We start from the raw sequence: 144,179 nt of genomic DNA on the forward strand, positions 1-144,179 counted from the left end.
ACTTGCACATTTGATGGGGAAATAAAGATTTTGGGGTGTTAATCCCAGGTTAGCAGTATAAAATGGCAGAACTGACATGAAAGCTATTTGACATGAAAATGGCTACTATTTTGAATTATTGCCAATATGTCTTAAATAAACAAGGCCTTCAGACTATGAGAAATTGGGACGCAGCCAAAACCTCCAGGTGCACATCTGGAGTCTAACTTCACAAATTGGAGCTTCATAAACCAAGGTCACTTTTAGAAGATACCATAATGTTTTCACCAATACAAATACAATACACAATAGAAACCCTTTTTGAACTCAGCTACTTTAATGTTAAAACAGACACATAATGAGGGGACATTTTAGTCAGCCATTTTTTTTATTTCAGATAAACTGACTTTAAAATATGCACTATTCAGTGAAACAAGTCAGTCAGCATTCAGCCAACTTGGGACACAAAGGGGTCGAGTTCCTTTGTTGAACTCCCTGTCTCTGGGTTTTGAGACAGAGTTACTATTCTAACTATATTGGAATTTGAGCATATCAATTTTCTTTCATATATTTGTTTGAGTCTCTTTCAATAAGCTTTACAGATAAGGTGGAATCAAAATTGCATGATTTTTACTACATTATTGACACGCTATGATTAGCTTTAGTTATTACCTATAACCTCATGTGTAAGCTGTAATCTATAATTGGCTTCAATAAAAGACATTTATCTTTGAAGCATACAAAAGGTGTAGTCTAAAGTATGTTATCTCGAGAATCCACATAAACAGATTACTCTTAAAATCTTGGTTAGATTCCTAAGAGCTGGTGTTGGTAAAATTTCAAAGGAGTTGAAAACAGAAACAGAATTACCTGGAAAAACTCAGCAGGTCTGGCGGCATCGGCGGAGGAGAGCACAGTTGACGTTTCGAGTCCTCATGACCCTTTGTTCTGCTGAAGGGTCATGACGACTCGAAACGTCAACTCTTTTCTTCTCCGCCGATGCTGCTGAGTTTTTCCAGGTAATTCTGCTTTTGTTTTGGATTTCCAGCATCCGCAGTTTTTTTGTTTTCATTTCAAAGAAGTTGGTCTACTAAGTCATGGGTCAGTGTATGTCCCATCCTAAGATAATTTGATGGGCTTTGAGACGCCTGGAAGGAGGACTTGTATTTGAGGACCCAGTATGAAACTATGTTCCTTCAATACTTAGAAATCTCTTTTAGTTGAGACTTTGAGCCAACAATAAGTTTGAGGGAATTGGTTTACCTTGCCGGGGGGGGTAAAGATTGTAGAACCATAAACAAAGGGGCCTTAGAAAACTGTTGGGAGATGGGATACTGTGTTGGAGAACTAAGGCGGGCCTTCTAACTGGCACGATTCTGCACCCACACTTCTTCATGAACTCCAGCACAGTTCATAAACTGCACTACGAACCCCACCGCAGTGTGAAAAGGCAAGAATGGTGTGTGAGCTCACACAAGGGTCAGATGTGCACTTTTCAAGGCACACAAGTGCAAAGCATGGGTTTTTCCAAGCCCAGAAGAAGATTCAGCCCCAAGTCTGAAGAAATTAGAATCATAGAATCATTGAAAGCTTACGGCACAGAAGGAGGCCACTTGGCCCATCATATCTATGTCAGCCTAATCCCACTTTCCAGCATTTGGTCCGTAGCCCTGCAGATTACAGCACCTTTTAAATGAGATGAGGGTTTTTGCATCTAATACCCTTTCAGGCAGTGAGCACCAGACCCCCACAACCCTCTGGGTGAAAAGATTTTTCCTCATCTCCCCTCTAATCCCCCTCTAATCCTTCTCTGAATCACTTTAAATCTAGGACACAGTTACTACCTCTTTGCTAAAATGAATTGGCCCTTCTCACTCTATCCAGGCCCCTCACAATTTGTTATATCTCAATCAAATCTCCCCTCAGCCTCCTCTGTTCCAAGGAGACCAACCCCAGCCTATCCAATTTTTTCTCATAGCTGCAATTTTCCAGTCCTGGCAAAATCCTCGTAAACCTCCTCTGTACACTCTCTATTGCAATTGCGTCATCTCTGTAATGAGGTGACCAGTACTGTTCATAGTACTCAACTTGTGGCCTAGCTAATGTTTTATATCATTCCAGCATAACCACCCTGCTCCTTTATTCTATGCCTTTATTAATGAAGGAAAGGATTCCATATGCCTTCTTAACCACCTTATTGACTTGCCCTGCTACCTTCAGGGATCTGTAGACATTCACTCCAAGGCCCTTTACTTCCTCTGCACCTCTCAGTATCCACTTATTAATTATGTGTTCCCTTGCCTTGTTTGACCTCTCCAAATTCATCACTTCATACTTCTCCGGGTTGAATTCTATTTGTCACTTTTCTGCACACCTGAGCAATCCATTGATATCTTCTTGCAGTCTACAGCTATCCTCCTCGCTATCGACCCGGCAGCCAATTTTTCTGTCATCTGCAAACTTCTTGATCATTCCCCCTGCATTTACATCCAAATCGTTCATATATACCACAAAAAGAAGGGGACCTAGTACTGAGCCAGGCAGAGCCCCACTGGAAACAGCCTGCTGCAACAAAATAAGTACATGTCATCTACAACTGAGTTATTTTCCAAATTATCCAAGTCCAGACAGATCATGGAGAGATTTTGTCATCAGAGACACAGGGCTGAATTTTCGCCATGGAGATGAGAAACAGGAGCAAGGTTTGTTTTTGGAACAGAAGCCTGCCCCTGGTGGAAAACTGATTAAAGTTCAGATTTTCACATGGTGGGAACCTTTAATGGAAATGGAGATGGATTTCCTGTTCACTTACAGCCATTGGGGAGGTGGGGGGGTTGGTGGTTCAGGGAACAGAGACGAGTCAGATGAAATGTGGGCCTCAGTTAGACTCCTCACAGCAGCCAAAATTGAGGCTGCTGGTTTTCTCAGGGGAGAGATGTGCAGTTTGTGCCAAAGCCTCCTGCTGCACCAGAGAAAAGCAAGATGTCACAAGGGAGCCGGAGCACTGGCACCCAGGGCAGGCAGGCCCTTGCTTTATTGATGCTGCCTTGGACATCATACTGGCAGTTGTGAGGAAGAGAAGGGAGTTCCTCTTCCCAGACGGTTGCAGGAGGAGGTCATCTCATCATGCAACAGGGACATCTCTCTCTTCCATGTCATCCCCCTCCATCTCCAATTCCTCCCCCTCTCTCACCCTTGCTCCCGCTCCTTCCCCGATGAGCTGTTTGCTTCCAGGGCCTCACCATTCTCAAGGTCCATACTTCTCTGGAGGGCCATGTTATAGAGAGCACCGCAAACCACCACAAGACTAAGTCACCTGTGCAGTGTTGAGGCAGGTTAATTTTAAAATTCACTCCTGTTATTGAGGGTTTCAAATTGATTTAGGGTCACTAAAACTTAAAAAAAAACTATCCTCCAGCATTGACAAGAATGTGCACAGAAAGAATTTTCGGAGCAAAAAAAGTATCATTTAAAAATAAATTGACAGGACTAACCTACCAATAAGCATTTGTAGAAAGGGCAGGGGGGTCTCTTCTGGCCCAGCTTGGTCAAACAATTAAATCAAAAACACAGGAATGCCAATCAATTTGAACAAATTTTAACAAGTGGAGTCAGCATTGTACTCCGCCTCAAATTGGAAAGGCCAGACAATTTGAAGAGATGGTGCACAAATTGGTGAAACAAAAACAACTTGGGAAAGAAAACTGGATAGAGCAGTCAAAGAGTTCATCTGGAAAGCAATATAGGTGGGATGTTGAAGCAGCATATGCCACAGTTCAAAATCTTCAAAAGATAAAATTCTTCCCAGATTGTGGATAAGATCGTGATAAGATGGAGAACGAGATAAGACGAAAGATGGAGAGATTATACAAAAGATAAGATGGAGAACGATTTGATGTGTTTGGTAAAGAGTTGATCTTATCCACAGGTACAATTTGGGAAGAATTTTATCTTCTGAGAACTGCAAGACTTTTTTGCAACAAAGTATATCAAGACTTGCAATTATGTTATGGTAAAATTAACCTCAGAGGTACATATTCTGACAGCTGAAGATGTTTTTTCAGAACATAAAGCCTACAACTATTTCCAAACATTTGTTTTGCAAGACCTTTTTAACCTGTTTGTAAGAAACTATAAGGAAACTTAGAGCCCGACATCAGATTTAAAAAACAATCAAAGTCACTGCTCAACCCAGCACTAATTCCACGGACCCACTGTTCACCCATATCCCTGCATCTTCCACCGCTGCAAATATTATCTAATTTTTTCTTAAAAGATAATGGGCAGAGTTTTCCATGCCCGCTGGTGTCGGGCGTCATTGCGGGCGTGAGCAGACAGTGTGGCAGGAAGGCCAAAAATCGGTTTCACGACACAGTGAAACCAATTTGCAATCGTACGCTCTGCCCGTCAATGGCAGGCCACATTTCCTGCCGCCACATGTCAGGAACTTCATTGTAATACATCTGCATATCATTCTAAGCCCAGCTCGCAGAATCAACCCCAACGCTGGATCATCCAGGCAATCACGCCGATATGTTTCACAACTGAACATAAGCAGCGCGCACCTGGCAAGCTGCACTTAACTTGGGACTTCAAGGTTTGTTTGCCTACCTTGCTTCGGGCAGCACTCGCAATCATCAGCAACAGGCTTCTCAGACAGCACCACATCACGTTTAGTGGGGCTCAGGGGCAGGTCTCTACGTACAAGATCAGTCGTAAGGTGGGGTTGGCTTTTCAATGGCTAGAGGGAAAGGGCTTGCTTGGGGAAGGGAAAGAAGTGGCCTCAGGCAAGGGAAGATGCTGCTGTACTGGGGAAGGAGGGTATCCCAGGATATGTGTGGGGGCACATGTTGATCTATGCAAGTGGCCTCAAGATGCTGAGGGCTGAGGAGGCAGTCTCCAGAGGAGATGAGGCCAGATGGACATGTGACGGTGTGTTTGAGAGAGTGAGTAGTGACGTCCCTTGAGCTGGCAGTGAGTGAGATGCCAGTGAATGTGTCATGGGCTTGTGAGTATGTGAGCTTAGAGTGATGAGATGGTTGCCTTACCCTGGCGGCAAGGATAAGATCATTCATCCTCTTTCTGCTCTGGATGGCTTATCTCTTGTGTGCAGCATTGGCACTGACCAGCTGGGTGCTGCCTGAGTAGGGGGATGGTGGGGGCGGGGGGGGAGAGTGAGCCGGCCGAGAACAAACATCATGCAGACGCGCGAGTGAATGTTGCATAATTTCCCTGAGGCAGCTCAGCGCCTCAGGTAGATGAAGAGATATAAAAATAAAAATGTAATGATACATGTCCCCGCAGGGACATGTAAATAATAAAAAATTGAAGTTTTTATTTTATTTTTATTTGCTTTTGGAAACCCTCATCCCGCCTGTGGTTGAGGTTTCCAAAAAAAATGCAAAGGCCGCTTGGGATTTTCGCCTACCTGCCAGCCGTTCAGTTGGGTGGGTCATTTCATGTTCAAGCAGGTCAGGTATGCCCATTGAGCGAAAATTTTTGCCCATGAGGTACACCACTTCTAACCCTATCAACAATCCATTTATGTTGCTACATTTCCTTAATACCAAGCATCTGAATTTTAACAAGATTTTTTTTCTTTATTCATTGGATGTGGCACCACTGACAAGACCAGCATTATTGCCCATCCCTAATTGCCCTTGTTCAGAGGGCATTTAAGAGTCAACCACATGCTGTGGGCCTGGAGTCATATGTAGGCCAGGCCAGGTAACAACTGCAGATTTCCTTACCTAAAGGACATTAGTGAACCAGATGGGTTTTTACAACAGCAGTTTTGTGGTTATCATCAGGCTTTTAATTCCAAATTTTTACTGAATTCAAATTTCACCAGCTGCCATGGTGGGATTTGAACCTGGGTCCCCAGAGCATTATTTTGGGTTTCTGGAATACAAGTCCAGTGACAATACCACTATACCACCACCACTCCCTTCTGAGTGCCTCACTCAGAAAATCCATGTACACTGCATCTATTCTATTCCTTTATCTATCCAATGGGTCATCTCTTTGAAAATGCTATTAAACTTGTTAAATATGAATTGCCTTTAATTAATCCATGCTGACCGTCCTTAATAACATAGGATTATTGCTGAAATAAAGATACATGCCTTCGAAGCTTGAACAGATTCACAAGGATCCAAATCTCAAGGGGAAAAAAATGCCTTGACCAATCAGAATCGACCTGCCTGGTTTGAATTTGAACAAAAGCTCGGCAGTTAACTGTTCTCTGGTGCAACGCCTCTACCAAGCAGATTCTACTTGCCAACCAATCGGCACTCTCTTCTCATGCAGTATAAATTGTTGCTCCCTTTGAGATTTGGTACTCTTGTGAATTTGCCCTGATCAGTGCAAGACGAAAAGCTTCAACAGCATGTCTCTTTTTTCAGCAAGACTCAAGTTCTGTACCACCAAATGTTAATAACTGTATCTCAAATTTTGGATTCTAAGGCTCTTCCCATGACTGATGTTAGACCAACTAGTCTATAGTTACCCAGTATTTCCCTCTTTCCCTTTATGAACCAAAGTGTTAGACTGGCTGCTGTTCTGTCCAAATGCATTGAACAATTGTGGCCAATACTTCTGCTATTTCTCTCTCTGACAATTTTCAGCAGCTTACCATCATGTTATCATGACGTCACTACCTTGAGTTCCAATATTCTTTTAAAAAACTTTTCAACTGTTATTTCAAAAATTGCTCCATATCTTTCCTGGGGATATCTATATTCTCACTCCCACCATCATCTGCCATCGCATCCACTGCAAAATATAACCCTTTTCTTTTCTTATATTGAACTTAATTATTTTGAAAACTTATTTTGACTACTTAATTATGTTGAGGTTGATATCTCCCCGGTTGAAGTTGTTAGTTCTTTTATTGCAAAGAAAATACAAATGGTAATTTACCTGAAGGCTTAAGTGAAGCAACACTTTGTACACAATACCATGTCACTTTAGATATTACTGCATCCATCAGTAGAAAATAAAAAACGCTGGAAAAACTCAGCAGGTGTGACAGAATTTGTGGAGAGAAAGACAGAGTTAACGTTTCAAGTCTGCAAGACACTTCATCATGCTCAAAACATTAACTCTGTCTTTCTCTCCACAGATGCTGTCAGACCTGCTGAGTTTTTCCAGCATCTTTTGATTTTGTTTCAGATTTCCAGCATCCATAGTATTTTGCCTTTATCAACAGTAGAAAATGGCTGGCAGTGGGTAATGCACAATAAGGACTACAGAGAGCATCATTATCAGTGTCCCTTAACATAGCACTCCAGCAATAGTGGCAATAAAAATTCATCTACCACACGTTATTTTCTGGTGACATCTATACATATGGACATAAGAAAAAGGAGCTGGAATAGCTCATACAGCCCTTTGAGCCTGCTCCTTTATTCAATAAGATCATGGCTGATCATCTCTGTTTTTTTGCCTTATCCCCATGTCCCTTTATTACTTTAGTGTCCAAAAGAAATAGCTAAGTACCATGTTCATGTGCAACTCAGAAACTTATTGCTTTATATTACTAAAATAATCATTTGTAGTACATCAAATTGCTTAAAACTTGAAATTCCAGGCAATTCTCATGTTAGGAACAAAGGTGTTAATGTATTTGGGTGAAATTCCCCTTTACAGTGTTTCAAAACAATAGAAGTTTGCAGCACAGAAAGAGGCCTTTCAACACACTACATCTCTGTCAGTTCTTTGACAGATACCCCCTCAGTCCTATTTCCCTGAAATATTCCCGTACCCTTTTAATTTTTTTTTCAAATATTCATCCACTCCCTTTTAAAAACTAATGATGGATTTTGTTTCCACCATTATTTCTGGTAAGGCATTCCATGTCCTAATAACCTTCGGCATTTAAAAAGAAATCTTGTATTCTCTCTCTTTGTTCTTTCAGTGAAAAGATAACTAGGTTGACACTTGCATTAAAATGATGAACAAAGGGATGTCATACAGATGTCCTAATTCATCCACTAACATCACAAAGAGTCATTCCGCGGCATAAAGAACAGAAATGTTAAAACAAGGCAAGAAGCTAATTGTTAAAAGTGGGAAAATAACACAAGCAGTGAAAAAGGCCAAAACCAACTGATCATGACTCTGTGACTGATTCAGTTCATTTGTTGTTACTGTCTATTTGTTTTGCCATCGAAGAGGGTCTTATAAAAGCAGTCATTTTCAGATGTCTTCTTGCGCAATCTTTTTTTAAAAAAAAAAGTCATCTCTTCACACAAGGTCAGTTTCTAAAATAAAATACCATGAATTCAGTGGTAGGTAAGCCAAGATGAAAGTTAAATAAAAAGCTCTTTAAAAGGCATTTATAAATAAGACAAACAGTGGCCCTGAGGAAATAAAAGCACGTACTGAAATCCATTTCGATGACAGTTTGAAGAAAGCTGCTTTTATGTATTGCTGAGCCCATCTTTGCTGTGTCTTTTTGATTGGATTGTTTACTTAAAAATGCAAGCAACGTCCACTGTCTATCCTCCTACAGCACCCCTTTGATTTTTATGAATTAAATCTTTAACTAACAAATTGCTCCACACTTTTGTCAGGAGCAAGAAAAGCAAAGATCTGTGTTCTCTCACAAGAACATACAAGTCTCATGAATGTGTTGGGGCTTCCTACTTATAAGTCAGGATTGTTGTTGACTTAGAGGTTTCTTTGACTGACAGTGTACATCAGTGGTTTGTTACTTCTCCCATCTGTGTTGCTGAGTGCACCTAAACCAGATCAAAGTTGAAGCCTTTTAAAAAAAAAAGAGACGCAAACCACATCATGACAAATAACATGCCTTGTTTGACAGTACAAACAAAAAATAATGGGGGAAATTACTTTCAGTGACCCAGACAAAGAATGTTAAGATCCTACGTGTTTTAAAGTTGCTTCTACACACTAAAAGAGAACTGCAGTTTTCATTGATGTTGACTAAATTAATACTTGAACAACCTAAATAATATTTTTTGAAAAATAAAGGCTCGAAATTAGGTTGCGTACAAACATTTCACCCATTCATCTGAAATTTGTGTCTCTGCTATGTTTACCAGCTTGTTTCAAACAAAGGTTTCACACGCTAACATTCTTACACCAAGATCCTATCTTGTTTTTTAGAATTAACAGTATAAAATTACTATGTGTAATATCTACAAGAAATTTTCACCTTAATTTTCTCCATCTATTTTCTTCCATGCCTCCTGAAGATACTGTGTCTGCTGCAGTACTGTTCCAGATGTGCCAGCAACTCTCCAGTTCCTCAAGCAAGTGTAAGCTAGTGTTATGCGCAGGGATGTTGGGGCCATGCCATCACTGAGCGAGATATATTTCCCTCTCAATGTCCACACATTTTACATTAAGCAGTTAATAAAAAAAGGGAGCAGAAATCCTGGCTAATGTTCCTCCTCTCTAGCCCAGATGATGCAACATCAATTGTTGCACAGCAAATGCTGGCCCAGGAGACATGAGTTAGCTCTGCACAAATCAGGATTTTTAAAATGTTCTTTCATGCAAGTTGGATGTCACAGGCAAGGCTATCAGTTATTGCCCATGCCTAATTGCCCTCAAGAAGGTGGTAGTGAGTCACCTTCTTAAGCCGCTGAAGTCCATCTGGTGCAGGTACACCCACAGTGCTGTTCCAGGATTTTGACAGTGAAGGAATGGCAATATAGTTCCAAGTCAGGATGGCATGTGGCTTGGAGGGGAACTTGCAGATGGTGGTGTTCACGGGAGTCTGTTGCCCTTGTCCTTCTAGGTTTTCAGAGGTCACGGATTTGGAAGGTGCTGTTGAAGGAGCCTTGATCAGTTACTGCAGTGCATCTTGTAGATGGTACACACTGCTGTCACTGTGTGTCAGTGGATGAGGGAGTGCATGTTTAAATTGGTGGATGGGGTGTCAATCAAACAGGCTGCTTTGTCCTGAAAGGTGTCAAGCTTCTTGAGTGTTATTGGAGCCACACTCATCCAGGTAAGTGGAGATATTTCATCATGCTCTTGACTTGTGCCTTGTAGATGGTGAACAGGCTTTGGGGGAGTCAGGAAGTGAGCTACTTGTCTCAAAATTCCCAGCCTCTGACCTGCTTTTTGCAGCCACAGTATTTATATGGCTGGTCCAGTTCAATTTCTGATCAATGGTAACCCCCAGGATGTTGACAGTGAGGGATTCAGTGTTGATAATACCATTATATGTTAAGGGGAGATAGTTAGATTCTCTCTTGTTGGAGATGGTTGTAGTATAAGAGTCTGACACGTATAGGGTTAGCGTGGAACTGAGTACAGCACCACGCACACAGTGATGTAAGAGATCACATGACCCCCACCTAGGATTTAGTATTGTGTTAGACAGCGCCATGTGAACAAGCGAGCACGGAGACAGCTCCTAGCTTGAACCCTGTACTGTATATATGAACACTATTCTTGTGGTTAATAAATACATACAGTTAGTTAATAAATACATATAGTTAACCTACTTAAGATTATGAAGACTTCATTAAGACCTACCGAATGGTATCCAACACCCTACAACATGGCAACAATGAATGGGAAAACCCAAAACCTGGCAAAAAAATGCAGAAAAAAACTAAAACACTGCAATCCTAAAGAAAAATTGGAAGAAGCATTCTGAGCTGAAGAAACACTCGAGAAACAGATGTGTAGAGGAAACTCGCCAGGGAAAAGCTCCAGAGAAAGGCTAGGAAGCTGAAGGCAGACATTTAAAATTCCTTACTGCAGCAGAAGACTCCCTAGAATCTCTTGGCAGTTAAACTTCAATTCCCAGAGTGCAGAGTTGGCAGTCCTAGCAGGGGTGAGCTGAAACTTTTAAATTCCAGGATAAAGCCAGTCCTGAGAAACTTTTAAATCGTTCAATGGTTAGAAATTGCCATTTAAAAACTGTCGGAAAAAACAGATTCCCCAGCTCGCTCCGAAAAGGTAAGATTAATTAATTAATCTGAAAGTATCATGACTAAAAATTCAGCTTTGTAAACCAGCTAAGGCCAGGAGTCGACACTTCTGCGACCCTAAAGCATAGCGCTGAAACGGAGAAGTCAGCAGCTAATCGATCCAAGCAGCCAATGTTTAAATTTTTTTCAAGGCTGAGCATGAACACCATTGCAACAGGAGCCTGCCAAAAGCAGCAAGCACAGGAAAACCCTTTATCTTCAAATGAACAGTGGCGCCATTTTCAATTTCAGCAACTTCTTAAAGCTGAACCTACACATTAAAATTTTTTTAACTATGGATCAGATATCCACTCTTTCAGATCAATGTGGACTTATCCAAGGCCCAGATCAATCACATCATTGGGGACTTTGGAGCAAAAGATTCCTTAGATATATGATTACTTCAGATCTGGATAAAAAGACAGAAGCTGAACAAGTTAACATACTGCTTTGTTCAATATGCCAGACTGCATTAGAGAGGTACAGAGGAGATTTACAAGGATATTGCCAGGACTGGAAAATTAGAGCTATGAGGAAAAATTGGATAGGCTGGCGTTGTTCTCCTTGGAACGGAGGAAGCTGAGGGGAATTTGATTGTGATGTACAAAATTGTGAGGGGACTGGATGGGAAAGGTCTATTTACTTTAGCAGAGAGGTCAGTGACTAGGGAGCATAGATTTAAAGTGATTGGTAGAAAGATTAGAGGGGAGATGAGGAAAACTGTTTTCAGCCAGAGGGTTGTGGGGGACTGGAATTCACTGGCTGAAAAGGTAGTAGAGGCAGAAACCCTCAACTCATTTAAAAGCTGTCTGGATATGCACCTCAAGTGCTGTGACCTGCAGGGCTACAGACCAAATGCTAGAAAGTGGGATTAGGCTGGGTGGCTTGGTTTTTGGTTGGTGCAGACACAATGGGCCAAGTGGCCTTTTTCTTGCTGTAATTTTTTTATGATTCTGTGATAGCGAATGACATTATTGCTAGACAAGGACTCGACAAATCGTCTGCCACAAGACACGATGGAGGATATCCTCAATCTGAAGGCTGGACATCATCTCCACAAGGACTATGAATAAAAGTTATCAAAGTAATGTGCACTGTACAACTTCCTTCATGGTCCAGTGGCTTTAGGAGCAGGATATGGTGTTAAACCATGTAGAGCAGAAGATCTCAGATGTAATACCCAAATATAAGGTGTCAGCCTGCTGAAGCTACAACACAGGGCTACAGGCATGCCAATCAGCAAAAACAGCGTGCGTTAGACAGAGCTAATCAATCTAACAACCAACGGATCAGATCAATGCTCTGCAGTCCTGTCACATCCAGTCGTGAATGGTGGTGGATAATTAAACAACTCACTGGAGGAGGAGGCACCACAAATATCCCCATCCTCAATGATGGGGGAGCCCAGCACATCAGTGCAAAAGATAAGGCTGAAGTATTTGGAACAATCTTCAGTCAGAAGTGCTGAGCAGATGATTCATCTCAGCCTACTCCGAACGTCCCCATTTTCACAGGTGCCAGTCTTCAGCCAATTTGAAGCACTCCATATGATATCAAGAAATGGGTGAAGGTTATGGGCCCTGACAATATTCTGGCAGTAGTACTGAAGACTTGTGCTCCAGAATGTGCTGCGCCCCTAGCTAAGCTGTTCCAGTTCAGCTACAACACTAGCATCTACCAGGCAATATGGAGAACTGCCCAGGTATGTCCTGTGCACATAAAGCAGGACAACTCCAACCCGGCCAATTACCAGCCTATCGGTCTACCCTTGATCATCAGTTAAGTGATGGAAGGGATCATCAACAGTGCCATCAAGCAGCACTCAATTTGGGTTCTGCCAGAGCCACTCCTGACCTTATTACAGCCTTACTCAAACACGGACAAAAGAGCTGAACTCAAGAGCTGAGGTGAGAGTGACTGCCCTTGACATCAAGGCAGCATTTGACCGAATGTGGCATCAAAGAGCCCTAACAAAACTGGAGTCAATGGGAACCAGGGGGAAAATTCTCCACTGGTTGGAGTCAAACCTGGCACAAAGGAAGCTGGTTGTGTTTTTTGGAGGTCAGTTATCTCAGTTCCAAGACATCACTGCAGGGGTGTAGGGTCCTTGCCTGGTCAGGCCTACAGACCCACCATCAGCCTGACGTAGTCATACATACAGAATCATACCTTATAGATGATTTCCTAGATACCACCATCACCATGTCCTGTCGCACCAGCAGTACAGACCCAGCAGAGGTGGCGGCACAGTGTTATACAGTTGGGAGTGAGTTACCCTGGGAGTCCTCAAGACTGACTCCAGACCCCATGAAGTCTCATGACACCAGGTCAAACATGGGCAAGGAAACTTCCTACTGATTCCCAGCCAGCACCCCTCCCCCACTCCTTAGCTGATGAATCAGTACTCCTCCATGTTGAACACCACTGGAGGAAGTACTGAAGGTTGAAAGGGTACAGAATGTACTCTGGATGGGGGACTTCAATGCCTATCACCAAGAATGGCTCAGTAGCACCACTACAGTCCAAGGTGGCTGAGTCCTAAAGGACATAGCTGCTAGACCCAGTCTGGACCTAGGCTAGACTGGGTCTGCGAGCGGTAGGTGGTGAGGGAAAAACATATTTGACCTCATCCTCACCAACCTGTGTGCCACAGATACATCTGTCCATGACAGTATTGGTAGGAGTAACCACCATTGTGGAGAGAAAGTCCCATCTTCACACTGAGGATACCCTCCATTGTGTTTTGTGGCACTACTACCATGCTAAATGGGATAGATTTCAAACCGATCAAGCAACTCAAGACTGGGCATCCATGAGGCACTGTGGGCCATCAGCAGCAGCAGAATTGTACTCAAACATAATCTCTAACCTCATGGTCTGACATATCCCCCACTCGACCATTACACCAAGCCAGGGGATCAATCCTGACTCAATGAAGGGTGCAGAAGGGCATGCCAAGAGCAGCACCAGGAATACCTAAAAATGATGTGTCAACCTGGTGAAGCTACAACACAGAGCTACTTGCATGCCAAACAGCACAAACATCAAGTGATAGACAGACCTAAGCAATTCCATAACCAATGGATCAGATCTAAGCTCTGCAGCCCTGCCACATCCAGTCATGAATGGTGGTGGACAATTAAACAACTCACTGGAGGAGAAGACTCCACAAATATCCCCAACCTCAATGATGGGGAAGCCCAGCACATCAGTGCAAAAGATAAGGCTGAAGCATTTGGAACAATCTTCAGCTTGATTGGCAGCCCATCCACAAACATTCACTCCCTCCACTATCAATACATAATGGCAGCAGTGTGTACCATCTACAAAATGCACTGCAGGACCTCGCCAGGGCCCCTTACACAGCAGCTTTTAAACCCACGACCATTACAATCTAAAAGGACAAGGGCAGCAGGCACATGGGAACACCACCATGTGGAAGTTCCCCTCCAAAACACTCACCATCCTGACTTGGAAATACATCATCGTTCCTTGACTGTCACTGGGTGAAAATCCTGGAACTCCATCTCTAACAGAACTGTGGGTGTATCTACACTATGTGGACTGCAGCAGTTCAAGAAGGCAGCTTACCACCGCCCTCGCAAGGGTAATTAGGGATAGGCAATAAATACTGGCCGAGCCAGCAATGCCCACATCCCATGAATGAATAAAAAACTGTTTTCTCAGCGCACTTTTAGATACTAAAGAAGCAAATGTAAAATACATGAATATTCATTTTAAACCACAAAGGGATACCATTGTTGCACCCCAGGTCCCTCTACTGTATAGCTGGGCATTCAGCAATATAAGGACACCCTTCAATGTGAGGAACTAGAGCCAGTGTGGCCAAGAGAATATGCAAGGCAAGATCAGCAACAATGCACATTCACACAGCTTAAAGCAATTTCCATTATAACACATTAATAATATTACTCAGGTCACATAGCCATTGTATGACATGTACTTAGAAGATTCAAAGTTTAAGAACCAAAGTTGAACATTCTACAAAGATTACATCATGGTAACAGTTGTGAAAATAGCAAATATCTTTGGTTGCAGAGTTGGTGAAACATCTTATTAACTTGCTTTGTCCGACTGTCAAGTTTACACTCAGTCACATCTCCTTTTATCACTGTAAAGCCAATGTATTACCATTTCTCAAAACTGCACATGAGTCTACAAAGTTAGTCATTACTGCCCAAGTCATCATCAAACATTTTTGCTTTGGTAATGAACATGTCATGATTGACCCTCGCATTGTAGGCTCTGAGATTACTGAATCACGTACACAATGCTAGATCTATATGCTCATATTTAGAATAGTGCTTTCTCTTTGAAGCCTGACCACTTTGTTCAACTGCCAGTCATTTCCCTTTCAACTATAAACATCACTTACAGTTGATCTTCTGGTTTCAGTTCCATGCTTCTCACTAATTTTACATGTAGTAACCTTTTGTATTGCCTCAGGATGTTCCCGTTTGTACAGGTGAATGTGATGTTTGACAGCTGCTGTCAAATTACTATTTCCCATTTAGGTGGGTTCTGAGGCCATATCTGTACAGGTGTACGACAACTTTGCTTTGTAATTCTCCTGTCCCATTAGAATTTATCCATATTACCCTCGTTAGATAAAGAAAAGAAAATTCTATCGATGGACCTCTCAAAAGATTCTGCAGTTGTGGTTTCTGTTTTGTGTCTGGTTCCCAGAAGCTTGAAATAATCACACTTTTAAACTCAAAATGCTGCAGCTTCATCGAATGCACATCTCACAGCTCTGCATGTGACTGGATTGATATATTGTTGCTCAGCACCTAACCATAGTGCAGCAGTAAACGTGACACCCTGTCGCATCCAGACATTTCATGCAGTCATACGGTTCTTAGGTTTAATGCATTCTCAAACTCATTGTCATTTTCCAGGGTACAGATGTTTCAGGTTCTTTTCCTTCTCTTTCACCCTCTTGCGGTGTCTCTGATAACTCGCTTACCATCTTCTTTCTTTGTTCTGCACATCTTTTCCCAGTGATCAGGCTTTCCACATACTCAACAGTTTGATCCGTATGCAGGACATTTCTTTTTGTCTGTGAGTGCATCTGGTCATCCATAGTTTTCTCTCTGTCTGGTGTGCATTCTTTTGTTGCTGTTTCACTAACTCAACCCTGCTATCTTTCTCATGAAGGCTAGCTGTTTGGGTATTCAGTGCCTTCATGTACATCTGCATCTTCAACTTCCTCGCCACTTCACTACTGCTACCACGGGGGCCTAAATATAACTCCCAACAGAGTTGTAAATCCTTTTCTATTTTTTAATTTTACCCATAAAGTCTCCATGCCCACATTGTATCCTGCCTTATCACTGAACTGATTTCATCCAAAATCACTAGGGCTACTCCTGCCCCTCTACCATTATCCATGGCTTTCCTGTAGATCTTATAACCTGGGCCTGAATTTTTGAGTCGGCGGGAGCTGTTGCGAGCAGTCGCAAAGCCGACAGCCACCCGCAGTCAGCCCCACGCTGCCATTTTACGCAGGTGGGCCAATTACGGCCCGCCCAGCGTAAGATGCGAGCCATTGCGCTCAGCTCTACCTGTGCGGGGAGGAGGGAGAGTTGGGACCAGTGCACATGTGCGCCAAAGAGCACTTGAATCTCCCTGGGGCACGGAGCTGCCTCAGGAAGATTGAAGCGATTGTTAAAAAAATAAATAAATGGATTAAAAATTTAGTTAAACATGTCACCTCATGTGACTGTGTCACATGAAATGGGACATGTTTTTATACTTCAGAATTTTTTTTAATTTAATTAATAAAAGCTTTAGGAAACCTCATCCCGCACGTGGTTGAGGTTTCCTAAAAAACGTGAAGGCCCACTTGGCCTTTTCGCCTGCCCACCAACCCGTAAACAATTACATTAATAGGCCTATCAGTTATCAGCGGGCGTGCAGCCGACTCCAGCATGCGCCTACTGAATGAAACATTGCAAGTCAGCACGATGATGTAGGGATGTACACCTGACGTCATCGCGCACCAGCGCGCCATTTATGCGCCGGCGTGTCGGGCATGCCCCCATACATCAACTGAAAAATTCAGGCTCTGGTATATTTAATTCTCAGTCCTCGCTGTCTTGCAGCCATACCTCATAATGGTTACAATCTCATACCCTTCAAGCCGAATTGGCTCCTTCAGCTAATTCAATTTGCTCCTTACACCCAACACATTTGAATAAAGGTCACTTATTTGGGCCACATACACTAACCCTACTTTCTGCTCAACTGTTTCACTCACGCGTTTCTTATTTCTCTCTCTTGGTTTAATTATATATTTTCATTTTCCCTTTACCTGTAGCACAATTTCAGACTGTTACTCTATTCTTTTCCCTTCTGTTTATTTTCAAACTATTATTAATACTGCTTATGCTACTTATCTTCACCTGAGCACTCCTCACAATTTACTAGCTTGAAGTCGCCATGACTACCCTATTTATCCTTTTTTTCCCTTGACCTGTTAAATCTGTAATCATTTCATGTCACCATTTTAATTTTCCTGTAACCATTTCAAAACTGTGCTCATGTTAAAACTGTAATCGTGGGTACAAATAAACTAAGCCCATTAAGTGTAACAACATTTTGACTGAGCCAATTCATTCTCTAGTAATTCACGGGTCAAAGACCTCTTGTTTTGTTTCATAAAAGCTAGAAACTCCTACACTCCCCAATCTGCATCACATTCTCATACTCACCAAATTCTGAATTCTTTTGGGCTTTGTTTAGGAAACACTCCATTTATGACCACTCTGTGCATTTTGTTTTTATTCATCCACGAGATGTGGGCTTTGCTGGCTGGGCCAGCATTTATTGCTTATCCTTAGTTGCCCTAGAGAAGGTGGTGGTGAGTTGCCTCCTTGAATTACTGCAGTCCATGTGGTGTAGGTACACCCACAGTGCTGTTAGGATGGGAGTTCCAGGGTTTTGATCCAGCAACAGTAAAGGAACGGCAATATATTTCCAAGTCAGGATAGTGAGTGGCTTGGAGGGGAACTTCTAGGTGGTGGTGTTCCCATCTATCTGCTGCCCTTGTCCTTCTAGATGGTAGTAGTCATGGGTTTGGAAGGTGCTGCCTAAGGAGCTTTGGTGAATTCCTGCAATCAGCTGTCATGCCCAAAGTTTTATGAACTTTCACCCAAAATCTTTAAAAATGGGACACAAACAAACTACTAATATGGCTGCTGCAAATCGTGTGACCATTGGAATTTCAGGTACAGTTAGTATCAAATCTCAGGCAAATACCTAATTAAATATGGATATTCACAGCCATCTGGATAATTCTCTTTGTTTCAGGATGGGCCAACACAAAAGGACTATGGAATTTCCAGACTGCCTGACTCCTTGTTGAACAAAAGGGAAGGTTGAAACTCAATTGGTAGGAGATGGAAATAAATGGCTCCTATGAACCGCCCCACTGTATCATAATGGCTTTCCCCATCAAAACTAGACTGGTGAACCTCAAAGGTGTTAACCCACAACACAGGATTGCAAAATCAACATAAACACCACCCCTTATTTGGAAAAGGACTTGAAATTGGGAAAAGTCACATGGAGGCAGCCATGTTGTTATCTACTTTTAAAAATCAGCTAAGAGCTGTTCATAGTTAGTTATCTGCTATTCGTTAGTCAGAGAGCCAGACCACAAACTGGCTGCAAGTCATCAAGCAGCCAATTTATTAATAGCAATCCCTTGAAAGCGGGAGATCCTAACAGGGAGAATGACTCCCCCACTCGCCCCACAACCAGTTCTAGTTTAAAGTTCACCTGAGGATCAAAGTCCTAGCTATTCAATGATAAGAAACTTCACAACCTGCTGCAAAACCTTCACTTTACAAGACCCTCACTTCAACTTTAAGCCATCTAAGTCATTCAAGAAACCAGGCCTGCCATACAGGAGACCGGAGATCATAAATCAGAGACTAAGTTAACTATAATCTGTAAAAAATACATTACCTTCACCTGTATCCAATCTTTGTGTGTGTGTGAGAGAGAGATTGTGTGAGTAATGTTGCATTAATTCAGGGTAAATGTGTAAGTATAAATAACCTTATTTATTTCTTAACTCACAAAAGCTTGCTGCTGAAATTATTTAATTGGAACACACACCCAAAGGGGTAAGAAAACACATACATTCTATGTGTGACACAGGGGTATGATGGAATGCTCACCTGGATGGATACAGCAACAATACCATTCAAGTTAAATATTATCCAGAATACAGTTCACATGATTGGTGCTGTTGCCACTGGCCCCAATATTCATCCCTCCACTATTGGTAAATTAAAGCTACTTTATGTATGACCTACAGAATGCACTGCAGCAACTTACCATGCTTACTTCAACAGCACCTACCCCCTGATGCCGCTCAGAAAGACAACAGCAGCAATGTCATAGAAACACCATGCCCTCTAAGTCATTTGTTTTTTGGACTGTGGCTCAGTTGGTAGCACTTTTGCCTTGAGTCAGAAGGTTGTAGGTTCAAGTCCCACACTAGGCCTGGAGTACAAAAACCTCAGCTGACAACTCAGTGCAGTACTGAAGGAGTACTATATTGTTGGAGATGTTGGATTTTGGATGGAACATTAATCCAAGGCCCTGCTCTCTCAGGTGGATTTAAAAGATCCCACGGTACTATTTCAAAGCAGAGCCGGGGAGTATTGCCCAGTGTCTGGCCACTACTTATCCCCCAATCAACACCAGAAAAAAAATAGATTGTCTGGTATTTATTGCATTTGCTGTGCATTGTTGCATTGCCTACCTTGAAGTGACCGCACTTCAATAATGTGTCATTGGCTGTAAAGCATTTTAGAAGGTCCTGTGATTGTGAAATGCAAGTCTTTCTTTGACTTGAATTCCCTACCTAACACCATTGACGATACATCATCACCAAAAGGACTTGAATGGTTTACAAAGCAGGATGATGTCCATGGCACGAGTTCAATCCCAATGCCAGCTGTGGTTGTTCATGGAAAACTGCCTCCTCACCTTAACCATATTTGGGGAATGGTGTCCCACAAGCTATATTTCACCAATTGTCTCCCTTTAATGGAGAGTGATGCCCATGGTCTTTTCTGGACTGTGGTTAATTACCCAGTATAAGAAGGACCACCACTAGCTACTCAGGGCAACAAATGTAGCCGTGCCATAACCGGCCCCCAACCCCACCCCACCATCCCAAGAACAAATATTTAACATTCTAGATATTGTTTGGCTGCATGAAGGAGCTGAGTAAATACATGGTCCAGTTTGTACCAGAAACTTGAGGCCACCATTGTGGAAACAGTTCAGAAAAGCCTCTTCCCAGCTTTTGGAGCCTGGATTTGAATTTATACTGAAAGGTCTCTCAGTCAGCTGGGCTACCTAACTGAATAAGAAAAGCTCAGCAGCAAAAGTCTCTAACTATATTTAAAATTAAAACCAAAATAAAACAGAACACACACTCACACACGTATACCCAGGGGCTCAAACACTTGAGGCTACCGGGAAAATTGCTGCAAGTGGCAGCAGTTACTTAGCAACGGGATTCTGGAGCTTGAAGTCATAATTCAATCTCTCTACAGTATATATAAAAGAACAATCCACAAAGGATAAACTTATTTAATTCCCCGAAACGTCTCTATACTGTCTCTGGAGACTGCGCCGGCTCCTTTAAACCGGAAAAAAAAATAACTGATTTTGATTTTTTTTTTCGAACTGAGAAACGAATTAACAAAATTCCAAAATACATATTTCCGGCCGTATTTCTTTGTTGTTTTGGAAAAACGGTTTTAAAATAAGGTGATTGCCTTTTGGTTGAATGTTGGAGCTTGACCAGCCTTTGGTTGCTAAGTAACTATAGACGCTTCCCACAAAGTGTTTGGATCACAGACCGTGTTTAGTTTTCTTTTAATTTTTAAACAAGGTTGGAGGCTTCACTGCTCGACGTTTCCGTGTGTGTTTACGGCAATGAAGGTGTGTATCGTTTAGAACCTGTATAAATATCTAGTGTGTGTTTTATGGAGCTAAACCCATGTAAAGTAGGGGACTCGCTGCCGAAGCTGCCCGTGTTGTTGAGGTCGGGGCCGGACGAGTCAAGCAGAGGGAAGTCCATAGAGTTGACACCTGTCACATCTCCTTGAACCTTGACCCGCTAAACTGTAACGCTGAACACTAACACCCCAATACCAAGAGCCTAACCCCAACAGTAACACCCCAGTACCAATATCCTAGCCCCAAAACTGCCACAAACCCCAATACTAACACCCGAACCTCAACACCAACCCAACACTACTCCCCCCAACACTAACACCCTAACCCCAACACCAGCCCCCAACTCCAAAACTACCCCAACACTAACACCCGAACCTCAACACTAACACCCCAAAACTAACACCCTTACCTCAACACAACACTAACACCCTAACTTCAAAACTAACACCAACATTAACCCAACACTAACAGACCAACACTACCACCCTAACCCATTAACACCCATTAACACTCCCCCAACCCTAACACTAACACCCTAACCCCAATACCAACCCCCAACTCCAAAACTACCCCCAACCCCAACACTAACACCCTAACCTCCATAGTAACATCCTAACCTCAAAGCTAAGCCTCAATACTAACACCCCAGCATTAACACCCTATCTTCAACAGTAACATCTTAACTCCAACACCAATCGTAATTGTCATTTTCGCTTTCCCTTGATATCAGTGATGTGCATAGAATGACCTGTTTTGTGTTTTAATGTAGCTGTGGAGCCTGACTGCAGACCTGCGTGATTTTCCACAGTGCAGACAAGGATGAATTGTTTGATTTTGTTGGGACTGCCCGGCCATTCTAGCTTGCCTTTTGTCCTTTGCTGCCTGTATTCTTTGCTGTCCAAATGAAACAATGCCGCGACTTGAGATTGCTCCCCAGGTAGTTCTTTCTTGTGCATTTTTCTCCTAGCCTCCGATGGACATGCCACATTTCATGAGGTTCACCTTCAGAAAGTCCCTGAACCTTAATCTCGACCTACCTCGCAGATGGTGTACAAGTTTGGGATGTGAATACATGACTGCCCTAGGGACTTTATCATCAGTCATACATACTACATGTCCACTCCATCTGAGCTGGATTCTAATGATGAGTGCTTCAATTTCAGACATTTATGCTCTTTGAATTATCTCAGTGTTGAACACTTTGTCCTCCCATTTGATGCCCATGATTTTCCAAATGCATCTCATGTGAAACCTGTCCAACTGTTTAATAAGCCTGGAGCACTAGGCAGCCCCTCAGGACCAAGGATGATTTATTTTCCACTCTGAGGTTGTGGGTCCTGAGGTGACTAACAAGTCCAATGCTAGATCTGCACACTCTGCCGCAGATGAGGCAGGTACTGTTCGATGAGGCGGGTGTCAACATTTATTACCCAGCTTGCTAGGCCATTTTAGAAAATAGTTAAGAATCAGCCACATGTTTATTAATTTTTAAGAAGTGTTTGACTAATCTAATTGAATTTTTGATGAAGCAACAGCGAAGGTTGATGAAGGAAATGCAGTTGAAGTTGTCTATAATGATTTTAAGAAAGCTTTTGACAAAAGGCTGATTAACAAAAGTCAGGCCCATGGATAAAGAGGGTCAGTGTCAGCTCAGATAAAAATTGGCTTAAGGAGAAAAAATAGCGAGTTGTGATAAAGGACTGTTTTTCAGACTGGAGGGTAGTAGATAGTAGTGTTTCCCAAGGATCATCAATGTCCTCCGCTTGGGTCACTTTTCTGATATATCTAAATGACTTGATAGTGGAATGCATAGCAAAATTTCAAAATTTGCTTATGTTACCAATGTTGGAAGTATGGCAAATGGTGAGGAAGATATCAGTTGACTGCAAGAGACATAGATAGGCTGTCAGACAAGTGGCAGCTGGAACTGAATACAGAGAAGTGTGAGGTAATGCAGTTTATATGAGGGATAGGGAGAGGCAATATATTAATGGCACAATTCTAAAGAGTGTGCAGGGACAGAGGGATCTGGGGGTTCATATAAATAGAACTTTGAAGGTGGCAGGACATACTGAGAGAGTAGTTAGCAAAGAATCTGGGATCTTGGACTTCATAAATAAATTGAGTACAAAGTCAGAGAAGTTATGTTGAACATTTACAAAGCTCTGGTTAAGCCACAACTAGAGTATTGCTTCCAGTCTTTCCCACTGGCTGGAGAACTAGTGAGAGTTCCACATCATCTCCTGGGCAGCGACAGGCCTCCCCAGGATCAAGGACCTTGGGGGAGGAAGCCTTGTCCCTCCAAGCCACAGGGGAGTGATGACGGGATGGAGTTTGCGAGGTGAAGATTGTAGGGTTTGGGGGGGGGGCATGTCAGCAGCAAGGGCAGGGAGATGACTGTCAATGGGCTTCCCCTTCCCCATGCTGATTCCCTGGCAGTGAGGGACCCTCCATGGAAGCCCGCAAGCAGTACCAACAGAGTTGAATTCTGGGGCTTCCTGCTTGGCGAGTCCTCTGACTGCCACTTGGTGAGCACCAGCAGTGGCGGGATGAGACACTTAATTGCCCGGTTGAGGGCAGCAGGTTGGGAAGGCCGTCCAGGAATCTGCCACCCTCCCACCCAATTAAATGTCACCCCGCCACCAAATGTGCTGCGGGGGAGGACATTAAACTCATCTGTATGTGCCTGGCGTCACATTTATGCTGGATCAGGCAGAGACAGATTTACTTCTCTGAAGGCCATTCGTGAACCATGTGGGTTTTTACAACAAATGCGTATCTGTGTATCATTTGTCTAGGTTCCTGGCTTACTAATTCAGAAACATAATCTTAATATTATCATTCCCCTACGAGATCTACATTAAGCAAAGTATCAATGGATAGGGAGCTGCTTAAAAATCTTGCCCACTGACCCAGTCAGAAAAGCCAGCAGGAAATTACTGCTTCTTTTTCTTCTGAATACTTTTGACGTACTGAAACATGGCGGATGTGTACTTATGTGCACGTGCATGTATGTGTGCCCGACCAGCTAACTTGGAGTGATTTTTTTTTAATAGAAAAATAAAATAGATTGGAAACCCTTTGGAATGTAAAAAGGATGTGTTTTATTTTTAAAGAGTGAGACAAGATTGCTTCCAGCCCAAAACGTGACCTCACAGCAAAGAGACAGAGGGACCCACTTAGCAGGTCTGGAGGTTATCCTCATTATTTGATCACATAAAACCGGTTTGTGGAACTGCGACTTATAACAATCCCTTCTCAATTACACATTGTAGCTTTCAGTGTGCAAGATGTTCACTGGAGTTATCTTGAGACTTAAACATGGTTTCCTTTTATTTGTAGCTGACATGACAGACAGGGTTTTCTGTTTATTGGCCCAGGTGCAATACCAACAAGAAAGAACTTTCATTTATGTAGCACCTGTGATTACCTCAGAATATCTCTAAGAAATTTAAACCCAAAGAAGTACCCTTGAAGCGTAGTCATTATTGTAGTGACAGCAGGGGACCAAATCAGCCTGATAATTACCAGATAATCTGTTTTAGTGCTGATGGTTGAGGGACAGCCAATGGCCTGAACTCCAGGGATAACTCCCCTGCTCCACTATGAAACAGTGCCATGCAATTGTTTATGTCCACCTGAGAGGGCAGATGGGACCTTAGTTTAATATCTCAACTGAGATGGTACTTCCCACAATGTAGTACTACCTCAGTATTGCACTAAAGTGTCAGCTTACTGACAGAGACAAGAGCGCTGCCACCAAACATCTAACTACCAAGCCACTAGGGGACAGAGTGGCATAGCGGTCATGTTGCTGAACTAGTAATCCAGAGCCCCAGCTAATTCTCTGAGGTTTCATGTGGGTTCAAATCCCACCAGAGCACACTTGTCTGTATTAAGTTGCAGCTGCCACTTGTCTGTCCATTCCACCAGCCTATGGGAGACAGGTCTCTATTTGAGACTGCACCTGAAACACTGAATACAGTTTTGGTCTCCTTGAAGAGGGATATACCTGCATTGTTCAGAGAAAGTTCACTAAACTGCTTCCTGGGATGAAGGGGTTGTCTTAAGAAGAAATGCTGATCATATACTTATTGGAGAAAAATAGGAGGTGATCTTTTTGAAACATATAAGATTCTGAGGGGTAAATGCTGTGTTACCCCTCATGGGGGAATCCAGAACTAAGGGGCACAGCTTAAAAGTTAGAGATCTTACTTTTTAAGACAGAGAAAAGGAGGAATTTCTTCTCTCAGGGGGTCGTTAATCTTTGGAATTCTCTCCTCCACACTTCCAGACCCTAAACATTGAATATATTCAAGGCTGCATTAGACAGATTTTTGATCTACAAGAGAGTGAAGGGTTATGGGGGGGCAGGCAGGAGAGTGGACTTACAGCCAAAATCAGATTGGCCACAATCTTATCAAATGGCGGAGCAGATCGAAGGGCCAAATGAACAACTCCTGTTCTTATTACTTATGATCTGATGATCTTATGATGTCATCTTGAAGCTATCCTCCTCACAGTTCACAATACTTCCAAGTCTTGTGTCATCCACAAATTTTGAAATTGTGCCCTGTACACCCAAGTCTGGATCAAGAAAAGCCTCGCTATAAAGCTTCTTCCAGTCCACCATTTATATAGCACCTTTAACATAGTAAAACATGTTTCATAGGCAGAGATGAACACCAAGCAGCAGGAACAGGAAATAGGTTAATTGCAGTTTGAGAAATTAAGAATTTGAATTCTGTTTAATAGCAGATACGGTATCAGGAAAAGTACCCATGACACTGCCAAATTGTTGTAAAAATCCAACTGATTTGCAAATATCCTTTGCTAAGGAAATCAGCCATCCTTACCTAGTCTGGCAAACATGTGATTCCAGTCCCATACCAATGTGGTTAGATCTTAACTGCTCTCTGAAGTGACTCATACTTCAATCAAGGAAACCAGGGATGGACAATTTGTTGGCTTTTTTGTGATGCTTATATCACAAGAATGAATTTTAGGAAAAATGACTTAAGTTTATGATAATAACATCTATCCTCAATTTTTGTTTCATATTAGATAAACTATTCGTAAATGCAAATTCCTTGAAAATTGATGGTTGCAGACACAGTTTTCTTTTCATTATGGATTTAAGTGATACATTACCCAAATCACTGACTGTGCCATTGGTGCCAGGTACAAGTCCCAAAACATGGAAAAACAAGGTATGTCCTGTAAATCTTGCCTTGAGTGTTTAATTGTAGAAGGCAGACTTTATTATCCACATTCCTATTCTCCAGGAGACATTATGCAGGCCAAGGCGCCGTGAGACAGTTGTCTAATCGCACAGCTTCTTTTGTTAATTGTGGCTTACTTACTTTGAATAAAATTACATAATGGGCTGAATAATGTGATGTCAAGCGCTGAAAGTCCGATTGCACCTTGGGAACTGGGCATCTCCTGTAGGCATTGAGGCCAACCATTCTTAGTGGCTCGAGATGCAGCAGGTGAGTGCTGTTGGTGTTCTGAGGCTGCACAAAAACAGCAAGGCTCAATCCAGCCGCAACTTTTAAGTAAGTTACGTAAGAGTGCCTCCCACAATGTGTCTGGTGTTCCTAATCAGTGTTTTGGACACTCGGTGGCCATTTTGTAACGAACACACCAGGATCAATTAAAGGCCACAAACTGTAATTGTAATTCTTTGGTGGCTCTCTCCTATTAGGGCCACTTTCCTTTGCTGACCCTTCACTTGCTAGACCTCCAAAGGCCAATTCCTCCAAGTGGTTATGGTGCACAAGACATTTTTTAGTCAGCAGTCTTTTAATAGCTTTTGGCCCCTATTAATGTGGCCCAAATCCAAATGGTAGCCGGGGCACATCATGTTCTAAGCATCAGAAACATTGCAAAGTATTTAAACGTGCTGGCTTGTGTCCACATTTTTCTTTTTATTCATTGATGGGATGTGGGCATCGTTGGCTAGGCGAGCACTTATTGCCCATCCCTAATTGCCCTTGGGAAGGTGATGATGAGCAGCCTTCTTGAACCGCTGGAGTCCATGTGGTGGAGGTACACCCACAGTGCTGTTAGGGAGGGAGTTCCAGGATTTTGACCCAGCGACAGTGAAGGAACGGCGATATATTTCCAAGTCAGGATGGTGAGTGGCATGGAGGGAATTATTAGCATTATCAGCTATGTAACATCGAAATTTGGGGCTGTCAATTATCCATCAGGATCCACCATCATTTAGGTGAGAAGTGCCTTCATAATTAGTACCTATTTACCCATTCATAGCAATTATTTAAAGAAGTTATTTCTGTCAGTGATGGCTTCTCATGAAAGGATATGCTAATCATTGCAAAAACCGAATAACCACTTCCAGAATTTTCTCCTTTTACTTCAGAAGATTGTCATTATGGGCAGGGTTTTTCCCTTAGCAGGGGTGCACTGCGGGGGCGGGCGGGGGCGGTCGCAAAGCCGATTGCCGCCCACGATCGGCTCCACACTGCGATTTTAGGCCAGCGGGCCAATTAAGACCTGCCCAACGTGGAAGGCGGGCTGCTGAGCGCTGCCTGTGCGGGCGGGAGGAGGAGGCTGAGCGGGCCTAGCACATAATTCGCACATGCGTGAGAAAGAGCGCTTCAATCTCCCTGAGGCACGGAGCTGTCTCAGGGAGATGACGCGCTGTTTAAAAAAAAAATAAAGGAAATAAAAATGTCATAGAACATGTCCCCTCTCCATCACATGAGCAGGAATATGCTTTTAATTCACTGTTAGATTTTTATTTGATTTTTATTTGCTTTAGGAAACCTCGTCCCACCCGTGGATGATGTTTCCTAAAAAATGTAAAGGTCACTTGGCCTTTTTGCCCGCCCATTAACTGTTATGTTGAGCGGGCAGTGAAAAATTCAATAAAATTGTTAAATTATTGGCCTTAATAGGCCTTTAAACTGTCAACGGTTGCGCTTCCGGCGCCAATGCCCGCCTGCCGACCTGACTATCGTGAGAGTGCGCGTTGAAGTCAGCATGCTTGGCCAACGTCAACACGCTTTATTTCACACTCCAGCATGTCTGGCGCATGCCAAGCGTAATTTTCTGCCCTATCTTTTTATTTCTGCAAAGAACGGTATGCTGTCGAGATTTTGAATCATCATAGTTTGCACCTTCATTTGAGAGCCAACAAATAAAGGAGAGCCCATTTTGTTTTTATTTGCTTGTTTAATTTGAATTGTGTTCACAGTAGAGCCAGGGCTTGTTTTGAAAGTGTACCATATTTTTAAAAACTGGATTGATTAGTTATGCTTAATGCAGCCCATTTCTCAAAGATGATCAGCATTGAAATACTGGTCCCTATTACCACTCATCCCTTCTGAGACAGCCCAGCCCCTCAAAATTCAGGAGGAGAGTAGAATTGAGCCAATATAAATTTAGTACTACTTCTGTTTTCACATTGCACTAAGCCTTGTGCTATGTGACATGTGGATCTCATACCAATGCTTGGAAGCAGAAAATAAAACTTTTGGGATTTGCAAAGATTACTAGCCTGGATTGTCCTTCTGATATTCCCTACCGTTGGCTTCAGTAGATATCAGTGAATATAGTTTCAGGTTATGGCCAAGACCCACGGGCTAGAAACTGGTGCCAGTAGTATAGATGTTGTGCAATATAAGATCAGCTTTTATACTTCTTATAATACATTCATTGTTTTGAATTAAATTGTCAAAGTAAGCATATTTGTACTTTTTGTTTACAACTTTTATTAACAGTTTTAACATATCAAAGTTGAGCTTGAAAATTGTTGCATTCTTCAAATAAATTACTTCTGAATGGTCCCTGTTATGATCTTTTTCCTGTTTAATCTTCAGAGGACTCAGTAAAATAAGGAAAAGCATATAAACTCAGAATATATATATGGTTTAAAGTAACATCATCTGCTTGTGCTTTAATTATGGGTTTGCTCATTGTGTTAGCTCGGGATGAACGTAAGGCAGGCAAACTGTACCAAGCCGGACTCCTAAATCGGAAGCTGATTGAGGAAGCAAAGTGTTTATGTGATGTAATTTAACACATAAACACTTTCACTTCTCAATCAGCTCTCCTATCCATCAATGTATTTAGGCTTTCTGGAGTTCAGCAGGGACAGACACAATCCTTCTTTTAATGAGTTCTCTTAAAATAAACCATAAAATTTGGAAGTGGGGAGGAAGGAGAGAGAGCCATGCAACATTAAATGTATACCCCAAAATAAGTGGATAACAATTTGTTGGACATGAGTTACACGCTTAAGAGGGCTTCTCAAATAAAAAATAATTAGTTGTTCTTGCATTCTCGTTTCCATTGTACCCTCTAGCATATTTCTGCAAAACCAGACACCACAGTGCTCGTTGCTGTAGCTTTGCAAGATCACATAATTAGGAATCTGCGGCTCCAAAACCTTTCACTGTCTAATACCTTTAAGACAAAACAACGGACTAAAATTAGCTGCTACAGGCCCATAGACAGAAGCACTGCGAAGCCTGCAGTGGATACTGGAATAATAAGAAAAGAAGGAAGAAAGAAAAGAAAAGAAGATGAGGAACAAGAGTATGTTTTGGATCCAAAACCCTTGGGCCTCACTTTAGGTAAATTTATTTCACTTTTCATATTTAGCTTTTAGTTGTTTTGTGGTTGCACCATGCTTGTGCTGTGATTTTAAAATTATGGTGTGTAGCCTGTTTTTTTAAAACATCGTGAATGAGGTGTATATTTATTACAAATCTGGTGGCTAATTGGTTCTTGTCAGCCTCCGATTCAAAAAAAGACTGTGGCCAGGATTTTCCCGTCGGTGAGTGGGGAGGCGGGCGCCAACGCCCCATTTAAATTTTCAGGCAGGCGGGGGCTCAGCAAAATCAGCTGTGCGCCCACCGACCTGTCAATGGCCAATTGAGGCCATTGACAGCGTTATTTAAATAATTAAAGGACCTGCCCGTCCAACCTTAAGGTTGGCGGGCAGGCCAGGAGACCTGGCGGGCTTCAGAAAAAACATGAAACCTCATCCACAGGCGGGATGAGGTTTCATGTAGGTTTTTAAAAGTTTAATTAAAGTGGTTTTGAAAGTTATGGGCATGTCCCAACTCATGTGACAGTGTCACATGAGAGGACATGTCAGGGATTTTTTTTTTCTTGTTTTTAATATTTTTCAATGTGCAGCTGATCTCCCTGAGGCAGCACTTTGCCTCAGGGGGATGAGTGCGCTCTTTCATGAGCACACACAAAAGATTGCACTCTCAATTTTGGGATTTCCCCCCCCCGCAACCTGCCTGCACAGGGAGCTCATAGTGCTTCTGTGCGGACGTTACGCTGGGCGGGCTTTAATTGGCCCGCCCATGTAAAATAGTGGCGCGCCCCCGATCGAGAAAATTCTGCCCTGTATTTAGCAGGAACATGGGGCAGGATTTTCCGCTTGGCATGCAGGCACTTAACCGACACGCCAAAGCGTGAAATAGCGGCGCTATTTCAGTTGGGCGCACGCGAGAATCGGCAGCACGCCTGCCAACAATTCAGAAGCCTATTTATGCCATTAATCAATGAATTAGCATATTTTTCGCTGCCTGTCCGACGTTACAGTTGGCAGGTGGGCGAATTGGCTAGGCGGCCTTTGGATTTTTTTAGGAAAGCTCATCCGTGGGTGGGATGAGGTTTCCAACATTAAGTTAAGAAAAAATAAAAATGTTTGACATAATTTTTATTATGTCTCGGTTCATGTGAGTGAGTCCTTTGTGGGGGCATTTTTTTTTTTGATTTTCAAAATCTTTAATTTTGATTTTAAAATTCTTCAGCTCCCTGCCTTCAGGGGGCTTTCAGAGCGTGCTCCCCCACGCAAGCGCAGACTTTTGCACTTGCCCTCCTCCTGCCCCCCACCCCAGCAGCGCTGAGCTTCTCCGTGTGCCTTTCATGCTGGCTGGCCATTAATTGACCAGCCAGTGTGAAATCGCAGTTTGGCGCCAATCGCAGGCAGTGGGCCGTTTCCCAGCTGCTCCTGGGGCCCACCCACCACACTCGCCCGATGACCCGAAAATCCTGCCCATGACATATTGGTTTAGACCGTAGAACTATTTGGCAGCCGTTTTAAGAGTTGGAAATCCTGCAATTTTGAAGCAAATTCAGTGGCTTCAGCCAGTATAGATTGAAGAACTAACTTCCGTGCAGTGATGTTATTTGCTAGCCATTTTTTATAGTCTGTGTGTTGTAGTGAGGAAATAAAAGGTGGAACAAAGTCAGCCTTTTCTTGTGCTATTTAAAAAAAGCCTTTACTTCTCCCACTCACACCCCCTAACCCCCTCCGCCCTCACCCTGACTTATGGTTCAGAACAACACAGGCACACCAGGCGAAAATGAATTAGCCAACTTCAGCCAAGTCTTTGGGTGGCACCAGCAATTCTTATATTGAAGGCCCATATGCTTTCTAGCCATGATCATAGCCTGAAATGTTAGTTTCTTTTTCCATTTCTGCTAGCATGTTCTTCATTTGAACATGGATGAACTTTAACTTGCTGGCAATTATAGATCGCGGTGTATAAGAAGACCCAATTTTTTTTGGTGCCAAAATGCATGAGGCCTATACTCGGCATGTAAAATGCTGAGGCCTACACTCATCTGAGGCCAAAATGCTGAGGGCAAAATGCTGAGGCCTATACTCGGCGTATAAGTCGACTCCGCATTTTTCAGCTCATAAATGCATATTTAGTGTTATGGGATTGGTACATGGGATCAAGAAGGCCTTGTTACTAAGAAGATGCTTGGGAGTTTAAGACACACCCACACAGAGCAAACCATGCATGGCTAACAATGAACAGAAATGGGTCCCGCTGCAAAAGTAATGAAATATGAAGCTGGCTTCAAGCTAAACATTGTAACATTTGTTAATTCATCAATTAACTGTGCTGCCGTGAGGGAATTCAGTATTAATGAGAAACTGAGAATGGAAGAAGAAGGAATCCACCCTGAAGAAGACGCCCAAGACCAAATGTGTCACGAAAACAGGGACCAGCCATTGACCTGATCTTGGGAAGGATGTATTGGAGTGGGTTGTCAAAAATCATCAGAATGGTTTCATCATCACCAGAAATGCAATGCTTATAGGCTCACTTATGTGGGCCAAATCCAACCCTGATTCCAGCAAATATTTCAGAGCAACAGCTAGCTGGTCTAGCTGCTTAATGGAGAGAAAATGCCTAGTGTTGCGAAAGATCAAAATCGTTCAGAGATTACCAAAAGACCTCAATGCCAAAATGACCAGTTTCCAGTGATTCATCAACAGACAGCGGCAACAACATGAGTACCCATTATGTAACAACAGCAACATGGGTGAAACGCCCATGAATTTCCACATGCCCACCAACTGAACATTCCGATCATTCAAAAAATGCAGAATACCCAATTCAATGGATGGCGAGGAAGACGATTTGACAAGGGATGATCCTGAAAACAAAAGCACCAAATGTGACCCAGAGTGGGATCCTTACAATGATGTCATAGTCAAAGTGACTTGGAATGAATTCGATAAACTCTGCGTTGGATGTGACAATAAATTTGGCAGTTTTTAAAACATTATGATTGTGGTTCAGACTATCCTTGTAGAATTATTTTATTAAATAAAACGTGACACATTGGTTAAATTTGAATTTCAGGTGTTTTTTTTTCACATTTCAAAATGGTGACCATCTATCCTGACACCAGCAATTCACATTTTATACTCAACGTATAAACCAATCCCCGTATGTTGAAAGATTTTTGGAAGCTTCAAAGATCGACTTAAGCTCCGTGATCTGCAGTAATTGGCACTGAGGCATTTTCAAAGCTTCAAATGTGAATTAAGGTTAATTGTGTTTATCTAAATTACCTCTAAGCAAGTTTTTGTCAAATAGCAAAAAGGCCCTGGTTCAGTTTGCAATGTAGTAATAGTTGACTGGATTCAGTTTTTACTCAACTAGAAATGCCTACCTTAAATTTTCGTTTACTAATTGTACTTTTAAGCACAGAAAATGGGTCTGGTTGATGCACCTAAAACACCGTTAACAGATAGTGAATGGCAACTGGTGAAAAAGAGATCAGTACAACAGGGAGATTCAGCACAGCCTTGTGCTATATGCAGAGAAGAGTTCGGGATGCAGCAGCAAGTGAGTACTTTGAAAAACAGCAGCAAACACTTCACCTTCCTGGAGATATTCATTGCTAGCTTATAAGGAAACTAACTTCATTGTATTCTATTCAGAAGCAGTGATTGAGATACAAGTGTAAAATATTAACCAGTTAAAATATTTGTGCAGTACAGCTCAAGCATTTTTGACACTAATTCCCCCTAAAAATCATGATCATATGCTGAAACCTTTAATTCAATTTACACATGTTTAGAAACGCTAGTAAACTGGCTTGTGCATTGTTTGGGAGCACTCTTTTTCACACTGGGCACCTGTTTTGCTAATCTAACAAAAAATTATAGGATGAAAGTTTCCATTGTTTAGGAGTTAAGACCATTTCAAACTAGGTCATTGCAGGCGGAGTACAAAACAGTCACTAAATGGATAGTCTTCGACCAGTTGGGCAGTAGAAGTGTTACTCAAATGCAGTTAGGGCCCACTCAAGAAACGAGTTCAGATAATGCAAAAAAACTTTATATCCTGCATCTGACTGATGTTATGTATATCCTACCAACCAATGACAGAATATGCAAAAAGCATTCTATATCCTACAGCTGTTTCTCAAAGGCATGATAAACAGCAAAAACATCTTTGAGAAAGATATGCCACCAGCTGAAATGTCAGGGGAGAGTCCGTCCATAGCTCCAGTGGCTGCCCTGCAGCAATTTAACACTGGTAGCAGCGTTAATTGCTTTCAGGAGAGGCAGTGTCACCATGATAATGTCGCTCCAGAGGCCCAGACTAATTATCTGAGGACGCAGGTTCAAATCCCACATGGCAACAGCTGGTGGAAATTAAATTAATCAATCAGGAATTAACAGCTAGTCTCAGTAATAGTGACCGTGAAGACATTGTCCTTTGTTGTAAAAACCCATCTGGTTCACTACTGTCCTTCAGGGAAGGAAATCTGCCGTCCTTACCTGACACACAGCATGTGGCCTACATGTGACACACAACAATGTGCTTGGCTCTTAAATACCCTCTGAAATCGCCTAGCAACCACTCAGTTGTGCCAAACAGCTACGAAGTCTAGAAGGAATGAAACCGGATGGACCACTCAGCAGTGAGCTAGGCACTAGAAATGGCAACCCCAAACCCAGCCCTGTCAACTCTGCAAAGTCCTCCTTACTCATACCTGAGAGCTTGTGCCAAAATTGGGACCACAGACTAGTCAAGCAACAGCCTTACATAGTCACACTCACGGAATCATATCTTACAGATAATGCCCTAGATACCACAATCAAGGTATGTCCTGTCCCACAAGCAGGACAGACCCAACAGAGGTGGCGGCACAGTGGTATACAGTTGAGAGGGAGTTGCTCTGAGAGTTCTCAATATCGGCTCTGGACCCCATGAAATCTCATGGCATCAGGTCAAACATGAGCAAGGAAACCTCCTGCTGATTACCACATACCGCCCTCCCTCAGCTGATGAATCAGTGCCCCTCCATGTTGAACAGCACTTGGTGGAAGCACTGAGGGTGGCAAGGGCACAGAATGTACTCTGGGTGGGGGATTTCAATGTCCATCACCAAAAATAGCTCGTTAGCACCATTACTGACCAAGCTGGTTGAGTCCTAAAGGAGCAGCACCAGGCATACCTAAAAATGAGGGATCAACCTGGTGAAGCTGCAATACAGGACTAATTGCATGCTGAAGATCAGAAGCAGCATGTGATAGACAGAGCTAAGCAATTCCATAACCAACAAGTCAGGTCTAAGCTCTGCAGTCCTGCTATATTGAGTCATGAATGGTGGTGGACTAGCTGGAGGAGGAGGCTCCACAACAACCCCTATCCTCAGTGATTGGGGAGCCAAGCACAGCAGTGCAAACATAAGGCTGACGCACTTGCAATCATCTTCAGCCAGAAGTGCTGAGTGGATGATTCATCTCAACCTCCTTCTGAGGTTCCCAGAGTCATAGACGCCAGTCTTCAGCCAATTCGATTCACTCCACATGATATCAAGAAATGGCTGGAGGTATTGTATACTGCAAAGGTTATGGGCCCTGACAACATTCCTACAATAGTATTGAAACCTAGTGCTCCAGAACTAGTCAAGCTATTCCAGTAAAGCTACAACACTGGCATCTACCCAGCAATGTGGAAAATTGTCCAGGGATATCCTGTCCACAAAAAGCAGGACAAATCCAGTTCAGCCAATTATAGACCATCACTGTACTCTTGATCATCAGCAAACTGATGGAAAGTGTCATCCATAGTGCTATCAAGCGGCAGTTACTCAGAAACAACTTGCTCACTGACGCTCAGTTTGGGTTCTGCCAGGGCCACTCAGCTCCTGACCTCATTACAACCTTTGTCCAAACATGGCCAAAGAGCTGAATTCCAGAGGTGTTGTGAGAGTGACTGCCCTTGACATCAAGACTGCATTTGACTGAGTATGGCATCAAGGAGCTTTAGCAAAACTGCAATCAATAGGTATCAGGGGGAAAACCCTCCACTGGTTGGAGTCAGATCTAGCACAAAGGAAGATGGTTATGGTTTTTGGAGGTCAATGATCTCAGTCACAGGATATTACTGCAGGACTTCCTCAGGATAGTGTTCTAGGCCCAACTATCTTTGGCTGCTTTATTAATGACCTTCCCTCCATCATAAGGTCAGAAGTGGTGATGTTTGCTGATGATTGAACAATGTTCAGCACCAGCCGTGCCTTCTCAGATACTGAAAAAGTCAATGCCTATATGCAAAACGACCTGGACAACATTCAGTCTTGGGGTGATAATTGGCAAGTGCCGGGCATTGACAATCTCCAACAGGGGAGAATCCAATCATCTCCCCTTGGCATTCAATGGCATTACAATCATTGAATCCCCCACAATAACATCCTGGGGGCTACCATTGACCAGAAACTGACCTGGACCAGCCTTATAAACACTGTGGCTACAAGAACAGCTCAGAGGCTGGGAATTCTGTGTCATGTAACTCACCTCCTGACTCCCCAAAGTCTGCCCACCATCTACAAGGCATAAGTCAAGAGTATGGTGGAATACTCTCAACTTGCCTGTGAGCAGCTCCAACAACATTTAAGAAGCTTGTCAGCATTCAGGACCATGCAGCCTGCTTGATTGGCACCCCATCTACCACCTTCAACATTCATTCCCTCTACCACCAATGCACAGTGGCAGCAGTGTGCACCGCCTATAAGATTAAGCACTGCTGCAACTCACCAAGGCTCCTTCGACAGCACCTTCCAAACCCACAACCTCCATGTATCTAGAAGGAGAAGGGTATCAGAGACAATAGCATCTGCAAGTCCCCCATCAAGCCACACGCCATCCTGACTTGGAACATACTTCACAGTCATTAGGTCGAAATCCTGGAACACTCTTCCTAACAGCACTCTATGTGTACCTACACCACATGGACTGCAGCAGTTTAAGAAGACAGCTCACCACTACCTTCTCAAGGTGGTTTATTTATTGCAATAAATGCTGGCCTAGCCAGCAATGCTCACATCCTGTCAAAGAATAAAAAAGGCGAGACTTGTGGATCTATCTCAGGAGGTTGTCCCACCTTAGAGAGTGGTGGGATGAGACCTTTGAGTTGGCACTAATTGCCTATTTGAAGGACTCAATTCGCATCTGGGTAGGAAGGCTGTACACGAGCCTTCCCACCCCGGAATTATTTGGGTGGAGCGGGGAGATGGCGGGTTCCTCATTTTGCATACTTGGCTGTGAGCCCAGACAAATAAAAGCATTAACTTAGCAGGGGCTTCTTTTTGACAAGTAAAGTGAATTGCTAACTTTGCTTAGTTCACATCTTTAAATGGTTATAATGAGCTGATCTTTCTGTGACCTCTTTTGTCAATGTCTCAATGTTTATTTGGACATGAGTAAGAGGCGTGAAGTGTGTGAAGCCTCTTGTTATTGATATTTTAATGATCTGTCTGATTGACACTTTTATAGGATTGTAGGAAGAGTAGTTTTGTTTCAAAAGAACAAAAGAATACTTGTGAATGCGGGGAGGGCTAGAGGGCCTATAGTCTTCCAACACAACTGGGACAAACTTCTGCCTCAGTACTCGCCAGCCACCATGGTCCCCGATACTTTGATTTTAGGGGCAATGCACCCAACTCCATCCTGCACCCAGCCACACCCACCTGTGCATAAATTGGCCATGTCAGGGCACTTTCTACCGAGGTGGGTCTGGCGGGTCAGGGAAATTTCCCAACTTGAGCTACGCTCCTCGCAAGTCAAAATCTAGCACTGACCTTCCTGATCATAATCTAAGTTTAAAGAAAATGTGATCATGCTTCTTCAGTCTGTAAACTATATGCAACATCATAAACGATTGTATAAACTCAATCTCAAATACATTATTTTTGTTGTTCTGTCCCAACAGGTTCTGCTGTCTTGTTCGCATGTTTTTCACAGGGTAAGTGATAAAGAGATGCAGAGAAATAACTAGAATTTCCAATTTTTAGGAACATTTGTTCTTGGTGCTTTGTGTAACTTGGGAGATATAATGTGGTCTGGAACAAGTTAGTGGACTATCAGTAATGAAAAGAGACACTGAAAAATAGATTGGCAATATGTGAGCACTTACTTATACTGTTTATTTATACCTTTGTTTTGAAGGTTTGCATGCAAGCTTTTGAGAAGTTCTCTGGGAGGAAGAGTTGCCCCATGTGCAGGAAGGAACAATACCAGACCAGGGTCATTCACGATGGAGCTCGTCTGTACAGGATGAAATGTGCTACAAGGTACTAATTTGATAACAACACCATATCTGCTGGCAACTTGTAGAGAAACATTTTGCTTCATTGGTTGCTAAAAAGGTAAAGAAGGAACTTGACTACATTGATCAGAATGGGATGGAAATCACAAGGTAAGGCTCGCAGGAGATGCAGGGCAGGGGAATCAGAAGCAAGAGCAGGAGGTGAATTTCAAAGCCCTGCCCTTCATGATGCTGGGTCCATCAATCGTTGGGGGGGGGCATTGGCAAACCGAACATTGCTGGGCGGCCTTTGGGAGGCATGGGTAAGTTGTACAACTCCCATTTAATCCCTGAGGCACCAATGAATAGCGGTGGGTGTCAATTGGCTCATTAATAACATTCTGTAGCCGCCAGCTGAGAATCCTGCGTCAACCCTTTCCGCCCTCCTATTTAAACGGGGGAGGTTTTGCCACTGTCTGGAGACTGAAGTGGGGCCTCTCTCACATTTAAGTAGGCCTGGCTGCTGTGTTTCCCATCTCAACGAGCTGCATTAAATCCAGCCCATAGCTGTCATACCTACCTGAGGCTGGAGAATTGAGTCAATATTAGTTCCAAAGTATACAGTGGTCACCTATCATGGTTACACATCTCCTAAGCTGACAAATGTGAAAGAAACCAAGAAAAAAATATGGAAACAATGAAAAGTGTGCACATGCTTTATTTTTGGTTTGCTTTCATGCACGTGCATGAAGGGAAATATTTGATCCAATATTGCAGCTTTCTGCTTATCTCTGCCATTTGTTTGCTTTTACACCAAGAGAAATATGCAATTGGTGCAAAAAAGGAACAAGTGGTCAAAAAGATTGCAGAATTTCAGGCATTAGTAACACAGCAAAGGCTTCTTGATCTTTTATGATCTTCTGTCGATCCCACTATACAGGCCACACTCCAGATTACAGACTCAAATTTCCCGCAATTGCGCTTGTTCAGAGGTCCCACTGAGGAAGTCTTGCTACAACTGTACAACTGACATTGATGAGACTACACCTGGAGTAATGTGTATAGATTTGATCTCTTTTACTTATGGAAGAATATACTTGCTTTGGAAGCAGTTCAGGAAGGTTCACTAACCTGATTCTTGGGATGATGGGTTTGTCTTATGAGGAACAGTTGAGCAAGTTGGGCCTATACACATTAGAGTTTAGAAGAATGAAAGGTGACCGTATTGAAACATATAAGTTCCTGAAGGGGCTTGACAGGGTAGATGCTGAGAAAATGTTTCCTCATGGAGGCGTCTAGAACTAGGCACTATTTCAGAATCTACATATAGATTGGGCAAACCAAATTAGCAATAATACAGTGGTGGATGAATTCCTGGAATATGTACGAGATATGTTTTTAGACCAATGCGTTGAGGAACCAGCTCTGAAGAAGAGCCATAGGGACTCGAAACGTTAACTCTGTTTTTCTCTCCACAGATGCTGTTAGACCTGCTGGGTTTTACCAGCATTTTCTGTTTTTGTTGCATTAAGGAAACAGCTAGGGAACAGGCTATCCTAGATTTGCTGTTGTGCAATAATCTGTGTTGTCCTTTAGGGAATAGTGACCATAACATGATAGAAATCTTCATTAGGATGAAAAGTGAAGTAGCCTGATCCAAAGCTAGGCCCTAAATCTAAACAAAGGAAGCAACAAAGGTATGAGGCGTGAGTTGGCTAAGATAGGTTGGGGAACTTCATTAAAAAGCATGACAGTGGATAGGCAATGGCTAATATTTAAGGAACGAATGTATGCATTGCAACAGCTATACACTCCATCTGGCGCATAAACATAACAGGAAAGGCAGTGCAACCATCACTAACAAAAGAAAGTGAGGATAATAGTTGATCCAAAGAGGAGTCATATAAAGTTTCTAGAAAAAGTAGCAAGCTGGGGATTAGGAGCAGTTGAGAATTCAACAAAGAAAGACAAAGAGATTGACTAAGAGGAGAAAAATAGAGTACAAAACTTGCAAGGAACACAAAAGCAGACTGTAAAAGCTTCTACATGTTTGTGAAGAGAGAAAGATCAGTGAAGGCAAATGTAGGTCCCTTACAGTCCAAAATGGGAGAATTTATAGTAGAGAATAAGGAACTGGCAGAACAATTAAACAATTACTTTAGTTCTGTCTTCATGGAGGAAGACACAAATAACTTCCCAGAAATGCTAAGGAACCAAGGGTCTAGTGAGAAGGAGGAATTGAAGGAAATTAGTATTACTAAAAAAATAGTGCTGGAGAACTTAATGGGACTGAAAGCCAATAAATCCCCAGGGCCTGATAATCTGCATCCCAGGGTACTGAAGGGGATGGCCATGGAAATAGTAGATGTGTTGTTTGACATCTTCCAAAATTCTGTAGATTCTGAAACAGTCCTGGCAGATTGGAGGGTGGCAAATATAACCCCACTATTTAAAAAAGGAGGGAGGGAGAAAACATGAATTATAGATCGGTTAGCCTGACATCAGTAGTAGGGAAAATATTATAAAGGATGTGATAACACGACACTTGGAAAATATCAACAGGATTAGACAAAGTCAACATGGAATTATGAAAGGGAAACCACGTTTGACAAACCCACAGGAGTTTTTTGAGGATGTAACTAGCAGAATAGATAAGGGAGAACCAGTGGATGTGGTGTATTTGGATTTTAAGAAAGCTTTTGATAAAGTCCCACGTAAGAGATTAGTGTTCAAGATTAAATGGGATTGGGGGTAATATATTTGCATGGATTGAGAATTGGTTAGCAGACAGGAAACAGGGAGTAGGAATAAATGGATTGTATTCAGAATACAAACAGTGACTACTGGATGGATCAGTGCTTGGGCCCCAGCTATTCACAATATTTATCAATGATTTAGATGAAGGAACCAAATGTAATATTTCCAAGTTTGCTGACAACATGAAACTAGGTGGGAATGTGAGTGGTGAAGAGGCTTCAAGGTGATTTAGACAAGTTGAGTGAGTAGCAAATACATGGCAGATGCAGTATAATGTGGATAATTGTGAAGTTATCCGCTTTGGTAGAAAAAACAGAATATTTAAATAGTGATAGATTGGGGAATGTTGATGTATAAAGGGACCTGGGTGTCCTTGTACACCAATCACTGAAAGCAAGCATGCAGGTGCAGCAAGCAGTTAGGAAGTATTTTGGCCTTCATTACAAGAGGACTTGAGTACAGGAGCAAGGATGTCTTACTGCAGCTGTACAGGGCCTTGATGAGACCACACCTGGAGTATTGTGTGCAGTTTTGGTCTCCTTACCTAAGAAAGGATATACTTGCCATAAAGGGAGCGTGGCGAAGGTTCACCAGACTGATTCCTGGGAATGGCAGGATTGTCCTATGAGGAGAAATTGGGTCGACTAGATCTGTATTCACTGGAGTTTAGAAGAATGAGAGGGGATCTCATTGAAACATATAAAATTCTGACAGGGCTGGACAGACTGGATGCAGGGATGATGTTTCGTCTGGTTGGGGGGGGGTCTAGAACAATGGATCACAGTGTCAGGATATGGGATAGATCATTTAGGACTGAGATGAGGAGAAACGTCTTCACTCAGAGCGCGGTAAAACTATGGAATTCTCTACCACAGAAGGCTGTGGAGGCTAAGTCACTGAATATGTTTAAGAAGGAATTAGATGGATTTCTAGACTCTAAAGGCATCAAGGGGTAAGGGGAGAGAGCGGGAGTCTGGCGTTGAGATAGAGGATCAGCCATGATCATTTTGAATGGCGGAGCAGGTTTGAAGGGCCAGATGACCTACTCCTGCTTTTATTTGCTATGTTTCTATGTTAATAAGGGGTCTCCCATTTAAGATGGAAATGAAGAAGAATTTCTTCTATCAGAGAGCTGTGAGTGATGGATTCTATTGCTGTTACCATGATATATTCTGTTGTCACTACACTTGAAGAATATGCTTGGACACCATGAAGCAGACTTGTATAAGTTACAAGGAAGTCTTTATTAACAATACTGAACAAAGTACATATTTACAGTAGGTAAGGAGAAGACTACATATGAGATCCTAATACATTGCTATTCATCTCTAGACTGGCTCCAGCTCTAGGTCAGTTGCCTTCTTACATCACCTTGTGGGTGGAACTGTACTCTTGGAGCCATTTTGAATCCCTCTTCTCTCTTAAAGCTACACCTACACTTTAAGGGATGATTTTATTGAATCATAAAAGCTGCTGAGATGTTGTTTCCCCTTGCTGTAGCATCTTGAACCGGGGATATTACCTCAGGTTAAGGGTCAGCTTGCTCCGCTATTGATAAGGTCATGCCTGATCTGATTGTGGCGTCAGCTCCATTTTCCTGCCTACCCCCTATAACCTTTGACTCCCTTGTCAGTCAAGAATATATCTTACTCAGCCTTAAAAATATTCAATGATCCTGCTCCACTGCTCTCTAGGGAAGAGAATTCTTGGACCAACAACTGTCTGAGAGAAAGAAATTCTCCTCATCTCCATCTTAAATAAGAGACCCCTTATTTTTAAATTGTGTTCCCATAGTATGGTCTCTCCCACAAGGGGAAACATCCTCTCAGCATCCCCTCAGGATCTTATGGGCAGGATTTTCCCCCTGCCGGTTAACGGGGGGAAGTTGAAGTCTCTTGCACACTTCCAATTGGCGCCCCTGATTGGAGGCATGCTGCTATTTTACATGGGTGGGCCAATTAAGGCCCACCCAGCGTGACGTCCGCCAGGAAGCACTCTGCACTCCCTGTGCGGGCGGGGGGGGGAGGGGGGAGGGAGTCCCTAAACCCGAGAATGCGCTCTTTCACGCTTGCGCACGAAAGAGCACAGTCATCTCCCTGAGGCTAATCCTGCCTCAGGGAGGTCAGCTCTACAATAAGAAACATTAAAAAAAGAAAGAAAAAATCCCTGACATGTCCCCTCATGTGACTCTGTCGCATGAGTTGGGACATGTCCTTAACTTTTTAAAAAACTTTAATTAAATTTTTTAAAACCTACATGAAACCTCATCCTGTCCTTGGATGAGGTTTCATTGTTTTTCTGAAGCCCACCAAGGCTCCTGGCCTGCCCGCCAACCTTAAGGCTGGACGGGCAGGTCCATTAACTAGTTCAATGACTCTCTCAATGGCCTCAATTGGCCATTGACAGGTCGGCGGGCGCACAGCTGATTTTGCTGCGTCCCCACCTACCTGAAAATTTAAACGGGGCACGGTGACATCAGGAGTTCCGCCTGATGTCACCGCTTTTCATTTTATGCATCGGCAAGCGGGCCCTGCCTCCCACTCACCGACAGGAAAATCCTGCCCTATATGTTTCAAGAAGATCACCCTTTATTCTTCTGAACTCCAATGGCTACAGGCCCAACCTGTCCAACCTTTCCTTATAAGATAGCTCCCCCATCCCAGGAATCCGTTGAATGAACCTTCTCTGAACTGCTCCTTATGCAATTATATCCGTTCTTAAGTAAGAAGACCAAAACTGTACACACTACTCCAGATGTGGTGTCTCCAATGCCCTATACAATTGTCGCAAAGCTTCCCTACTTTTATGTTCCACTCCCCTTGAAATAAATGCCAACATTCCATTTGCCTTCCTAATCACTTGTTGTACCTGCATATTAACTTTTTGTGATTCATGTACCAGGACACCCAGATCCCTCTCTACTGCCAAGTATTGTAGTCTTTCTCCATTTAAATAATACACTGCTTTTCCTGTCAGAGTGTGTTCATATTTTCCCACGTAATACTCCATCAACTAATTTTTACCTACTCACTTAACCTATATAAATCCTTTTGTAAGCTCTTTGTGTTCTTACAATTTGCTTTCTTATTTATCTTTGTGTCATCCAAGTTACTTATGTAGATTGTGAAAAGTTGAGGCCCCAGCACGGATCCCCCCACTGCTTCCTGTTAGCCAATCAATCCTCATCCATGATACTATGTTACCCTCTACACCTGGAGCTCTTAATTTGCATAATAAACTTTTGAAAATCTAAGTACTCCACATACACAGTCCCCCTTTATCCAAGTTGCTTGTTAATACCTCAAAGAACTCTAATATATTAGTCAAATGTGATTTCCCTTTCACAAAATATGTTGGTTCTGCTTAATTTCATTAAGATTTTCCAAGTGCCCTGCTATAGCCTCCTTAATTATAGGCTCTAGCATTTCCCCTATGATAGCTGTTTGGTTAATTGGCCTGTAGTTATCTGTTTTGCTGTCTCTTTCCTTTCTTGTATAGAGGAGTTCCATTTGCTAATTTCCATCTGATGGGACCTTTCCAGAATCAAGGGAATTTTGGAAAATTAAAACCAAAGCATTTACTATCGCTGCAGCCACTTTTATTAGGACCCTAAGATGAAGTCCATCAGTCCTGGTGACTCAACTAATATTTTCTCAGTGCCGTTTCGCTGGTGATTGTAATTGTTTTAAGTCCTCCCCCTTTCACCCCTTGATTTACAAGTATTTCTGGGATGTTATTTGTGTTTTCTACAGTGAAGATAGACGCAAAATATCTGTTCTACACTTTGACCATTTCCTTATTTACCATTATTAATTCACCAGACTCACTCTCTAGGGGACCCATGCTCACTTCAATTACCTTTTTCCTTTTTAAATACTTATAGAAACTCTTGCCATATTTCTAGCTAGCTTTCCCTTATACTTTAATTAATTTTAAATAATCTTTAATTTCTCCTTCCTTTTTTTTTGGTCATCTTTGCTGGTTTTTGAATTCTGTCCAATGTAACCTACCAATAATCTTCATAGAGATGTATGCTTTTTCTTCCAATTTGATACTATCTTTAATGTCCTTAAGTAGGCACCAACAGTACATTCGTCTCCTAGGCCAGGATTTTCGGGTCAGCAAGGGAGGGCAGGGTGGGGGGGGGGCCGCTCCCTGACGCATAAAATGACACGTGGTGACATCGGGCGGGTGTCCTGACGCCACCGCACACATCATTTAGGTTTTCAGTTCGGCGGACACACAGCCGAGTCAGCTGCGTGCCCACCAAACTGTCAAAGGCCTATTAAGGCCATTTAAATAGTAATTAAAATAATTAACAAAGCTGCCCGTCCAACCTTGAGGTTGGGGGGCAGGCGAAGAGCTCAGGCGGCCTTCGTATTTTTCATGGAACCTCATCCACGGGCGGGATGAGGTTTCGTGAAGTGTTTATAAATTGAGTAAAAATTTTTATAAAAATTCATTGACATGTCTCAGCTCATGTGACACTGTCACATAAGGGGACATGTCTTAAAATTTTTTCTTTTCTATATTTAAATTTTTAAAACTTAACCTAATCCCCCTGAGGCATAGAGGTGCCCGCTCAGTGCTTCCAGGCGCGTGTCACACTGGGCAGGCCTTAATTTGCCCGCCGACATAAAATGATGATGCAGACCCGATCGGTGGCGCCAATTGGGTCTGCGCCTGCCCTTGCCCGTCCCCACACAATCCCCCCCAACCCCCGACGGGGGAAAAATTCTCCCCTTAGAGTCTTTCTTTCTCAATGGAATGTATCTTTCCTGAATGTCATGAAATATCTCCTTATATGTTTGCCACTGCATTTCTACTGACCTACACCTTAATCTATTTTCCTGGTTCACCTTCACCAGCTTTGTCTTCATACTCTTATAATTGCCTTTATTTAAGTTTAAAAAATGTTATGATTGCTGCTACCTAGAGGCTCCTTTATTATGAGGTGATTAATTAATACTACCTCATTGCATACTACTAGGCCTAAAAGAGCCTGCTGTCTGGCTGGCTCTAGAATGTGCTGCTCTAAGAAATCTACAAACTCATCTTCCAGGCTACCTTTGCCGATCTGATTCATCCAATCTGTATATAGATTAAAATCATCCATGATGTTAGTACACTAGTGAGAGATGACTTTAGTTCTAAAGATCAGGATGTAGAATTCATTTGGGTAGAGATAAGAAATAGCAAAGCATCCATGATAATTGCATCTTAAAAGCCCCCGTTATTTCTTCCTATATATCCTGCCCTACAGCATCATTACTGTTAGGAGGCCTGTAAACTACTCCCAAAATTGATTTCTTCTCTTTGCTACCTCTGGACTTGGTGGATTCATTTGCATAGCTAGGTTTGGAGAGGTAAGGTGCCCCTTTGGATGAAGTACACCTTTGGGAGAGGTAAGACACCCTTTGGGAGGGGTAAGGCACCCTTTGGGATTGTTAAGAATGAACATGATTATGTACTTTTTATGCACAAACTTATTGGAGCTGTCAAACTGTCAAAGAGCTGTCCAGCTGTCAAGGAACTGTTCAGCTCTCAGGGAACTGTTAGAGAGCTGTCCAGCTGTCAAAGCTGCCAAGGAACTGTCCACGTATACTAGGTGAGTTGGTATGGAGGGGCTAAGGGAAAAGAGTGGTCAGTGGGGGTCATGGGTTGTCATGAGTCAGCACTAGGTTAGCATAGGGGTATGGGGGCAATGGGAGTGGGTGGAGGGGCATGGGTTGGTATATGGGGTGTGAGGGGCCATGGAAGGTGGGAGTTGTGTAGGAGGATATAGGTTGACATAGTGATGTGTGAGGCCATGGAGGGTGGGTGGATTTTATAGATCGGCATAGGTTAGCATGTATCAGGCATAGGGAGTATGTGGGTGGGTGAGGGCTGAAGAGATGATTTTCATTTTATTATTAATTTTTATTTATTTAAACACAGCACTGAAGCACAGAGACAGGCCTTGCACCCAGACTGTCTCCCCGCCTAGCAGGCTCTGCACTCTGCAGGATCACCCAGCCTGACTCCTACCTTAGTCTGCGAACCCTGACTGAAAATCCAACCTGCGGCTGGCCTTCTTTAAAGGTCAGGTTTGCCGAACCAGGATATCTCCTGATTTCGCAAAAGGGAATGAAAGCCTGGGCCTTAGCTTCCTTTTTCAGTTTCCCTTTTCAATTAGGGCCCACCTAAAAAAATACAGACTTTGAAATTACAGATTCCATCAAAGATGCTTTCTAGAAATTACACAGCAGATGGCAAACCCTCAGAGTATTTCTGTTCGAAAAGGTGTCCTTGAATCTGAGGTGACATTGAGTTTATTAAGAAAAATCACAGCACCAAAATACATACCATCAAAGGACGATCTATTTGAATGAATTAGTTTTTCTCCAATGTGTTTAGGGTTCTTGGTCAGACGTTGAGTATGGTGGAGATTTATCAATTAGAATTTGTGGACATCTATATTGTTGCGAGAGATAAATAAAGAATTAACCAGGCTATTCTGTGAACTATTAATCCATACAAGGAAAATAATATAAACCTCAGCTCTATGAATTTGGGTGAGGTCTTGTGGTGCAGTTGGTAGCCTCCTTGCCTCTGAGCCAGAAGTTCCAGGTTCAAGTCCCACTCTGCATCTTGATATCGATAGAAGGTATATTCATAATGTGGCCATGGAAGGTCTGTTCATGTGACCTGACATTGTCAGGTAAATCCTTCCAATAGGCCTATGGCAGGCGGTAAGAGTGAGGCAATTTCCTGGTCAGCTGTGCTTGAGGCAGAGTGGCACCCCTCAAGCTATGGCCTCTGGAGACAGGCTAGCAACCTGTTCCAGGAGAAACTAGCCATGGGAGCAAGTACATGTTTTGTCTGCCTCATGTGTCACTATACATGGGAAAGCCTCTAAGCTGTCTATACGTTTGGGTAATTGGATTGGAATCATGTTTTTTTTTCTTTCACGGAATGTGGGCATCACTGGCAGAGTCAGCTTTTGTTGCCCATCCCTAATTGCCCTTGAGAAGGTGGTGATGAGCTGCTTTCTACAATCACTGAAGTCCATCTAGTGTATGTCCATCAGTGTTGTTGGGAAGTGAGTTCCAGGATTTTGACCCAGTGACAGCAAAGGAACAGCGTTATGGTTCCAAGTCAGGATGGTGTGTGACTTGGAAGGGAACTTGCAGATGGTGGTGTTCCTATGCGTCTGTTGCCCCTCTACTTCTAGGTGGTCAAGGTCATGAGTTTGGAAGGTGCTGTTAAAGGAAACCTGGTGAGTTGCTGCATTGCATCTTGTATGTGGCACACACTGCTGCCACTGTGCGTCAGTAGTGGAGGGAGTGAATGTTTAAGGTGGTGGATTGGGTATCAGTCAAGCGTGCTGCTTTGTTCTGGATGGTGTTAAGCTTCTTGAGTTCGGGCTGTTTCTCTCTGAAACTCTGTTCCTTTCTCTGAGGATGTTGATGGTGGCAAATTCAGTGCTGACAATGCCATTGAATGTCAAGGGAAGATGGTTAGATTATCTCTTGTTGGAGATGGTCATTTCCTGGCATTTTTGTGGCACAAACGTTACTTGACATTTCTAAGCCCAAGACTGAATGTTGTCCAGGTCTTGCTACATGGGAACACAGACTGCTTCAGTATCTGAGGAGTCATGAATGTTGCTGAGCACTGTGCAATCATCAACAAACATTCACGCTTCTGACCTTATGATGGAGAAAAGGTCATGGATGAAGCAGCTGAAGACGTTTGGGCCTAGGACACTACCCTGAGGAACATCTGCAGTGATGTCCTGGGGTTGAGATGATTGGCCTCCAACAACCACAACCATCTTCCCTTGTGCTCGGTATGACTCCAACCAGTGGAGAGTTTTCCCCTTATTTCCATTTATTTCAGTTTTTCTGGGACTCCTCGATGCATACTTGGTCAAATACTGACCTGATATCAAAGAGTTCAGCTCTTTTGCCCATGTTTGGACCAAGGCTGGAATGAAGTCAGGATCCAAGGAGCCCAGGCAGAACCCAAACTGAGTGTCAGCGAACAGGTTATTGCTATGTAAGTGCCACTTGATAGCACTCTTGGTGACCCCTTCCATCACTTTGCTGATGGTCGAGAGTAGACTGATGGAGCTAGTTTGGATTTGTTCAGTGTTTTGTAGGCAGGATTGATGGCATTGTTATCGCTGTATGGGAACAGCTTGGCTAGGGGCGTGGCTAGTTCTGGCACACAAGTCTTCAATACTATTACCAGAATATTGTCAGGACTCATAGCTTTTGCTGTATCCAGTGTTGTCAGCTGTTTCTTGATATCACGTGAAGTGAATTGAATTGGCTAAAGACTGGCACCTGTGATGTTGGGGTTCTCCATAGGAGGCGGGGATGAATCATCCACTCGGCACTTCTGGCTGAAGATGGTTGCCAATGATTCAGCCTTGTCTTTTGCACTGAAGTGCTAGACTCTCCCAATATTGAGGATAGGGATAAATGTGGAGCCTACTCTGCCAGTTAGTTGTTTAACTGCCCACCACCATTCATGACTGGATGTGCAGGACTGCAGAGTTTCTATGTCTAATCACCATAATCTTTCCACAGAATCATAGAACCTGAAATTCAATGGTCTTGCTCCACCACAGAAAACCCATTGCTCCCCCCTGGACCTAATGGTCAGATTTATAATGGCCTGGAAACACCCTTAAAAAAACCCCAAAGCTTGAGTTGGTCACTCACTGCAGCCTCCCCCTAACCCCACCCCCCGACACATGCACCTCAGGTGTTTTAGCCCAATATAATTTTACAGCATAATAGGAGGCCAGCCAGTCCAGTACATTGGTGCTGGCTCTCTGAATGAGTTGTCCTTTTATTTTTTTATTTTTTCAAATATTAATCTACTTCATTTTGTGGTGATTTTGAGACCAGTTTTAAAGTAGACGAAATTTGCAATCCCAGTTATTTATCAAAAGAATAAAGCCTCAAGACTCAATGGTTTAAAACAGAAGAATTTTTACTGTACAAGAGCCAACAAATACTATCTATGCTACACTCTAATATCCAGAATTAACATGAGTTAAACATGAATTAACTGGCAAATTGTGGTCAAATATAAACCATAAATTGCACCTTAAATGGTGGATACATCTAAGACAGATCTTATGAATCGACTCCACAGTCCCTTCAGATTTTGATGATCTCACAAAGCCGTAAAAGCCCTTCAAACTCTGCCTTCCACACGACAAATTTCAACTCCCCTCCTTCTTGGAGCTAGTCTGATCCCAAGTCGACAACAGCGCACAACCAACCTGAGTTCCATGGGCACGGTCTTCACCACAAATGGCACACATCTATAGAACCTGTTCAGCTTGGATGGCGTAGGTGCACCAATGATATCTTCAAGTAACAGAAACAACTGCAGCAACTATATCTTTGCTTGTTTTCAGCTTCTGGATCTAGCCCCTGTCTTCATCAGTCTTCTCCAGTCTTCGACAGCTTGCTTGTACTGCCCCACTAGACTCATCAGCTGCTATTGCCCAGCTTGGACTGATCCGTGTCCTTTTGTTTCTTTCAAACATTTTCAGTTTGCCAGAAGTTTTGGTTTCCAAACCTGGGCTTGTTGTTGTTGTTTCCTCAGAAACTGGGAGTTTCCTTTCTGTTTTACCTGTTCTGTTTCCCTTTCTGTTCTCTTTTCAGTGCAGTTTCTGTTTTAGTTAGGGTATGCCTCAAGAAGTACAAATTTAAATTTAAAGACACAGATTCCCTCACCTTTTTAGAAGCAACTATAGATTCAGTTTCCACCGTTGTTTCTGATAAGAGGTTTTGCAGGTAATTTTCAACTTTGCCACCAGGGTGTTGATCTGGCAGGGTACCCTTTGTAGAACCCACCTCATTTTGTTCCAACAGTCTGGTGTTTCTTTTCCCCCAGCTTCCCCGGCAGGTGATGAAATTGAAAAAGATCCCCTTTCCCCCACATCTCCTAACGATCGTCACAGGAAAAAGAAATCTCATGTCCTCTCCTTTCATTTCATTTAAACAAAAAAACTATCATGTAAAAATTCCACTCCAGAAGGATATTGCTGTAGCAGCATCATGGGGGAAGACTGGTTATTTTATCATCTAACCCAGACTGACATTTCACCGCAATATTTAGGGAGCGCTACACTGTCAGAGGGGGCACCTTTTGGATGAGACATTATAAAGAAGCCTTCTTGGGTGGATGTAGCAGATCCCCTCTCAGTAATTGAAGGCGAGCAGGAGAAATCGCCTTGTAGCACCAAAGCAAAATGCTGCGGGTATTGGAAATCTGAAATTAAAACCAGAAAATGCTGGAAATACTCAGCAGGTCAAGCAGCTTTTGTGGAGAGAGAAATAGAGTTAACATTTCAGTGTCCAGAAGGTCTTTCTGTTAAGTGCTTTACATCTTCTGGACTCAACATTGATTTCAATTAGTTCAGATCATAACCACTGTTCCTAGCTCTTGAATGGCAGGAGCTTGTGATGATGCTGCTGTGGCCATTTACACCTCCTCTAGACTCATCTTTTGTTTCTTTTCTTGGCCCTTTACTATCCCCTTTTGCCTTGTACTATCATCCATGTAACCACCCCTCCCTTCCACCCCATCACAGACATTCCCTTTTGTTCTTTCCCCTCCTCTCCTGTTTCCCTGCCTCTGCATTTGCCTAAAAACCGTTGCATTGCAAAATGTTTTTTTATTCATTCATGGGATGCGGGTGTCACTGGCTAGGCCAGCATTTATTGCCCATCCCTAATTGCCCTTGAACTGAATTGAACTTTATCCAGTTCTGATGAAAATTCATTGATATGAAACGTTATCTCTATTTCTCTCTCCAGAGATATTGGTGAGTTTTGGCCAGAGCATTTCTTGAATTCTGCCAGTATCCTGGCCAACATTTGGCCCTTAATCATAATCACTAAAATAGATCATCTGCTCAAATATTTCATTGCTGTTGTGGGATCTTGCTATTAATAAATAGGCTGCTGTGTTTCCCTACATCATCACAATGGTTATACTTATCTTAATTGGTTGCAAAGTGCTTTGGGATGTACTGTGGTCTTAAAAGGTGCTATATAACTGCACGTTAATTTCTGTCTTTATCAGCTCAATAAACTGAATGAAAGCACAAAAAGCTGGAAAGGCACAGTGAGTTGGCCAGCATTTGAAAGAGGAAGATATGTTAGCATTTGGAATGCAACCCTGTTTTCCCTGTGATCTTTTTAAAAAGTACTGAAGCAGTATATAATTGTGTCCAATAAAACTAGCCTGAATATGCTTAAAAGGTGTAAATGGAACCGGTGATGCAATGTGACCTCTCTGTTTCCAGAATCAGGCATTGTATTCTGATGGAAGATTAAACATTTCTGTGATGATCTCCTAGTCTTTGAGTACTGATTTTATGTTGGTTTAACAAGTTTACGCTTTGGTCTTAGAATTCAAGCTTACTGGCGAGGACATATTGTTCGCAAATGGTACAAGGAGCTGAGGCACACAGTACCTCCAAAGGACAGGAAATTACGAAGGAGATTCTATGAAAGAAAGGTATGGTGATATCTTTATTTTTCTCTACAGTTGCTATTGCAAATAAACTGTGAATTGAGACCATCTAAAACAACAGGTTCTGGTCATGCCAGCTGTGTTCAAATCCAGTTCAAAGATGACTGGATAAAAGGTCAGTTTTCTTTAATGGTTATTAAGGATCACAAAGTAAAGGCAAAAGCAAAATACTGCGGATGCTGGAAATCTAGAACAAAAACAAAAATACCTGGAAAAACTCAGCAGGTCTGACAGCATCTGCGGAGAGGGATACAGTTGAAATTTCAAGTCCGTATGACCCTTCATCACAACTAAGAAATATAGAAATGAGGTGAAATATAAGCTGGTAGAGGGGGGGTGGGACAGGTAGAGCTCGATAGGGGGCCAGTGATAGGTGGAGGCCAAGAAGAGGCTGCCAAAGATGTCATAGACAAAAGGACAAAGGGGTGTTGACGGTGGTGATATTATCTAAGGAATGTGCTAATGGGGCACTAAGGGTAGCAAGCAGGACAAGCTTGTGGCAGATGGCCTTAGTGGGGGTGGGGTGAAATGGGCTAAAAGGTGGAGATGAAACAATAGATCAAAATAAATTTTAAAATAGGTGGGAAAAGAAAAATATATTTGTTAAAAAATTATAAATTATTAGAAAAAGGGGGATCGGAAAGGGGGTGGGGATGGAGGAGAGAGTTCATGATCTGAAATTGTTGAACTCAATATTAAGTCCGGAAGGCGGTAAAGTGCCTAGTCAGAAGATGAAGTGCTGTTCCTCCAGTTTGTGTTGAGCTTCACTGGAACATTGCAGCAGGCCAAGGACGGACATGTGGGCATGAGACCAGGGTGGTGTGTTGAAATGGCAAGCGACAGGGAGGTCTGGGTCATGCTTGCAGACAGACTGAAGGTGTTCCGCAAAGCGGTCACCCAGTCTACATTTGGTCTCTCCAAAGTAGAGGAGACCACATTGGGAGCAGCGAATGCAGTATCCTAAATTGAGGGAAGTGCAAGTAAAATGCTGCTTCACTTGAAAGGAGTGTTTGGGCCCTTGGACGGTGAGGAGGGAGGAAGTAAAGGGGCAGGTGTTGCACCTTCTGCGGTTGCATGGGAAGATGCTGTGGGAGAGGGTTCAGGTGTAGGGAGTGATGGAGGAGTGGACTAGGGTGTCCTGGAGGGAACGATCCCTGTGGAAGGCCACCGGGGGGAGGGGTGAAGGGAAGATGTGTTTGGTGGTGGCATCATGTTGGAGTTGGCGGAGGATGACCCTTTGAATGCAGAGGCTGGAGGGGTGATAAGTGAATTTCACATTCCCAGCTAACCCTGATAACCTTTGATTTCCTTGCCTAACAAGAATCTATTTACCTCTGCCTTAAAAATATTCAATTACCTTGCCTCCACCACCTTTGGAGGCAAAGAGTTCCAAAGTTGCACAACCCTCTGAGAGAAAAGAGTTCTCCTCATCCCTGTCCTAAATGGGTGACCCCTAATTTTAAAACAGTGCCCCATAGTTCTGGACTCACTCACAAGAGGAAACATACTTTCCATGTCCACCTTGTCAATACCATTCAGGATCTTATATATTTGTAAGATATATATATTATATAAATATATTTATTATATATTTACATCTTATGTATTTATATAACATATATCTTATATACTTCAATCAAGTCAACTCTCGCTCTTCTAAACTCCAATGGAAACAAGTCTAGTCTGTCTAACATTTTCTCATAAGACAACCCAGGCATCAATGTAGTATACCTCCTCTGAACTGCCTCCAATGCTTCCTTCCTTAAATTAAGAGACCAAAACTGCAAACAGTATTCAAGATGTGGTCTCCTTAATGCCTTGTATAACTGAAGCATAGCATCCTTACTTTTATGTTCAATTCCTCTCGTATTAAAGGATAGCATTCCATTAGCCTCCTTAATTGCTTGCTATACCTGCATTCTAACTTTTTGTGACTCATGTACAAGAGCACCTAGATCCCTGTGCACCTCAGATTTCTGCAGTCATTCTCCATTCTCCATTCTCTGCTTTTTTTTATTCTCCCCGCAAAAGTGAACAACTTCACATTTTTCTTCATTATGCTCTATCTGCCAGATTTTTACCCACTCACTCAAGCTATCTATATTTGTCCATAATCTCCTTATGACCCCTTCACAACACCTTCCTGCCTAGCTTTGTGTCATCTGCAAATTTAGCTACCATGGCTTCACTCCCCTCATTGTAAAAAGTTGAGGCCCCAGCACAGACCACTGCAGGACTCCACTTGTCACATCCCATCAATCATAAAAAGATCCATTTATTTATACTCTATTTTCTGCCAGACAATCTTCTTTCCATGCTAATATGTTACCTCCTACACAATGAGCTTTTATTTTATTTTTTATTTTTTGCAATAACCTTTAATGTGGCACCTTATCCAAAGCCTTCTGGAAATCCAAGTACAGCATGTCTACAGGCTCCCCTTTATCCACATCGCATGTTACTCTGTCAAAGAACTCCAATAAATTGGCTAAACATAATTCCCCTTTCACAAAACCTTGCTGACATTTTTTTTATCCATTTATGGGATGTGGGTTTTGCTGGCTAGGCCAGCATTTATTGCCCATCCCTAATTGCCCTTAAGTTTCTCTAAGTACCCAGTATAACCTCCTTAATGATCGATTCTAACACCTTCTTCACAATGGACATCAAGTTAACTGGCCTATAGTTTCCTGTTTTCTGCCTCCCTCCTTTCCTGAATAGTGGGGTTATATTTTCTACTTTCCAGTCTGATGGAACCTTTACAGAATCTAGCGAATTTTGAAACATTAGCACCACCGCATTAGTCACATCTTTTAAGACCCTAGGATGAAACCCATCAGGACCCAGTGTTATGACCACAGCCGGTGTTAATTGCTGCACAAATCAAATCCCAGAGGGAAACTTCACTTGCACCTATACCCTATTTTTTGTATTCTGAAATTGAGAAGACACACTGATTTCAACAGTAAGATGTCCAGTATCACTTTTGGGATTTAAAAGAAATTAAAAGTAAAAGTTTTATTAACAAGAATAACAATGAATAACGGATGACATAAAGATTGGCCAGGTGGTTAACAGTGAGGTTGAGTGTCGGGCTACAGGAAGATATAGATGGGATGGTCAAATGGGCAGATAAGTGGCAGATGGAATTTAACCCTGAAGAGTGTGAGGTGATACACTTTGGAAGGAGTCATTTAACAAGGAAGTATTCAATGAACGGCATGACACTAGGAAGTTTTGAGGAACAAAGAGACCTTGGCATATGTGTCCATAGATCTCTGAAGGCGGAGGGGCATGTTAGTAGGGTGGTGAAAAGGGCATATGGGACACTTGCCTTTATCAATCGAGGCATAGATTACAAAATTAGGGAGGTCATGTTGGAGTTGTATAGAACCTTGGTGAGGCCACTGCTGGAGTACTGTGTGCAGTTCTGGTCGCGACATTATAGGAAGGATGTGATTGCACTGGAGAGGGTGCAGAGGAGATTCACCAGGATGTTGCCTGGGATGAAACATTTAAGTTATGAAGCGAGGTTGGATAGATTTGGGTTGTTTTTGTTGGAGCAGAGAAGACTGAGGGGTGACCTGATCGAGGTGTACAAGATTATGAGGGGCATGGACAGGGTGGATAGGGAGCAGCTGTTCCCCTTAGTTGAAGGGTCAGTCACAAGAGGGCATAAGTTCAAAGTGAGGGACAGGAGGTTTAGTGGGGATGTGAGGAAACATTTTTTACCCAGAGGGTGGTGACGGTATGGAATGCGCTGCCTGGAAGGGTGGTGGAGATGGGTTGCCTCACATCCTTTAAAAATTACCTGGATGAGCACTTGGCATGTCATAACATTCAAGGCTCTGGGCCAAGTGCTGGTAAATGGGATTAGGTAGGTAGGTCAGGTGTTTCTCACGAGTCGGTACAGACCCGATGAGCCAAAAGGCCTCTTCTGCACTGTGTGATTCTGTAATCCTGTGAAAAGAAAACTCACACAAGATTACTGTTGCACAATTAAGGCTAGTCTTACAAAAAATTCCTCAAAAAGATTCCCTACTTGATCAAACCCACATGTAAATACCTCCAGGCAGCAGTCCCTTATATATGTTAACCATAAAAAAATCCAGTAATATTACCCAAGGCAAACTGCTGTAGCTTCAATAAAGGCATACCACATGACCTCTACCCTTTTCCAATCTACAGTGGAATCCTGTTCAGAATAAAACTGCTTGTTGCAGCCTAAGACTTTTCTGGCTAAACCGGATGGCTGGTTCAAACAGCATCTTTTCCCAGCCCAGAGCTCCAGCTATAGCTCAACAGTTCTACAGCTAGAGCTATCTCCATAGTAACTCCACAGTAACTCCAAAATACATATTTTCCCCTTTCATCTTAGGTTCCACTGTTCTCAAACCTCTTTGAAACTCAAATCCTTCCAAATATCAAATCTGTCTCTATTTAGTCTTTGCATTCAGGTCAATAAAATGTAATATCCCCACTGCTATTTACTTGTGGAACTCTTGCAAGATGCAAACATTTTTCTTGTGACCTCTGACTCCCCTTTGATATTCAAACAAACTCTCGACTTATCTAAAAATGCAAATATTAGTACTTGTGCATGTAACCTATGTACTTGTACCTCAAACTTAACACCACTATCCTTTTCATATTTTAAACCCCCCCCCAGAACCTTATTCCAATCAATCTCTTGCCCAGCTTAATTACATCTCTCTCACACACACACGCATACATACACACACACACCATTCTTTACAGAATAACACAATATTCCCTAAAAATATTTTTAAAAATAATATCCATTCTCTTACCAGAGATTTGTCAGCCCGCAGCTCCATCACTTTGCTCAGTACCGCTTCCCTAATGATTGTAATTTCTACATTTTTTCTACATATTCTAGATTCTTTTTTATTCATTCATGGGATCTGGGTGTTGCTGGCTAGGCCCACATTTATTCTCCATCCCTAATTGCCTTTGAGAAGGTGGTGCTGAGGTGCCTTCCTGAACCACTGCAGTCCATGTTATGTAGATATACTCACAGTGCTGTTAGGAAGGGAGTTCCAGGATTTTGACCCAGCAACACTGAAGGAACGGCGATATATTTCCAAGTCAGGATGGTGAGTGGCTTGGAGGGGAACTTCCAGGTGGAGGCATTCCCATGTATCTGCTGCCCTTGTCCTTCTAGATGGTAGCGATTGCGAGTTTGGAAGGTTCTGTCTAAGGAGGCTTGGTTAGTTCCTGCAGTGCACCTTCTGGATGGCACACACTGCTGCCACTGTGCATTGATGGTAGAGGGAGTGAATGTTTGTGGATGTGGTGCCAATCAAGCGGGCAGCTTTGTCCTGGATGATGTCAAGCTTCTTGAGTGTTGCTGGAGCTGCATTCATCCAGACAAGTAGACGGTATTCCATTACACTACGGACTTGTGCCTTGTAGATGGTGGACAGGCTTTGGGGAGTCAGGAGGTGAGTTATTCACTGCAGCATTCCTAGCTCTGACCTCTTCTTGTAGCCACAGTATTTATATGGCTAGTCCAGTTCAGTTTCTGGTCAATGGTAACCCCCAGGATGTTAGTACTGGGGGATTCATTGAATATCAAGGGACAATGGTTAGATTCTCCCTTGTTGGGGATGGTTATTGCCTGGCACTTCTATGGCACGAATGTTACTTGCCACTTGCCAGACCAAGCCTGGATGTTGTCCAGGTCTTGCTGCTTTTGGACATGGACTGCTTCAGTATCTGAGGAGTCACGAATGGTGCTGAACATTGTGCAATAATCAGCGAACATCCCCACTTCTGACTTTATGATAGAAGGAAGGTTATTGATGAAGCAGCTGAAGGTGGTTTGGCCTAGGGCACTGCCCTGAGGAACTCCTGCAGTGATGTCCTGGAATTGAGATGATGGACCTCCAACAACCACAACCATCTTCCTTTGTGCTAGGTATGACTCCAACCAGCAGAGAGTTTTCCCCCTGATTCCCATTGACTCCAGTTTTGCTCGGGCTCCTTGATGCCACCCTTGGTCAAATGCTACCTTGATGTCAACTTAAATAAATCTTCTTTGGGGAAGAACTTTCTAGAAGGCTTGTAAGACCTGACTGTGCCTCATCAAGACAGGAATTTAGGAGGTCTTGAAGGTAAGCAGGCAACCACTCCATCCAACTTGGAGAACAAATGATGCACAAACCAAGATATGCATAAAATCAATGGAGAAACATAACATAACATAAAGCACAATGAAGATATCACAGAAATGGGGACTTTTCAAGGCCCACCAGCAGCAGGAGTCATGGTGAGTCAGTGTGGAAAATTAGGCCTGAGGCCAAAAGTTGAATTTCCAATGGCGGGAAAACAAGTCGGTATTTTCCCCTCAGCACTGGGTGCTGCGGGGTGTAGGCAGTGCTGCTCACACTGGGTGCTGCGGGGTGTAGGCAGTGCTGCTCACACTGGGTGCTGCGGGGTGTAGGCAGTGCTGCTCACACTGGGTGCTGCGGGGTGTAGGCAGTGCTGCTCACACTGGGTGCTGCGGGGCGTAGGCAGTGCTGCTCACACTGGGTGCTGCAGGACACAGGCAGGGCTGCTCACACTGGGTGCTGCAGGACACAGGCAGGGCTGCTCACACTGGGTGCTGCAGGACACAGGCAGGGCTGCTCACACTGGGTGCTGCAGGACACAGGCAGTGCTGCTCACACTGGGTGCTGCAGGACACAGGCAGGGCTGCTCACACTGGGTGCTGCAGGACACAGGCAGGGCTGCTCACACTGGGTGCTGCAGGACACAGGCAGGGCTGCTTACACTGGGTGCTGTGGGACACAGGCAGGGCTGCTCACACTGGGTGCTGCAGGACACAGGCAGGGCTGCTCACACTGGGTGCTGCAGGACACAGGCAGGGCTGCTCACACTGGGTGCTGCGGGACACAGGCAGGGCTGCTCACACTGGGTGCTGCAGGACACAGGCAGTGCTGCACACACTGGGTGCTGCAGGACACAGGCAGGGCTGCTCACACTGGGTGCTGTGGGACACAGGCAGGGCTGCTCACACTGGGTGCTGCAGGACACAGGCAGGGCTGCTCACACTGGGTGCTGCAGGACACAGGCAGGGCTGCTCACACTGGGTGCTGCGGGGTGTAGGCAGGGCTGCTCACACTGGGTGCTGCGGGGCGTAGGCAGTGCTGCTCACACTGGGTGCTGCAGGACACAGGCAGGGCTGCTCACACTGGGTGCTGCGGGACACAGGCAGGGCTGCTCACACTGGGTGCTGCAGGACACAGGCAGGGCTGCTCACACTGGGTGCTGCGGGGTGTAGGCAGGGCTGCTCACACTGGGTGCTGCAGGACACAGGCAGGGCTGCTCACACTGGGTGCTGCAGGACACAGGCAGGGCTGCTCACACTGGGTGCTGTGGGACACAGGCAGGGCTGCTCACACTGGGTGCTGCAGGACACAGGCAGGGCTGCTCACACTGGGTGCTGCAGGACACAGGCAGGGCTGCTCACACTGGGTGCTGCGGGGTGTAGGCAGGGCTGCTCACACTGGGTGCTGCGGGGTGTAATCAGGGCTGCTCACACTGGGTGCTGCAGGACACAGGCAGGGCTGCTCACACTGGGTGCTGCAGGACACAGGCAGTGCTGCTCACACTGGGTGCTGCAGGACACAGGCAGGGCTGCTCACACTGGGTGCTGCAGGACACAGGCAGGGCTGCTCACACTGGGTGCTGCGGGACACAGGCAGGGCTGCTCACACTGGGTGCTGCAGGACACAGGCAGGGCTGCTCACACTGGGTGCTGCAGGACACAGGCAGGGCTGCTCACACTGGGTGCTGCAGGACACAGGCAGGGCTGCTCACACTGGGTGCTGCGGGACGCTGGCAGGGCTGCTCACACTGGGTGCTGCGGGGTGTAGGCAGGGCTGCTCACACTGGGTGCTGCGGGTCACAGGCAGGGCTGCTCACACTGGGTGCTGCAGGACACAGGCAGGGCTGCTCACACTGGGTGCTGCAGGACACAGGCAGGGCTGCTCACACTGGGTGCTGCGGGACACAGGCAGGGCTGCTCACACTGGGTGCTGCGGGGTGTAGGCAGGGCTGCTCACACTGGGTGCTGCGGGGTGTAGGCAGGGCTGCTCACACTGGGTGCTGCGGGGTGTAGGCAGTGCTGCTCACACTGGGTGCTGCAGGACACAGGCAGGGCTGCTCACACTGGGTGCTGCGGGGTGTAGGCAGTGCTGCTCACACTGGGTGCTGCAGGACACAGGCAGGGCTGCTCACACTGGGTGCTGCAGGACACAGGCAGGGCTGCTCATACTGGGTGCTGCGGGGTGTAGGCAGGGCTGCTCATACTGGGTGCTGCAGGACACAGGCAGGGCTGCTCACACTGGGTGCTGCAGGACACAGGCAGGGCTGCTCACACTGGGTGCTGCAGGACACAGGCAGGGCTGCTCACACTGGGTGCTGCGGGACACAGGCAGGGCTGCTCACACTGGGTGCTGCGGGGTGTAGGCAGGGCTGCTCACACTGGGTGCTGCAGGACACAGGCAGGGCTGCTCACACTGGGTGCTGCAGGACACAGGCAGGGCTGCTCACACTGGGTGCTGCAGGACACAGGCAGGGCTGCTCACACTGGGTGCTGCAGGACACAGGCAGGGCTGCTCACACTGGGTGCTGCAGGACACAGGCAGGGCTGCTCACACTGGGTGCTGCAGGACACAGGCAGGGCTGCTCACACTGGGTGCTGCGGGACACAGGCAGGGCTGCTCACACTGGGTGCTGCGGGACGCTGGCAGGGCTGCTCACACTGGGTGCTGCAGGACACAGGCAGGGCTGCTCACACTGGGTGCTGCAGGACACAGGCAGGGCTGCTCACACTGGCTGCTGCAGGACACAGGCAGGGCTGCTCACACTGGGTGCTGCAGGACACAGGCAGGGCTGCTCACACTGGGTGCTCTGGGGCGTAGGCAGGGCTGCTCACACTGGGTGCTGCGGGGTGTAGGCAGTGCTGCTCACACTGGGTGCTGCGGGGTGTAGGCAGGGCTGCTCACACTGGGTGCTCTGGGGCGTAGGCAGGGCTGCTCACACTGGGTGCTGCAGGACACAGGCAGGGCTGCTCACACTGGGTGCTCTGGGGCGTAGGCAGGGCTGCTCACACTGGGTGCTGCAGGACACAGGCAGGGCTGCTCACACTGGGTGCTCTGGGGCTTAGGCAGGGCTGCTCACACTGGGTGCTGCGGGGTGTAGGCAGGGCTGCTCACACTGGGTGCTGCGGGAGACAGGCAGTGCTGCTCACACTGGGTGCTGCGGGACACAGGTAGGGCTGCTCACACTGGGTGCTCTGGGGCGTAGGCAGGGCTGCTCACACTGGGTACTCTGGGGCGTAGGCAGGGCTGCTCACACTGGGTGCTCTGGGGCGTAGGCAGGGCTGCACTCTACCTGCAAAAAGCAGCATGAGATGGTTGGTGGTGGTGGGGTGCAAGTGGGGAGGAATAGGCAGAGACATGAGGGTGAAGGTAGCAAGGGAGGGAGGGGAATGGCAGGCAGAGGGATGGTGCGAGTGGTTGGTGGTATTAGGAACAAAGGAGGGAGGGAGGGGAGCTGTGCTATCTTAATGGCTGGCTGCCTCTTTGCTTCTTACAGTGCTCTGACAGTTAAATGCTCAATGAGACCACCTCTAATGTGATCCCAATTCCAAGTGCAGTGTCACATAAAAGTGCACCATGAGTTGCTGGTTCCAACTCTAACTTTTCGATAAAGCCTTCATGAGTTCCCTCAGCTGAGCCTACATCTCCATGTTGAAATTCTAATAAGTTTGAGGCTGCCCCCGAAAGGGTCCGGGACTCCAGCCGTGGACTCCTCCCACACTGCTTCAGACCCCTCCTCTGATAACTTTTTCCAGTTTCATTTTTAAACTGCGACATTGTTTCAGGTTCTCAACATGGTGGTGCTGCACTTGTACTTTGAGACCAGCTTTGACCCTCCCTCTGTCACCGTTCATGCCCCTTTGATCACCCTGGAACCCCATTATGTAAACCTCCTGCTGATCACTCTCCAGCCTCCCCGAGTAACCCTGGAGCCCATAGTCATTGTTGTGGGCATTCCTGCCCTCCCCCATGAACCCATCACTGTGGATGTCCCCATGTCCCCATGTGGATCTTACCCTTCCCTATCTTGAGGTTGTATGCATGATCACGTACAGAGAGGTGCCCCCACCGTCTCCCCCCTCACACGAGAACTTTATTAAGTTTTCCCCTTTTGCAGGCTTCAGATGCCTCCCTTGATCATCTGATCATGACTATTCCATCTGCAGCCCAGTACTGAGCCCATCCTGAGGTACATGGTCCAGGGGAGACCCAGGAAGACCCAGAGGCTGAGGAGGTCAGACCCATCCCATGAAGGCGACTGGCTTGACCAAGGTTATACCTAAGATGCCTGTCCTATTTGGAGATGAGCGAGAGACAGTGCCGCAGAGTCTATTTTCTTTGCAAGCGGCTCATTCCATGGGTCCACTGGGGACCTATGCAGCATCTCTCAGGCCACAACACATAAATGTATATAGGAGGTGATGGATGCTCTCTACAGTAAGGCTCATCATTATATAAAGTTCACAATGGATGAAGCAAGCCAGGCTGCTGGATTTCTGGGATTTACAGCAATGTCCAGCTTCCGAAGAGTGAAGGGAGTGATTGATTGTACACCCGTCGCTTTCAGAGCTCCCTGGCAGCAGCCTCTGATGTTCACCTCCATCAATGTTCAGCTGGTCTGCGATCATCAGAAACATATCATGCAGGTTTGTGCCAGGTACCCTGGGAGTTCTCATGACTCCTACATCCTGAGTTACTCCCGGGTGCTACAGATATTCGAACCCAGGTTCACTGGGTTGGGTGCTGGGTGATAAGGGGTACCCATTAAAGAGATGGTTCATTACACCCATGCGCCATCCTCAAAGTGCCTCGGAGGAGAGATACAACGCGGCGCACTCTGTGACAAGGTCCATCATTGACCAAACATTGGCATCCTGAAGATGCACTTCCATTGTTTGGACTGTTCAGGTGGGGCTCTCCAGTACTGTCCACAGAGGGTGCCCCGCATCATTGTGGTCTGTTGCGCCCTGCACAAACTGGTGCTTGAAAGGGGAGATCACATACCACGGGGAGACAAGGAGGAAGCAGAGATTTCCTTGGATGAAGATCACGCGGAAGCACAGGAACCTGAGGAGGGCGATGATGGTCAGTTTCTATGTGAGGATGCCATCACAGCAGCACTATGTGGAAGACATGCCCATGACACACTGAATAGCCACAAGGTTCCAGCAAGGGTAAGATCAGGCAGGGGGACCTGAGCATATTTCTCCTGTCCCTTAGTGCCATGCTAGTGATTGGAAAGGCCTTTACAAGCAACAACATGGCAAACGAGGTCAACATTCGGCCTTGGAACTGTAACCCTCAAGGATTACGAAGCCCTCATTCTTAGAGAGAAGCTGCATATAGCCAGTGTGCGAGGTGAAAGGCCGCACACCAGCGTGCACCTTGCATCAACTGCACGGTATGCAGTCATTGCCACCTGAAGGTGACACTTTGAGTGGCCACAGAGTTTTGCACATGGTTATAGAGATCATAATGGCTCAGGTCATGTGTTTTCCCACTCACAATGTACACAGCTCAGTGTTGATGAAATAACATTAGATTTAACCCTCCAATATATGGACACACATAACTCTATGGAGTATTGCAAGGTTTAAAGGATCAAATCTCAATGTGCAGTCACTTTCATGATATGGCTTGATGTTTCTCCCTTACATGACACAAGGGGCGAGTGGCTAACATGAGTCTCCTAAACATCACATGAATCTGAGGGACTCAAAGGGAGGCAATCACGCAGTGGGAGCTTGGGTCAACCTCACAATAAGAAGGCACATAGATTCATGTGCAAGAGGCATTCACATAATGACACCATTATCATGAACTCACAATGTACTTACAAAAGTGCATGATGTATACAGTGAGCGAACACGCATGCCACCATTGTGCTCTCAGTATTTACTTTTCCTTACCCTACCGCTACGTCTGGGTGCATCCCCAACATCCGTATCAGAGATGAAAGCAGCCTGCTGCCTCCTCCTTGACCGGAATGAGCTTTGGATTTATGCCATCCCTCCTCCCGACTGGGATCTCTCCCTCTTGTTGTACGCCAGCTTGGCCTGTATGAAGACAGATAGATGGAATGTGATGAGAAGGGATGAAGGAGAGGTTGGGGAGCATACATGTCTGCTGTGTGTGTGTGCTAGGCCTTCCACAGTAAGAGCTGAAAATGCAGTTTATGCAGGATGATAGATGAGATGTTGGGGATGTTAAGGTGTGCGTGAGACAGTCAGGACTGATGTCTACTCCACTAATATAGTGTGAGATCCCTGAGGAGTGTAACCCTTTGAGTGCCTGATGCCATTCCGCGAGTGTGAGTTTGGAGTGAGCAGAAGGTTGCCTTACCCTGGCGGAGCAGATTAGATCATTCGTCCTCTTCCTGTGTAGCACGGCATTTCTTTTTTGAGTGCCAGCGGCACAGACCTCCACTGCGGCCCCATCCCAGTCCAGCGAGGTGAGGTTTGTGGATCTCCTGGTTCCATCCCTCAGGAAAAGGACATCACGGTGTTTGCGGATGGCATCGAGGAGAGCCACCGGAGAGTGAATTTGGGGGGGGTGGGGGGGGTGGTGGGTGGGTGGCGCATGTCTCCTTTCTCCTGGGGGACATCTCAGGAAACCCTGACCACACAGCTGGGCTGCAGAGAGTGAATTTGTGTGTTTGGGTGGCATTTAAATATGGCACCAATAAATTCGATCCCATAATGTGACAGCAGAGCGGACGAATCAGTGCCGCCTTGTCGTGTAATTCAGTGAGCGACTCACATAATTAATGAGGTTCCAAGCATGCAACCGGGCACGAGAACCAGCCCGCCATGCAGTGGGCAATGCATCGCTAATCCGTCCTCCACCGCACTTATTCTCCAGAACGGAAAATTCTGCCCAATGAGACAGTTAGTTTGACCGGAGTATGAGTGGCCCAAAATATGACACAAAAGTCAGTAAAAAATTGTTATGCAGCAGGAAGTTCTGCACGGGTGCCAGACATTTAATGTGTAAAATAGATATAGATGTATAGATACAGATTAGGACTGAGCAAGTTTCAGTGTTCTTACACTATTCTGGAAAACCGAAGCCAAAAGAATTTTCTGCAATTTTTGGACATACGGATTGGTGCAGCAGGAAGTAGATTGTGAAGAGAGGAGGATGAGGCTGTTGTTTAATGTGTGGTTCCATGGATAGCCTGCGAGATTGTCATCATTGTAGGAGGCTTGAAACTCTTAGCCAATGTTTACTTTTTGTTTTCTCCTTTGAGGCAAGCTGTATGGGGAAGGTCCATATAGGTGAGAGCAAGTGAAAGCCCCATGACTGGCGAAACCAGGTGGGGCAAGAGGTCAGAAATCCCAGGTCCCCCCCCAAAAAAATCAAACCGCAGTTAGTGACAGCCGGTTATGTTGTTGTCACTTGTAAGACCGGTCAACAAAGGAAACACATGCTGAGACAAGTTGCTGCTCCTCTAGAGGCAGTAGTGCAACCTCACCTACATTTGCCAGAATGACTGGCACTATAAAATAAATGCAGCATTAAAGAGAGGACCTATTAAAGATATACACTACTTCCTGTGCGTGGTGGTGGTAGAATTGGTTGAAACAGGTCGGCCACGTGAACACTTCTACCTTGGCCCCTTAGTGGTGTCACTAAGCAAATGGGGATATACACCCCCATGCCCGATAACTTGTGAATGTGGAACTGAGCCACAGACTGTACAACATCTCCTGCAATGCCTATTGCTAGAGGAGCCCTGCACTGTTGCAGATCTTGCCGAATTCAACAACAAGGCGCAAAAATGTGTCCAGTTCTGGCTGGGCCATGTATAGTCTGTCCTTGGGCACAATAAGAAGATTAAAGGTATAATTTACCTTGGGGACTTGACACACTCCTCTGAGTGTTTAGCAATTACTGATTATTTAAATTAGAAAAACGGCCTGGAAAATGTTAATTTAAACCATTGAGGAACTTGTGTTATTGTTTTTTTAAACAGACTGGTAACATTCGTCACTAATTGTGCCACCATACTCAAATTTGAACTCTGAAGCTTGGGATCGTTAGATTAAAATGGATTCCAAGTGTCCTTTGATAGTGATAAAGATTACTTTGGAGCAAGTGATCACATTGCTCCTTAAAAATCCATTTGGAGAATGTAATTACACCATTTTATTTAACATCCTTTTCATTAATGCAGAGTGATTATTCATTTGCCAAATTTAACAATGAGTTATTCAAAGCATTTGTTTAGAATATCTTGAAGTTCACCCAATGTTACAAAGATTACAAATACAATAAACCAAAGGTTCTAAAATCCAAATGGCTGCAGCTTGTACTTCAGACCAATTAGCCCATGTTTAGTTAGAAAAGGTCAAAGGATATTGGAAATTATGGTTCGGAAACATACCACGCTCACCTTTAAACATAGGTTAAATCAAAAGCTTTAGTTGATTTTACAATTTCTGTTGGTGATACAGTAGTTCCCATTAATCCATTTCAGTTTCTTAATAATTTAGATCAAAGCAGCGCAAAAGGTCAACGAAACTGTGTTATACCAATACCATGTACAAGAATGTTTACACGAGGGAGACGTGCACCTTGGAATGTAGGGTGCTTCATGATACAGTTCTTTGATCTTTAACTATAAAATGTTCGTACAAATGTCGTGTAATTGAAGTATGGCCGTTTATTGCAGCAATTAAATCTATTCAAATGCATCATATTATCAGCAGCTTTGCTGGTTGTATAGATGGTTTTTAAAGATGGTAAGTTGAGTCATTTGTGAAACAATTTGCTCAGCTTCATTTGTTTCCCACAAAAGGGAGGCAGCCTTGTTTCATGATTTGAACAATTTTAATTTAAATCTCACCAAACAGTATAATGGTCTTGAGGTTTGCTTAGTCGGAGAGCTTCCTTTATCACACAGAGATGGCAAACAATCTGTTACTAACTTGAAGTGGTTTTGAACAGTGTGACTGGGAAGATATTAAACCAGTCAAGTCTTATCTTCATTGATATGCTGTAAATTCCTTGCTTTTCAGTTTAGTTTTGAGGCTTACCGTAAGTCAACACATTAGTAACCAATTTACTGGCATTTAAATGAAAGTTTCCTCAGGTGGACAAAGTCCACTGACTTGCATTTGTTTGGACGTTAACTCCATAGGCATTGCAGAGTCACCATATTAACATTTGAATTGACTGTGGTCCCCCTTGTCACATTCGAAATTTGGCATTATAATTGTTTCTTTCTGTTTTGCCACAGTATAGAAACGTTATAATTTAAAATGCTGCCTGAAAATCGATGAGGTAAAAAAATACTACGAATGCTGAAATCTGAAATAAAAGCAGAAAATCTTAAAAGTGCAGATTGATCAGAAAGAAGTTCTAACAAAGGGTGACCATAAGCTATTTTTCTCTTTTGCAACAATGCGAGATGCTCAACTTCCAGACCCCAAGGTTCCTCTAACACACTGCTGCAATATCCTGACCCCTTCAGTGCTGAAAAAACCTTCACCCCACTGTTGTCAGACCACAGGAATCAGCCACAGTGATACCAAACCAAAAATTCCTTACTATTATCTCTGTGACCGTCATAATTGCTGCTAAATTTCATGATATTCCTGAACCCCATTGACATATCTCAAGCCATTGCTAACTTTCTTCCTGTTTTACCTTAGTCAATAAAAAGAGGTAAGAGGTAAAAAGTAAATACGTAGGAAAAAAGGAACATGATTTCTAATGGGCAAGGCAGGCAGCGGGGGAGACAACTGTAGCATACCCCATACACGCTTGGTGAAGTGGCCTGCTCACCTCATTGGATTTGGCAAGAGTCAATTAAATTAACCACTTTTAATATGCTTCTTGCAAGGCTAAGGCTTTGTGGAATGCATGTTTTGTGAGGATGCCCGCAGTATTGTGAGTATACAGTGTTCAAAGTCTGCTACTCAAAACCATAAGGGAAGTGGGAGAGGAAAAAATCCGTTCAGGTTTCAGACGGGTTAAATAAATTTGAAATATTTGTCAGTCATTCCAAAGACAGTATGAGGGGGATGGGTGGAGAGAAGAGGCCGGAATAAAAGACAAAGGCATGAAACTTCCGAGGACAGCAATCATCGTCAGATTGCCACTCCTCTCTTACTTTTCTACCCCATGCCAGAGCTCCGCATTTCTGCCCGGTATGTCCAAACCTGGCTTCTACAGAAATGTGAAGCGTATCTTCAGTGGAACCACTTTCTCGTAGAGCTGGGTTGTCGGGGGAAGAAAGCCACGCCCCTTTTTACGGCACTGGCTACCATATTCTAGTACATGCTCACTAACACACTGGAAAGCTGGGATATTAAAACATGCCTGAGTGAATGGATGAAAGAATGGGTGAATGTGTAGTTGGGTAAGGGAGTAGGGTAGTTGAGGTACATGAGTAAGGGGGTAGGGTGGTGAGTGTATGAGATAAATGGGTAAGGGGGTAGGGTGGCAGGTGGGTAGGTTGTAGGTCGGTAGCATGGCAGGTGGGTAAGGTAGTAGGTGGGTAGGGCAGTGAAATCAGGAAGGGTTGGGTTTGGGGGTAGTTGTGTGGGGGGAGTCAGAGGATCAGGGAAGGGGGTCAGGTGGTGAGGTCAAGTCAGTGGGGGTGGGGTGGGGGTGGACAGTGTGAGTGATTTGGGGGGTCAGTTGTATAGTTTCACAGGAATTAGACATGGTTTTATTCTGTCTAATATTTCCTGGGTAAGTGAGTTGAAACTGTCCAAAGTCGCCAACTCGAACTCAGAGTTGGAGACTATTTGAAGTGTTCCAGGGAGCAGGGTAATTGCCCATCGGAAGTTTAAGCTTTCTGGGCAATTCCCACAGAGTCCTTGTGTTGGAGCTTGCAAGGAGTACCATGGTGTTGGGGGGAGGGCGGTGTACATCTGTTCTCCAACAATCCAGAAGATCTGGGCCAAAGGCTAATTTAATATCAAAGTATGAAATGTGAGTTTATGGGGAAGTGGTGGAGAAGCATTAGTCCCAATCCCTGGGTCAATAGCTGGTGAGGTCAGCATGCTGGCTCATCAAGTGGGTGCCAGATTTGCACACCAGGACTCTTCCAACAGAGGACAGCAGTGCAAAATGCCAGGCAAGACATGATGACTGGAAGGAACACCATCTACAAAACCTCATGTATCTGGAAACAGATCTGGGAGAAGATGGTGCGCTTTAAGCAATCTCATAGGACAAGACTAACCAAAAGTACCATAATTTGGGTGGACAATACATACCACAAAGTGCAGCTAGTCAAGCTGTTCCACATTTGGTGTTTACCCATACCAAGTGGTTTCATTACAGGCTGATACATGGCAGCAATCAGTGGTGAAATGCACTAATTTTGGTGAAATTGGGCATATGTGTCTTATGTTCAATGGAAAATAAGATAAATACTTTACCATTGAATCAGTCATCTTTGCTGTATATGCGGGCAGCAAATGCCTGTTAGCGCAGTGCCCATTGGAGATAAGTTATAGGCTTAACAATCGGCCACAATGGTTACCTGCCCAAGCACTGATGATGCCCCAAGGTTGCAAGATTATTACAGGCATCCTGGTTACAGAAATCAAAGCTCTATTTTAATGAGGGTGCAAGAATAGAGATTCACATATATAAATCTTTTGAAGGTAGCCAGACAAGTTGATAAAGTTATTTTTAAAAATATGGCTTTAAAAATAGAGACATAGGGAAAGGTTTTGACTCAGTCCAAATCCACCCACTTTAATAGAATTAAAATTGACCCATAGATTACAAAAGCAAGGTAAACCTTTGTATGGTAAAGCATGCTAAAACTTTGTAAATCACTGATTAGCCCCAATTTTTGGTAGTACAGTTTAGGAAGGATGTCAAGTCCTATGAGAGGGTGCAGAGGATACACATCACAGAAGGACTCCGGAGGACATTAAGATGCTTGTTGAGCTCTTTGTCCAAGCCTCAGAGTGCTTTGGTCTTACAATAAATCTTTTTTAAAATTAATTTATGAAATGTGGTCTTCGCTGGCTGGGCCAGCATTTATTGCCCATCCCTAAGTGCCTTTGAGAAGGTGATGGTGAGCTGCTTTTTTGAACCACTGCAGTCCATGTGGTATAGGAAGCAGCATCACATAAAGCAGCTAGATGTGTTCAACCTTCACTGCTTAAGATCTAACTGCAACATTGAAGGGCAGGACAAAATCCCTAACACCGGCTTGCAAGATGCCGCATGCCTGGCATTGAGAGCGTGCTCATCAGAGCTGAGCTTCACTGGGTCAGCCATGTAGTTCACGTGGGGAATTCCTGCATACCAAAGGCGGTATTCTACAGTCAGCTGAGCATGGGAGCCCGCATCACAGGACATCCAAAACTTCAATACAAAACATTCGAAAAACCAATCTCCCGCTACATGGGAAAAGAAGGACAGATGCAAATGGAGAAATCTCTCATCAAGCAAACTTAACATTTGAGAACAGAGTCAGGTCCCTACAGGACAAGTGAGCACCCTGCAATGTCAGTGCTTTCACCCACCCCTCCAGCAGTCAATTCATATGTAATATTTGTAATCGGATATGTAAGTCAAGATTTGGTTTCACATCCGCATATGAGACAGCACCAACCTGGGCAATGAACAATTGGTCTCCTTGACATTGGAGCGACGGGAGAATCTATCATGATCACAGCATAGAAACAGGCCATTCAGCCCAACCAGTCTATGGAGTCATTTCTACTCCACTTGAGCCTCCTCCCCCCCCATCTTTCCTCATCTCTTATCATAACGAGAATTCTACCAGGGGTGAGGGACTTCAGTTACATGGAGAGCCTAGCGAAGGTTGAGGGGGGATTTGATAGAGGTGTTCAAATTTATGAGGGGTTCTGCTAGAGTGGAAAAGAGAAAGTGTATCCATTGCCAGGAAGGACAGTAACCAGAACACATAGATTTAAGAAAATTGACATAATTGGTTTTATGCAGCACATTGTTATGATCTGGAATGTACTACCTGAAAGGGTAATAGGAAGCAGATTCAATAGTAACTTTCAAAAGGTAAAGTATACGTGAAAAGAAAACATTTGCAGTACTATGAGCAAGTTATTGCTGAGTAAGTGTTGCTTGATAGCACTGTTGCCGACACCTTCCTTCACTTAGTTAAAAGTCGAGAATAGACTGATGGGTAGTAATTGGCCAGGTTGAATTTGTCCTGCATTTTGTGGGTAGGGCATACCTGGGCAACTTTCCACATTGTTGGGTAGGTGCCAGTGTTGGAGCTCTATTGGCTAGAGCGATGGCTAGTTCTGCAGCACAAGTCCAGTACTAGTACTATTGCCGAAATGTTGTCAGAGCCCATAGCCTTTGCAATATCCCATGCCTTCAGCCATTTCTTGATAGCATGTGGAGTGAATTGAATTGACTGAAGACTGGATTCTGTGCTATTGTCTGCCTTACCTGCTACTGTCATTGGACTAGTAGTCCAGAGACCCAGGGTAAAGCTCTGGGGATCTGGGATTGAATCCCGCCATGGCAGGTGGATAACAATCTGGAATTAAAAGTCTGATGATGACCATGAAACCATTGTCGATTGTTATAAAAACCCATCTGGTTCACTAATGTTCCTTAGGGAAGGAAATCTGCTGTCTTTACCTGGTCTGGCCTACGTGTGACTCCAAACCCACAGGAATGTGGTTGACTCTTAAATGCCCTCTGAACAAGGGCAATTAGGGATGGACAATAAATGCTGACCTAGCCAGTGACACCCACATCCCATGAACAAATAAAAAAAATTTAGGAAAGAGCAGAGAAGTGGGATTAAGTAGATAACTCTTCCAAAGAGCTAGTACAGGATGGTTGCTTTAGGTGCTGTATTTTTTCAATCATTCGATCCTATTAGTCTAGAGTAAGCTGAGGCAATTGGCCTGGTTCGTTATCAAACAAGCTTGCCAAGATCTACAGAATGGTCTACATGTGTACCATCTCTACCATGAAGTTGTCGTGTTTTAACAAAGAAACCGAAGGAGTGAGATAAAATGTTGGTTAAATAGATTGGGCCAATACTCTCTGGACTTTAGAAGAATGAGAGGTGATCTCATTGAAACAAATGAAGTTCTCAGAGGGCTTAAGAGGGTGGATACTGAGAGACTGTTTCCTTTGGCTAAAGAGTTAAGAACTAGGGGTGATTATCTCAGGATAAGAGATCAGCCATTTAAGACTGAGATGAGAAGAATTTTTTTTCAGTTAGAGGGCTGTGAATCTTTGGAATTCTCTAACCTACAGTGCTGTGGATGCTTAGTGAATGAGTATATTCAAGGCTGAGATCAATGGGGTTTGGTCACTCAGGGAATCAAGGGATATGGGGATAGGGTAGGGAAGTAGAGTTTATATAGGAGTTCCAACTTGGTCTTATTGAATGGCGCTGCAGGCCTGAGAGGCCATGTGGCCTACTCCTGCTTCTACAACCAACTGGTGGAGGAGGCTCCATGAGTATCCCCATCCCCAATGATGTAGGTGCTCAGCACATCTGTGCAACAGACAAGGCTGAAACATTTGCAACTATCTTGAGACAGAAATGCTGGGTGGATGATCCCTCTTGGCCTCCGCCTGAGGTCCCCAGTATCACAGAATCCAGTCTTCAGTCAATTCAGTTCACTCCACATGCTATCAAGAAACAGCTGAAGGCACAGGATACAGCAAAGGCTATGGGCTCCGACAACATTTTGGCAATAGCACTAGTACTGGACTTGTGCTGCAGAACTAGCCATGACCTAGCCAGTAGAGCTACAACACTGGCATCTACCCAGCAATGTGGAAAATTGCCCAGATATGCCCTGTGCACAAAAAGCAGGACAAATTCAACCTGGCCAATTACTACCCCATCAGCCTATTCTCAATTTTCAACTAAGTGATGGAAAGTGTCGTCAACAGTGCTATCAAGCGGCACTTACTCAGCAATAACTTGCTCACCAATAATCAGCTTGTGTTTCACCAGGATCATTCAACTCCTTACCTCATTACAGTTCAGCCCAAACATGGACAAAAGAGCTGAATTCAAGAGGTGAGGTGAGATTGACTACCTTTAATATCAAGGCAGCATTTGACCAAGTGTGGCATCAAGGAGCCCTAACAAAACTGGAAGCATTGGGAATCAGGGAATAAACTCTCCACTGGCTGGAGTCATACCTAGCACAAAGGAAGATGGTTGTGGTTGTTGAAAGTCAGTCATTTCAGTTCCAGGACAGCACTGCAGGAGTTCCTCAGGATAGTGTCCTCAGCCCAAACAACTTCAACTGCTTCATCAATAACCTTCCTTTGATCAGGAAATCAGAAATGGAGCTATTTGCTTATGATAGCACAATGTTCAGTTCCATTCGCGACTCCTCAGATATTGAAGCAATCGTATCCATATGCAGCAAGACCTGAACAACGTTCAGGCTTGGGTTGATAATTTGCAAGTTACATTTGTGCTACACAAGTGCCAGGCAATGACCATCTCCAACAAGAGATAATTCAGCCAATCTCCTTGACATTCAATGACATTACCATCGCTGAATCCCCTACTGTCAACATCCCGGGGGTTTCCATTGATAAGAAACTGACCTAGACCAGCCAAATAAATACTGTGGCTACAAGACAGGTCAGAGGTTGGGAATTCCGCAGAGAGTAATTCACCTTGTGACTCCCCAAAGCCTGTCCACCATCTACAAGGCACAAATTGGGACTACAAGGCACAAGTTGGGAGTGTGATGGAATATTCGCCTGGATGAGTGCAGGTCTAATGACACTCAAGAATCTCGTCACCATCCAGGAAAAAGGAGCCTGCTTGATTGGCACCCCATCCACCACCTTCATCATCCACTCCCTCCACCACCTTCACACAGTGGCAGCAGTGTGCACCATCTACAAGATGCACTGCAAAAACTCACCAAGGCTCCTTTGACAGCACCTTCCAAACCCACGACCACTACCATCTAGAAGGACAAGGGCAGCAGGTGCATAAGATCACCACCACCTGCAACTTCTCCAAGTCACTCACCATCCTGACTTGGAAATATATTACCGTTTCTTCAGTGGGTCAAATCCTGGAACTCCCTCCCCAACAGCACTGTGGGTGTACCTACACCACATAGACTGCAGCGGTTCAAGAAGGCAGCTCACCACCGCCTTCTCAAGGGAAATTAGGGATGGACACTAAATGCTGGCCTTGCCACCAACACCCACATCCTGTGAAAGAATAAAATAAATTCTTCTGTCTTGCACAAAATATTTCGCTAAATAAATATTACAAACATTGCAAAGAATAACTTCCAAAAGTTTTTAAGAGTTCCTAAGATCATTGGGCCTCCCTTGTTTATAATTTAAACAGGTGAACAGAGAAAAATAAAACCTGGTGCAAGTGTCAAGGAATTCTGCTTTTAATTCATTTAAATGTTTCTGTAATAAGTCTGGATATTTACTGAGGCTTATGGAAGCAGTGGGTATGTATACCTCAGCTGACCCATAATAAAAACATCAAGCAACTGCATGGTGGAAAGAAGATCTTTACACTGGTTGCATTGTCTGTTTCCCGAAGATGCACAGAACTAGGGAATCAGCTCTAACTAATAATAACGAACGCCAATTATTTACACATTACAAAGTATAAGTGCGCAATCATGGAACCCTTTCGCTAAAACCTTAATAAATGTTCCATAATAACATTTTCAAACATGTTCAGTCACTGTAAACCAGTGACCCTGATGATGCATTGTGCATTAAATGGCATTTTGTCTCTTGCTATTAATCACATCCTATTTGGCGAATGCCACGGTTGATCCACTAGTGTGACTAGTTGCACTTCATTTGTTTTCAGCCCTTAAAAAAATGTGACACTTAAACACGTGCAGTTTTTCTGTGTGCTGGTTGCTTAAATTGGGACCGAGTTGTACCGAGGGACAACTTGATTAGTGCAGCCATGCTGCAGATGAGTGTTTTGGATGGATGACTTTCTATTTAAATTGGAAAATATTAGACATCAAAAAAACATAACTCCTAATGCTGCTTCATATTTATTCAAATAGTTAAATTATTAACTTGGGAGTTTTTAAATCTCAGAAATAGGCTTCCTGAAATATAGTGATGTTCTCCCTCCAAGAACCACAAAAATGAGTGCATTAACCTCATTTAGCGCACTTGTTATTTTCATAAATAGAACTTGATCTTATTTTGTATGATAAGCAACTTAGTCATGTCATCACAACTCAAAAGGAACTTGGGTGCAAATAGCCTTTAACTCCAAACTACAAGGTGAATAGGTGTTTCTGAAGTGATAACACAGGGGCCTAGTTATCTTCTTTAAACTGCTGATAACGTTTTGGTTGAGAATTAAATACTCTAAGTACACATTTCTCAAAGAAGAGTTTGTTTTTTAACTTTAACTGTTAGCACAGTTGGCAGTCTAATCAAATGAGGCACTAATAACTTCAGAATGAGCATGCTCAATGAGTACTGACATTGTAGTGCCTCCATTTGCCTCATCTACAGCTGACTGCAGTGTGGCTATAAGTAAATGACCTGACAGGGCTGTGGCTATGTAGCTGGCACATGATCAGTCTGAATAGGGGAAAGGGGGTTATGAGACTGCACAGAAACAAGTGTTGAATTGAATTTTCTAAAGTCAGGTTTAAGCTCTGTCTCAATATTGTTTGTTTGGAACTTCTCACTGTCCAGATTTATTTTACTAAAAGTTGGTACTAATTTTCATAATTTTCAATTTGCTTATTTGTGAAACACAGATAAAGTAGACAGCACCCCCCCACCCCCCCAACCCAAAGAAAACAGTCACCATTTTGTCAGGGTGACCAGAGAGAAATCAATAACATCTTGCATTTATATAATGCTTCTTATGTCAGAAGCACCCTTATTTTGCAGATCCTTGTAGCAATAGGAGTTTGGCATGCAATACAAGAATTTGCATTAATCATGTGCATTGCATCACTTTAAAATGTCCCAAAGTGCTCCTTACATCCAGTGAAATCCTTTGGAAATGCAGAGCGGAATTTAGCTCCAGCGACGCAGGTCCCTCCCACCAGTTGGAGAACTGGCCGGAGAACCATGTTGCTTCTGTGCGGGAGGCCCGACACTATATAAGTGCACTCAGGCACTTAGATAGCCAGCATTGGGACCCTCATATGATTAAGGCCCCAGGAGGATGGAAATCTCACACCTGACGACATCAGCTGCTTCATCAAAGTCCTTCTTTACATCAGTTCAGAAATGGGGATGTTCCGTGATTATTCAGCACCAATTGCACTCCTCAGATACTGAAGCAGTCCACGCCCCATATGCACCAAGACCTGGACAACATTCAGGCTTGGGTTGATAAGTGGCAAGTAACATTTGTGCTACACAAGTGCCAGGCAATGACTATCTCCAACAAGAGAGAATCCAACCATCACCCCTTGGCATTACCATCATTGAGCCCCCATTATTAACATCCTTGGGTTACCATTGACATGAAACTGAACTGGACCAGCCATATAAATACTGTAGCTCCAAGAGCAGGACAGAGGCTGGGAATTTTGTGGACAGTAACTCACCTCCTGACTCTCCAAAGCCTGTCCACCATCTACAAGGCACAATTGATGGAATACTCTCCACTTGCTTGAATAAGTGCAGTTCCAACAACACTCAAGAAGCTCGACACCATCCAGGACAAAGCAGCCTGCTTGATTGGCACCCCATCCACCACCTTCATCATCCACTCCCTCCACAACCTTCACACAGTGGCAGCAGTGTGTACCAACTACATGATGTACTGCAACAACTCACCAAAGCTTCTTTCATGGCACCTTCCAAATTCGTGACCTCTACCACCTAGAAGGACAAGGGCAACAAATAGATGGGAACACGACCACCTGGAAGTTCCCCTCCAAGTCACTCACCATCCTTGCTTGGAACTATATTGCCGTTCCTTCACTGTTGCTGGGTCAAATTGCTGGAAATCCCTCCATAACAGCACTGTGGGTGTACTTACACCACAAGGACTGCAGTGAGTCAAGAAGGCAGCTCACTACCACCTTCTCAAGGGCAGTTAGGGATAAGCAATAAAAATTCTGGCCTAGCCAGTGATGCCCACGGTCCCATGAAAGAATAAAAAAAGGAATACGGGGAGAATTGTGGATGTGTATTTGAATTTTCAAACAGCATTTGATAAGGTGCCACACAATAAGTTATTAAGCAAAATTATGGCTCATGGGATATGGGTATTACAGATGGATTAGCATGGCAAATGGAATGTTGGCATTTATTGCAAGTTTGAATGGAATATAAAAATGGGAAGATGTGCTACAATTGTATAGTGCGTTGGTGAGACCACATCTGGAGTACAGTTTTGGTCTCCATACTTGAGAAAGGATATAATAGCATTAAAAGCTGTTCAGACAAGGTTCTCTCAACTGATTCCTGGGGTGAGAGGGTTATCTTATGAGGAAAGTTTGGGCAGGTTGGTCCTGTATCCATTGGAGTTTAGAAGAATGAGAGATGATCTTATTGAAACATATAAGATCCTGAGGGGACTTGACAGGGTGAATACTGAGAGGATCTTTCCACTTATGGGAGATACCAGAACTAGGGGACACAGTTTAAAAATAAGTGGTCTCCTATTTAAGACGGAGATGAGGAGAATTCTTTTCCCTCGTAAGGTCGTTGATCTGTGGAATTCTTTTCCCCAGACAGCAGTGAAGTAGGGTCATTGAATATTTTTAAGGCTGAGTTAGATAGGTTTTTGACTGACAAGGGAGTCAAAAGGCACAGGGGTAGAAAGATAAATAGAGCTGAGGCCATAATCAGATCAGCACGATCTTGCCAAATGGCAGGATCAAGGGACCGAATGGCCTACTCCTACTCTTAATTTTTATGTATGTTCGTATTAAGGATTGATTAATGGACAGAAACCAAATAGCAGGAATAAACATGGTATTGTCAGGCTGGCAGGCTGTAACTAGCAGGGTACCACAAGGATTAGCACTTGCGCCTCAGACTTTTCCAATCCATCTTAATGACTTAGTGAGGGGACTGAGTGCAATGTATCCAAGTTTGCTGGTGATACAAAGCTAAATAGGAAGGTAGGCAGTGAGGAGAACACAAAGAGGCTGCAGAGTGATCTCATAAGGTTGCGTGATTGGGCAAGAACATGGCAGGTGGAATAAAATGTTCATTTTGTTTGGAGAAATAAAAAAGAGTATGCTTTGAATGGTGAGGGACGAGGAAATGTTTGCATTCAGAGGGAGCTTGGTGTCCTTGTACACGAATGACATAAAGCTAACATGCAAGTACGGTTAACAATTAGGAAGGAAAATGGTATGTTAGCTTTTGTTCCGTTCCTTTAACTGCAGTTCTTCAGAAATTCTGGCCTGAATTTTTTCATGATGACGGTAGCCCCGAGGGCAGGCCAAAAAGCTGGGGCGACCCTGCCTCAGTCATTGTGGGGTGCCCCAACATGATCCTGTGGTGTTCTGGCAGCTAATTAGCTGCCGTGGGGGCTCCCTTTCCTTGAAGAAACAATATCCTGCCTCCAAGAGCGGCTAGCCAATCTGAGGCTCGGCAGCTTTCAGTCCCAGCATGCACCACTGAGAAGGGTGCCCACTGCCAGGACTGCAGCTGGCCCACAGCATGTAGGCCGCTCTCACACCTAGGAGAATGGGGTAAGGGATACCAGGGGCAGTCAGGCAGGACCCAGTGAGGGGGCTAGATGTAGTTGATGAACGTTGTGGGGTGGTGGGGGGAGGGGATGGGTTTCCATTGGGCAGTCCTAGGAGGAGGTGACCAGGTGTGTGGATGAGGGTAGTGTAGTTGATGTAGTTTATATGGATTTCATCAAAGCCTTTGACAAGGTCCCACGTGGGAGACTTACAAAGAAGGCAAATGCACATGGGATACAGGGTAATTTGATAAGGTGGATTCAAAATTGGCTTAGTTGTAGGAGAGAGAGGGTGATGACAGAAAGATGCTTTAGTGACTGGAAGCCTGTGTCCAGTGGCGTACCACAGGGATCTATGCTCAGTCCCTTATTATTTGTCATTTATATAAATGACATAGATGACCATGTGGGGGGTAGGATTAGTAAGTTTGTGACACAAAGATTGGCTGGGTGGTTAACAGTGAGGTTGAATGTCTTGGGCTACAGGAAGATATAGACGGGATGGTCAAATGGGCAGATAAGTGGCAGATGGAATTGAACCCTGAAAAGTGTGAGGTGATACACTTTGGAAGGAGTCATTTGACAAGGAAGTATTCAATGAATGGCATGACACTAGGAAGTTTTGAGGAACAAAGGGACCTTGGCATATGTGTCCATAGATCTCTGAAGGCGGAGGGGCACGTTAGTGGGGTGGTGAAAAAGGCAAAGGGACACTTCCCTTTATCAATCAAGATTACAAAAGAAGGGAAGTCATGTTGGAGTTGTATAGAACCTTGGTGAGGCCACAGCTGTGTGCAGTTCTGGTCGCCATATTATAGGAAGGATGGGATTGCACTGGAGGGGGTGCAGAGGAGATTCATCAGGATGTTGCCAGGGATGAAACATTTAAGTTATGAAGAGAGGTTGGATAGACTTGGGTTGTTTTTGTTGGAGCAGAGAAGACTGAGGGGCGACCTGATCGAGGTGTACAAGATTATGAGGGGCATGGACAGGGTGGATAGGGAGCAGCTGTTCCCCTTAGTTGAAGGGTCAGTCACAAGGGGGCATAAGTTCAAAGTGAGGGGCAGGAGGTTTAGGGGGATATGAGGAAAAACGTTTTTACCCAGAGGGTGGTGACTGTCTGGAATGCGCTGCCTGGGAGGGTGGTGGAGGCGGGTTGCCTCACATCCTTTAAAAAGTATCTGGATGAGCACGGCACATAATAACATTCAAGGCTATGGGCCAAGTGCTGGTAAATGGGATTAGGTAGGTAGGTCAGGTGTTTCTCACATGTCAGTGCAGACTCGGTGGGCTGAAGGGCCTCTTCTGCATTGTGATTCTGTAATTCTGGTGGGGCATGGGGCATCACTCTGAGCCACACAGTGCCTGCTAAGCAGGGACCCTAACCAGTGATGCTGCCAGGAATTAGTGGGCAGTCTCTACATGTGGCCCGGCACTGCTAAAGCGCAATAGTGGTGGGAAGAGGCCCAGAAGTGGCCCTTAATTGTCCACTTAAGGACCTCAATTAGCCTGTGGGCAGAAGGTTGTCCTCCACATTCCCTGCTGTAGAAAGAATTCCATGGCATCGGGAAAGCTAAGGGCACTCCAGCTCCCAACTTCTGTCCTGATTCACCATGCAATCCCCCCCACCCCCAGCCCACATTCAGTGGGCCCATTAAATTTTGCCCACTCTGGGTAGGATGAAGTTTTGGAATTTTTTATGCAGTCTTTGCACTTCCACTCCAGCTGGTCCACTGGAGATGTTAGGCTTTGGTCTGTGGTTAGAGGCTAGGCTGTGCTTCTGCTGATGTTCCAAGTATATTGTTGTTGACACTTTTGGACCTGATTTCTGTGGGTGATGTTGAAACTTGCAATGCTGTGTTTGAAAATCTGCACACTGAGTGAACACTGACTAGTCATGGAAGAAGTTATTCATGGGGATGGGGTTACATTTCATTGAGTGGTTTTGGGTGTAATATTTGCATCCTACCAGCGGAGGCAGCGTATTTCTGGGAGTTGGGTATTTTTCTACCCACTCTGGTTGACGATCTGTCAAGGTTACAGGTAGTCTAGTCATTCAGAAGGCCAACAGCTGACGAACTGGAGTTGCTTTCAGGATCCTAAGAGTCCTTAAGACAAGTCCTCACCTCCACAGATAGGGTAACTCCCATTTACAGCCTGAAAGGCATTATTGAAACAAGTTGCAGCAAGCAAGTCAGCAAGCAGGGTTTGTGTTTCAGCCAATTTCCCTGCTGGAGGGCTATTTAAATGCATTTGATGGGCTGACTCAGCTGAGGAGCTAGTCGATCATCTGCTATGGCAATCACTGATCTTGCCAGCTTGCTGGAGAGACTGGATGAAGAGGCTTTTCTTTTCCCTAGGGATTCTTGCGGTCAAGCCTAGGAGCCAAAAATCTTCTTTGGGTGAGGAGGGAAGCAGTGTGCACTGACTTGCTGTCTGGGTTTAATTGCAGCGTACAGATTAAAACTTTTATCTATTCTTGGTGTCAGGACAGAGGTTCACTTCAGGTGAAGTGCATCTCTCCTTTATAGATACCTCCTCTTTCAAAATTGGCGTTAATGCCTCAAAATTGTGAAACCTTCCTTCACCTTTCCAATCACACATTTAATTGTCTAATATTTCTCTATGTGTATGGCTTCATCACCTGTGTTCACCATGTGTAGGATGTGGTCCTCCTTATGCCTTTTTCCATGCAGGATTTTTTGCCATATATGAACACATTGGCAAGGTATGTTGTCAATAATAGGTAACCAGCAATCCCTCCCATTCTTATCACATGTCATGGAAGGAATAGCAGCTACTGGCTCAGAGGCAGTGCATTACCCACTGAGCCACAAGACTCCTGTGTGCTTTAATCAAGTGATATCCAATTTGTTTTTATTCTTTCATGGGATGTGGACATCACTGGTAAGGCCAGCCTTTCTTGCCCATCCTTAATTGCGCTTAGGAAAGTGATGTTGAGCTGCCTTCTTGAACCGCTGCAGTCCCTCTGGGTGTGGGCACTCCAACAGTGCTGTTAGGAAGAGAGTTCCAGGATTTTAATCCAGCAACAGTGAAGGAACGGTGATATAGTTCCATGTCAGGATGCCGTGTGGCTTGCAGGGGAATTTACAGGTGGTGGTGTTCCCGTGTGTCTGCTGCCCTTGTCCTTCTAGGTGATGATGGTGGGGTGGGGGCGGTCACAGGTTTGGAAGGTGATGTCGAAAGAGCCTTACTGAGTTGCTTCAGTGCATCTTTTATACAGTACACACTACTGCCACTGTGCATCAGTGTTGGAGGGAGGGAATGTTTAATTTGGTTGATGGGGTGCTGATGAAACAGACTGCTTTATCCTGGACGGTGTCAAGCTTCTTGGGTGTTGTTAGAGTCACACTCATCCAGGTAAGTGGAAAGTATTCCATCAAACTCCTGATTTGTGCCTTGTATATGGTGGACAAACTTTGGGGAGTCAGGAGGTCAGTTACTCACCTCAGAATTCTCAGCGGCTGACCTGCTCTTGCAGCTAGTCCAGTTCAGTTTCTGGTCAATGGTAACCCCCCAGGATGTTGATAGTGGGCGATTCAGCATTGGTAATGCTATTGAATGTCAAGGGGAGATGGTTAAATTCTCTCTTGTTAGAATCATAGATTGGTTACAGCACAGAAGGAGGCAATTCGACCCTTGTCTGTGCCGGCTCTGAAGGAGCAATACACCTACCGCCACTTCTTTGCCTTTTCCTGTAGCCCTGCAAATTTTTACTTTTCAGAAAATTATCCAATTTCCTTTTTCAGCCTCAATTGATCTTGCCTCCACTACTCTCAGGCAGTACATTCTCATGACTTGAATACCTCTCTCAAATCTCCTCTCAACCTTCTCTTTTCCAAGGAGAACAGCCCCAACTTCTCCAATCTTTCTATGTAATTGAAGTTCCTCATACCCGGAAACATCCTTGTAAATCTTTATTGCATTCTCTCTAACGCCTTCACATCCTACTGAAGTGTGGTACCAGAACTAACACTCCAGTTGAGGCCAAACCTTCGCTTTAGTCAAGTTTAACATAACTTCCTTGCTTTTGTACTCTGTACCCCTATTAATAAAGCCCAGGATGCCTTGCACTTTATTAACACTGCCTCAGCCTGTGTACTTCAATGGCTTATGCACATATACACCCAGGTACCTGTACTCTTGCACCCCCTTTTAGAATTGTACCCTTTACTGGAGATGGTCATTGCTTGGCACAAATGTTATTTGTCACTTATCAGCTCAAGCATGAATGCTGTCCAGGTCTTGCTGCATAGGGACTGCTTCAGTATCTGAGGAGCCAGCATCTGCGAACATCCCCATTTCTGACCTATTAATGGAGAGAAAGCCATTAATGAAGCAGCTGAAGATGGTTGGGCCAAGGACACTACCCTGAGGAACTTCTGCAGAGATGACCTCAAGTACCTTCCTTTGTACTAGGTATGGATCCAACCTGTGGAGAGTTTTCCCTTATTCTCATTGACTTCAGTTTTGCGAGTGCTCCTTGATGCCACACTCAGGCAAATGCTGCTTTGATATCAAGGACAGTCACTCTCACCTCACCTCGAGTTCAGCTCTTTTGTCTATGTCTGGACCAAGGCTTTACTGAGGTCAGGAGCCTAGTGGCTTATTAGTGTACAAACCTTGATGTCATGCCTTTTAGCTTCCTTTTTATGCCATATATTTCTACTAATTGTTTTCAGATGATAGTATGTTTAGTGCAGGATATATTTTAAAACCAGTAATAGAAATATGAAGAGTCATACGGACTCAAAACGTTAACTCTTGTCTTTCTCTCCACAGTTGCTGTCAGACCTGCTGAGTTTTTCCAGCATTTTTTGTTTTTGTAATAGAAATTTTAAATAAGGTTAATGCAGAATTTAGGATCAAATTTAATTTTAATGGCTAGAAAGTTATGCAGGACAGAATGACCATGCATCTAAATTTCAAATTTTTGCTTGTCGCAAAAAGTTCTGCACTGGGGGCCCTAAATCAGTTCTAGACTTCTCCTTCTGATCTTCTAATGTTGCATTTTTAAAGTATGTTGTGAGTGCAAAAATCTATTTCAAGTCATGTAAGATTTCATTTGGAATTAGATTAAATACAAGGGAAGCTGTAGTGATAATAAATGGGATGTTTTCTGTGGATTTTGGTTTTGGCATATGAAGATACTTTTGGCAGCAGATAAAAAAAGATCTGGAAGTTCTAAATCCTAGCTCACCACACACCTTTGAGTTTAGTTTCCATTTGATGTCAACTAGCTTTGTAAATCTAAAAGTGATCAAGTATGCACAGCTTCTGCTGTTCCACTTAACTTATGGATTATAATACAATATAGGAAGTAACATAACTTACAAATTGTCACTTGACACAGTTTGTGGTCTACACAGTTTATTGGTTGCAGGAAGAAGGAGGGAGCTGAATAGTGGTAATAATTTCTATAATGGAAATTTTGGCTATATTCCTGATTATTGGAGCCAAAGGTTTTGGATAGTTGTTAGTTACAAATAATGAACATCTCATGTAATTCAGATTTTCAATTCACTAAAAGCCTGCTGCTGAACCATAAGCTATAATCCAATACTAAAATATTCCCAACAGGATTGAAAATAATTATATATTGCATTGAATGGCTTTACAGACCCGCATGTCTACATAATAACAGGCACCAGACTTCAAAGAAAATTAATTGTATATGAAATGCTTTGAGAAATTTGAGTGATATATTAGCGCCTTATATAAACACATCTTTTAATATTTTAAACTAAATTAGCAGTCACAGAATTAAATGTACCTTGAAATGATTAATTTAACTTGTGTATGTATCTGGAATTTAATGAAAAAATTTTGAACTTTCTGCTGAAGCCTTGCCGGGAGGATGGTTGAGGCAAGATCAGATGGCTTATTTAAGGGACAGCTAGATGCTGGGAAGACAAGAGGGCTTGTATTCCGGAAGAAAAGGGTTCAAGTCAGGTCTTCTTCATCCAAACACATTTTATGATCTTGATGACTGGTAGTAGTACAGTTATCTCACTTTGCATCAACTATTAGCACTATTTGTGGTGTCAGCAGTGGCTGAGTTGGTAGCACTCTTGCTTTTGAGTCTCTGAGTTCAAATCCCACTTCAGGGTATGGCTAAAAAAAAATCAAGGCTGACACTCCAGTGCAGTACTGAGGGTGACGTCTTTTGGTTAAGACATTAGACCAAGGCCCCATCGGCCTCCTCCTGTGGATGTTAAAGATGCCATGGCACTAAAGAAGAGCAGGGGAATTATCCCCAGTGTCCTGGCCAATATTTATCCCTTAATCAACATTGCAAAAATAGATTATTTGGTCAGTTGCGCATTGCTATTTGTGGCAGTTGGCACAAATTGGCTGCCACGTTTCCTACAACAGTGGCTACACATCAAAATGTACATCATTGCCTGGAAAGTGCTTTGACATGTCCAGTGGTCATGAAAAGCACTATATAAATGTGAGGTTTTTTTTATTTTCTGTAATGGCAGTATAGTAGTTGAGTCTGAAATACAGGAAATTTGCAGTTTACAGGACACATGTATATAGACTACAATATCTTTTATAGCATATGAGCCAATATTGATTATTTTAAATAAATATAAATTGAGAAACCAATTTTGAGCATTGCTGAAAAAAAGGAATGTCAAAGTTTTTCATCTTGTACTCATCAGGACACCTCAAGAATACCAATATAAAGGGAAAACAATAAATTATACTGTATGTCAGTCACCATCACTTGTGCATTCTCCATGGCAACACCTCCACCAGAGTCCACTTGCAAACCAATCAGCACTCTCTTCTCATACTGTTTAAATTGTTGTTTTCCCCTTATATTGATATTCTTGCGAAGTGTCCTAATGAGTGCAAGAAGAAAAGTTTTGACATATCTCTTTTCTCAGCAATACTTAAGTTCTGTACTACCAAACAACAATTTTGAGCATCTGACAATTTGCTTTGTTAGACTACTAATCAACAAACTTTTGCGTTTCCACAGCTACAAGAGATTAATGACAGGTTGGTGAGGTCATGCGATATAGATATTGATGAACTCTTTTCTGAAATTGATCAGTCACTGGCTACAAGCAGAAGAGTGCTGCGACAATTTGAGAGGCAATGTGTCCACATTATATCTGAAGAGGAGTGGGAGCAAATACAGCTAAAGGTTAGTGAGAAATCTCTTACTTTTCTTCAGATCAGCTAATGATTCAAGGGTATTTCTACAATGTGATGTAAAATTATATTTTAATATGGACATAAATGTACTTCAGAATTCAGGAGGGGGATTTATCTTCTCTTTTTGCGTCCAAAGATTGCTGTGTTTTGGGGGCACAAAAAAGTGGGCAAAAAAGGCAGGCACCCTTTATGCTAGGTTTTCACCATCCATGTCACCCAAGAAGAATACTGAGATTATGCAAAGTAACAAATTTACATAATTTCTGCACGCAGAGTGATGTGAACAACAGACAACTGGAGAAAATATTTTCCTTTATCAAGAGTTCTGTGTCCTGAAGACAGGTCACCGACCTGAAACGTTAATTCTGTTTTCTCTGTGCAGATGATGTCTGACTTGAACACTTCCAGCATTTTCTGTTTTTTTACTTCAGATTTCCATCATCCCCAGTATTCTTCTTACAATTTGTTGATTTATTTCTAAACTAAGTAGGTAATTCTATATCAATTCAGAATTATAACCACTGCAGCTTCAATTTGACAATTACTGTGCAACATATTGAGCACTGATGTTGCCATTAAAGCCTATTGCCAGCAAAAAAAAAAGCCCAAAAAACTAAGGTATCCATTTGGATAGCACAAATACCATTTGATCCCATGTATAGGATAGGCCTTTTTCTTTTTTTTTCACTCAAAGATCAGGATCAGAACACTCCACCAGAAATGGTGGTGGAAACTGATTTCATAAATAATTTTAAAAGGAGTTGAACAGGTTCTTGAGGATGAAGAGCTTATAGGGTTGCAGAAATAAAGTTGGGTTGTAGGACCAACCACGACTCCTTGTTCAAAGAGCCATCTCAGGCATGGCAGGCAAAATGGCCTCCTTCCATGCTTTAATTTTCTATGATCCTGGCTTTTCTAACAAAATTAATGTAATTCCTATGCTCCATTATTTACCACCGGAAAATAAAACCTAGATCTTACTCTACGAATTGTGAAGGTAGATTCTGTAGGATCCTGCACATCATCAGCGGTGGTGGTGGGGGGGGGGGGGGTGGTAGCATGTGAAGATTTTGACACACGATGGAAAATTACAATATCCAAAACCTTCAAAATCACAATAAGTTAGCAAAATTACATCTCTAAAAAGAAACAAAGGAAGCTAATATTAAATGTTCATTCTCTAATCAATGCGTAGCATAATTTCAAGACCAAGGTTGTTTTAAAATTACAAACTATTTTATTAGAATATTGAATAAACAGATTTGGCTGAAAATTCCTCTCCTCATTGTGTAGTCATGATGGAAATTTTCACCCTTTGATCTCTTGTTAAATGTGTGTCCTTTTAACTCTCCTCAGGCGATCCTAAGGGAGGTATTTGATTGTCCAATTTGTATCACTCCTTTGGATCACTTAGACAACATAACGTGCCATGCTGCTGATGAAGGGCCTGATGGAAGAGAGAAATGTGGTCCAGCTGTGCGGCAAACAGTGCTGCTGTCCTGCTCACACATCTTCCACTACACTTGCTTGAAAGCCTTTGAGGACTTCTCTGAGGGAGAGAAACATATTTGTCCATTATGCAGGTCAACCTATGAAAAGAAGATTTTATGAATGATAAAACCATAAACTTTCATTCCTGCTACTCAGAACAAATACTTCCAAGGCGGAGTACTTTAAATTATTTAACGTTTAAATAAAAAAAAGTCATGTTCTGCTGTATTACGCTTCATGTGGCAGGATGTTGTCCATGTATGTGATAGTCATGAGCCATGTGGTCAAAAGATAGCCCTCATCATCCAGCAGCCACCCACTGGTTTGTTGTGGTGGCACAAGAGTTGATAGTATAGCCCATTACCATAGGATGAAAGCATTGTCCCCTCTGCCAGGATACTGGGCATAGACCTGCTTAATATGCTTTTTTTAAAATTCATTCATGGGATGTGGGAATCGCTGACTAGGCCAGCATTTATTGCCCATCCCTAATTGCCCTTGTTCAGAGGGCATTTAAGAGTCAACCACATTACTGTGGCTCTGGAATCACATGCAGGCCACACCAGGTAAGGACAGCAGATTTCCTTCCCTAAAGGACATTAGTGAACCAGATGGGTTTTTTACAACAATCGACAATGGTTTCATGGCCGTCATTAAACTTTTAATTCCAGAGAATTCCAGAATGTATGGTTGCACATCAGCTTGATGCTGAGGGAATGGAACTCCTTTTGGTTGCAGTACATCTCAGAGTTGACATGCCACCACCCTAAGTGATGTGCATGCAGTCAATGACACCCTACACCAAGGGGAAGCCTGTAACTGTTATGAAGCTGCATGCTCGCTCTGCCTGCTTCTCCCTGGCATTCTCAAATGTATTCAACTCCCCTAGAATGCAGAGCCTCCAGCGACCTCTCTTATGCAACATCTATCTGTTCCAGGCTGAAAGAAGGGGGATGCATAAAAGCTTGTGGCCAATCAGCTTTGCAACCTCTGGGGATGTCTCTCTCACCCTGCTTGGAGACTGGAGAACCATGGCAGGTGACATCCTAGGTGAAGTGGAGACATGTGTTCTTTGCTGATGTCGAGGTAGGAGAATTGCTCCCTGAAGTCCCTAGGTAGATATGATCTGCAGCTGACAGCTCATCTCTCCCAACAAACTCTCCTGCCTTCTCTTCCAGTGGATTATCCTGCTTTGGGTAACCTCTGGTCATTCTCCCTGTCACGCTGCAGTCTCAAGGGGGTGACGTACCACTTACACAAATCTGAGGGAAAGTGGTTTGTGCAGAAGCCTTGAAGTCTTACCTAATCTGTTACTGTCAGGAACGGTAATGCAATATTAATATAAGCCTAGAGGCCCAACCTAATGTTCTGGAGATGTGAATTCAAATCCCACAACAACAATTGGTGGGGTTTCGTGGGGGGGGTTGGTTGGTGGGGGGGGGGGGGGGGGGGGGGGGGGTTGGCGGGGGGTGGGTGGTGGGTCAAAATGAAATTCAATTAATTAGTAAAGCTGGAATAAAAAGCTAAATTCAGTAACGGTGATTATGAAACTACTGTACTTTTTTAGAAATCCATTTGGTTCACAAATGTCCCTAGAGGGAAGGAAATCTGCCATTCTTATCCAGTCTGGCCTATCTGTGACTCCAGACCCACAGGGATGTAGTTAACTCTTAACTTGCCTTTTTAATGACCTAGCAAGCCACTCAGCTGAACCAAACTGCTCCAGAAAAGTCAAAGATAAATAAAGTTGAACAGACTGCCCAACACTGGCCTAAGCACTGGAAATGGCAAAGCCACAACGTTCCCCAACAACCCTGGGGACCAGTGCCAAAATTAGGAGAGCTGTCCCAAAGGCTAGTCAAGTAACAACCTGACATAGTCACACTCACTGAATCAGACTGTACAGCCAGACTCTACCATCACCATCCCCGAGGATGTCCTGTCCCACCCTTGCGATGGACCCAGCAGAGGTGGCGACACAGTGGTATACTGTTGAGATAGTGTTGAGTTGGGAATCCTTAACATTGACCCTGAACCCTATGAAGTCTCATAGCATCAGGTCAAACACGGGCAGGGAAACCTCCTGCTGATTACCACCTACCATCCTCCCACAGCTATTGTATCAGTACTCCTCTGTGTTGAGCACCACAACATGAAGCATTGAGGGTGGCAAGGGCACAGAATGTACTCTGGGTAGGGGACTTCAATGCCCATCGTCAAGAGTAATTGAGCAAACGGCCCAAGCCCTGAAGGACATATATGCCAGACAGGGCCTATGGCAGGTAATAAGAGAACCAAGAGGGGAAAAGCCTGCGAGACCTTGTCACTAATCTACATGTTGCAAATGCAGCTGTCCATGGCACTATTAGTGGGAGTGATCACTGCATAGTCTTTGTGGAGACCAAGTCCTGTCTTCACACTGAGGACACTTTCCATTGTGTTGTGTGGCACCACATTATGCTAAATTGGACAGATTCAGAATAGATCCAACAGCTCAAATCTGGGCACATCTTTGAGGCACTGTGGGCCTTCAGCAACAGCAAAATTGTATTCAATCTATAATCTCATGGACCAGCATATGCCGCACTTGACTAGTACCATCAAACCAGGGAACCACCATGGTTCAATGAGTGTAGGAGAGCATGCCAGGAACAGTACTAAAATAAATTGCAAACCTGGTGAAGATACAGTATTGAACCACATGCATACTAGACGGCAGAACCTGACTGCTCACTGGCACTCAGTTTGGGTTCCGCCAGGTTACTCAGCTTCTGACCTCATTACAGCGTTGGTTCAAACGATCTGAACTTGAGAGGCAAGATGAAAGTGACTGTCTTGAGGGATCTGGGTGATCTTGTGCATGAAACACAAATAGTTAGCATGCAGGTGCAGCAAGTAATTAAGAAGGCAAATGGAATTCTGGCTTGTATTGCTAGGGGGTTGGAGTTTAAAAATAGGGGAGTCTTGTTACAGGGTGTTGGCGAGGCCGCAGCTGGAGTACTACGTACAGTTTTGGTCCCCGTATTTAAGAAAGGATATACTGGCATTGGAGGCAGTTCAAAAGAGATTCACTAGGCTGATTCCTGGGATGAAGGTGTTGACTTATCAAGAACGGCTAAACAGGTTAGGCCTTTATTCATTGGAGTTTAGAAGAACAAGGGGTGATCTTATTGAAACATACAAGATTCTGAGGGAGCTTGACAGGGCAGATGTTGAAAAGATGTTTCCATTAGTGGGGGAAATCTCGAACAAGGGCACATAGTTACTAGAATAAGTGGACATTCATTTAAAACTGAAACGTGAAGGAATTTCTTCTCTCGGGGGCAATGAATGTCTGGAATTCTCTACCCTAGAGAGTTGTGGAGGCTAGATCGCTAGATCGCTGAAAGTATTTAAAGAGGAGGTAGATAGATTTTTGAAATATCGGGGAGTTGAGGGCTATGAGGAGCTGAAGCCTGGGCAGATTAGCCGTGATCTAATTGAATGGCAGGGCAAGCTTGAGGGGCTGAATGACCTAATCTTGCTCCTATTTCTTATGTTTTTATGTTGACATAAAGGTAGCATCTGACTGAGTGTGTCATCAAGGAGCCCTAGCAAAACTGGAGTCAATGGGAATCAGAGGGAAAACTCTCTGCAGGTTGGGGCCATACCTAGCACAAAGGAAGATGGTTGTGGTTGTTGGAGGTCAATCATCTCAGTCCCAGAACAACACAGCAGGAGTTCCTCAGGGTAGTGTCCTTGGCCCAACCATCTTCAGCTGCTTCATCAATGACCTTCCTTCTATGATGAGGTCAGAAGTGGGGATGTTCACTGATGGTTACACAATGTTCAGCACCATTCATGACTCCTCAGATATTGAAGCAGTCCATGTCCAAATGCAGCAAGACCTGGACAATATCCAGGCTTGGGCTGACAGGTGGCAAGTAACATTCACGCCACACAAATGTCAGGCAATGACCATCTCCAACAAGAGAGAATCTAACCATCGCCCTCTGACATTCAATAGCATTACCATCGCTGAATCCCCCACTATCAACATCCTGGGGTTACCAATGACCAGGACTAGCGATATAAATACAGTGGCTACTAGAGTAAGTCAGAGGTTAGGAGTCTTGCAGCATGTAACTCACCTCCTGACCCCCCAAAGCCTGTCCACCATTTACAAGGCACAAGTCAGGAGTGTGATGGAATACTTTCCACTTGCCTGGATGAATGTAGTGCCAACACTCAAGAAGCTTGTCACCAGAGGGCAAAGTTGCTCACTTGATTGGCACCCCTTCCACAAACATTCACGCGCTCCACCACTGACGCACAGTGGGAGCAGTGTGCATCGTCTACAAGATGCATCGCAGAAACTTACTGAGGCTCCTTCAACAGCATCTTTCACTACCATCTAGAAGGGCAAGGGCAGCAGATACATGGGAACACTACCACCTGGAAGTTCCCTTCCAAGCTGCTCACCATCCTGACTTTGAAATATATCACTGTTACTGGGTCAAAATCCTAAAACTCACTCCCTAAGACCACAGGGACTGTAGTGGTTCAAGAAGGCAGCTCTCCACCACCGTCTCAAAGGCAATTAGGGATGGGCAATAATTGCTGGCATAGCCAGTGATGCCCACATCCCAGAAGTGAATAAAACAAAAAGCATGCTACAGACAGAGCTAAGCGATCCTACAACCAAAGAATTAGATCAAAGCTCTGCAGTTCTGTCACAGCCAGTCACATATGGTGGTGGACAGTTAAATAACTAATGGGAGGTGAAAACTCCATGAGCATCTCCATTTTCAATGAAGGGGTTGCCAATCATGACAGTGTAAAATTCACAACTGAAAGCCAGAAGTGCCACATTGATGGTCCATCTTGACCCTCTCCTGAGTACCCCAGCATCACAGATACCAGTATTTAGCCAATTCAATTAACTCCACATGATATCAAGAAATGGTACACAGCAAGGGCCATGGATCCTGATAACATCCTGGCTGCAACATCAAATATGTGATCCAGAGCTAGCTGTGCCCCTAGCCAAGCTGTTCCAGTACAGCTTCAACACTGGCATCTACCTGGCAACACGGAAAATTGCCCAGCTATTTCTTGTCCGCAAAACCAGGACAAATCCAATCAGTCAATTACCATCCCATCAGTCTACTCTCAATTACAAACAAAGTTTGGAAGGTGTCATGCATAATCCTATCATATGGCACTTATTCAGCAATAGGCTGTTCATTCTTGCTAGTTTGGGTTCCACCAGGGCTCCAAACCTTGTTACAATCTTGATCCAAACTTGGACAAAAGAACCAAATTTCAGAGGTGTGACTGACATCGATATTAAGGCAGTATTTGACCAAGTGTGGCATCAAAATTGAAGTCAATAGGAACCAGGAGGAAATTTCTCAACTGGCTGGAGTCATACCTAGCACAAAGTAAGATGGTTGTGGTTGTCGGAGGCCAATCATCTCAGTCCGAGGACAACAATCTAGGAGTCTCTGAGGGTAGTGTCGTAGGCCCAAACATCTTCAGTTGCTTACCAATGACCTTCATTCCATCATAAGGTCAGAAGTGGGGATGTTCATTGATGAATGCAGAGTGTTCAGTACCATTCACACCTTCTCAGATACTTAAGCAGTCCATGCCAATATGCAGCAAGACCTGGACAACATTCAGGCTTGGGCCTGGGGAGGCAATGGCATAGTGGTATTGTTTCAGGTTCGAATCCCGCCACAGCAGATGGTGAAATTTCAATTCAATAAAAATGTGGAATTAAAAGTCTAATGATGATCACAAGACCATTGCAGATTGTTGTAAAAACCCATCTGGTTCACTAATGTCCTTTAGGGAAGCAAATCTGCTGTCCTTACAGGTGACTCCAGTCCCACAGCAACGTGGTTGACTCTGAACAAGGGCAATTAAAGATGAGCAATAAATGCTGGCCTGGGCAGTGACGCCCACATCCCATGAACGCAGAAAAAAGCTGATAAGTGGCAAGTAACATTTGTGCCACACAAGTACCAGGCAATAGCCATCTCCAACAAGAGGGAATTTTAATGTCTCCCCATGCCATTCAATAGACTTAGCATTGCTGAATCCCCAACCATTAACATCCTGGTGGTTACCACTGATGAGAAACTTAACTGGACCAGCAATGTAAAAACTGTGGCTACAAGAATGGTCAGAAGCTGGGAATTCTGTGGTGAGTAACTCGCAACGGGTCATTGAGTGTATTTAAGACCGAGATAGATAGGTTCTTGATTGGTAAGGGGATCAAAGGTTATGGGGAGAAGGTAGGAGAATGGGGTTGAGAAACTTGTCAGCCATGATTGAATGGCGGAGCAGACTCGATGGGCCGAATGGCCTAATTTCTGCTCCCATGTCTTATGGTATTATGGTAACTTGACTTCCCAGAGCTGATGCATCATCTATCAGGCAAATAAGTGAGGAATTAAATCTGCCAGCTGAGGGCAGCTCCAACAATACTCGAAGCTCAACACCATATTGAACAAAGCAGAGTGCTTGATCGTCATTCCCTCTACCACTGACACACAACAGCAACATTGTGTTGTATACCAAATGCACTGCAGTTACTTGCAAGGCTGCTTCAACAGCATCTTTCAAACCCATAGGCCCTCCTGCCTAAAAGGATAAGGACAGCAGATGCATAGGAACATCACTACTTGCAAGTTCTCCTCCAAGTCACACACCATCCTGCCTTGGAACTATATTGCCGTTTCTCTGATGTCGTTGGGTCAAAATCCATGAACTCCCTTCCTACCAGCACTGTGGGTGTACCTACGCTACAGAAAGTGTAGCAGTTCAAGGCAGCAGCATCCCACCACCTTCTTGAGGGCAATTCAGGATGGGCAATAAATTCTGATCTTGTCAGCAAGGCTCATATCCCATGAACAAATAAAAATAACTGGAGGCCTCATTCCATTACCCCAGAAATGTGTACCCTGCCTACTGCATCAGGACGTTAGCCTGTCTACAGTTCCCCTCCTTAACCTACCCAGTGTCTAGCACAGATATCCATCTGGAGATTACTGTCCCTCAGTTCTTATTTTTCAACTTAGTCCCCAACAACTTAAATTCTCTCTCCAAGACTGCAAATGGAATTTAGTTTTAGATCACTCGTTCCAAAATGAATGACGACTTTTGGCTGTTGTCCCTCTCCCCACAAGTAGTTTTCCATCCATTCCATGATGTGTTTCACTTCAACACCAGGAAGCAACACACCATTTTGGGCTCCTAGTCATATGTCCTAAAGTAAAGGCCAACTCCCCATGATTATAGAATCCTCCATTATTACTAATTTCCTGTTGCAGTCTCTATAGTGCCTCTCATAACTTACCATCCTTGGCTACAGTAGTCTTTGTTACATAGTATTGCTCAGGACTAACCTCCTGAATCACTGTTGCTGCTCACTTCATACTTGTCCAAAACAATATACCCATTGGGCAGTTCTACTGCAGGCCCTGGCTCCCTCTGCTGCCTGTGAAGATAGTCACTCACTTTTCTTTTTCCATTCATGTGTTTGTAACTGTCTTGCACTGGTTTTCAAGGTACAACGTTCTGGAGAGTACAATACAAAAAATCCTGATGATGGTGTGTGGCCACATGATGATCGAATGTGGAAATGCTGCCCCCCCAGATTCAATTTTCTAACAAGATGCAAGTTGGTTGCCCTTGGATACGCCGAGGATTCATAAGGCCTACAAATCACACTCTACATGCATCAGCAAGAGTTCCCTATGCTGTCATCCCACTGATCTGTTGAACTTTTTGAAAAAAAAAGTATTTACCTGAACTCTATCTAGTACCAAACTCTTGCAAGAATTAAACTCCTCTCATTCGCCATGTAATTATTATTGAAAAAAATTGCTCAAATGCACTTTAAAGCTGAACCCAACCAAGACTAAAATCCACTGATCTTGGCACTTTGCACCCCATCAGCCTCTCGAGGCGGTCACATAATCAGCAATCATTTACCGTGAACTTAAAGGGTACCTGAAGATCTCGATTCTTATCCTTACTCTCTTACTGAACTAGGCTGACCAGAGGGGTAGAAATTCCACAGTATTTATGTATATATAGTCATTTTTCAGTCCAGGGTAAGCATTTATATCAATATTCAATCCAGTTTCTCAATTAGATACTTCATTCAAACTTAAAAGTTATGACTTTTTTTCTATTCTTGCAAACACTTTTTGGTCATGTTGCTGACTATAGCAGTGAAACAGCTAGGCCACTTAGAAACCAATACCATCAGCATTGCCACCGACATGGCAAGGATGTGTCTGGCAGGGTGGGGCGGTTGAAAACAAAAATGCTCAGCCATGAAGTGAGAAAATGTTTCACCCATTAGATTTCGGATCAATTCCTCTGCAAGCTGAAGCCTTCAGTCTGGAAAAGAAATCTTAAGTCCGGCACAAGGTACTAACTGCCATTTTGAAGGTAGAACTTGCTGAAAAATGTATCAATAAATATAAATCTCAATCCAAAGACTTTATTAATAGCAATTCAAGCTCACGGGCTGAAATACAGACACAGAATAGTCTGGGCTATTTTCCATTCAGGAAAAAGGGCATGATTGTGACTAATGCCAATAACAGGGGTAAAACCTGGACATAATCACTATAGAGATGCAGTATATTGGAAGGGGAGACACACAGCTCCAAGTAAGACGGTCTCAGAGTCTCCTGCCTTTTCTCCAAACATCATACTGATGCATGTGAAGAATAATCAATGCCCAAATCCTACAATCGTAATGAAAAGTTATGAGACAAATGTTTTGGTCATTTTCAAACAAAAGATTTGAAAAATATATACTTTATTACACTGGGTTCTATAGTGGAATGAAATAAGTAAAACAAGTATGAATGTGCTATTTTATCATTGTTACAAACATACGAACAAGGAGCAGGAGAAAGCCAACCAGACCCTCGAGTCTGCCCCACCATTTATTAAGATCATGGTTGATTTGATAGTAACCTGGAATCTGCATCCCACCTACTGCCGATAACCTATCACCTCAGTGCTTACTGAGAATCTATGCACCCCTGCCTTAAAAATATTCAAAGGCTCTGCATCCACCAACTTTTCAGGAAGAGAGTTCCAAACACTCACAACCCTCAAGAGAAAAAAATTTCACCTCATCTATTTTAAATGGATGATCCCTTGGCTGGGATTTTCTGGCCCCGTGGCGGGCGGGACCCGCCGTGGGTGAGGTGGCACGGAAAATCCTGCCCCTTATTTTTAAACAATGACTCCTAGTTCTAGATTCTCCTACAAGAGGAAACATCCTCTCTAAATCCACCTCTCTTCCCAAAAACACATTGCGAGTAGAAAAGGGACTGGAATACAACTATTCATGCATCAATAGTGCAGACTGTATTGTTAGGCTACTGTTCTGCGAGAAACAGCTTGCATTTACATAGCATGCCTAATGCTGAAAAATTTTCCAAGGAGTGTAAAGGAAAAAGTGGATGCCGAGCCAAAGGAGGTGGTCTTAGGAGAGATGATGAGAGATTCTTGAAAACTATCTTTGAGGCACTGAGGAATTCACTGGAAGTCAATTTAAGGACAATGGTGATGAGGGAGCAGAACTCAGCATGGCAGAGGACACAGGCAGAAATGTTTTGGATTAGCTGAAGTTTACAGATAGTGGAAGGTGAAAAGCCAGCCAGGAAAGCACTGCAATAGTAGAGTCTGAAGTTTGAAGATTTCATCAACAGATAGGCTAAGATAGGCTTCACACACTTACATTATTTTCTGGACTACTTTTAGATATTTAGGTATTCACCTCTCGATGGCTTTACCTGTGTAATTTTCTGAAGACGCTGAAAAGTGAGGTGCATTGTGTGGAACCACAGTTGCTTTTTTTAATTCATTCTTGGCAAATGAGTTTGAGATAATAAATCAAAGGGTGTTTTATATACTCTGGGAATAACCCATGGTAGCATGGATTGAAAAGGCAGACTTGATGGACTGAATGGCCTTTTGTCTGTATGTATTTCTAAAGGTTGTTCATCAAAAAGAAGTTCATACAGCATTACTTCCTGAAGGTCTTCAAAGGCACAGCAATGAGCAGTTCTGGGAAGCCATGGTTTGGATCATCTTTTTTGTTTTTTGCCAATTAGAACTTCCTAATTGAAATATTAGAAGTGGGAGGAGTTCAATGTTGGCAATTATCAGACATTTCTATCATATTACATGGTTCTGTTTTGAACTGTTCAAGCTACACAATCCATCTTCCTTTCAAGTACTGTATTTTTCTGCGGTCTTCGACAGATTGTAAAAAGGATATGGAAAAGCACATTAAACACAGTTCATTGAAATTTATTGTAAACACAAGGGGAGCTACAATGTAAACTTTGATTACAAACTTTTACAAAAAAAATAAACATAAGTACAATGTTGATGATACATTCTCTTAGTGCCAACAATGAAACAATACTAACATGCAATATATCAACAGCTGCAACACCCAGGATATACATCCGATAAATCAAAATGAACAGCTTAACTAATGAATTGGCAGCTGCTTGCCTCTTGCGCTTCTAGAAGTCTAAATAAAGTCTGCACGAGAAAAAAATTCTGTTTGTTTTAGAACATGTAATAAATCAATTTATGCAATAATTCTGTTGATATGGGAACTACTGGACATCAAACAATATTAATATAAGTTTTAGTAAATGACTTATTTTAAATTAAGACAACTGAACAAAATGTTAAGAAGATTAATTGACAGCGGCTGAAAAATAACATGATAAAAAAAGAGCTATGCCGTTAACTACCATTTCAAAAGGATAACACCACTGCAGTTCTTTCAGCTGTTTTTGCAAGACATGGTTATTGTGAAGAGTTAGGTTTTGCACAACTCTCTTTGCAGATGTCACCATTTTTCTTCAACTTTAAAATAGACATTAATTGCAGAAGTAAACATTGAGCCATGTCAATAATAACATCAGTTCACAATTAATTTGGAAGTATTTACAGCATCATTCTGGGAGCTACCAAAGTAAAATATGCAGTACCCATGAAAAAGGCAGCCAAGTACAACACTACATCAAGGTCAGCTATGTCACAGCATCAGCATAGAGCTCCCTTCACTCTGAACCTTGGCATCAATATCGAAGCTGTACACAAAACTGCAGTGTGAGATTTCCATCTCCTAAACGAGCTATCCTTTGTTCTCTGAAAAAAAGTTTAAATTTCTTAGAGTTTTGTACTACTACCTCATGCCCACAAAGCAGAGTTCAGGCCAGGTAAACCCCCAACAGCTGGCAGAGGCTTTCAACCCATTAGCTGACGCTATATTCATATGTGTTATTCATGCCTTTGCCAATCCTCCTCAACCATATCTAACATGAGATTTGATTTGTAGTGAACCTGACCAAGCTTTCATTTTAAAAATAGTTAAATTCTTTGGAATGAAGAGCAAAATGACTGACAAACTGATCACTGGACGATGTGTATCTCAGCAAACTGTTACATGCTCCTATATCTCTGTTATGTAAAACTCTAATTTTTTCCAGTTGCAAAATTAACTACATACATCTTCGAATCAAGTTAAAGGAGTGTCGTCTTTGGGAAAAAGTAGAAAATCTTTTCTCCTTTGTTTGCAAACACATGGCCGTGATGTAACTAGCATCAAACTGTAGTCAGTTGACCATGAAGCCAACCTGACAAATTCACAAAGCTCAACACATTAAAATGATTAAGAGTTAAAACAATTTTCTTCTGGTAGCCACCAAAATATGAGAAAATAACTTTTGCTTCCTTTGTAACTAGTCTTATCCAGTCCAATATAGAGACCTACAGAAGTAACCTGGTTTATAGACCCCATGCAACATATCTGTACCCAATGATCAACAAAATAAAATATAAAAATGAATGCAACTCAGTTCAACTGCAACGTCCTGGAAATCATGCATCATCCCAACATTTTAGATAAACATATCTGTTTCTATGCACTGTTTCACAGTTTTAATTTGTAAATTTAAGAAAAAAAAATCAACATTGTTTGAAGTAATACAGCAGAATGCCTATTTAAAAATAACCAGAAGAGGTTCTTCTGAAAGTAATGGAGGGCACATCCTGAACTTAAACAAACAGATCTCACTGCAGGGAAGCAATTATAACTTTATAGTTTGTAACAAAAAAACGCAGCTGCCAATTCACCAAACTGCACCCATTCTCTCCCAGACAGAATAATGCTCACGAGAAAACAATCTAAAGTGTTGCTTCACAGCCTAGTCATCAGAAAATATTTCACATTTGGACAGATTGGATTTGTATATACATTTAAATGAGCTTATTATAGTGCCTATTTTATGCCAGTAATCCCACAATGGACAGCTAAGTTTGGGCATGTGTGCCAGGTAAACTACATACTTGTCGCAGTTACAAATATGGGCCTTTAACCAACAGGGATATTACTGGTAGCACAAAATGGGTTATTTTAACAAGGTTTACTCAAACATACCAAAATAATCTGTTTTGCATTTCCTTTTAATTACAATGTGACAGAAATACATATTTCTATGAAAACAAGTCAGGTCACAGTGCATAAGACAAAAAAAAATGCTATTTATCACAATAAACACTACCATAATGTACATGAATGTTGCTACAAAAATGTGATCAGAAAAAACAAACTCACTGATATTGAGCTGGGAGGCAAGAAGGAAATCACAGTGAATTTGTCATTAACTCTTTGTAGGTAAGAAACTGGAAAGTTTGCAAATGCCTGGTACATATGATACCATATATGTGTAGGCCTTTTTGGTCACTGCAAATAATTGCATATATGGCTGAGTAACATCATCACACTTAAACACAAAATAAAACTGAAGATATAGTAGGTGAAAGTAAATAAAGTTGCTCTCTTTGTATTATCACACCAGGGCCAATACCTTCTCTTGCATGGGTCTCTTGCATTCAGTAGCAACATCAAAGTAAATCTGCCAGACTTGCTAAGGCCAGAGGCCTTATGATGCTCATGGTGCCATTTCTGCCAAATCTGGCACTTCTATTTTGGTGTTGCTATTATTGCACAAGATCCAAGGGCTAATGTTACTAATAAAATATTAAAACTTAGTAGCTGCCTGTTACTTTTTATTTAGCATTCAGAAGTTATGGATTTAATGGCAGAGCAGTTGCGTGCTGGGAACTACATCATGTTTTGTTCACTAAGCACTCTCATACCACTGTTTTTTTTAAACTCATTTTTGGAAATAGTCACCTCTGAGCATATCCTCTTAAATGCACAAGCATCCATAACCAAGCTGGGCTCTGCTGTTTAACACACTGGCACAGAGCGCAAATGCAAGGACTAGCTCTTTGCATTTAAATTTTCTGGAACTGATGACCTGAATCTGTTAACAGATTCACATACCCTCTTTGCCTCCATCTATGACACGAATGTTTGCCAGAATTAAGAATTATTTTTTGAGTGATGCTGGCAAATGGACTACTGTGTGCCAGCTAATATGCTACAATCCATTACTGTAAAAGTGCCTTAAAACTCAATAGATTAAACACTCCTTCTTACTGTCCCCTCTCAGGAAAACAAAAATATTGAATACAAATGAAACCTCTAAAATATCAGCAAGTAAGTTCATTTTTAAATGGCAGAAGAAAACTGTGCTCTTTTATCCTACAAACATTTAAAGAGATTATGTTACATCTGTCACTTCAAAAACATTTGACTGCAACAAATCAAAGCCTCTTAATGTATCTTCACTTGCACCTTTGCTAAAAACAAAAGCTCGAAGTAGCAGTCTGGATTTTGGCATCTAGTTAAATCCATTCACAAAAAAATTGACTATAACTTGAACAAAAATAAGTGGAATGGTTTGATGCACGGAATGGCTTTCCCCCCCAATTCACACTTTATGTCCTTAAAACTGTTCCAACACGTAGGATGGATACAAGCCAGTGTTTGCTGATGGTCCTGAAAATGCTCCATGAACTCAGTGGTTTCATCATAGTAATAATGCTCATGCTATTTTATAAGAAGAAAACAACCTGTGTATCCAATTAATGCAATTAATTTCACAGAGGACTGGCAACGTACCATCTACAATTACCTATCATAAGCACACTGACCAGACATGATCAACATTACACTTAAGGAATAATGAGTGGCAATTAAGTGAAATCAAGGGCAAAATATGCAATGCGTTATGCTGCTAATATTGCTGAAGGAAGGTTTGGACAAAAATTATGTAAACGACAAAGTACTCGTCAACATGTTGAATGTTAGCTACTCACCAACATGTTGAGGTGATTCAAAGTTTTCAAATCTCACTAACCAAAGCAGGACACATGTGCTTTATATATTTCCTGTTCAAAAAGACTCAAGTTGAAAATATTTTTAAATTCTCCCAATTCATTCAAAAGGCCAGGCCCAACTTACTGCAGATTCATGAGCATAAAACACATTTCAAAATTTATTCTTCCCATTCTTTCCGTAAAAACATTGTTCATGTGCAACAGATTGTCAGACACCGGTGAATAGAGCCTTCATTCAGTTACTATTTAGTCTAATCATTTCCTAACTACATACCTTTTTTTTGTTCAGCCTAGAATCTACATAAATGGGTTTATCAAAACGGATCACAGCTAATGTAAACAGAACTAGTATTTAACCTTGATGCAAGGTAACCAAGGTCTGCAGAACTCAGAAAAATGAGCGCACAGTCTTTGAATAAATTTGAAGAGCATGCCACATCTCCCTGGAATGATACAGGCTACAATTGTATGATGTTAAAGTCGATATCCTTGTACCCAGTTTTCTGACAGAAGACTAGTACTAGTGCCCTTATTGTTTGTGTCCAAGATAATGATATTAGAAAATTGAATATTTTTCATTTTTTCCTCCCAATTGAACAGAATTTTCTTCACCTCCCTCCACCCAATCAAACTAATCTGCTCAGATAAGAGTAAGCGTATTGCTGCATAAATGTGCTAGTGTTCAGCTCTTTTAAAAAATACAAAAGACTGAAACATTCTTTTTCCCATACCCTAAAAAAAACTTCCAACATAATCAAAGGGGATGTCAATTATATCACCTAAAAAAGTTATTGGGTATTAATTTTAAGAAGTTATACTTGCTATTAATCAGTATGCCTGAAGACAGTATAGTGGGGAATTAAGAACAAATAAACTGGTGCATAAACTTGCACATCCTCAGGAAATTGCAACCACTTTACAATCAATAGTATACTTTTAAGAACAGTTGCTATTGTTATTTGGGGAACTTCATCACATGTTTGTGGGTTTGGTGGGGGGAATTGTACAGGAGGAGGAGGGAGGAGAGGAAAACTGATTCTGTTTTGGCATGGCTCTTGATATTTTGAGAAAATAAAAAGGCTACGGCTTGCTTGCCAAATGTTGATGGACTTTGTTTCTGCACAATGCAGTGGCAGAAAAAGATTTTAGGAATAGATTCTGGCAAACAATTAGTAGTCCACTATGCCAGGATGATTCTGCTTTAAGGGCGGAATTTAATGTTGGTGACAGGGGTCTCGCTCGTTGGCTGGAAAACTGGCAGGAGCCCCACCTTGCTTCATGTGTTGGGAAAGGTCCAACGGAATCAAGTGCTCATCAGGCACTTCTCAGGCCAACATCAGGCCTGCATAAGGATTCAGGATCCCGGGGTGAAAATCTTGCCCCCCCCCCCCACCCCACCCCAAGAGCTGCCAGCTAATCAGAGGCCAGCAACTCTCCATTATCTGTCAGCGCCTCTGGGAGTGGCAGCTGCTGCCGATAATGCACCCTGGGAGATGCCTAGGACCCAAGCCACACATGGGTGAGGCCAGGATAGGGGTCAAGGGAAGGCTGTCCCTGGCTAGAGGGGAGAGGGGGTCAGAAGAAAGGGCAGGGTGGTGGCTCTCAGTGGGCACCCCCTTCCCGGTGCCAGATTCCTTGACCAAGCACTGAGTGCTTTTGAACAAGCACTCCCCCTTTCCCCCCAACCCTGGAAGCCCATAAGAAAACCCGACAGTGGGTTTGCTTTACATGCTCCTTGCATGGTGACTCCCCCATCCTCATAAGCCTCCCCGCCTTGGACTTAATCAGGCAGAGGCAGGAAGTGATGGGTCCCCACCCCACAGCATCCCACCCAATTAAATGCACCCATCAGCCTCCAAAATCGCCGCTGGAGTTGGGGGGGTGGGGAGAACGTGGAGGGTTGGGGGGGGCTGGAATTAAATTCTGCCCTCAGTTTCCAGTCTGCATAATTTGAAGCCATTTATCTGGCCTCAAATGGCAAACACTGAACATTAACCTTGCCTCCTCCACAAGTCATCTTTGTCACAACTATTCAATGTCTTTTATGATGACATGAAAACGTATTGCAATTGCAGGTGGACATTTTAAGATTCAAGATACCAATTAAATTATTACTCTGTTAAGTGACATTGGAATTATAAACATAAGACTGATACTTATAATGGTTGGATATAAATTCCCAGTCTCTACAATCAGTAAAGCAGAATGGAAAAAACAGGTAGCAATTTCACTGCAATTTGTTTTTCCAAGCTTCATGAACCGGCCACCTGCTAGGATGGGGTTTGTCAACGTGCAGATCAATTCATTACTGGCAACTGGAAACTGGATTGTGTGGGGAAATAGCAAGTGCACTGCTTCCAGTTGCTGCTATGAAGGAGATATTCACCTTATAGCTGCACTAATCCAGTTTGGATTTTATTCACCAATAAAGTACGCCAATTTAATTTTTGTTTTACAACAGAAGATTGAAAACAGATTCATCATAATGCCATGGGAGAGGTTAGCCAACAAACATTTTCTTTCTGTCAAAGCTGCATTCAGACTGCAATTTGAATATGATCTGCACTAGGATGGAGTCCAGGTTGGCTCAATTGAAAATGAGGGATTCAGTTCAAAAGCAGCGAATGGCAGCAGCTCCACAATGCCAATGTAAGCAACAGCCAGAATTCCAGAACTGTCTGGAAGAGCATGTTTGCATGCCAAGACATCACAAACTAATTTCTCTTGACAGCACATTTTCCAGAAGTGAGCCTGGGCCAGTGCTTCAGTGACAGACTAAGCAATTGCTTTCTGTGCCCCCTCCAAAACTTAAATCTCTCCCAAAGGGATCCCAATCATAATCAGGTGATCGGTAGAAGTTAGTCTTAATTCAGCATGATAGTCCAAGCTAAGCACCTTCAGCAGCACCTCAAACTCTTGTTGAAATGGAATGAGCCCCAGACATATGCTTCCTGTGCATTTCTCAGACAGCATTTACCCACAACTGAACCTTTTTCTGACTCTTACTGGCAGCTGAAAACAAATGACTGTCAAGTCTCCCAGCAGAACTGGGGGTGGGGAGTGGAATGTCGTGTGATTGAACTGTTTGCATCCCGAAAGTTGCCTGTAATGTTGCCAGGTTTCTAATCTCAGAATGATTTCTGATGTCCATTTGCAGAATGCAGGACCTTCTCTGACTCTTGCGTTCTATTTGAAAGGTGTAGACTATTCAGACCTGGAGAGAAGGAAAACAAAATGTTTATATCTGTGCAAAGCAAATAGTTTAATCAATGATGCACAAGTATTACCTCTACATTTCAATCTGCATATTGTTATTAAAATTAGTTAGCTCTAATCATGTTCATTATTTTGGCAATAGGATTAAAAAGGGACGGTTTTCCAAAAAGTCACACCACAATAAACAAGTATCATAATTCAGTGGTTCCAATCGTTTTAGCTACATGTTAAATAAAGAAAATGTTTTCGTAATTTTTATTTCTCTTTTGATCTTTACATAATACACAAGACCTAAATGGAAAAGCATTAATTTACTGAAAATTCATGGAAAATGGGTGCTCAGCTAGAATTCCCAAAACTTTGGAAGTTGCAAAGTAAGAAGTTCTGATAAAGGAACACAATGACTATGTTCGAAGACAGTAGAGATGGCACAGCATAAGTAATTCATATATGACCTGTGCAGAAATTGGCACTCAAGATCTAACATAGCTTAATAAAATAAATTTTATTTCCTTAAGTAAACCAATTCTTTAGAACTGCAGCAGCATTTCAATATCTGAATAAAAAAAATATTGCAATTTTTCTCAAATCCAAAACTTGTAGGGTTAAGGAAGCTCTTTTGTGCCCAGGAGATGCATTTGAACTCCTTGATCAAATTGTTTTGTAATCACTCCAATGTATCCTATTGGAATATATTTCTTTGTTACAATAGAATAAAATATTTTAAGAAACATCTATATAAGCAGGGCCCTATTATTATTTGACTTTTGAGTTGATGGAAAGCAGTTTTGGGTCAACCGGATCAGTATTTAATTCTCATGAGTACCAAGGCCAGGAGATACAAAAACCCCACCAGCAGGGTCTGTTGTGTGCTGCAGCAATACAACAGCAAAATATTGTGGATGCTAATCTGAAATAAAAACAAAAAATGCTGGAAACTAACAATAGGTCAAGCAGCATCTATGAAGAGAGAAAGAAAGTTAACATTTCAGTTCTGTGACCTTTCATCAGAACTGAGGAAAGTTAGAAATGCAATAGGTTTTGAGGAAGTAAAGGAGGGGATGGTGGGAAAAAGAACAAAAGTGAAGGACTGTAATAGGGTGGAGGACACAAGAAACTAAATGACAAAACGTATCATAGTGAAGAACAAAGGGAGTGATAAAGGAACAAGTAAAGAAATAAAAGAGATGTCCAGAGCGGGTTGTGAATGCCAGGATCCTGAATAGCTGCCGTCAGAAAGCAAAGAAAAAGATGTTACAGCCTTCTGGATTCAACATTCAATTCAACAGTAAAAGCAAAATACAAATATAAATACAATAAAGCAGTTTGGGGTCAACAGGAATCAGGCCAGTATTTAATTCTCATGAATACTACGGCCAGGAGATGCAAAAACCCCACCAGTAGTGCCTCTTGTGTACTGCAGCAACACAACAGCAAAGCGGATGCTGCAAATCTGAAATAAAAACATAAAATGCTAGAAAAAGCAGATCTGGCAGTATCTGTGGAAAGAAACAGAAACAGAGTTACAGGTAATGTTTCGAGTCTAATATGACTTTTCTTCAGAACTGTTCAGTTCAACAATTTAGATTGTAACCTCTGCTCCCATTTTGTTTCATTTTTCTTTGGTTTTTTTGTGTTTCTCTCTTATTTCTTTCCTTTTGGATGGCAGCTATTCATCTGCCCTCCTCCCTCTCGCGGATCTTCCTTTTTGCTCTTAGTTCCTACCCTCTTCTGCTTTCACTTGCTCAAAACCTATTACATTCCTAACCTTTCTCAGTTCTGAGGAAAGTTTACAGACCTAACTGTTAATTCTGTTTCCTTTTCCCCAGATACTGCCAGAGCTGCTGAGTCTGCCCAATATTTTCTGTTTTGAGTGGAGTATATGTACAAAGCCACGTTTTACAAGTGTCCATGGAACTCAAAACTTATCTTCCAACTCATTTATTGAATGTTTTGAAAAAAAAAAAATTAGTCCTGCTCTCTTCCAACATTAACATGAGCAATGCAGAAATCCTTTGTGATCAACCTTAGTGCAAATTGCAGTAATAGGTGATCATAATAGGCAGTGTAAATCAGGGGCAGAATTTTCCGGTCGACATGCAGGGATGAGCCCAACATGCCAACGCGCGATGACGTTAGGCATGTGTCCTGATGTCATCGCGCGCCATCAGGGTAATTCATTCAACGGGCACACACCGGGGTCGGCTGCGCACCCGTCAGAATGTAAATGTCCTATGAAGGCCATTAAGAAATCAGTTGAACCACTTGAGAACCTTAAGGTTGGCAGGCAGGTGAAATGCCCAAGCAACCTTTGCGTTTTTCAAGAGACCTCATCCATGAGCGGGATGAGGTTTCCTGAAGTTTTTATTAAATAAATAAATTATCTTTCATAAATGTAAAAATATGTTCCCACTCATGTGACACAGTCACATGAGGGGACATGTTTAAATACGTTTTTAAATCATTTCTTTCATGATTGTCAGTGCAGACTCGATGGGCTGAAGGACCTCTTCTGCACTGTGATATTCTGTGATTTTAATATACATTCAATCTCCGTGAGGCAGCTCCGTGCATGCGTGAAAGAGCACTGGCCCCGACTCTCCCTCCGCCCCCCCCGCTCGCATAGATAGCACTGAGTGCTACTGGCCGCATATTACGCTGGGCAGGCCTTAATTAGCCCACCCACATAAAATGGCGGCACAGAGTCGATCGCAGGCGGTGATCGGCTTCATGCCTGCCCCCACCCAGCTCGCCTGCCATTGGAAAAATCCTGGCCCAGGTCTGACAGCAGTACCTCATACCTATCACAATGATCTGAGATCAGTGCTGAAGATGCAACGGCATCCTAAGTATTACATGGATCTATTTTGTTTAATGTCAAGTGTTTAAAAAGTATCAGCAGTACAGAAAAGAAACAGTTCTTGTATAATTGGATCTAGGAGAGTCAACAGATATTAGCTCTTACCTAAAGCTTTAAGCAGTTCTTCTCTTACAGCAGATGTAAATTTTCGGATCAGGCACAGAGTTGTTACCACGGCAAATAACAGATTGTATGAGAGGACAATGTAAAAATTGCCAAGCCAGTTGAACCTTCCAAAATCTCCAAGTAGGTCAAATCTGGTGATTCCTGTTAAAAACAAATATGGCAGAGAAAGGAAAAACATCAAGGAGGTTTCACACAAGGTACGAAATAATTACCATATTGTCAAGACAAACATATATATAAACACATATCAGAAGGTAAGTCTCACACCAACAGCAATGCTTGTAACACTTAGCCTGCAGTCAAATATTTCATTTCATGTGAAGGGTAAAAATAGCCATATATATTATTCACAAGATAATGCAAAGCAATCCATAAAGGACTCATGGGAATGCATTTTCCGGTTGGCGAATGGGGGCAGGGCCTGCTCGTTGGCGTGCAAAATGACGCAAGGTGACATCGGACGTGTGCACCGACGTCACCGTGCTTCATTCCGATCTTTAGTTCGGCAGGCGCGCACCGGAGTCGGCTGTGCGCCCGCCAAACTGTCAACGGCCACTTAAGACCTTTAAAAAAAGTGATTAACCCAACTAGTGGACCTGCTCATCCAACCTTAAGGTTGGCAGGCAAGCAAAGAGCCCTGGCAGCATTCGGAAAAAACATGAAACCTCATCCACCGGCGTGATGAGGTTTCATGAGGGATTTAAAATGTGTATAAAATTTTTAAATAAAATTAATTGACAGTGTCACATGAGGGGACATGTCCGGAATATTTTTTTCTTCCTTTAATAAGGTTTTCAAACTTGAGCCGAGCTCCCTGAGGCAGCACTTTGTCTCAGGGAGATCTGTGTGGTCTTTAGCACACATGCGCGAAAGAGCTCATTCCCGGCTCAGGGAATCCCCTCACCTGCACAGGGAGCACACAGGGCAGGCATCACGGCTAGGGGGGCCTTAATTGGCTGTGCCCGGACCCGCACAACACCCCACACCCCCCCCCCCCAAACGGGGGGAAAATGCTGCCCATGATGTCACAAATGTGGATTGCTATCTAAGAAGCCAAATTGCACTAGCCACAATACATAATTTTTTTCTCTCCAGTGCTCAAAGTGTAGAGGTTAAAATTTGTCTAAGGAGATAGTACAGAACAAACTTTCGCTGCATGAAATAAGCCCCAGCTGACAGAATATCAAGCTGGATATTTAAAAGACGGCTAATAACATACTGCCTGTTTTGAGCTGCCATCAGGGACATATTTCAATCTCACAGACTCTTAACTGAACTATCACTTACCCAAGATTCAACAGATTTTTAATCCCTCAATTCAGTACTTTTTTTTGGTGCAAATCATTAACTGTATTTCAGCAGGCTTGTCAAACATAGATGGTATCACAGCCAAATCCAATTCTGCCTTCTTTCCCCATACATTCAATTTTCAGCAACAGTTACTTGTAAGCAGTGAGATGTTGGAACCTGGGTGATTCTTTTCCCACCTATTTCCATTATTTTTAAATCTTTTATGCTCCCCCACCCCCACTAGAGCTATACCTTGAGTGCCCTACCATCCATTCTTAATTAGCACATTCATTTAGATAATATCACCAACTTCAACACCTCTGTGTTCTTTTGTTCCTTTGTCTGTGACATCTTTCGATGATCTGCTCCTATCCTAACACACCACCCCCCTCCACTTCTCTTCCCCCTGCCCCCCTCCGCACACCTTAAACCAGCTTATATTTCCCTCTCCTTGTAAAGAAAGATCAGTTCTGTTGAAGGGTCATGAGGACTTGAAACGTCAACTCTTTTCTTCTCCGCCGATGCTGCCAGACCTGCTGAGTTTCCAGGTAATTCTGTTTTTGTTTTTGATTCTTTCTCCATCCTGAGGGACATTGATTGAATTATGGCACCCAACTACTGCACTGGCAGAGATCAGCTAACTCAACACAGTTTGTTGATGGAAATTGTGCTGCCTAGAAGCTGGTGTGCAGCCTTGCTAGGTTCGCATTTGGCACATATTATAGGAGCTACAATGTTAAGGGGAGGCAATGGCATAGTGGTATCGTCACTAGACGAATCCGGAGACCTGGGTTCAAATCCTACCATGGCAGATGGAATTTGAATTCAATAAAAATCTGGAATTAAAAGTCTGATGACAGCCATGAAACCATTGCTGATTAGCACTGCTGATTCCAGATCCACAGCAATGTGGTTGACTTTGAAATGCCCTCTGAACTAGGGATAGGCAATAAAAGCTGGCCTAGTCAGCGATTCCCACATTCCATGAATGAATAAAAAAAAATATCAGACTCCAGCTCACATCAGACATATTGAGGTAGCTACTAATAACATATGTGGATTGCTATCTAAGAAGCCAAATTAAAACCAATGCATCAACTATCTTACTAGCCACTTCTTTTAAGATCCTAGGTTGACGTCCATCAGTGTCCACCTGGGCACTTGTTAGTCCACAGCTCCAACAATTTACTTAGTACCACTCCTCTGGTGATTGTAATTTTCCTGAGTTCCTCCCTCCCTCCATTTCCTGATTTAAAACTTTTTCTGGGATGTTACTTGTCTCCTCTTTAGTGAAGATTGATGCAAAATACCTGTTCAATTCATCTGCCATTTCCTTGTTTTCCAGACTCACTTTCTATAGGACCAATGCTCACTTTGTTAACTCGTTTCTTCTTAAAATATTTATAGAAACTCTTACTATCTGTTTTTATATTTCTGGCTAGCTTTCTCTCATACTCTAATTTTTCCCTTCTTATTAATCTTTTAGTTATCCTTTGCTGTTCCTTATATTCTATCCAATCTTCTGGCCTTCTACCCATCTTTGCACAATTATATATTTTTTCTTTAAGTTTGATACCATCTGTCAAGAAGAGATATTAATATCTATAATGTTATTGGAAATTATTTTAAAATAGAATTCTAGTGGGATCTGTGTCTATGTGTGCGTGTGTCTTAAATGGATTAAAGTCAGCTAGTCTGGGTGCTTTGATGTATAGTAGTTTTGAGATGTTAATTAGGTAAACGTTAGGAGGGTAGAAGGTAAAGTTTCAATTTGCATTTGTTAAAAGAAACCATTCAAGAATGCGGGTGAAATCTTATGCCTAGCTAGAAGGTGCCAACAATATATTTATTTTTTTTTCAGCTTACTAATAAAATTGGTGGGATGAAAGGATATTATTGTTAGAAGAAGTAAAGTTAAAAGCCTAGTGATATGTTTGAATATAAATTTTGCATTGTATGCGTAAAGGAGAAAAGAGATTTATGTAAGGTAGAGGCATTTTAAGATCTAACAAGTATGAGAAGCTTCAAGCTGCTGCCTGCAAGGACCCAGAGTTGAAAAAAACTCATTTTGAACGTCCAGGGTGTGCTTTGCCAGGTGTTTAAATTTATGAGATTTACTGTCACCTTAATGGGGGTGTTGCTGAGAGTCAGGTTAATTAGGGGATTTTTGTAGTTATTATAGTAGTAATTTTGTAGACTATGTATGTGTTTACAATCTTTCTTGTATTAATAAATGTTTAATTTAGTTTTATAAAACCTCTTGAGACTCAGTGGTCTTATTACTGCTGACTTCAAAACCTGCATCTCAAAACATACAAATTGCAAAAATGGGTTATGACAGTTGTTTCAAGTTTCCCTCTGGGATTTGAACAACTCAGTCTTTACCATCGGCTGTGTCATAGTACTACCTTTAACCTTTCTAGTTAACCACGGATGGTGTGTCCATCCCTTGGGCTTTTTCTTACTCATTGGAATGCATCTATTCTATATATTCTGAAATATCCCCTTAAATGTTTGCCACTGCATCTCCATTGACCTATCCCTTTTGCCAATTCTGTTTACTTTAACCAGCTCTGCTTTCATGCCCTCATAATTGCCCTTATTTAAGTTTAAAAACATAGTCTCAAACCCACTCCTCTCTCCCTCGAACTGAAATTAAAATTCAAGCAAATGATGGTTGCTGCTACCCTGGGGTGCCTTCACTGTGAGATCATTAATTAATCCCACTTTGTTGCACAATACCAGGTCTAGTATTGCATGCTCTCTGGTTGGCTCCAGAACATGCTGTTCTGAGAAACTATCCCAGAAACATTCTATCAACTCCTCATCTAGGCTACCTTATCCCATCTGACTTTTCCAGTCTATTTGTAGATTAAAATATCCCATGATTATCGCCGTGCCTCTCTGACAAGCTCCCTTTATTTCTTCCTTTATGCTCCATGCAGTATTAGGAGGCCTGTACACGACTTCCACAAGTGACTTTTTGCCTTTACCATTTCTCATCTCTACCCAAATGTTTCCACATCCTGGCTTCCTGAACTTAGGTCATTCCTCTCCATGCTGCTAACACCATCATTAGCTAATACGGCTATTCCTCCACCTTTTCCTCGCTTCCTGTCCTTCCTAAATGTCCTATACCCTTTAATATTCAGGTTCCAATCCAAGTCCTCCTGTAGCCATGTCTCTGTAATGGCTATCAAATTGTACTTATTTATTTCTATGTGCACTCTCAGTTCATCTGTTCTGTTTTGATACAGAGCCTTTAGTTTTATCCTTTTTATAATCTCTAGTCTCATGTTGATTTACAGTTAGATTTGTACTTTCTGTCCCTTCCTGTCAGAGTGTTTTTCATTCCCCATGATATTGTGAAACTTGTACATTCTCTTAGAAAAATGCTGACATATTGATGCATCATGCCCAGGATTTAAATTATGCAAGTTTATTTTAAAAGAAACACAAAAAGGCAGTTTAATTATTTCATACCTATCCTGGAATTTCTATCGCTTGATCTAATTATCATAACCTCAAATTAGCACTAAATTACCATTACTCTAGTACGGAACAAAGAGGGTTAATGAAGGTAGTGCAGTTGGTGTTGTGTATATGGACCTTCAAGAGGCTTTTGATGACGTACCATATAAAAGGTTTAAGCAAAACTGAAACCTATGGGATTAAAAGAGCAGAGGCTGCATAAAAACAAATTTGGTTAAGAGACAGAAAGCAGAGAACATTGGTGAACTGCTGTTTTTCAGACATGAGGTAAGTATACAGTGGTGTCCCCTTGGGGTCAGTAGTAGGACAATTGTCTTTTTGATTTAAGAATGCAAGAACTAGAAGTAGGCCATGCAGCTCCTCGAGCCTGTTCTATTTTCAATAAGATCATGGCTGAACTCCAATATAAACTCCACTTTCCTGTCTTATCCCCATATCCCTTGAGTGCCTCAGTGCTCAAAAATTTATCGATCTTAGTCTTGAATATATTCATTGACTAAACATCCATAGCCCAATGGAGTAGGCTCACCACACTTTGAGGGAAGAAATTTCTCAGTCTGAAATGGCTGTCCCTTATGCCAAGGCTATGAATCCCAATTTTAGACTCTCCAGCCAGAGAAACAGTCTTTTGGCATCTAACCTATCAAGCTCTCTGAGAATTTTATACATTTCAATAGATCACCCCTCATTCTTCTAAACTCCAGAGAATGTAGGCCCATTCTTCTCAATCTTTCATCCCAAGAATCAATCTAGTGAATATTCGATGCACCTCTTCAAGGTTGAGTATATCCTCTCTTAGTAAGGAGATCAAAACTGTGCACTGTACTCCAGGTGTGATCTCACCAAAGCCCTAGCTAATTGCAACAAGACTTCCTTACTCTTAAACTCCAACCCTCTTGAAATAAAATGCTATTTTCCTACCTAATTGCTTACTGTTCCTACAGGTTAAAGTCCTGCGATCCATGTAGAAGGATACCCAATATCCTTCTGAAGGCCAGCATTTATTCACCTCTTAACATGCAAAAAAAATTCTGTTATTCCATTCTTCTGACCGAAATGGATAATCTTACACTTCCCCAAGTCATATGCCAACTACCACCTTCTTGCCAATCACTTCACGTTTGCAGCCCCTTTACATTCCCCTCACAGCTTATTTTTCTACATGGCTTTATATCGTCAGCAAACTTGGACACATTACAGTTGGTTCCCTCATTTAAGTCATTGATATGGATTGTAAATAACTGAGGCACAAGCACTGATCTTTGTGGTCCCCTACTAGTTACACCCTGCCATCCTGAAAATAGCATGTTTATTCCTATACTGTTTCCTGTCTGTTAACTAATCCTCAGTTCATGCTAATAAATTTTCCCCAAACCATGAAGGTTCTCTTGTGTAACAATCTCTTGAATAGCAGCCTATCAAATGTTTTCTGAAAATCCAAATAGGTCATGTCCAATGGTTCTTGCTTACCTAGCCTGCTAGTTACACCCACAAAAAACTAAGATTTGTCTAACATGTTTTCCCTTTCATAAATCCATGCTGATTCTGCTTTTAAATTTGTGGCCTGGTCTTGGGAATGATTTCAAAGTTAGCACAGAGAAGTGTGAAGTGAGGCACTTATGTAGGAACTATGAGGAGAGGCAACATAAACTAAATGCTACAATTCTAAGGCAACTGCAAGAACAGAGAAACCTAGGGGTCTATGTACACAAAGCTTTGAAGGTAGCAGGATGAGTTGAGAAGACAGTTTAACAAAAACATACAAGATCCCGGGCTTTATAAACAGAGGCATAGAATACAAAAGCGAAGAAGTTATGCTAAATCTTTATAAGTCACTGGTTAGGCCCTAACTGAAGTATTTGTCCAATTCTAGGCATCACATTAGAAAGGATGAGGCAGTGGTGTAGTGGCAATGTCACTGGACTAGTGAACCAGATGCCCAGGCTAATGCTCTGGGAACAAAAACAGAATTACCTGGAAAAACTCAGCAGGTCTGGCAGCATCGGCGGAAAATGTTCCGCCGATGCTGCCAGACCTGCTGAGTTTTTCCAGGTAATTCTGTTTTTGTTTTGGATTTCCAGCATCCGCAGTTTTTTTGTTTTTATATTAATGCTCTGGGAACATGGGTTCAGTTAATAAATCTGGAATATAAACGGGTTAGTGATGGTGACCATGAAACTATCATTGATTGTCGTAATGTCCTTTAGGGAAGGAAATCTGCCATCCTTACCTGGTCTGGCTCCAGACCCACAGTAATGCTGCTGACTTTTAATTGCCCTCTAGAAATTAGAAAGTGAGAGAAAGCTAGCTAGCTGTCTTTGAGCTGAGTGGCTTGCTAGGCCATTTCATAGCACAGTTAACAGTCAACCACATTGTTGTGGGTTTGGAGTCACATGTAGGCGAGACCAGGTAAAGATGGCAGATTTCCTTCCTTAAAAGACATTAATGAACCAGATAGGTTTTTACAACAATTGATGATAGAGTCATGGTCATCATTACTGAGACTAGCTTTCAATCCCAGATTTAGTAATTGAATTTAAATTCAATTGTGATTGCACTGAAGGGGGTGCAGAGGAGATTTACCAGGATGTTGCCTGGGATGAAACATTTAAGTTATGAGGAGAGGTTGAATAGACATGGGTTGTTTTCGTTGGAGCAGAGAAGACTGAGGGGCGACTTGATTGAGGTGTACAAGATTATGAGGGGCATGGACAGGGTGGATAGGGAGCAGCTGTTCCCCTTAGTTGAAGGGTCAGTCGCGAGGGGGACATAAGTTCAAGGTGAGGGGCAGGAGATTCAGGGGGGATGAGGAAAAACTTTTTTACCCAGAAAGTGGTGACGGTCTGGAATGCACGCCTGGGAGGGTGGTGGAGGTGGGTTGTCTCACATCCTTTAAAAAGTACCTGGATGAGCACTTGGCACGCCATAACTGTGACTGTGATTAAAGGTCTAGCAAGCCATTCAATTCAAGTGCAATTTGGGATGGGCAACAAATGCTGGCCTTGCCACATCCCATGAAAGAATAAAGAAAAAAAAATGTCAAGACCTTAGAGAGAGTGCAGAGGAGATTTACTAACATGTATCGTGAGCAACTTCTGTTATATGGAGAGACTGCAGAAGTTGGGATTGTTCTTAGCAGAGAAGGTTAAGGGGAGATTTAATATGGGTGTTCAAAATCATGAAGGTTTTGCAGAGTAATAAGAAGATAAAATTCCAGTGGCAGAAGGGTCAGTAACCTGAGAACATCGACCTCAGGCAATTAACAAAAGAACCAGAGGTCAAAGAGGTTTTTTTTAAAACTTGACTTATGATTTTCTGGAATGCACTGCCTGGAAACAGATTCAATAATAATTTTCAAAAGGGGAAACACTAAGGGGAAAAATTTATAGGGCTCTGGAGAAATACAGGTGAACTAATGGATAGCTATTTCAATGAGCCATTGCAGGTCCGACAGGCTGAATGGCCTCCTTCTGAGCTGGTTTCACAACGTAGATTGCTGTCATACAATTATTATCATCAAAAAAATATGCTGGACATGAGCAGTTCCATCAACACCTTAATAGAAGTGAAACGTTAACAGGCTAGGTATAATCTTGTATTCTGTACATTGTCAGAATTCTCTATCTCTACATTAAGGGAGACTTCTTTCATAAAACAGAACAGCTAATTCAGAGTTTCTACAAAAATCTCTGAAAAGTTCATTCTCCTGCATCTACAACAATAACAGATGTAAAATGAAAGGTCTCCAGTTCACAGATCTATTAATTTGCTATCTTTAACTCATGTCAAATAAAAAAAAAATATGGCTCTGTTGAACAAAGCCAGTAAGAAAATATGTTGTCATTTGATATGTTTATTGGAATACTGAGGTCCAATGAACTAACTATATATAGATTCAAATATATCAAGGATAGATTTTCAATTGAATTAAAAACACATTTGCTACACATTCATGAAATTCCTGTTCAATCTTCTCCTTCCATTCAAAAACCTAATTTTTTAAATCACCTGTAACATGTATTCTTCATCAGCCTTGGATGAGGAAAAAGGCTAGTTCCTGCAAACTTTCAAGTATTTCAGCATTTGCCTAACAATATCACTGATTCACAAAATTGTTAAAGTGCAGGAGGCGGCCATTTGGCCCATCGTGTCTGCACGGGCTGTCCGAATGAGTAACTCACCTAGTACCATTCCCCGCATTCTCCTCATAACGCTGCACACTCTTCCTTTTCAGAGAAAAGTCCAATTCCCTTTTGAACCTGCCTCTACCACACTCTCAGGCAGTGCATTCCAAACCCTGACCACTCACTGTGTAATAAGTTTCTCCTCATATGATTTTTCTTTTACTAATTACTTTAAATCTGTGCCCTCTCATTCTCGATCCTTTCACAAGTGGGAGTAGATTCTGCCTATCAACTCTGTCCGGACCCCTCATGATTTTGAATACTTCCCTCAAATGTCCTCTCAAGCTTGTTTTCTCGGAGGAAAACAGTCCTAACTTCTCCAATTTATCTTCAGTAACTGGAGTATCTCATTCCAGGAACCATTCTCGTGAAGGATGTAGAAGGGCTGGGGGAGTTGCACTGCTGCTTAAGGAAAATATCACAGCTGTATGACAGGAGGACACCTCGGAGGGCTCATGCAGCGAGGCAATATGGGTAGAGCTCCGGAATAGGAAGGGTGCAGTCACAATGTTGGGGGTTTACTACAGGCCTCCCAATTGCCGGCGGGAGATTGAGGAACAGTTATGTAGGCAGATTTTGGAAAGATGTAAAAGCAATAAGGCTGTTGTGGTGGGTGATTTTAACTTTCTCTATATTGACTGGGAATCACTTAGTACTAAGGGTTTGGATGGTGCAGAATTTGTAAGATGCATCCAGGGGGGGCTTCCTGAGACAATACGTAGATTGTCCAACTAGGGAAGGGGCAATACTGGACCTGGTATTAGGGAATGAACCCGGCCAGGTGGTCGAAGTTTCAGTAGGGGAGCATTTCGGGAAAAGTGACCATAATTCAGTAAGTTTCAAGATACTGGTGGATAAGGATAACAGGAGTCCTCGGGTTGAGGTGTTTAATTGGGGGAAGGCTAATTATAACAATATTAGGCAGAAACTGAAGAATCTAGACTGGAAGCAGGTGTTTGAGGGCAAATCAACAACTGACATGTGGGAGGCTTTTAAACGTCAGTTGATAAGAATTCAAGACCGGTATGTTCCTGCTAGGATGAAGGATAAGTATGGCAAGTTTCAGGAACCTTGGATAACAAAGGATATTGTGAGATTAGTTAAAAAGAAAAGGGAAGCATTCGTAAGGGGTAGAAGGCTGGGAACAGATGAAGCCCGTGGAGAATATAAAGAATGTAGGAAGAAACTTAAGCAAGGAGTCAGAAGGGCTAAAAGGGGTCATGAAAAGTCACTGGCAACCAGGATTAAGGAAAATCTCAAGGCCTTTTATACATTTGTAAAAAGCAAGAGGGTAGCCAGGGAAAGGGTTAGCCCACTCAGGAACAGAGATGGGAATCTGTGTGTGGAGCCAGAAGAAATGGGAGAGATATTAAATGAGTACTTCTCATCAGTATTCACCAAAGCAACATAGCGGTCAATTTGTCTAGGGAAGAGTGTGATGATAGCCTGGATCATGTTGAGATCAAAAAAGACGAGGTGTTAGGCGTCTTGAAGAATATTAAGGTGGATAAGTCCCCAGGGCCAGATGAGATCTACCCCAGAGTACTGAGGGAGGCAAGGGAGGAGATTGCTGGGGCCTTGACAGAAATCTTTGTATCCTCACTGGCTACGGGTGAGGTCCCAGAGGACTGGAGAATGGCCATTGTTGTTCCACTGTTTAAGAAGGGTAGCAGGGATAATCCAGGAATTTACAGGCCAGTGAGCCTTACGTCAGTGGTAGGGAAATTATTGGAGAAGATTCTTCGTGACAAGATTTACTATCATGTGGAAGCAAATGGGTGTATTAGTGAGAGGCAGCATGGTTTTGTGAAGGGGAGATCATGTCTCACTAACTTGATCAAGTTTTTCAAGGAAGTGACAAAGATGATCGACGATGGAAGGGCAGTAGATGTTATCTACATGGATTTCAGTAAGGCCTTTGATAAGGTCCCTCATGGCAGACTGGTACAGAAGGTAAAGTCGCATGGGATCAGAGGTGAGCTGGCAAGATGGATACAGAATTGGCTTGGTCATAGAAGACAGGGGGTAGCAGTGGAAGGGTGCTTTTCTGAATGGAGAGCAGTGACTAGTGGTGTTCCTCAGGGATCAGTGCCGGGACCTTTGCTGTTTGTAGTATACATAAATGATTTGGAGGAAAATGTAACTGGGCTAATTAGTAAGTTTGCAGACGACACTAAGGTTGGAGGAGTTGCAGGTAGTGAAGAGGATTGTCAAGGAATACAACGGGATATAGATTAGTTGGAGATTTGGGAGGAGAAATGGCAGATGGAGTTTAATTCGGAGAAATGCGAGATAATGCATTTTGGAAGGTCTAATACAGGTAGGAATTATACAGTAAATGGCAGAACCCTTAAGTTCTTCGACGAGCAGAGGGATCTGGGTGTATAGATCCACAGGTCACTGAAAGTGACAACGCAGGTGGATAAAGTAGTCAGGAAGGCATATGGCATGCTTGCCTTCATCGGCAGCGGTATTGAGTATAAAAGTTGGGAAGTCATGCTGCAGCTGTATAGAACCTTGGTTAGGCCACACTTGGAATATTGCTTGCAATTCTGATTGCCACATTACCAGAAGGATAAGGAGGCATTGGAGAGGGTACAGAGGAGGTTTACCAGGGTGCTGCCTGGTCTGGAGGTTATTAGCTATGAGGAGAGGTTGGAGAAACTCGGATTGTTCTCACTAGAGCGATGGAGATTGAGGAGCAACTTGATAGAAGTTTATAAAATTATGAGCAGCATGGACAGAATTCTCTGCCAGAGGAGGTGGTGGAAGCAGGTACGATAGTGGTGTTTAAGAGGCAGCTTGACAAATACATGAATAGGATGGAAATAGAGGGATATGGTCCCAGAATTGCAAAATGTTTTAGTTTGACACGCAATATGATCGGCGCAGGCTTGGAGGGCCGAAGGGCCTGTTCCTGTGCTTTACTTTTCTTTGTTCTTTGAATTTTTTCTGCACCCTCTCTAATGCCTCCACATCCTGAACTTGTCCACTTTGGCAGGAAGAATAGAAAAGCAATACATTATTTAAATGGAGGGAGATTGAAATACTCTGGTACAAAGGGGATCTGGATGTCCTGTTACATGAAGCACAAAAAGTTAATATATAAGTTCAGCGAGTGATTAGGAGGGAAAACAGAGTATTGTAATTTATTGCAAGGGGAATGGAATATAAAAAGAGAAGCTTTGCTACAGTTATACAAGACATTGGCGAGACCACATCTAGAGTACTGGGTACAGTTTTGGTATCCTTATTTAAGGAGGGACATAATCGCATTAGAAGCTGTTCAGAGAAGGTTCACTCAACTGATTCCTGGGATGAAGAGGTTCTCTTATGAGGAAAGACTGAGTAGGTTGGAGTTTAGAAGCATGAGAGGTGATCTTATTGAAACATAAGATCCTGAAGGTAATTGACAGGGTGGATATGGAGATGATGTTTCCCCTTGTGGCAGAGGCTAGAACTAGGGGGGCACAGTTTAAAAATAAGGGGTCTCCCATTTAAGATGAAGAGGGGAATTTTTTTCTCAAAGGGTCATGAGCCTGTGGTATACTTTATCCCAGAGAGCGGCGGAGGCAAGGTTATTGAATAATTTTAAGGCGGAATTAGATAGTTTCTTGACAACAAGGGAGTCAAAGGATCTCAGGGATAGGCAGGAAATCGGATCAGCCATGATCTTATCAAATGGCAAAGCAGGTTCGAGGGACTGAATGGAATACTGCTGCTCCTAATTCATATATGTCTGAATGTAATGTAGATCACAAAATACATTTTCCTTAATTTTGAAGTTATTTAAGTATATTTGCAAGAATGCATCTAAACTGGAAATGCTTGCAAAAATTCCTCATGAAACAAGATTCTGAAAATCATTCGGATGCAGCTAATATGTCTGAAAGTTCACTCAGCGACATGCAAGCAACAAAGGGGCTTGATTCTATATGCATATATTATATATAAGCGCAGAACAGGTTTGTTATTTCAGTGCTTTGTGGGCTATTTTAAAATGTATGTTTGCACTAGTGCTAAGTATTTTACCATTGTGTAGCTATCATACAATATCGAAGGGTTAAATTGATCACAAGTGGAGAGGGGGAAAGGCTTAATAAAAGCATTTTAATGCTATGTTTAAGGAAGATATGTGTTGAGTTTTGTCATTAAAAGGGAGGAGAGATTAAATGACAAAGTTGTCATGAAACAAAAGACAAAGAAAGAAGGTTGTAGTAAAGAAACAAAGCATTTGTCCAGAGTGAGTGTGAATAGCAGAACATGAACATCCTTGTCCGAAAGCGACATACACCCTTGGCGCAGTCCATCATCTCCTGAGACGGACAAATGCCGAAATCAGGAGTGTCCAAAAGAAAAACATGAAAATCAAGGTTAAGAACGGCACATGGCAAAAAAAAAACAGAATGAAAACTCTGTTCCCCATTTCTACCTTCCTCAGTTCTGAAGAGGAGTAATATTCAACTCGAAACATTAACTCTATTGCTCTCTCCAGAGATGCTGCCAGGCCTGCTGAGTATTTCCAGCACTATGGGCAGGATTTGCTGATCCAGCCTGAAGTCAACATACCTTTTGTTGGTCTATCAAATTTTCTGTCTCGCCTGTGATGACTCCCGGGGCGGATGGGACTGGAAATTCCTGGCCTTTGTTTTTCTTTCAGATTTCCAATATCTACAATACTTTGCTTTTATCTCTGTGGCCATGATGCTTTGTTTTGCAGGTTGCTGAACAAGTAACTGAAAGCTCAGTACGTAACAGAGTGAACTGTCAGTTTTCTGGCAGCCCATCAAGCACATAGGCTAAGAAGAGATGCTATTTATAAGTGGCTTGCAGTGTTAGCTGCTGCTGGGACTTGAACTCAACATAAAGCAAATGTTAAATGCAGCACCAAAAGATTAAGACAAACATATTTTTTAGAGCACATTGATGAATGAAGAATGTCCATTTTGTTAGACAAGTGTGTGCATGGATGATTGCATTTCAGCCTGAGAAAGCTTACCCCATTTCACATTTCTTAAAAAAAAATATGGCTACTTATTAGAGCATGAGAATGATCAAAAGTCTTCACTATGTAAAGGTATCTATTGCCAACAATTTATTCCAGCTCTTGAAATGAAGGTGACATTTTGTTTCAAAACAGTTGAACTTTCTAACCATATACTTAAGATATTTGTGCATCTTTCTAATCCTTAACAAATTATGGCTGGGATTTTCTCAGGTCAATGGGGGTCCCACCCACCGGCTGGAGAACCGGCAGGGAACACCCAATGATTTGAGTGAGAGAAGCCAATGGAATTCAAGTGCCCTTCAGGCACTTAAGTGGCCAGTGGCAGGCCTTCCCCACGATTGAAGTCCCTGGCGGTGGAAGTCCCGCCTGCAAGAATTGCCACCCAGGGGCTGACAGTTCACCATTGCTGCCAGTGAAGCAGGAGCAGTGGTTGCTGGTGGCAATGCATCCAACAGAGGCCCAGGGTCATTGTGGGACTGCAGCCAAAAATAAGTGAGGGTGGGATGGGTCACTCAGAGTCAGAGGCTTTCGCGGAGGTCCTGGGGAGCAGGGGAAATTCCCCATCGGAAGTTCGAACTTCGCAAACAATTCCCAAGGAGGTCAGCATGTCGGGACTTCTTCGGGATCCTGACGCACATCATGGGCCGTATGTCCAGTTTACAACAATCTGGAGAATAGAAGATCTTAGCCAATACATCTATGTTATTCACCTGAACTACTCCCTGTGGTATCGAATTCCACACTCTAATCACTATCTGGGTAAAAAATTTTCTCCTCAATTCCCTAATGGAGCTATTACAGCAATGTGCAATCAGCTACTCCATTTAGCTGAAAGGTAGGAAGCTTTATATATATATATAGTCTGAACTGGCTTCAAGGAACAAGGCTGACAATTCTGATTCTAGATAAGCCAGCACACACTCCTATTCTTTCAACTTCGGCACACAAATGTACTGCACCAAAGTAATATAAGAAAAGCTGGATTACCAGAACGCAAATCATCCTGAGGCCTCAAATCCAAACAAAATTACTTTTAAAAAATCAAGCTGACTTGCAGATAGTTTAAAAACTCTTGAGTATTATTCCATGGGATTGAATAGACTTTACATACAGTGTCAATTCACAACTCTGGGTAAAGCACAATTATATTCAAATTCAGAAAATTAAGGGTACACCCGAAATGTGTTCAAATTGGCCAGATAAAAAACAAGCTTCAAGTTCTTACTTGTATAATGAGATGAGTGAAAGGTTAAACGCTGCAGCTCTCACAAACCTGAAAACTACTGGCCTTCTCACACAGATAAGAATGTGAAGCTATAATAGTTGACATGTGAAATCTCAGTGAAGTAAGTCCTGAACCTAAAATACAACATTGCCCATAAAGAATGGCTGGGATAATAAATGCTAATGGATTGGGAAAAAATATTCTGCCAACAAGAACCACATTGCTTCCCTCTAATATTTTGTTTTAAAGTGGAAGCTTTTCTGGATGCCAATCCATTAAATGAGGAAGGGAACTTAGCATTCTGTACCATTCCTTTCCTAAACTATCCCAATTAAATGGTGGCTCCAAAGACAGTTGTCCTTTATTTGTGTTAAAAGGTGCTGTCTTTCAGTTAGCACATGATACCAGGCTTATTGTCCCTTCAACTGTCCTTCACAAGCAAATATAGCAAATACATACAAAAGTAGTTTCTGCCAAGAGATTCACAGGCAGTTGAAGGAAACTATCTAACTACCTTGGCTCATCCAAAGTCTTGAAAGGCACCTGTTCTGGATGATAAATTTGGCAGGGTCTCAGCTATTAGAGCAGCCATAAAATATATCTGATCCCACATCAATGCAGTTGAGTCCAAGCTTTCTTTCATAATTTTAGAATGAAGGGAACCTGAAAGATGAATGAAAACTCCCTCCTTAAGCAGGGAATGTAAATCATAATGGGTGCAAGTTACAACTGATACATGTATGAAACGAAGAGCTGGAGAAAACTAGTTTTGCTAGCTAGATTAGGTGGAGTCTATAACTTATAAAGCAACTAGGTCAAGCCGAAGGTTTTTTATTTATTCTTTCACGTGGCATGGGCATCACTGAGTAGGCCAGCATTTATTGCTTATCCTTAATTGCCCTCAAAAAGGTGGTGCTGAGCTGCCTTCTTGAACCACTGCAGCCCTTGTGGTGTAGGTATACCCACAGTGGTGTTCAGGAGTTCCAGGATTTTAACCCAGCAACAGTGAAGGAACGGCGATATATTTCCAAGTTAGGATGGTTTGTGGCTTAGAGGGGGACTCTGTTCCCCTGAATCTGCTAACCATGTCCTTCTTGGTGGCATAGGTCACAGGTTTGGAACGTGCTCTCAAAGGAGCCTTGGTGAGCTGCTGCAGTGTATCTTGTAGATGGTACACACTGCTGCCACTGAGTGGAGGGAGTGAATATTGAAGATGGTGGATGGGGTGCCAGTCAAGCAGCTGCTTTGTCCATGATGGTGATGCGTGAGCTTCTTGAGTGTTGTTGGAGCTGCACTTATCCAGGCAAGTGGAGAGTATTCCATCACACTCCTGACGTGTGCCTTGTAAATGGTGGACAGGCTTTGGAGAGTCAGGTGGTGAGAATTCCCAGCCTCTGACTTGCTCTTGTGGCCACAGTATTTATATGGCTGCTCCAGGTCAGTTTCTGGTCAATGGTAACCTCCAGAATGTTGATAATGGTGGATTCAGCAATGGTAATCCATTGAACGTCAAGGGGAGATGGTTGGATTCTCTCTTGTTGGAGATGGTCATTGCCTGGCACTTGTCTAAATGTAACTTGCCGGGCACGACTTGAATGTAACTTGCCACTTATCAGCTCAAGCCTGAATGTTGTCCAGGGTCTTGCTGCACATGGGCATGGATTGCTTCAGCTTCCGAAGAGTAGCAAATGGTGCTGAACACTGTGCAATCATCAGCAAACATCCACTTCCAACCTTTTGATGGAGCAAAGGTCATTGATGAAGCAGCTGAACATGACTGCATCTGGGATACTACCCTGAGGACCTCCTGCAGTGATGTCCTGGTACTAAGATGATAGAGTTCCAACAATCACAACCATCGTTTTGCTAGATATGACTCCAACCAGTGTCCACCTGTGGTAATCTGATATGTAATATACCTTTATGACAAGTATTGTAATGTGAGGTCACATGATCTTAATATCCAATAGCAGAGTAGAGCGAGCTACCTCTATGTGAGAGAGTCTTGAATTAGTCACTGATGAGTCGACAGAGTTTTACGTTGTGAGCACAAGTATAACTGCAGTTTAGTTTGTAAATAAACAGCATGTGTTTATTCTAACAATGTCTTAGTACGAACACGGTCACTCCGAATCAAGTGTGCAATCCGGATTCTTTAGCCCCAACAAACCTAGGGCACAAGCTGGTGACGAGAGTAAAAGCATTAAAAATCACGGAAAAAACAAGGTAGTAAGCGAGAAAAAGAACAAAGGAAATCAGAAGAACCGAAAATTGGGCCATACCTCGCACAGTAGTTGTAAGTAAAAGGAAATTTCCTTCTAAGCATCAAAGTAATTCCCTCAGAGCATGCCACAATTTGGAAGAGTGGAGCCATTCACTATGTTGAACGCCTCATGTTCTTTTTCCAGGCGAATGACATTGCAGGGGAGGAGAAGAGGCATGCAATCCTTCTGTCTTCATGTGGGAGTAAGACATACGGACTAATTTGAAATCTGTTGGTGCCCAGTGCCCCAGGTTCCAAAGGTTTTGATGATTTAGTGAACCTTGTAAAGCATCATTACCAGCCCAAGCCGTCGGTGACAATGCAAAGCTTTAAATTTAACTCAAGAAATGGAGCTGCAGGGGAGACAGTTGCTTGTTATGTGGCAAGTCTGAAGCAATTAACTGAATATTGCGAGTTTGAAACATCTATTAATGATATGCTTAGAGATCATTTGGTGTGCAGTACGAATAAAAATGTGGTTCAGAACAGATTGCTGGCTGGAACAAATCTAGATTTTCAGAAGGCGTTGGAAATCGCTCTTGCAATGGAAGGTGCAGTGCGAGACTCAGGAGCCATTTGAGGAGTGCAAAATGGCACCATACTCCATGTTGAGCGGGGAGCCTCAACCAAAAAGAGCACCAAAGTGCAAAGATTTGTTCTGAAGCAGGAAGCAGCCACCACTAGCAGACAAATTAAAAAGGAAAACTTAGCAGCAAAAGCATGGCATAATAGTAACAGAGATGGAAGCAGATAGCCTTGTAATGAAACACAGTTTTAAAAGATTGAACATTTCATTCGCCATCGATATGGACACCTCATGAGACATTGTAAAGATAGAATGAGGCAGACCGTCAAACAAAGGTAAAAACCCAATTTGTCAAACAGGGTTGAAAAGCCTGAAGTAATAGATGCTGATATCTATACGCTATATAATTTAAAGGAAGGAAGAATGGAGCTTATGTAACCATGAGGGTGAATGAAAAGCCTCTCAGAACGGAGGTGGATACTGATGTAACCACTACGGTGACCGGTGAGCATACTTTTCAATACCTGAATCATGGAGAACGTAAGCTGAGTTAGAAGAAATATTAAAGATTTACACAGGTGAAGACACATAAGTCAAGGGTGTATGTAATGTCCCTGTAAACGACAAAGGTCAAACAGTAAGATTACCCTTGATGGTAGTAGCAGCTGAGGGTCCTAGTCTCCTCGGATGAAACTGGCCAAAAGAAATTAAATTGGAATGGAATAAAATCTTCCAACTAAAAACTAATGGGCTTTCACAGCTACTACAAAAACATGCCCCAGTTTTCAAGAACTTGTAAAAATTGAAGGGCTACAAGCAAAAATTCATGTAGATCCAGAGGCAACATCAAAATTCATGAAGGCAAGACCAGTACCTTATGCAATGCAGGATAAGATGGATGACGAACTGGACAGATTAGAAAAGCTGGGAGTGATCCAACCAGTACAATTTTCAGAGTGAGCAGCAGCAATTGTGCCTGTTCCCAAACCCGACCGAAGCATTAGAATATGTGGGGACTATAAATTAGCAGTCAATCAAGTGGCAAATTGGATAAACACCCCATACCTAAAATTGAAGATTGATACACTAAACTGGCAGGTGGAAAGGCTTACACAAAGTTAGATTTGAGTCACACCTATCAGCAATTGGAATTAGAGAAGGCACCCTGGAAGTTTGTCGCCATAAATACTCGTATGGGATTGTACCAGCATACCCGTTTGCCTTTTGGCGTATCTTCTGCTTGCACCATATTCCAAAGGGCCACGGAAAGTTTACTAGAGGGATTGCCCCATGTTGAAGTTTGTTTTGTTGATGTTCTCTTGACTGGACTCACTGAAAAGGAACATTTGATGAACTTGGAAAAAGTTCTGAAACATTTTTCGCAGGTTGGAGTAAGATTGAGAAAGGAAAAGTGCACATTCCAGGCAAAAGAGGTAACTTACCTAGGTCACAAGGTCGATTCACAAGGCCTACATTCAACAGAAGAAAAAGTGGAAGCTATTAAAGAAGACCCAGAGCCAAAGAATACATCTGAACTAAAATTATTCTTGGGGATGATCAATTATTATGGACGTTTCTTGTCTAATTTATCGACAGAACTGGCACCACTGTATTACTTGCTCAAGAAAAACCAGAGATGATCACGGCAAACACCACAAGAAGCTTTCGCAAAAGTGAATAAGTTGTTACAGTCATCTGCACTTCAAGTACATTTTGATCCATAGAAAGAATTGATATTAACGTGTGACACATCACCTTATGGAGTGGGAGCACTGCTTTCCCATCGAATGGATGGTGGATCAGAACAACCTATAGGTTGTGTTGAGAATCTATAGTGGCAGAGCAAAAGTACTCACAAATTGAAAAAGGCCTAGCAATCATTTTGGTGATAAGAAGCTTCATCAATATGTGAAGAGTCATAATTTTGCTATCATAATGGACCACAAGCGTTATTAGGACTATTTGGTGAAGCCAAGGCTATACCCCTATAGCCTAAGCAAGATGGGCTTTGATCTTGGCAGCGTATGAGTATACTTTTACTCACAGACCTGGAAGTCACATTGCAAATGCAGATGCATTCAGTTGTTTACCCTTGCAGGTAAAAGATGAAGATGTTCCAATTCCTCAGGGATATATCTCATTATTCAACGTCCTGGACTCATCACCGATATGCGCTAAACAAATTAAAGATTGGATAAACTGAGGCCCAGTCTTATCTGAAGTGGGAAATCAAGTTCTTCATGGTTGGTCACAAACACAAGAATCCGATGAAACGAAGCCGAATGGCCAGAGAAGATACGAGATAACCAACTAAGAAGATATTTTATTTTGCGGAGCTCGTGTAATTGTTCCTCCAAAAGATCGAAAGCCAGTTATCTAAACTTAGTACACATCCCAGAATTTCCAAAATGAAGGCAATAACATGTAGCTATATATGGTGGTTGGGAATGGATGGAGAAATAGAAAACCTAGTGAGAAGTTGTATGCCACCAAGTACAAAAATTACCTGCAACAGCCCCATTACATCCCTGGGAATGGCCAGGAAGACCATGGGTACAAGTACACATCGACTATGTTGGACTTTTTATGGGAACAATGTTTCTCCTTATCATAGACGCTCATCTAAAATGGATGGATATATATGAAGTAAGGTCACCCATATCATCAGTGACAAAGCTTCACTATAAATGGATTAGCTGAAGTGCTAGTATCAGATAATGGAACAGTATTCTTGAGTGCTGAATTTAACCGATTTACAAACCTCAATGGTATTGTCCATGTGAAAACATCTCCATACCACCCTTCTTCAAACGGACTTGCCAAAAGAGCAGTTCAGACGTTCAAATTTGGTATGAAGAAATTGTCTGGAGATTCGTTAGCGACTAAATTAGCACGAATTTTCAATTATCAAATCACCCCTCATTCGACAACAGGTGCTGAACTGTTGATGAAGCATCATCTCTGATCAAGACTGAGCCTAATTATGTACTTGGGCAGGGGTGGGAGGAGGTAGGAAGAAGGCAAGAAAATCAGAAAATGGGGCATGATTGTCACAGTCAGAACAGTACATTTAGTGTAGGAGAGAAGGTATTTGTGCAAGGCTTGAGAGAAGGACGTACATGGTTATTTGGTGATGTTAGTGCTGCAATGGGAACTCTTTCCTACAAAATGAAAATCAAAGATTCAACAATAAGACGACAAGTGGATCACATACAAAATGGGGAAACCAAATATCCAGAAGTGATTCCACCAGTGTTCGAGACTGAATCAACATTTCCTGTTGGAAGAACTCAACTAAGTACAAATGTAGTTGAAGGGCCGATTATACCAGAAAGAGTTGAAGAAACAAATTTATAGGTACCTGTAGGACCTGATGCTCATATGATTTCAGTAATGGAGACTCCAAAGCAAACTTCAAAAGCTGTAGAGCTAAGACGTTCTACACACATTAGGAGACCCCCAGAGAGATTTACTGTGTAAATAATTGAAACAAAAACAAAAATTGCTGAAAAACTCAGCAGGTCTGACAGCATCTGTGGAGAGGAAGACAGAGTTAACATTTCGAGTCCGTATGATTCTTCATCAGAACATTCTGATGAAGAGTCATACGGACTTGAAACGTTAACACTGTCTTTCTCTCCTCAGATGCTGTCAAACCTGAGTTTTTTCAGCTATTTTTGTTTTTGTTTCTGATTTCCAGCATTCGCAGCATTTTGCTTTTATCTTAGTGTAAATAATTGAACCGTGCAAATAACTTGATACATTGAAAAATTGTAAGATGTATTTTTCGGTGAAGGGTATAGATTTCTGATATGCAATATACCTTTAAGACAAGCATTGCAATATGAGGTTACATGATCTTAATATCCAACAGCAAAGTAGAGCGGGCTACCTCTGTGTGAGAGCCTTGAGTTAGTCACTGATGAATGAAAACAGAGTTTTACGTTGTGAGCACAAGTGAAGCTGCAGAGTTTAGTTTGTAAAGAAGCAGCATGCATTTATTCTAACAACAATCTCCGGACATTCTCTGTCTCTGTACCAACCTGGCCGCCCCAAATCAAGCGTGAAACCCAGGTCCTTTAGCCCCAACAAACCAAGGGCACTGGATCCAACATCACCCCACCACCGTCCCCCACCCCCCCTCCATTTCCCACTGACTCCTGTTGCTAGGGCTCCTTAATGCTGCCTTGATGTCAAGGGCAGTTGCTCTCACCTCACTTAGAGATCAGCAGTTCTTGTCCAGGTTTGGACCAAGGCTGTAATGAGGTCAGGAGCTGAGTAGCGTGGGTGGAACCCAAAATGAGGGTCAGTGAGCAGGCTATTTATGTGTAAGTGCTGCTTGATAGCACTGTTAATTACACCATCCATCATTTTGTTGATTATCGAGAATAGACTGATAGTGTGGTAATTGGCCAGATTGGATTTGTCCAGCTTTTTTGTAGGACATAGCGGGGCAATTTTCCACACTTAGTTTGTTGTGTTGGAGCTGTACTGGAACAGCTTAGCTGAGGGTGCAGGCTAGTTCTGGAGCGCAAGCCTTCAGTACTATTGCCAGAATGCTGTCAGGGCCCAGAGCCTTCAGCCATTTCTTGATATCACGGAGTGAATCAAATTAGCTGAAGATTGGCATCTGTGATGTAGGGGACCTCAGAAGGAGGCCGATAAAGATTGGCACTTCTGGCTGAAGGTGTTTGCAAATGCTTCAGCCTGGTCTTTTATACTGATGTGCTGTGCTCCCCCATCATTGAGGATGGGAATATTTGTGGAGCCTCCTCCTGTTAGTTGTTTAACTGTCCACCACAATTCATGGCTGAATGTGGCAGGATTGTAGAGCTCAGATCTGATCCATTGGTTGTGGGATCACTTAGGTCTGTTTATTACAAGCTGCTTTTGATGTTTGGCATGCAAGTTGTTCTGTGCTGTCGCTTCAACCGGCTGACACCTCATTTATAGGTATGCCTGGTGATGCTACTAGCATGCCCTCCTGCACTCTTCATTGAACCAGGGTTGATCCCCCAGCTTGATGGGAATGGTAGAGTGAGGGATATGCTGGCCCATGAGGTTACAGATTGTGGTTGCATACAATTCTGCTGCTGCTGCTGATGGCTCACTGTGCCTCATGGATGACCAGTTTTGTGTTGCAAGGTCTGTTTGAAATCTATCCCATTTAGCATGGCGGTAGTGCCACAAAATGCGATGGAAGGTATCCTCAATGTGAAGACAGGACTTCATCTCCACAAGGACTGTACGGTGATCACTCCTACCAATACTGTCATGTACAGATGCATCTATGACATGTAGAATGACTAAGATGAGGTCAAGTAGGTTTTATCCTCTGGTCGGTTCCCTCACCACCTGCCACAGACCTGGTCTAGAGCTAATCCTTTGGACTCGGCCAGCTTAGTCAATAGAGGTGCTACCTGTTGTATGGGTGTTGGATACTGTTCAGTAGGTCTTAATGGAGTCTTCATAGTCTTAAGTAGGTTCATTGTATGTAATTATTAACAAGAACTATGTACATATATATAGTAAAGGGCTCAATCTAGGAGCTGTCTCAATGCTTTCTTGTATACATGGCTCTTTCCAATGCTAGACTGACTCCTAGGTGTTCTCTTACATCAGTGTGGGTAGTACTGTACTCAGTCCCACACTAACCCTTCATGTGCCAGACCCTTATACTACACCTCCCAAGCCTTTATCCAATGTATTTCAAGTTATTCTAGTTTACCCCATGTATTTACATCATTACTGCTATCCCATCTCCCCCCTTTAAGTTTGAGCTCATAGGTTCAAGCGGTCTGGAAGCCTTTTAGCCCTTCCACATCTTGTTTGCACTACTTTCGGAGTAGTGGTAAATTCTGTTATCTTTGTTGATTTGGAGGTTGTTCTGGCATCTGGGTATCTTCCTCGATGTCTCTCCAATGTACTGTGGGAACAGACGGTCTAGGGATGAGGAGGAAACTCCTCCTGTTTCTCCTGACTGTACCCTGTGGGGTGCTAACCAGGTAGGACTGAGATTGATCATTGTCCTTCCCGATGATAGTATCCTCTCTCTCTTGCGGTCTTTAATGCAGATCTTTCATCCTTTTGTCGTTGAGGCAAGTGTCTGGTGCGGTATAGGTGGAAACCTGCTTCCACCTGTAGGACTGCTCTCTTGCTTGGATGTCCTGGTAATCTTTGGTTATCAACCTTGGAATTAGTTTCTTCAGCAGAATTGGAAGCTGCGTGCAGAGTTTCCAGCCAATAGGAGTTTGGATGAAGCCAGGCTGCGTTGTAATTAGGTGGACCTGTAGGTTAGCAGTGCTGTGGAAAAGTCCTCATTCTTTTTTAGGAGGGCTTTTACAGTGTGGACCCTTCTTTCGGCCTTCCCATTTGACTGTGGATATCTTGGGGGGACAGGGACGGTGGTGGAAGCCAGGTGTGGTGACAAAGAATACAAAGTACTCATTTGAAAATTGAAAGTTGTTATCGGACACAATCTTGTCACAGATGCAGTGGCTTGCAAACATCTCTTTCAATGCCTTAATTACTACCTCTGTGGTTGCCGCATATAGATACTTTACCTCAAACCATTTGGCGTAGTAGTCCACCACTATAAGGAATTATTTGCTATAGAAAGCAGATAGGTCAATGCCCTGTCTCTCCCATGGCCTGGTAGGGAATGGTGTGGGGTGAGGGATTCTCTTTGGTCCTGCCTATGCAGTGCACACACATGCCAGTTTTCTATAGTGTCCTCAATTGCCCTGGAAAGGCTTGGCTACCAAACAGCAAATTGCCCTGATGCCCAGGTGGCCTTAGTGTATTTTTTTGAAGGATCTCCGGCCGAAGGGAAACTGGGATGACCAGCCACTCGTTGTAGACCAGGAGATCGGCTATGGCTGCAAAGTGTTTTTGTTGTTTTCATGGTACCGCTGTTTGGTCTCTGTTGTGGTCATCCTTGTTGGTAGTAATGCCAGATGTGGGCACACTTCTCATCATGCATTTTTTTCCTGGCGAATCTGTTGCAGTTTAATTGTAGCCACTTGCAAGTGTCTTCTTGTCAATAGGAAGTACACTTCCAGCTCTTTGATGAAATTGACACCCTGTTTGTCCAAAAGCCTACCGTGGCCCTGGAAAGTCAGTTGTTCTTTGGCTTTTTCCTTGAAGGTAAACTGTCTTGAACCTCATGAGGCGTAGGTGGAACCACTAGTTTCTGGGAGGCATTTTTGCTAGCTCCTTCCAGTAATGAGACTAGTGGGCTTATGGTATGTTGTGATTGAGACTTTGAGGCCAATGATATAGTCTGAAAGCTTCTCATATGCCCAAATGACTATGAGGACTTCCTTTTCTAAGATGGCGTATCTCATCTCCATGTCCAACAGCCCTCTGGAAGTGCAGTACACCAACAGGGTTTCTTGAGTCAAAGAGTAAGTTTGTTAATTACTAAACCAGAGAAAGAATAATAAAAGATGCAACAGCAAACACAGATCTCAGAAAAGTTAGAGTCCAAATAAAAGTTTAAAGAAAATACAATGGAGTCATTTGCTTATCTTTGAGGTGTAGATTGTTGAACGTTGCAGTTGTTAGAAGTTAACTGGTTTCCTTTCAAATCCTGGAGTTGAACTGAAGTTCAGGTAACTGCACTTTGCTGGAAACAACCTTAGCTTCATTATTACCGTCCAGCACTTTGCATTTTTAATGCCTTCCTTTGAAGAGTCCCTTGACACCCCCCAGGTATGAAATCCCATGCAACATGTCAGCGCAGGTCTGCAGTGCAATCCATATAGGAACTTTCCAGGAAAGTGGTCAACTTACAATACCAGACATCAGGTGACTGGTTGTAGCCATCTTTGGTCAGTGACTTTTCTTGTGTTTTTAAAAGAAAACAGGTCTTCTTTAAACAGTTCAATATGTTTTCTAGTTAGCTGGTGAAGTGGATCTCACTTAGACACAATTTCCCCTTGTCATGACAGTGGAGAGCAGCATCGCCAAGATGCAAGTAAGTGCTTGCTCTTGTTACGAGTCCCAGCACCATGCCTGGTCTGTCTTAAGCAGCTGCCTCAAAAGGTTCTGTGAACTGTGCCAAATTTGGTAAAAAATTTTCCAGCTGGTTCGCCATCCCCAAGAATTGCTGGAGCTCTAGAATCGAGGATGGGGTTCAGAACTTGCTAATGGTTTTAGTTTTCTGTGGGTCCACCAGTATGCCTTCACTGCTGATGATATGGCCCAGAAACCAAACTGGTGCTTTGGAGAACTCCCATTTCTCATTCAGTGTCAGTCCTGCTTCCTGCAGGCACTCCAAAACTGCTGAAAGTCCCTTCTCATGTTCCTCCACCGTTGTACAGTGAACCAATACATCATCCATGTGGTAAATTATCCCCTGTAGGCCCTGCAAATTGGCCAGCATCATAACGTTGAAATATTTCTGGCACCGAAGTGATTCCAGATGGCATGCGGTTAAAGCAGAATCTGCCAAAGTGGGTAATGAATGTGGTCAGCAGCCTGGACTCTTCATCAAAAGGAAATTGCCAGAAGCCACTGCTGGCATCCAGCTTTGAAAATACTGTTCTCTTTGAGAGTAAGATGAGGCTTTCCTCCACTAAAAGCATGGGATATACTTCTCTGGCTATGGCTTTATTGAGCTGTGTCAGGTTGACACAAATACGGATGGACCTGTTCAGTTTTGCTACTGGTACCATCCCAGAATCCCATGAGGTTGGTTGTGTGACAGGGAAGACTACACCCATGTTGTCATCTCACCTAGTTGTTGCTGCACTTGTTTCATGATTGGATGGGGAATCTTTTGTGGCATGATTAAACACATGGGTTTAGCATCCTCCCTCAGTGTGATCTTGAATGCATTTTTCAGCCACCCCAGTCCTGTAACGAGCTTCAGGAATTCACTTTTATAATTGGAGACAAGTCCTTGTTGGTTGACCTCATCAATTTTTGTAGAAGGTTATGAAGTTCGACACAAGCTTTGTGGCTTAGCAGTGAACATTCCTGGCTGTGGGCCACAAACAGGGACTCTCAGATTCTTTTATTCTTGTACCTCAGTGTCACCTGCAGCGTACCATTCATTGGGAGCTTTATGCCTCCTAGTTCTTACAGGGGTGTTGTGGGTGGCATCAGCCGTTGGGTCACCAACCATGGCTCTCTATCCGGCTCCTGTGCCCAATTTAAAGTTTGTGAGATAGCCATTAACCTAAATGTCCACATCCCAATACGAAAATCCTGGATCTTTGACCTCACCCAAGAAGCATGACTATGTGTCCTCGTGCTGTGCAGTCCTGACCTCATGAATCATCTTTGGGTCTTCTGTGTTTTTAGATGTTTTGCCTCACACAGTTTGCCGAAATGTCCAATTCTGATGCATTGAAGACATTGGGCTGAAATGGCAGGACATTGATCTCGCCTGTGGGGGCACTTTACTCCACAGCACTGGCATGGTCGCTCTGCTGGTCAGTTAGGGTATTGCGTCCCTTGGCCTGGAGTATCCTGCTTCTGTGCTGGTTAACTAACTGGGCTGTGGGGTTTCCTTTGTATCATGGTTTACTTTCTCTTCTTAAAAAGGATCTGTGCTGCATATGGAGTTCAGACTGCCGAACAATCTGTATAGCTTTCTCATGGGTTAGATCTTCCTTCATTTGCAGCATGTCTGAAAGTGTATCATCTGTTACTCCTACAACTATCCTATCTCTGATGGATTCAGATTTTAGGTCTCTGTAGTTGCAGCCTTCAGTCATCCTGGCAGATTGAAAGTGGCAAATATAACCCCGCTTTTTAAAAAAAGGGAGACCAGTTAGCCTAACATCAGTAGTGAGGAAAATGCTACAGTCTATTATAAAGGAAATGAAAATAGGACACTTAGAAAATATCAACGGGACAAGAAAAAGTCAGCATGGATTTATGAAAGGGAAATTATGTTTGGCAAACTTACTGGAGTTTTTTTGAGGACGCAACCAGCAGAATAGGTAAGGGAAAACCAGTGGATGTGGTGCATTTGGATTTTCAAAAAGCTTTTGATAAAGTCCCACATAAGAGGTTAGTGTGCAAAATTAAAGTACATTGGGAGCAATATATTGGCATGGATTGACAATATGTTGACAAGAGACAGAAAGTAGGAATAAATGGGTCTTTTTCGGAATGGCAGGTGGCGACTAGCGGGGTACCGCAGGGATCAGTGCCCCAGATAAATATGTATAAATAAATGATTTGGATGAGGGAACCAAATGTAATATTTCCAAGCTTGCTGACAACACAAAGCAAGGTGGGATTGAGAGTGTTGAAGAGGATGTAAAAAGGCTTCTAGACGATTTAGACAAGTTAAGTGAGTGGGCAAATACTTGGCTGATAGAGTATAAGGTGGATAAGTGTGGAGTTCTCCACTTCAGTAGGAAAAACAGAATGGCAGAGTATTATTTAAATGGCAATAGATTGGGAACTGTTGATGTACAAAGGAACCTGGGTGTCCTTGTCCACCAGTTACTGAAAGCAAGCATGCAGATGTAGTAAGCAGCTAGGAAGGCAAATGGTATGTTGGTCTTCATTGCAACAGGATATGAGTATAGGAGTAATGATGTCTTACTGCAGCTGTACAGCGCCTTGGTAAGACTACAACTGGAGTAATGTTTGTAGTTTTTGTCTCCTTACCTAAGAAAGGATATAATTGCCACAGAGAGCGTGCAGCAAGTGCAGACTGATTCCTGGGATGACAGGATTGACATGTGGAGAGAGATTGGATTGACTAGGCCTGTATTCACTGGAGTTTAGAAGAATGAGAGGGGATCTCATTGAAACGTATAAAACTCTGACAGGGCTGGATAGACTGGATGCAAAGAGGTTGTTCCCCTTGGCTGGGGGTCTAAAACAAGGAATCACAGTCTGAGGTTATGGGGTAGGCCATTTAGGACTGAGATGAGGAGAAACTTCTTCACTCAGAGGGTAAAGAACCTGTGTAACTCGCTATCGCAGAAGGCTGTGGAGGCCAAGTCACTGAATATGTTTAAGGAGGAAATAGTTTTCTAGACATAAAGGCATTAAGGGTTATGGCGAGAGAGTGTGAGTATGGCACTGAGAGAGGAGGATCAGCCATGGTTATACTGAATGTGGAGCAGGTTCAAAGGGCCGGATGACCTACTCCTGCTCCTATTTTCTATGTTTCTATGCTGTGCAGATCATTAATGAATGAGTCAACAGGTTCTCCCGGATGCTCTGCATGCTTATTAAATTTAGCCCTTTCAAGAATTTTATTGCTTCTTAGGTTAAAATAAACATTGAATGATTTTCGTACTTCTTCAAATTTAGCAGATGCTGCATTGATTCCTTGTCTGGCTATTGGGTCTACTGAGTAAAGCAGCGTGTTAACTTGTTCAGCTTCAGTCTTTTTATCCAGACTTGGAGCAATCATGTATTGAAGGAATCTTTTTCTCCAAGTCCTCAGTTATGTCATTGATCTGAGCCTTGGATAAGTCCAAATTGATCTGAAAGAGTGGATTTCTGATCCATGGTTAAATAATTTAAAGTGTTTTAAAAAGTTGCTGAAATTCAAGATGGCATTGCCGCTCATTTGAAGACAAAGTGTTTACCCATGCTTGCTGGTTTTGGTGAGCTCCCACTTCAATGGCGCTTGCGCTCAGCCTTAAAAGATTTTAAACAATGGCTGCTTGGATCGACTAGCTGCAGACTTCTCCATTTCAGCGCTATGCCTTCGGGCATGAAAGCATCAAATCCTGGCCTTTAAAACTGGTTCTTTAGTTCCGACTCTTCCAAATCAATTAACTAATTTTTCTTCCCTTCTCGTAGCGAGCTCGGATGCCACATGTTCAGGCGCCAGCTCAGGAATCTGGTTCTCCTGATTAAGTTTTTAAATGGCAACTTCTGACCACTGAACTATTTAAAAGTTTCTCAGGACTTACTGTATCCTGGAATTTAAAAGTTTTAGCTTACCCCTGGTAGGTCTGCTGACTCTACACCCTGGGAATTGAAACTGGACTTCCAAGGGATCCCATGGAGTTTTCCGCTGCAGTGAGGAATTTTATCCAGACTTGGAGCAATCATGTATTGAAGGAATCTTTTTCTCCAAGTCCTCAGTTATGTCATTGATCAGAGCCTTGGATAAGTCCAAATTGATCTGAAAGAGTGGATTTCTGATCCATGGTTAAATAATTTAAAGTGCTTTAAAAAGTTGCTGAAATTCAAGATGGCACTGCCGCTCATTTGAAGACAAAGTGTTTACCCATGCTTGCTGGTTTTGGTGAGCTCACACTTCAATGGCCCATCTCCTGCGCATCCGCCCTCACGCCTTCTCCTCCCTCCCAGAAACATGATAGGTCCCCCTTGTCCTCACTTATCACCCCACCAGCCTCCGCATTCAAAGGAACATCCTCCACCATTTCCACCAACTCCAGCATGATGCCACCACCAAACACATCTTCCCTTCACACCCACTATCGGCATTCCGTAGGGATCGCTCCCTCTGGGACACCCTGGTCCACTCCTCCATCACCCCCTACTCCTCAACCCCCTCCTATGGCACCACCCCATGCCCACGCAAAAGATGCAACACCTGCCCCTTCACTTCCTCTCTCCTCACCGTCCAAGGGCCCAAACACTCCTTTCAAGTGAAGCAGCATTTCACTTGCATTTCCCCAAACTTAGTCTACTGCATTCGTTGCTCCCAATGCGGTCTCCCCTACATTGGAGAGACCAAACGTAAACTGGGCGACCGCTTTGCAGAACACCTACGGTCTGTCCGCAAGAATGACCCAAACCTCCCTGTCGCTTGCCATTTTAACACTCCACCCTGCTCTCTTGCCCACATGTCTGTCCTTGGCTTGCTGCATTGTTCCAGTGAAGCCCAATGCAAACTGGAGGAACAACACCTCATCTTCCGACTAGGCACTTTACAGCCTTCTGGACTGAATATTGAATTCAACAACTTTAGGTCTTGAGCTCCCTCCCCCATCCCCACCCCCTTTCTGCTTCCCCCTTCCTTTTGTTTTTTCCTAATAAATTATATAGATTTTTCTTTTCCCACCTATTTCCATTATTTTTAAATATTTTTAAATCTTTTATGCTCTCTCCACCCCCACTAGAGCTATACCTTGAGTGCCCTACCATCCATTCTTAATTAGCACATTCGTTTAGATAATATCACCAACTTTAACACCTATGTGTTCTTTTGTTCTATTGTTGGTGATATCTTTTGATGATCTGCTTCTATCACTGCTTGTTTGTCCCTACAACCACACCAACCCCCTCCACTTCTCTCTCTCTCTCTGTCCGCCCCCCCCCCCACAGACCTTAAACCAGCTTATATTTCAACTCTTTCTTGGACACGAACTCAAGTTCTGTCGAAGGGTCATGAGGACTCGAAACGTCAACTCTTTTCTTCTCCGCCGATGCTGCCAGACCTGCTGAGTTTTTCCAGGTAATTCTGTTTTTGTTTTGGATTTCCAGCATCTGCAGTTTTTTTGTTTTTATCTCTGTGTTTAATTGACTGCCACTGCTCAAGAAATGCCTACCTTCTTGAAAAAGTTCTGTTCTCTGCGACAAGATTTCCGTACCTCTCTTTTGCCTTGCTCACCTTCATTGCTTTCCATTTCCCTCCTGGTGTTTGACAAGGTGTTTACTAAAACCCGCTTTCACAGCCATATCTCCTTTCTCAGTGACTGTCTCCGTCTCCGACTTACCCCACGTGGATTTCAACTGAAATTCCACCCCTCATGTTTCGAACCCACCCAGGATTACAGGTGTCTCTGGGACATAAAACGTTCCTCGGACTGCTGTTCCCGTCACATTCTGAAATCCATACTCAGTGCCATGCGCCGCCATATGAACACACTCGACCTCTCCCTCCAGCAGCACCGCCGTACCCTTTTTCAAAGCTGCGCGTGCCCCCAATTTCATTTTATTCTTCGGCTCATCCGACGCCTCAACAAGAAACTTTTTCTCTTTCTCTCAAGTGCTAAGGAATGCAAGCTCCAACAACTCATCGACACCAACACCCATCTAGAACCCTCCACCCCTGCCTGCCCCTCCGTCCCCACCCCATCTTCCAATCCCAGCCCCAGCCGTGTATTCACTATACCCCCTGACCTTCCCCTCTCCGATGCTGAACGTTCAGTGCTCAGCAAAGGACTTAGTTTCATACCCTTACGCCCTCACCTCAATGAATTTCGGGCTCGGCATGATGCTGAACTCTTCTTCTGCCGTCTTCGCCTCCGGCCTCACTTCTTTGGGCAGGAGTCCTCTCCCCATTCAACGGATCCTTTCACCCACCTCCAATATTCTCCCTCCACCTGGACCCCTCCCTCTGGATTCTTACCTTCTCTTGATCTTTTCACTGAGAACTGTCGGCGCTACATTAGTCGTCTCAATTTCTCTGCTCCTCTCACCCATTCTAACCTGTCTCTCTCTGAACTTACTACACTCCGTTCTCTCAGGTCCAACCCTGACATTGTCAGCAAACCCGCTGACAAGGGTGGTGCTGTTGTTGTCTGGCGCACTGACCTCTACCTCGCGGAGACTGAGCATCAATTCGCAGACACTTCCTCCTACCTATCCCTGGACCATGACCCCACCACTGAACATAAAGCCATTGTTTCCAGGACTGTCACTGACCTCATCTCCTCTGGGGATCTCCCTCCCACAGCTTCCAACCTGATAGTCGCCCAACCTCGGACGGCCCGCTTCTATCTCCTACCCAAAATCCACAAACAGAACTGCCCCGGTAGACTGATCGTCTCAGCTTGCTCCTGCCCCACAGAACTCATTTCTCATTATCTTGACTCCCTTCTCTCTCCCCTTGTCCAGTCCCTTCCCACCTACATCCGTGATTCCTCTGACACCTTACGTCACATCAACAATTTCCAGTTCCCTGGCCCCAACCGCTTCCTCTTCACCATGGACGTCCAATTCCTCTACACCTCTATCCCCCACCAGGATGGTCTGAGGGCCCTTAGCATCTTCCTCGAACAGAGGCCCGAACAATCCCCATCTACCACTACTCTCCTCCGTCTGGCTGAACTTGTTCTCACGCTGAACAATTTCTCCTTCAACTCCTCTCACTTCCTCCAAATAAAAGGTGTGGCTATGGGTACCCGCATGGGCCCCAGCTATGCCTGTCTCTTTATGGGGTATGTGGAACATTCCTTGTTCCAGTCCTACTCCGGCCCCCTTCCACAACTCTTTCTCCGGTACATCGATGATTACTTCGGTGCTGCTTCGTGCTCTCGTCGGGACTTGGAAAAATTTATTAATTTTGCTTCCAATCTCCACCCCTCCATCATTTTCACGTGGTCCATCTCTGACACTTCCCTTCCCTTCCTTGACCTATCTGTCTCAATCTCTGGTGATAGACTGTCCACCAATATCCATTACAAACCCACCAACTCCCACAGCTACCTCGACTACAGCTCCTCACACCCCGCTTCCTGTAAGGACTCCATCCCATTCTCTCAGTTCCTTCGCTTCCGTCGCATCTGTTCCGATGATGCTACCTTCAAAAACAGTTCCTCTGACATGTCCTCCTTCTTCCTTAACCGAGGTTTTCCACCCACGGTCGTTGACAGGGCCCTCAACCGTGTCCGGCCCATCTCCCGCGCATCCGCCCTCACGCCTTCTCCTCCCTCCCAGAAACATGATTGGGTCCCTCTTGTCCTCACTTATCACCCTACCAGCCTCCGCATTCAAAGGATCATCCTCCACCATTTCCGCCAACTCCAGCACGTGTTCCACCAAACACATCTTCCCTTCACACCCACTATCGGCATTCCGTAGGGATCGCTCCCTCTGGGACACCCTGGTCCACTCCTCCATCACCCCCTACTCCTCAACCCCCTCCTATGGCACCACCCCATGCCCACGCAAAAGATGCAACACCTGCCCCTTCACTTCCTCTCTCCTCACCGTCCAAGGGCCCAAACACTCCTTTCAAGTGAAGCAGCATTTCACTTGTATTTCCCCAAACTTAGTCTACTGCATTCGTTGCTCCCAATGCGGTCTCCCCTACATTGGAGAGACCAAACGTAAACTGGGCGACCGCTTTGCAGAACACCTACGGTCTGTCCGCAAGAATGACCCAAACCTCCCTGTCGCTTGCCATTTTAACACTCCACCCTGCTCTCTTGCCCACATGTCTGTCCTTGGCTTGCTGCATTGTTCCAGTGAAGCCCAACGCAAACTGGAGGAACAACACCTCATCTTCCGACTAGGCACTTTACAGCCTTCTGGACTGAATATTGAATTCAACAACTTTAGGTCTTGAGCTCCCTCCCCCATCCCCACCCCCTTTCTGCTTCCCCCTTCCTTTTGTTTTTTTCTAATAAATTATATAGATTTTTCTTTTCCCACCTATTTCCATTATTTTTAAATATTTTTAAATCTTTTATGCTCTCTCCACCCCCACTAGAGCTATACCTTGAGTGCCCTACCATCCATTCTTAATTAGCACATTCGTTTAGATAATATCACCAACTTTAACACCTATGTGTTCTTTTGTTCTATTGTTGGTGATATCTTTTGATGATCTGCTTCTATCACTGCTTGTTTGTCCCTACAACCACACCAACCCCCTCCACTTCTCTCTCTCTCTCTCTCTCTCTCTCTCCGCCGCCCCCCCCCACAGACCTTAAACCAGCTTATATTTCAACTCTTTCTTGGACTCGAACTCAAGTTCTGTCGAAGGGTCATGAGGACTCGAAACGTCAACTCTTTTCTTCTCCGCCGATGCTGCCAGATCTGCTGAGTTTTTCCAGGTAATTCTGTTTTTGTTTAGGAATTTTAACTCTCTGCCTTCAGCTTCCAAGCCATTCTTTGGAGCTTGTCCCTGATGATTTTCCTCTGCATGTCTGCTTCTTGAGCTTTTCTTCATGTCAGAATGCTTCTATGAATTTTTCTTTAGTCTTGCAGCACTTTAGTTTTTCTCTGCATTTTTTATGAGGTTGTGGGATTTTCCATTCGCTGCCACCATGTAGTAGGGTGTTGGATACCATCCGTTACGTCTCAAAAAGCCTTTGTAGTCTTGGATCTATCCAACAATAGACTGACTCCTAGATACTGGTCATGTCTTCTCTTACTTCAGTGTACTTAGCGGTATTGTACTCAGTCCTACGTTTACCCTATAATGTGCCAGTACACTACCGAGTCACTCTTGGTGCTGGACATTGAAGTCTCCCACCCAAAGCATATTCTGTGCCCTTGCCACTGTCAGTGCTTCATAAGCTGAGGGGATGGGGTTAGGGTTAGGGGCATAGGCAGTAGGGGTAACCAACAGGAGGCTTCCTTGCATATGTTTGGTCCTTTTGTTTCATTCCTTTTTTTAGACTTCGTAGGGATTTGATACAACTGAGTGGCTTGCTAGGCCATCTCAGATGGCATTAAGAGTCAACCGTATTGCTGTGTATCTGGACTCACATGTGGGTCAGACCAGGTAAGGATGGCAGGTTTTCTTCCCTAAAGGACTTTAGTGAATCTAATGGGTTTTTAATGACAATCAACAATGGTTTCTTGCTCACTATAAATGAGGTTTTAATTCCAGATTAGTTAATAATTAATAATTCAAATTCCACCAGCTGCCCTGGTGAGATTTGAGCCTATGTACCCAAAGCATTAACCTGAGCCTCTGGGGTCCAGTGACATTACTACTATACATTCAACAGAGCGCACGCCTCTGCCACTCTGCGTTAACTCAATGTTATTACAATTAAGCAGCTCTTCCCTGAGGCTTTTCCTTGCCTGGTTGATGTTCTTTCAGCTTTGCAGTTACAAAATAAATCTTTTTTTTTAATCAAGAGCTAACTGAGGCAGCTTTAGGCCAATCTACATACACCAACCTGCTCTGAAAACTTTGCTCACATTTTGACAGCTGTAACAAATTCCACCACAGTTGCTGAGACAATCCATAACATTCTTAAATAAAAGTCAATCTATTCCATTTCCCAATGATAATGGTTATTTTAAAAAATTCCAACATCTGGATCCCAATTCACATCTTGGCTAAAAAAAAATCTTCCTTGGTAAATACCCTATCTGAGATGTATGGTTTCCAGTCAGACTAACAAACAGGGGAGAAAACATTACTTCTGCTCATCTTCAGTGGCGGAGGTAACAACAATTAATCCTGGTAGCTGCTGTAATGAAGCAGTAGTCTAATAAGCAATTTTAAACCCAGACGTCAAAATA

At 43.2% G+C, this 144,179-nt stretch overlaps 2 protein-coding genes across 3 annotated transcripts in view; one reads left to right on the forward strand and one right to left on the reverse strand.

The window, feature by feature from the left end:
* The first annotated feature begins 12,620 nt into the window (after positions 1-12,620).
* Positions 12,621-87,652, forward strand: rnf32 (ring finger protein 32). The gene is made up of 12 exons (XM_041183925.1): positions 12,621-12,636; positions 22,472-22,558; positions 26,007-26,152; positions 27,866-27,926; positions 28,895-28,980; positions 29,275-29,545; positions 32,940-33,082; positions 37,463-37,495; positions 37,699-37,823; positions 51,958-52,066; positions 85,863-86,030; positions 87,398-87,652. The coding sequence occupies exons 1-12, from the start codon at positions 12,621-12,623 to the stop codon at positions 87,650-87,652; spliced, it is 1,500 nt and encodes a 499-aa protein (XP_041039859.1).
* A 16,310-nt stretch (positions 87,653-103,962) lies between these two features.
* lmbr1 (limb development membrane protein 1) overlaps positions 103,963-144,179 on the reverse strand; it is a 325,954-nt gene continuing 285,737 nt past the window's right edge. Inside the window, exons 16-17 of one of the 2 annotated variants that reach the window (XM_041183595.1) lie at positions 108,006-108,167; positions 103,963-105,038 (exon numbers count right to left, since the gene is read on the reverse strand). In XM_041183595.1, coding sequence (XP_041039529.1) covers positions 104,953-105,038; positions 108,006-108,167 — 248 coding nt within the window. In that variant the 3' untranslated portion in view covers positions 103,963-104,952. Of the gene's footprint in view, positions 105,039-108,005; positions 108,168-123,739; positions 123,914-144,179 lie in introns of those variants that run through there. The other variant, XR_005942582.1, reaches the window with a different exon arrangement.

The sequence above is a fragment of the Carcharodon carcharias genome, chromosome 3, assembly GCF_017639515.1.
Source record: "Carcharodon carcharias isolate sCarCar2 chromosome 3, sCarCar2.pri, whole genome shotgun sequence".
Taxonomy (NCBI): Eukaryota; Metazoa; Chordata; class Chondrichthyes; order Lamniformes; family Lamnidae; genus Carcharodon; species Carcharodon carcharias.

What these genes read in the sequence shown, in the direction of transcription:
- rnf32 (XM_041183925.1), top strand. An exon ending in CCAAAACATGGAAAAACAAG is followed by an intron (nt 26,153 to 27,865) that starts GTATGTCCTGTA and finishes TGGCCTTAATAG; the next exon opens with GCCTTTAAACTGTCAACGGT. An exon ending in AGTTCGGGATGCAGCAGCAA is followed by an intron (nt 33,083 to 37,462) that starts GTGAGTACTTTG and finishes CTGTCCCAACAG; the next exon opens with GTTCTGCTGTCTTGTTCGCA.